Source organism: Chionomys nivalis, chromosome 13 (assembly GCF_950005125.1).
Source record: "Chionomys nivalis chromosome 13, mChiNiv1.1, whole genome shotgun sequence".
Taxonomy (NCBI): Eukaryota; Metazoa; Chordata; class Mammalia; order Rodentia; family Cricetidae; genus Chionomys; species Chionomys nivalis.
The window spans coordinates 42,330,034-42,456,725 of NC_080098.1; the positions used below are offsets into that span (position 1 = coordinate 42,330,034).

Consider the following 126,692-nt stretch of genomic DNA (forward strand, 5'->3'; position numbering starts at 1 on the left):
GTCTTTGAAGCAGAAATTTACTCCATATGTTTTACTCCTCACAGAACACAGAGTTCTTCACATAACAACCTTAATTTCTATCTATGTCTACAATTTGACATCAGGTCCACATCAAAGTCAGTTCTGAATTCCTTTGAACCCCTCCCAAGCAAATGTCAGCATTGGCACTTACTTACCTTTCTGCAGGTCCATGAGCTGTATCCACAGCTGAGCTTCCCCAGCTCCCGTGCCTCCTGGCTCCCTGCTTAGCGTCTCACATCTTATGCTTTCCCTGACCTCAGAAGGCTGTGCAGCCTGTGTATGTGCTCCCTTCCTGCACGGGGCACTGAGCAGCCTCAGAGACACTGGTTCTGCGTGTCGTTTGTAAGTGTTCTCATAATGCCGGCTGGAAAGTCTATAGGTTTCTCAAGGCAACTGTTGGTTTAAAAACTGCTCTTTAATCATGGAGACAAACTGACAGCAATTTTGAGAAGCATTTGAGTTGGGCTTTTCATAACAATTGATAAATCTGGGTATCTTTGAGAAGTCAGTTCAGTTTGGATTATACATTTGGTGTCTAGCAATTCTTCACTTGTGCAAAGATGTGAGCTTTCAGGCTTCAAATAATTTAGTGATGGACATTGCTTATCCTTTAAGAACTTACCAACAATGCTTTATTTTCTCTCAAAATCCTTCTTACTGAACTGCATATAATTTGACAGCATTTCAGGTGTTGTTATGTGATCTCTGATATTCCAATAGCAAAATGTACAAGCATGAAATTGTCTTTGACTTCCAAACTGTCAGAACTTAGTTGTAAAAGCCACACACACACACACTCACCCATGTCCATTTGTTCATCTATTTCAGTGTGATTGGGTAATACACATGCACACACACACACATATATCTTCATATACATATCTAATATACTTCCTCAACCATCACTCCTCCAACATATAAGAAATAAAAAGAGCAACCTGTGTGAAACTAATCAGTTAGGGTTTTCTTTCAGGAATAGGTCATGGAATCTAGGGGCCAGTGCTAGGTCCAGATGCATGAGAGAGAAATCCATAAACTAGAGAAGGATAAATTGCCAAGTTGAAAAGCTACCCCATCTGTCAAACCCCAACTTTCCTAACCGCTCTGTGCCTGGCATTGATCATTTTCTTGGTCCCTTTAATAATCCCTAATGTAGGCATGGTGTTTGGTAACATCTATGTGTTTTGTGAGGATTAAATGGAGCAGAGGCACACAGTACTTAGGAGAGTGTCTGCCCGGTGTTAACCACGCTCTAATGCACTGTTCTGTGATTTGTGTCATGTCAGATTCCCCCGCGATTCTCTGCACTGTCACACTGTGTTATGTTTTGAGTCTGGACAGGAAAGCTGCAGGAACAATAAAATCAGAACAAAGAAGGGCAAAGCCCCCTACCACCTTCTGAGAGATGAGAGGGCATCAGACAAAAAATATTGTACAGTAAATCTTTGCTTCTGTGAGGACAATAAACAGACTGAAGAAACTGCAGAGAGGAAAAGCTTCCTCCCACTCAAGCTGAAATCTTAGCCCGTGTCTGCTCTACCTGCCTGGGCTGTCATGAGCATCTCTGACCCAATATGCCCCATGCAGCTACACAGGGCTCCCTCATGGACATGAAAACAATTCTGCATTGCAGGTGGCAATGAGAGCCTGCTTTCTCCCTGGATCCTGTCACCTTTCTTTCTCACAGTGACAGAGGAACCCAGACCCTTCTCTTCAACCACCTTCCCTCCCCATTCCTACCTCACAGCCCCTCTGTCAAGATGAAAGACAGCTTCAGTTCACTGTGACTTGATGGAACATTTATCTGTGGAATCTGTGCGGGGCTCAGGGTGGGTGTTCTCACAGTACAACCAGGCTCTGCTTATCATCCTTAAGCCTTGTGTCCCCAGCAACTGTCACTGCTGTTAGGATGTCACCATCAGGAGTTTGGCTTCTGCAGGGGGCAAGGGCTCCTGATGCACATGTCCTTCCTGGTTGCCAGCTCTGCACACTCCCTGGTGGCTTGCCATTTGTTGAGGTTGAAACTTTCTGTTCCTAATTACAGTCCCTGTGTGGTAACAAGGAAGGCTGTGAGGATGAACAGCACCCTGAGTTCCTGGCTCCTGGGAAATTGTCCTCCACTTACCCCAAGTCAGTTAGTGAATTGGGAGAAACTTCTGAGAGGCTGAACACCAGGACTGGAGAGATGACTCAGTGATGACTCAAAAGAGCAACTTTTGCTCCTTCAGAAGATCCAGTCAATTCCCAGCACATTGTAACACATAACCCCGATTCTATAGAACCCAATACTTTTTCTCACCTCTATGTGTATCTCAAAAACCTGGTACATATACGTGTATGCAGGCAAAACACAGGATAAAATGATTAATAAAAATAGTTAAGATAAAATGAATCAATCTAATAAAAAACAAAAGCTTAAAGAAAAATAAAAAGAAGCTCAGTATACCAAAAACAAAGATATTCAAGGTCCAGAACCATTGGCTGGTCTTCAAGTGTGGTGTGGTAACGCCATGAGGGACAGTTCGAAGTCTGTCTCTTTCTTGCTCTGAGTGCTGACTCTGTGCAGAGAAGTCAACTCCCCTCCTTCCCAAGTTCTCCCTTTCTCTTCTCCTTTGGATGTAAATCTCTTTAGACTGATGTTCACTGTGAAAAAATGGCCTTCTGTCTCTTGAAGATGAGATTGTTCAGCTATTGCTCAGATTACATGGAGAAGGGTTATGTATATTTAACTCTATGGCCCACATATCAGTTCTGGGTCTCTAACAGCAAGCAGCTTGAGGTATGAAGTCTTTAGTTCTCATTTTCCCTTAGACAGCAGAGGAGAACCAAGGAGAGAGACTCTGACTCACCCACCATGCGCACAGACAATCATGAAGAGCAACTTAGCTCACACTTCTCGACCTCCATAGCTCCTTTCCCTTCCCATGGTCTATCCACTTCCTGGTGTGAAGGAGTGCACTGGAGTGGTCATATCCGGGAACTAATATTCAGGAGAATGTTTTTCCCAACCATGGGAGCATCTGTGCTTGTGTTAGGTTAGGTGGATAAGTGAGACTGGGGAGGGGGGATAGAAGAGATGAAGGCTTCTAATCTTGCTCAGAGACACCCTGTGGTGTCTAAGTACTGGGGTTGTCCTAACTGTCCTGAAAGAGAGACTCTGACCTTTCTGCTGCATCAGCCTGTCTCTTACTGAGACATAGTGTCATCTCTGGACTGCTGGGGGCTGCTGTACAGACACATTCTCTCATTTTATTCTTCATTCTTAGGCCTACCAAATTGTGACTTATGGGCATTCTCTAAATTAAGGTGTGTGTGTGTGTGTGTGTGTGTGTGTGTGTGTGTGTGTGTGTGTAGGACAAAATCACTTTATACAGTGTGTGCAGAGCTCATGTGTAGCTTCCCCCTGTATTGGGTAGGATATAAACTCTCCTAGACTGTGGCTTCCAAGATCTGCACTTCTGATCATAAAGAGTCCTTCAAAGTCGCGGATGTGCTCATTTCTGTACTGCTGCCTCAGTGTACTTATTTCCTTAAACTTTCATCCAATCTCTAATGTTTTTCTGCTTAAGCCACTTTATGGGTGTTATTATCTTGCTGTTTTTTATTTGGCTTATTGAGCTTTTCATTTCTAATATTTCTGTTTATTTGTTTTTTTTTTCAAAATTTCCATTTTCTTGCTTAATGTATAATCTGTGCTGTTGTCCTTCTAGCCTATATCCTGAATTTAGTGAATGTTCTTTCTTCCCACATTTATGAATCTTGTATAGGATTGTTTTGGCTATCCTGGGTTTTTTGTTTTTCCATATAAAGTTCATTATTGTTCTCTCAAGGTCTGTGAAGAATTTTGTTGGGATTTTGATGGGGATTGCATAGAATCTATAGATTGCCTTTGGTAGGATTGCCATTTTTACTATGTTGATCCTACCAATCCAAGAGCATGGGAGATCTTTCCATGGTCTGATATCCTATTCTATTTTTTTCAAAGACTTAAAGTTCTTGTCAAATATGGTTTTCACTTCCTTGGTCAGTGTTACCCCAAGATACTTTATGCTATTTGTGGCTATTGTGAAAGGTAATGTTTCTCTGATTTCTCTCAGCTTCTTGAGGTTCTAGTTAGAGCAATAAGACACCAAAAGGAGATCAAGGGGATAGAAATCAGAAAAGAATCACTGTTTGCTGATGATATGATTGATAGTTTCCATAAGCAACCCCAAAAATTCTACCAAGGAACTTCTACAACTCATAAACATTTTCAGTAATGTAGCAAGATACAAGATTAACTCAAAAAACTCAGTAGCCATGCTGTACACAGATGATAAAAGGGCTGAGAAAGAAATCAGAGAAACATCATTCTTCATAATAACCACAAATAACATCAAATATCTTGGAGTAACTCTAACAAAACAAGTGGAAGACTTGTATGACAAGAACTTTAAAGCTATGAAGAAAGAAATTGAAGAAGACACCAGAAAGTGGACAGATCTCTCACGTTCTTGGGTAGACAGAATTAAAATAATAAAAAGATAATCTTACCAAAAGCAATATACAGATTCAATGCAATGCCCATCAAAATCAAAGAAAGTGAACCCCCCCCAAAAAAAACATATAGTTATCTTCCTGGATATTGGAAGGAGACAAGATTGCCAGGCAAAAATTGGAAATTTGAGGGGAGATGGGAAGAAAAATGTGAGAAGGGGAGGATGGGGAGAGCTTGCGGGAATGGGACAGTTGTGATGGAGGAAGGGTGGATATAGGAGTAGGGAAGTATATATCTTAATTAAGGGAGCTATTTTATGGTTCACAAGAGATTTGTCTCTAGAGGTGTTCCCAGGTGTTTATGGAGATGTCCCCAGCTAGATCCTTGGGCAACTGAGGAGAGGGTGCCTAAACTGGCCTTTGATGATTATCTCTAATATCACCATAGAATCTCTGTCCGGCAAGGGATAGAGATAGAGACAGAGACCCTCATCAGAGCAACAGACTGAGCTCCTAAGGTCCAGTTGAAGAGCAGAAGGAGGGAGAAGATGAGCAAAGAAGTCTGGACTGTTGATATGGGATAGTCTTCTGTTTTCTTTTGATTTTATTGGTCAAATAAAGAAACTGCCTTGGTCCTTTAATAGGACAGAAAATTAGGTAGGCGGAGTAAACAGAACAGGATGCTGGGAAGAAGGCAATGAGGTCTGTTGCTATAGCTCTCCTCTCCGAGACAGACGCAGGTTAAGAATCTTTCCCGGTAAGACACCACCTCGTGGTGCTACACAGATTATTATAAATGGGTTAATCAAGATGTGAGAGTTAGCCAATAAGAGGCTAGAGCTAATGGGTCAAGCAGTGTTTAAAAAAATACAATTTATGTGTTGTTATTTCAGGTATAAAGCTAGCTGGTGGCCGGGAGCCTTCCCGGGCTGTGGAAAGCAACCCACTGCTCCATCTACAGACTGTGAGGGGTTGGTCCACCAACTGAGACAGTGTGCCTGTTCTAATGGGAGCTCACCAAATCCAGCTGGACCAGGACTGAATGAGCATGTGATCAAACTGGACTCTCTGAATGTGGCTGACAATGGGGGCTGACTGAGAAGCCATTGATAAAGGCACTGAAACTTGTTTCTACTGCATGTAGTGGCTTTTTGGAACCCTAGTCTATCTGGATGCAAAGTTTCCTAGGCCTGGATGTAGGGGGGAGGGCCTTGGACTTCGCACAGGGCAGGGTTCCCTACCCTCTTTTAAGGAGGGAGGAGGAGAAAGAAGGGTGAGGGATGAGTGGGGGAGTGGAAGGGGAATGGGAGGAAGGGAGGAAGAATAAATTTTTGAATGGAAAATAAATAAATAAATATAAAATAAAGGAAAAAAGATGTGTTACATTCAGTTATTTTGTGGAATACTTGTTTAATATAGCAAAAATGTGTCACATTCTTTTATGCTGTATTGGTTTAACTCTGTAAATCTGTGTTTTTTGCCTGTCTAAAACACCTGATTGGTCTAATAGAGAACTCAATAACCAATAGATAGGCAGGAGATAAAATAAATAAGATGAGAAATTGAAGTTCTCAAAGAACAAGAGGAGAGTGGGACATCAGGGTCAGACACCCAGCCATACGATCATCAACAGAGTAAAAAGGAAAAAAGGATTTATAGAATAAAGAAAGGTCAAAAGCCCAGAAGCAAACATAGTTAAAAAGAAATGGGATAAAAGCTGGCTAGAAACAAGCCAAGGTAAGGTCATCTTTCATAAGTAAGAATAAGACAATGTGTATTTATTTGGGAGCTGTGTGGCAGCCTCCAACAAGTAAAACAAAACAAAACTACATTTTCTCAGTTGAGTTTCTCTTCCAAGATTACCCTAGCATGTGCCTACTTTACAGGAGACCAAAAGGCACTCCGGCATTTCCTGCCCAATTTGCAGACTGCTGTTCTATGAACGAAGATTCTCTTCTCACCACCCTTAAAAAGTTTCCTGCTTATGTCTTCTTGGGAAGAGGACCTTGTGAGTATGCTAAGTTTGGTGAGCTTCACCAGACTTATAGGTCTCCTTGACCTGTCTTGAGGAAATAATTTAATCTGAAGGAAACAGGTATGCAGCAATGCCCCATGGTGCAATCTGTTGTTGTGGAATACTTCCACATCAGGAGTTATGGCTGGATTGTGATCTAGAGCCTCACAGGAACATCATTTTCTGTCTTTTTGGTAACAGAGGAGTTGAGATTGTAAGGCTCAAAGCCCCTCTAATGACCTCCATTGCTTAGTGAACGAAAATGAAATGTTTCCCTTTAAGGAAACCACATAGTTGACTCAGTGAACTGAAGGGCTGCAAGGGCTGCTCACCATGGAGCCTGTGTTAAAGGCGAGTGTTAGGTCAGGCCTCTCATGGTAAGGGGTCCCATGTCCTTGTAGGATCCCTGCGGTTCTTAGTTCTAAGGGAGCAGCACAGAGACTTCAGTTGTCATTGTCACCATGTCAGGAAACTGCAGAGTTGGTCCTACAACTGCACTTTTCCTTATTCTTCCACAATTACTACATTTTTATGGCTCTGAAGTTATTCCAGCAGTCAAGTTTCTGTAACTAGCTTCCTTTTTCTCCAGACCTCCTCTGTCCACACTGTCAAGCTATGAGCCAACTCAAGGACCCTCTTCTGAGTCACAGAGTAGATGGTCACTGCCTCTTTCTCCTTGGTTCCTTCTTTAAACACTGTCACAGAACAGATATGAAGATAGCTGAGGATTCTGTCTTCTGATAAAGTTCCAACCAGGGATCTGGAGAGATGAGAGTCACCTTGCTGTGTAAACCACAGGCACTTCAAGGTCATTGGTGTATTTGGCAGCTTTATTCCTTGTACACTAAACTACCAATGGGACTCAAACTCTTGATTGGCTCACCACCCCCATTTCAAAAAGCTAATAGCCTCATATACAGCTTTAAGGAAGCTTGTACAGTTCATCTACCTTAGGGATGCTTTTGTCTGTCATGTACTGTCCCACCTGGGGGCCCTTTCCAGTTGCTGATGCAATGCACTGTAAATAGCTGTGGGCACAGGGCTGAGAGGAGGTGAGAAGAGCATCTCCAGTGCAGAAGTGAGAGCCGTGCTGGGCTGGCCTGGGATGTGGCTCCTGGTCACTGGTCCTGTCCTGGACGGACCCTCCTGGTCACTACTCTGGCCTAGGAGGAAGCTCTGGGCTACTGTTTATCAGGTGTTTCTGGTGTGAATCAATGAACATTACTAAGTAATATAATCTGCACAAAAAGAGGCTAAAAACTCTTGTGCCATAAACCAAAGAATGAGGAATTCTGAGGATTTACTGTCATACCCCAAGTGAATGTGAATTGGCCTTGCGTTCAGCATCTGAATTGTTAAGAGAGCGTTTATTAAAGGAGAGGAGAGGATGTATAAACTTAAGGAGTAATGGAGTTTTGTGGTAGATCTATTATTTCCTTCAGGAGTGACATGGCCTGTCTGTCTTAGGGTTACCTTTGCTGTGCTGAAACACCATGACCAAAGCACGTTGGGGAAGAAACAAACGTGTGTGTGTGTGTGTGTGTGTGTGAGAGAGAGAGAGAGAGAGAGAGAGAAGAGAGAGAGAGAGAGAGAGAGAGAGAGAGAGAGAGAGAGAGAGAGAGAGAGAATTTGGAGGATAATTTACAGGAATTGGTTCGATCTTTCTACCATGCAGTTCCAAGGAAGGAACTCAAGTTGTCAGTTAGGCAGGTGCTTTTTCTTGCTGAGCAGTCTTTGTTCCTCTTGTTTGATTTGATTTTTTTCTGCTGTCTTTTGAACATAATGACTTCTAAGGTTGCCTTTGTCCTTTCAAGTTGTATATCGTTGTTCCATAGTCCTAATATTTCCTGGGGTATATTTAAATCCCAAATTGATTGTGTACTTTAACTTTTAGGTTTTAATATTATGTCAAGTGGCCTAGTTTTTTCCAGTTTCCAGTGGGTTGACATCTGAATTATCAGTTGTCTTACACTATTTCCACGGCCTCTGACAGGAAGAAGAGTGAAAAGTTTCCCTTTTTGGTCTGCACTTGACTGTTGTTAGGGGTGAGCAGGGTTAGCCATTATGGAGGTCCATAGGATGGGGACACAAGAATCTAGGGAAAAAAGTGACTTTCCTCCTCCTACTTAACTTTTCGGAATTGTCACAGTTTGACCAAAGTTGAAGAGCATTATAATATTCCGTCGTCATTGCCAACATTCAGAAGACATGTAAAAGGATAAAATGAAACCTACTCCTACAATATAAGGCATTGGATCATGAGAATGAGAACACACTGTGCAGCTCTTTCTGAACCAGAACCACTTGCTAATCTAGAGCTGTGAAGTTAGAGGACACACCTGTGAAGTGTGGGCAGGAAGAGTACCACTGACCCACTGCTCAAACCCGCGAGACTCTAAAGAAACATCGCAAAGAGAACATAGAGAGAAGGGTAGAGGGAGAAGAGGGAGAAATGGGGAGGCTGAGGGAGAGGGACAGAGGGAAGAGGAAGAGTAGAGAGAGAAAAGAAAGCCCCTCATTTCACTACGTCAGGACGACACTGAGGACAGTGATTTAGGTCTGGATAGGCAGACGAGAGTCCATGGATAGACAGTAAAGACAGGAAACATCCAGACCCCACACAATGTCCTAAAGGCCTGCCAGGTTTCTTCTATAGCCAGGAGGGCCCCTTGCCTGTGCCCTGTTCCCACAGGTTCAAGGCGGGATCAGGATGGTTACAGCAAAGTCGTGGGCCTATCAGCTTCTCTATCTTTGTTCAATGTGACCCAGCTTAAAGTGTGACCCCTCAAGGACTGCTACAACACCCAGCCCTCAAGCAGAAATGGGGCTTCAGTTTCACAGGTCCCCACTTTGCTTTCAGAGAGTCCTACTCTGTGTGAGCCTTAATGTGTGTGTTTCTCTGTCCCCCTCAGTCCTAATAAAAGACTTTCTTCATTCTGTTGGGTAATTCTTTTTGCTATGTATGAGACTCCTCCCCCCCCCTCGCTTAATTTTTTAAGTGACAGAGAAAATAAATTCAATTAAGGCCCCTAGACAGTAACTGTATCACATAGCAACACCCACAATCCATTGCACCTCCAGATCTGCTTAGGCTACCGTCTGCTGTGATACCGCAAAGAGAACTGGAGCTCATCAGAAAGCTAAAGATCCAAAGAAGAATAAATAAGCAAGAACTTGTGATACAGTCTGAGGCTGAAGCTTCTTCCAGCAGGTGGTCCTGGGACTGATGCTGACAGCCTGGACAGACAGTGAGGTGACAGGCAGGGCAGATGGAAAGGTTCAGAGACCCCTTTTCTAGGGAAACCTTGCTTTCACAAACATTACCTAGGAATTTCTGATAGAAAACCTGCAGCCACTCCCCTGATCCACTGTGTGAACAGATTAGAGAGCAGGATTGTGCTTCTTTGTGGTAGGGAGGTGGAGATTGGGTGAGCTGCTGGTCACAGGTTCAAAGATGCCCTGAGGTAGAGAAATTCCATGAATCTAGTGCATGGTGACTGTGACATACACTGTAATGTACACTGGGGGTCCACGGAGATTTCAGGGGCTTCCACATTACCCACCAAATAAAGAAAGAGAAGGCAGATATGGAAACTTAGATTATCTGTGAGATTTCAGATTTGTATCAAAAGTATGTTTATTGAAGGTTAATTATAAATCGGTTTTATTTTTAATAATGCAAGGGAAAACACAGAAAATGAAAAGGCTTTGGACAGAAATGTCAGGTGAGGCACTGCCCTGTCCTTCTCACCACATTGCCCACTCTATAAGAAAGGTGGAGGATACACCCTGGAAACACTCACAAGGTCTTTGGAGAGGCAGCCTTTTCCCTTCCCCAGCATGCATCTACCTCAGAGCACTGGAAAAGGTGGCTTTTCAGTTATGGCTCCACAGAGAAACAGAACCAAGAAAATGAGAAAGTGTTACACACACACACACACACACACACACACACACATATGGTTCTCAGCTCAAAAGCTGTGTCTGTGCAGCTTCAGGAAGATACAGTCTCAGAATCATGGGCCAAGGAGACCAAGCAACAAACACCAGGATGTTTAGTGTAGGCCATAGTGAGGGACTGGGAGTGAGAGGTGGAAATGCCGATGTTAACAACCTGTCATGGAGGTTTAAACACATCAGTGTGCCCGTGAAGCCCTGGACTGGAGCAAGGCATTTTTGAGAGAGCCCATTTGCCAGAGTGTCTTGCAGTGGTACACTAAGTTTTAACCCAGCTATAATTATCCAACAGTGTTGACACTGTAGTGGGAGGCATTTTGGAACCTAGCCATGTCAAACAATTGGAAAGCAAATCTGCTGTGTTGTGGTGACCTTGCTGTCACACTGTGGTCTCCACTCCGCAGGATGAGCTCACCTCAGATAAGGGCCTTCTCCTCACCTCCACTTAACCTATTTTGTTTTTCCTCTCTGGCTTTGGACTAATTTCTGGCAGCAGCCTTACCTCCAGCATTTCCCCCAGGGCTAATGAAAAGCAAGCCAATATATGACAGGGATGGAGAAATAGGGAGATGGTAAGAATCTGTTTTCTACTTGTCTAGAAACACTGAACTAGGCTATAGATTGCGCAGTGCTAGACTTTTTAAGGAAAGAAAATGCATTATTTTGAAATTTAATTTAATGTGATATGTTTGAACGCTTAGGCAAATGACAGTTTGGTGGTGACTGCTTGTAATACAAGCATTTAGGGTTCCGAGGCATCTCAAGGTCAGTCTATGCTATAGAGCAAACATTATGTCAGCATTTCTAAGATTCATCATGGCAAAGCAGCTTACAATGTACATACCTTTAGCTCATATGAATATGTGTAGAATGTAATTTCTACATTTCTCAGTGAGTGTGCAGGGCATTACGAGGATGGATGTATCTGCTAATCAGAACATAGGGGCCAAAACCAGCATAACCAAGTTCTAAAAATGTCTTAACATTTAGTGAAATAGAATCGTGTGTTACTGTGAAACCAATGTAGAAGGAGAAAATGAAATCTGCCCAGTAGAAAAAAAGGAAGCAGGTCATTAGAATGAGAACGCTCCAGGTAGCTCTGATTTCTGGAGGGGAATTGTGCGCACACCTGGAGCTGTAAAGGTAGAGGACACACTTGTGATGCTCATACAGATGGTGAGCCATGGACCCGCTGCTCCAGCCCATCAGACTCTGAAAGACGACATCACGAAGAGTCATGAGGGAGAGGAAAAGCCACTTAATTGTATGTCTTGATGGCAGCATATAGCAATGGCCAATGAACATTCCAGGTACAGACCTGTTCAAGCTGTTCCCTGATTTGACATAGCAGAGTAAGTTGGAGCTTATGAGAACATTAACCACCCAGAAGAGAAGGAGAAACTGAAAAACTTGCCATGAGGTCTGTGGTTTTAGCTTTGTCCAAAGGGTGATCCTGGGACTGATGGTGACAGCCTGGACCACACTGAGGAGACAGGTGGTACATATGGATAAACCCCGTGCCATCCTTGCCAGAAAAACCACAACTTTACAGCCAATATCTCCGAGGAAGTTTTTGAAATAGAACACTGTGGCTATATCTCTGATCCCTGTGGAACAAATAATGATCATATTAGAAAATGCCAAGTGGATGAGAATAATGCCCACAGGTTTTTTCTCAGTCCCCAAGGTGGAAGTGTGCACAAGTCTCACAAACATTAGGATATTCCCCACAATTCCAGGTCCAGCAAGAGAAAGGAAGATTATTGTGTGGATAATGTTATTCCACTTCATCCTCTGACTTCATGAACAGCACTAAGGAAAATCATTTGAGAAACACATGTAAGATTTTCTGTTTATTCTGATGAAAAGAATGATATTAATTACGTAAACACATATGGTTCCATCCTTGATGATGCCCGATCACATTCCTTATTTTCCCGGTTTGTCTAATTACCATTCCCACAGAAGCGGGGATAGTTTATATCTGGGCATAAAATACTTTCCAGGCCTTTCACAAAGACATTTCTTTGTCTCCATCCTTCATCCATGGTCATATGACCATGTTCTTCCTAGAGAAAGGTAAACACGTTATCACTCTAAGCAACACAGTCCTGAGGATTAGCCTGACAGTCTCCTTCCTTTTCCCTCATCACACCCAGTAGGACCTCAGGCTCCTGGACTGTCTTGATGCCTCAACCTGATCCTCTTCACTGCCTCAAATGCAACCCTCACTCAAAAGACTGTGGAACTAAAAACAAAACATGCTGTTTCTCAGAAAGTTGTTGGCCAATGGTTCAGTTTCTCAGGGGAGATGGTGTGGTATTCTCCTCTTCCCAAGCTCTCTGATCATAAATTATACAGAGGTTAGTGATGTAGTGGGGACATGAATGACTAGATCACTGTCCTCAATGTGGACTATATGTGATCAAAGATTGTGTCCCCAAACTCCATGGGTAGACTCATCCTGAAATTCATTTCTTGTTTACTCCACTTTATTTTGTTGTTACTCTTTCTACTGGGATCTCTTCCCCAGCATAACACCAGGAAAACTGTTCCTGTAGAGTCTTAACAAAGGCCTGGCTTGCTGATTGTTTTAAGGTTGGTTCTGTCTAGTGATGTTCTCAGGCAGAAATCCCCCAGCCTGCGAGTCCTCCCTGCTATCTCATACTGTGATTGCCATCATTTTATGTATGGTATCTCTTTCCTCTGTCGTTACTTTCTACATTGAACATGAAATGAGTCTTTGAAGCAGAAACTTACTCCATTTGTTTCACGCTTCACAGAACACAGAGTTCTTCACATAACAACCTTAATTTCTATCTGTGTCTACAATTTGACATCAGGTCCACATCAAAGTCAGTTCTGAATTCCTTTGAACCCCTCCCAAGCAAATGTTAGCATTGGCACTTACTTACCTTTCCACAGGTCCATGGGCTGTATCGACAGCTGAGCTTCCCCAGCTCCCATGCCTCCTGGCTCCCTGCTTAGCGTCTCACATCTTATGCTTTCCCTGACCTCAGAAGGCTGTGCAGCCTGTGTATGTGCTCCCTTCCTGCACGGGGCACTGAGCAGCCTCAGAGACACTGGTTCTGCGTGTCGTTTGTAAGTGTTCTCATAATGCCGGCTGAAAGTCTATAGGTTTCTCAATGCAACTGTTGGTTTAAAACTGCTCTTTAATCATGGAGACAAACTGACAAAGCAATTTTGAAAAACATTTGAGTTGGGCTTTTCATAAAGATTGATAAATCTGAGTATCTTTTAGAAGTCAGTTCAGTTTGGATTATACATTTGGTAACTGTCTAGCAATTCCTCACTTGTGTAATGATGTGAGCTTTCAGGCTTCAAACAATTTAGTGATGGAAATTGTTTATCCTTTAAGAACTTACCAACAATGCTTTATTTTCTCTCAAAATCCCACTGTACTGAACTGCTTATAATTTGATAGCATTTCAGGTGTTGTTATGTGATCTCTGAGATGCCAATAGCAAATTTACAAGCATGAAATTGTCTTTGATTTCCAGTCAGAACTTAGTTGTAAAAGCTACACACACACACACATATACACACACACACACACACACACATACACACTCACCCATGTCTATTTGTCTATTTCAGGTGATTGGGAATATATACATATAATATATTTTCTTCATATACATATCTAATATACTTCCTCAACCATCACTCCTCCAACATATAAGAAATAAAAAGAGCAACCTGTGTGAAACTAATCAGTTAGGGTTTTCTTTCAGGAATAGGTCATGGAATCTAGGGGCCAGTGCTAGGTCCAGATGCATGAGAGAGAAATCCATAAACTAGAGAAGGATAAATTGCCAAGTTGAAAAGCTACCCCATCTGTCAAACCCCAACTTTCCTAACCGCTCTGTGCCTGGCATTGATCATTTTCTTGGTCCCTTTAATAATCCCTAATGTAGGCATGGTGTTTGGTAACATCTATGTGTTTTGTGAGGATTAAATGGAGCAGAGGCACACAGTACTTAGGACAGTGTCTGCCCGGTGTTAACCACGCTCTAATGCACTGTTCTGTGATTTGTGTCATGTCAGATTCCCCCGCGATTCTCTGCACTGTCACACTGTGTTATGTTTTGAGTCTGGACAGGAAAGCTGCAGGAACAATAAAATCAGAACAAAGAAGGGCAAAGCCCCCTACCACCTTCTGAGAGATGAGAGGGCATCAGACAAAAAATATTGTACAGTAAATCTTTGCTTCTGTGAGGACAATAAATAGACTGAAGAAACTGCAGAGAGGAAAAGCTTCCTCCCACTCAAGCTGAAATCTTAGCCCGTGTCTGCTCTACCTGCCTGGGCTGTCATGAGCATCTCTGACCCAATATGCCCCATGCAGCTACACAGGGCTCCCTCATGGACATGGAAAAAATTCTGCATTGCAGGTGGCAATGAGAGCCTGCTTTCTCCCTGGATCCTGTCACCTTTCTTTCTCACAGTGACAGAGGAACCCAGACCCTTCTCTTCAACCACCTTCCCTCCCCATTCCTACCTCACAGCCCCTCTGTCAAGGTGAAAGGCAGCTTCAGTTCACTGTGACTTGATGGAACATTTATCTGTGGAATCTGTGCAGGGCTCAGGGTGGGTGTTCTCACAGTGCAACCAGGCTCTGCTTATCATCCTTAAGCCTTGTGTCCCCAGCAACTGTCACTGCTTTTAGGATGTCACCATCAGGAGTTTGGCTTCTCCAGGGGGCAAAGGCTCCTGATGCACATGTCCTTCCTGGTTGCCAGCTCTGCACACTCCCTGGTGGCCTGCCATTTGTTGAGGTTGAAACTTTCTGTTCCTAATTACAGTCCCTGTGTGGTGACAAGGAAGGCTGTGAGGATGAACAGCACCCCGGGTTTCCTGGCTCCTGGGATATTGAACTCCACTTACCCTAAGTCAGTTAATGAATTGGGAGAAACTTCTGAGAGGCTGAACACCAGGGCTGGAGAGATGACTCAGTGATGACTCAAAAGAGCAACTTTTGCTCCTTCAGAAGATCCATTCAATTCCCAGCACATTGTAACACATAACCCCGATTCCATAGGATCCAATACTTTTTTCTCACCTCCATGTGTATCTCAAAAACATGATACATATACATGTATGCAGACAAAACACATGGTAAAAATGATTAATAAAAATAGTTAAGATAAAATGAATCAATCTAATAAAAAACAAAAGTTTAGAGAAAAATAAAAAGAAGTTCAGTATGCCAAAAACAGAGATGTTCAAGGTCGAGAGCCATTGGCTGGTCTTCAGGTGTGGTGTTCATGGTAGAGCCATGAGGGACAGTTCGAAGTCTGTCTCTTTCTTGCTCTGAGTGCTGACTCTGTGCATAGCAGTCATCTCCCTTCCATCCCAAGTTCTCCCTTTCTCTTCTCCTTTGGATGTAAATCTCTTTAGACTGATGTTCACTGTGAAAAAAAAAATGAGCTTCTGTCTCTTATATTTTTGGTTGTGAGCCTAGTCTTTAACGGCTGAGCCATCCCTCCAGGCCTTAAAGTGTGTAGCCCAGGCTGGCCTCGAACTCGTGATCCTCCTGCCTCTGCCTCCTTCAGCAAATCCTACCGGCGTGCGCCACCACAACCGGCGAGCTTCTGTCTCTTGAAGAGGAGATTGTTCAGCTATTGCTCAGATCACATATAAAAGGTTATGTGTAATTAACTCTAAGACCCACGTATCAGTTCTGGGTCTCTAACAGCAAGCAGCTTGAGGTATGAAGTCTTTAGTTCTCAATTTCCCTTAGACAATAGAGGAGATCCAAGGAGAGAGCCTCTGACACACCTACCATGCGCACAGTCAGTCAGTCGTGAAGAGCAACTTAGCTCACACTTCTCGACCTCCATAGCTCCTTTCCCTTCCCAGGGTCTATCCACTTCCTGGTGTGAAGGAGTGCACTGGAGTGGTCATATCCGGGAACTAATATTCAGGAGAATGTTTTTCCCAACCATGGGAACATCTGTGCTTGTGTTAGGTGAGGTGGATAAGTGAGACTGGGGAGGGGGGATAGAAGAGATGAAGGCTTCTAATCTTGCTCAGAGACACCCTGTGGTGTCTAAGTACTGGGGTTGTCCTAACTGTCCTGAAAGAGAGACTCTGACCTTTCTGCTGCATCAGCCTGTCTCTTACTGAGACTTAGTGTCAGCCCTGGACTGTTGGGGGCTGCTGTACAGACACATTCTCTCATTTTATTCTTCTTCAATCTTAGACATACCTAACTGTGACTAAGGGGCTCTTTCTAAAGTTAAGTGTGTGTGTGTGTGTGTGTGTGTGTGTGTACGTGTGTTATGTAAGACAAAATCACTTCATACAGTGTGTGCAGAGCACATGTGTAGCTTCCCCCTGTAGTGTGTAGGATATAATCTCTCCTAGACTGTGGCTTCCAAGGTCTTCATTCTTGATCATAAAGAGTCTTGAAAGTCGCGGTCATGCCCATTTCTGTTCTGCTGCCTCAGTGTAGTTATTTCCTTAAACTTTCATTCAACCCCTCAGGTTTTTCTGCTTAAGCCATTTTTTTTTTGGATAGTATTTCTTACTGGTTTTTAAATTTGGTTTACTGATTTTTCTATTTAATATTTGTTTTCTTTTTTTCAAAATTTCGTATTTCTTGGTGAATGTCTAGTCCGTACTGCTGACTTTCTGGTCTACATCCTGAATTTACTGTGTGTTCTTTCTTGCTACTTTTCTGAATCCTCTTGAAGGTCACTAATGTTTAGAAAAATGCCATTTTTGTTATTTAGTATATCAAACATTTCTTTATTTTCACGTATAGTATGTTATGCGTGAAGAGGGAGACTCCAAGGTAGAGTTATAAAATACTGTCTTTTTAAGCCAGTCCATATGGGACCAAGCAAAGCAGTAATAAATAAATAAATAAAGGAGAGAAGGTGACCCACTGAAACCTAGAAACTCACCAAATTCAGATAAATAAATTTTCTAAAGTACAATGATGCAGCCAGCGGTACAAAGCAGGACACAGCTGCAGCTGAAGAACAGTGAGGGTAAGGACCTTGGATAAAGTTTCTGGATGAAGAACTGAGATGGCCTCGTGCACAGGTCACCCTGGAGCTCTGTGATGAGAGCAGATCCTGAACACAGGACAGAGATGCTCAAGACTGCTGAGGGACATCTCTCAGTGGAACTTCCAGCATTCTGGCCCCAGACACACACCTTTCCGTCTCAGGTAGAGAGGGAAGGTCCTCGGGTTCACCATTCCCGATTCCCTGATCATCCAAAGAGAGAGCAGCATGTGTACTTCTGAGGAAACTGACACATGCAAGTGAACCAAAGAACTGTCAGGTCTGCTCACCACGATGGCTGTGGAGCAGACAAGCTGTGGCGAGTTCTTCTAGCAGGTGATGTTTGTTTGGCAGTATGTGCATCTCCAGGGTTTGCAGAGTTCTTGGCTACCATAAAATATCAGCGACACTTCAATATCCAAAGTTGTCATCATGTCAGGGAGGAACAAACTACTGTGGAATCTCAGTCCCTGACACACAATTTCCACCTCCAACCTTCCGCAATTACTTCATCTGACTCACGAATTGTCCTAGGTTTAATCTTTTTTTTTTTGTTTAAGTTGACATTTCTTTACAGATATGTTTTTGTGTTCTGGTTTTAGCTAAATAATGGGGAAGAGACATACAGATGTGAGCAACACCCCTTGTGATTTCAACAGGAATGCTCTGTGCAGAAGATGTTTGCCGATGCTACATCTTGAAGCGTTTTCTCTGCATTTCTACCCTGTAGTCTCAGAGTTTGGGGTTCAAATGGGGTCTGTGATTTGTCTTAAACTGCCCTTTACACAGGATGGTAATGGGGTCCAATATCATTCTTTATATGTTGACTTCTCATTTTCCCAGAAGGACTTATTGAAGTTTATTTTTAGGTAATTTTTTACTTCTTGAAACTATTCTCAAAAGTATTATTTTGCTGATTTTGTTTCAATATGGTTTTTATTAGAATGTAAAATATCTTTAGATTTGTTTACTGACCTTACACCTTGTTATTTGTCCCAAGGTCCATATTCCATCAAACAAAAGCATGGTCACTCTAATCACAGGAATACCCCAGTTCCTCATTCAACTTCTGTCTCAAGGTTTCTATTGCTGTGAAGAGATACCATGAACAAGGTAGCTCTTATAAAAGAAAATATTTAATGGGATGGCTTACAGTTTCAGAGGTTTAGTTCATATCATTATAGTGGATCATGGCGGCATGCAGGCAAAAAGGTGCTGGAGCTGAGAGGCCCACATATTGATCCATAGGCAACAAGAAGTAAACTGACTCACTGGGGAGATGTTGAGCCTATATGAACCCTCAATGTCCACCTCCACAGTGACACATGTGCTCCAAGGAGACCACACCTCCTAATAGTGCCATTTTATTTGTTTCAAACCACCACACCCTCCAATATCAAGACATTAATTATTAATCAAAAAATGCCCCCACTGTCTTGCCTCTAGGTCAGTCTGATGGATGCACTTTTTTATTGTGGAATATTAGTTTAAAAAGTGTTATATTCGTTCATGCTGTGTAATATTTGTTTAATGGTGCAAAGATGTGCTGCATTCTTTTATGCTGCATTGGTTTAACTCTGTAATTCTGTGTTACTTTGCCTGTCTAAAACATCTGATTGGTCTAATAGAGAGCTGAATGGTCAATAGCTAGGCAGGAGAGAGAATAAACAGGAAGAGAAATCTAGACTCCAAAAGAGGAAGAGAAAGGAGCAAGAGAAGGAGAGGAAGACACCAGAGGACGACACTGGGTTCAGACACCCAGCCACACCACCATCCACAGAGTGAGAAGGAAAAAAAAAGAGATATAGAATAAAGAGGGGTAAGAAGCCCAGAGGCAAAATACAGTTAATGAGAAACCAGATAATTTAAGTTAGAAAAGCTGGCTAGAAACAGGCCACGCTAAGGTCAACCATTCATAATAAGACAAAGTGTATTTATTTGGGAGCTGTGTGGCAGCCTCCAAAGAGTAAAACAAAACAAAAGAAAACAAAACTACATTTTCTCAGTTGAGTTTCCTCTTCCCAGATGACTCCAGTGTGTGTCAACCTGACAGGAGTCTAAAGAGCACACTGGCACTCCCTGCCCAATTTGTGGACAGCTGTTCCACGAAAGAGGAGTCTCTTCTCCTCCCAGCAAATGTTTCCTGATTATGTCTCCCTGGGAAGAGGACCTTGTGAGTGTGCTAAGTTTGGTTGTGAGCTTGCCCTGACCTGTGGGTCTCCTTACCCCGTCCAGTGGGAATAATTCAGTCTGAAGGAGACAGCTTTGCAGCAATGCCCCATGATGCAATCTGTTGGTGTGGAGTACTTCCGCATCAGGAGTTACGGCTGGATTGTGGGCTAGAGCCTCATGGGAATGTCAATTCCTATCTTTCTGGTTTCAGAGGAGTTGAGACTGTAAGGCTCAAAGCCTCTCTAAAGACCTCCATTGCTTAGTGAAAGGGAACGAAATGTTTCCCTTGAAGGAAATCACGCAGTTGACCCAGGGATGCGAGGGCTGCTCACCATGGAGCCGGTGTTGAGGGTGAGTGCTGGGTCAGACCTCTTATGTCCTTACAGGATTCCTGTGGTTCTTAGCTCTAAGAAAGCAGCGCAAAGACTTCAGTTGTCATCGTCACCATGTCAGGAAACTGCAGAGTCTTCCCCTAAAGTGTAATTTTCCTTATTCCTCCACAATGATTATATTTGCCTGGCTTTGGAGTTATCCCAGCAGTCAAGTTTCTGTAACTAGCTTCCAGTTTCTCCAGACCCTCCTCTCTCCACACTCTCAAGCTGTGAACCAGCTCTCGGACCCTTTTCACTGTCTCTTCCTCCTCAGGTCCTTCTTTAAAGACTGTCACAGAACAGATATGGAGAATGCTGAGGATTCTGTCTTCTGATAAAATTCCAACCAGGGATCTGGAAAGATGAGAGTCACCTTGCTGTGTAAACCACAGGCACTTCAAGGTCATTGGTGTATTTGGCAGCTTTTTCCTTGTACACTAAACTATCAATAGGACTCCAAATCTTGATTGGCTCACCACTCCCATTTCAAAAAGCCAATAGCCTCATATACAGCTTTAAGGAAGCTTGTACAGTTCATCTACCTTAGGGATGCTTCTGTCTGTCATGTACTGTCCCACCTGGGGGGCCTTTCCAGTTGCTGATGCAATGCACTGTAAATAGCTGTGGGCACAGGGCTGAGGAGAGGTGAGAGGAGCATCTCCAGTGCAGAAGTGAGGGCCGTGCTGGGCTGGCCTGGGATGTGGCTCCTGGTCACCGGTCCTGTCCTGGACGGACCCTCCTGGTCACTACTCTAGCATAGGAGTAATCTCCAGGTCCCTGTTTATCAGGTGTTTCTGGTGTGAATCAACGAGCGTTACTAAGTAATATAATCTGCACAAAAAGAGGCTAAAAACTCTTGTGCCATAAACAAAAGAATGAGGAATTCTAGGATCTTCTCTCACACACCCCAAGTGAGTGTGAACTGGGCTTGGATTCAGCATCTTGAGTTTATTAAGCTAGCATTTTGAAGGAGTGGAGAGAATGGATAGACCAGAGGAGAGACGGAGTTTTGTGGTGGATCTTTTCCTTCAGGGGTGACACGGCCTGTCTTAGTTAAGGTCACAACTGCTGCGAAACGCCATGACCAGACCATGCTGGGGAGGCGCCACCACTTCAGAGACTGCAGGGCACAGCTCAACTGGGCCAGTAAATGAGGCAACTAAAGTCTCCGGCAACAGCCGACTTTACTCAGAGCAGCAGCAGTTCATACTCGTAGGTAGGGAAGTTCATCCGAGTAAAGAGCCCTGAATTCGTGCTGGGCACAGTAACAGAGACTCTGAGCGTGGCAGAACTGTGTCCTTTCACAGAGGACAATTTAAACATTTATGCTATTATCAATAGCAGGCAAATGTAAGTAATATAAAATAAAAGCTCTTCTTTTTGCTACTCCTGAAGGGAGCACAAAAACACATTCCAAGAACATTTTCGTGTTTTGAAGAAGCTGAGCCCCAAGACTTTTGTTCTGATTTCTTTGAGTATTTCTGCAGGCACTTGGAATCCTTCTCAAACAACTCCACTCCTGGTCTGGGTTCTGACATCTCCCCATTTTAAATATTTTTAATCGCAGGATATCCAGAGTGGTTTTGATTTGGGATGTAGTAGATTAATCAAATTGTCATTTGATGTATGGAGTTTCCTATAAGTAAGCAGATTATAAACACAATGTATAATAGTAGACCAGTGAAAGTATTGCATGTTGTACGCTGCCACCAAGAATGAGGATTCAAACCACATCTAGGACTATTAGATACATTAGTATATTTATCTGAAATATCTATTAAATATCTTGAAAAGAGATTCAAATTATTGGTGACTCAAATCCCAGCAAAAATTGAAACTGAGTCCCTTCTTCAGATAAATGAATGACACTATTACTGTCCCAATGTCCAATCATAAACACAGAGTCATTCATAAAGAAGACAGGAGCTGGATCCATCTAATCCACAAGGTGAAGCCCAGGAGGATGAGGACCATATGCCATTACGTGTGCCCAGAGGCACTCCCTGCAGATGCACAGGTCAACATAACTGGCATCACCAGAAAAGATCCTCAGTTGTCACAGGGTCCTCTGTGCTTCATAAATAACTTCTCCCTTAGTGCACAGGGCCTTAACTTGACCCCAAGTGAACAAACATGACTTCTGATGATATATATAGTCGATATTTCCTTTTGCCCTTTAGCTGGAGAGTGGCTATCTTTCTGGTGACTTCCACTGTCTCCTTGTCCTCTGACATTACCTTTGAAGGCCTGAGACCAGAGTAGCCATTCATGTTTCAATGGATCTATGTGCAACAGCGGATGTGTATCCTTTCCCATTTTTCTTCAGCAAATGGAGCTTCCAAGTCTCATTTAAAAACCCAAACAAACAAAAACCCACATAGGCCTGTTTAGAGGCAGTTCAGGATGGTTCAGGATGTTTTGAAGAGAACTGTTTTTGAGCTCCTTGAACATATACCAATGCGAGACAAAATTTAAAAGTTAAGAGTAGATATGGGAAGTTCAATAATATCCCTTACTGCTCCCTTTTTTTTTCTTTTATAAATTAACTGTTGTTTTAATGCTCTAGAAGCTTTCACTTATGCTCTGTCATTGAGGATGATAAGAAATACTTGCAATATGGTTAATATTTTGTTTCTTACAGATGTTTTTGAATTTTTTTTACTAGTATAGATTGCTCTGTTGTCAGTTTTTATTGAAGTAGGCACTCCCATAGCAGCAAACGTTTGGAGAAGAGAAGAGCCCACTGCAGAAGCAGTCTCTGAGGACTGAGGTGTCACTGAAAAATGAATATGCATTAATGCAGATGTGAAAATACGGCATCTGAGGCACAGAAGAAAGTGAGTGTCATCCATTCGTTTTAATTTATTAGTTTTTTAACCCCCAGGATGAGCTCCAGCTACATAACCAACACTTAGAGGAGCACACACAGGACGTCCTCACACAGCTCCCCACACTTGTTTCCTTCAGTGGGATGTGGGTTGCACACGGAGTTCATCAGTGCTAGTCTGTGGTGCTGGGGCTCCCCCTCTGGAGAAGTAAAAATAGGGCAAGTGAGTGGGTTAGCTTGCTTGTTTCCATCTGTAACAAAACCAGGAAGGGTAGAGTGTGCACAAGAATTGTTAATAAACAAAAGGAAGTGTGTGGATTTTAACCTGATGTTATAGCTCCTCTAGTAATGGGAGCATAACAGGATGTGAAGTCAAAATTGATGCAGTTTCTATCAGTAGAAGTAACCTTATAACATGAGCAGAATATAAAACAGTATTCAAGGGCTTCTGGATTAACTGTAATAGATTAATCAATGTAGTCTGTCCTCCCTGTTAGGCTAAGGTAAAAGAAATATTAATAGATTGATTACTATCCGGATCATAAATTCCTCCTATACTTTTGGATGAGCCATCAATAAATAAGTGCCTTCCCATTGAGTGGAAAAAGATTGAACAAGATGAAATTAGAAATATAGTTTTTATGTGAAAATCCCATAGTTTGCCAGCCAGATAATTATTACCCATGCTTCCACAGTAGTCTGCAAATAAGAACTGAAAATCCACAGAGTTCTGTAACACTCTTAAAATGGATGCTAGTACAGCAAGGGACAAATCCTTATAATTGTTGACGTCGGGTTCTCCCCTGATTTACTAATTGAGCAAGAAGAGTACGGTAAGCAGTTAGTGTTTTTTTTTTTTAAATATATATTTATTTATTTATTATGTATACAATATTCTGTCTGTGTGTATGTCTGAAGGCCAGAAGAGGGCACCAGACCCCATTACAGATGGTTGTGAGCCACCATGTGGTTGCTGGGAATTGAACTCAGGACCTTTGGAAGAGCAGATAATGCTCTTACCTCTGAGCCATCTCTCCAGCCCAGCAGTTAGTGTTTTATAACCTTGCAGGAGACAATTTCGTCGGGAAAATAAATAAGTTTAAAGGCAGTGAAGGCTTCACATGATACACAAATGCCTCCTCTGGCCCCAATTGAAATGGCCTCCAGTGCCTCTCGAGAGAATATGTGAGGACTTCCCAATGCTGTTTCTGCTTCTTGACTTTTAAATAGATTGGTTAGTGCGTATTTCGATATCTTAAAGTAGTATGCAGCCAATTAATATTTCCTAATATTTTCTGAAAGGTGTTAGCTTTTTAAATTGTCTTGACAAACAAATAATTTTTTGTTGTTAAATGGTTGTTTTAGTAAACTAGTTTTCCTGTATATTGCAATGTATGATCCTTTTACTGATTCAGGCTCCATACTAAGCCCATATTTACACAGACTATCTTGAGTCATGTCATACATGATTGTAGCTCTTCCTCTTTGAAAGTCACTGTCAGGATATCAACATATATACATGAATAATATAAGTCTGAGGAAAGGCCTGCCTCACAGCTCTAAAACCTTTCTACATAGTATTAACATTTCATCAGGGAGTTTTTCATACTTTGAAGTAATCCAGTCTATTGATATCCAAGCTGAAGTTCTTTATGATTGAGTGAGGGAACAGAAAAGGTGAAATGCATCTTGCCATCAGGATGAATATGTATGGTGTAAAAGCAATCTTTCAAACACAAAACTATTAAAGGCCAATCTTTAGGAATGAGGGTGGATGTAGGTAAACCAGGCTGTAACGCTCCCTTTGGTCACATGGTGGCAGTAATATTGCACAAACCAATCAGCAATTTCTACTTAACCAGATTTCTTTTTAATTACAAGAACAGAATTCCAGGGAGAAAAGGTGATCTATGTGCCCGTTCTCCAATTGTTCTCTGATTCTGGTGAGGCACCTGTAATTTATCTCTAGAAAGGGGCCGTTAAGGTGTCCAGACAGGTTCGCTGATTTCCATGTAATCTTTACAGGTGGTGCTTTCTCAATGTTGCTTAATCTCATTAGAGTTCATAGTTCCTAACCCTGTCAGGGTTTAATTTAATCCATGACAGTCTGCTGCAGGCTATTCGATCACACGGTGAGCCCCAAGATTATATTATTTGGTGGAAAAACCTACTATAGTTGTGGTGTGGCTCATCCCTAACACACACCTTTTATCCGAGAGCTTTCTGCTTCAATATTGTCAACAGGATTAAATAAAATTAACCATAGGCCAAGAGGAGGAGTTAGCAACCAGTTTACAAGAAAAAAAGACCCATAAAGTGTAACAGGAAATCAGTAAGACTGAGAGAGAAATGCACAGGAAGTAGGAGGGAGGGACATCTGGTTGGAGGTTTTTCTTTTCTTTTTTTTATTTTTCTTGGAGATGGCATAGGAGAAAGCTTTTTTTCTGGGATGATGAGGAAGCAGTTGGGTGCTTTTTCTGCCTCTCTGAACCAGCAGGTTTTCATCTCAGCATCTGACTACCAAGTTTTTTTGTTTGTTTGGTTGGTTGGTTTGTTTGTTTGTTTGTTTGTTTGTTTTTTGATAAAATAGAACAATGGAGACTTTGTTAAAGACAACAACAGACCATTCCAGGTGCAACTTTCCCATAGTTATAATAGAGCCATCAGCTCTAGAATCAATCAACCTTGTGAAAGCTTTTCCCCTTATTTTTACACCCAATGTGATTTATAATTTATCCTTTAATATGGTGCTTAAAGCTATAGTTTTATTTATTAATACCAAATCTTTTCCCACAAAGTATCTTTTTATACAAAAGGACTAAATCACCATGTACTTTTTTTTCTCCTGTTTTAGTTGCCAATTAATACTGGGATCATGACTATAATATCTCTTATTATAATCTTTATCAATAAATCCTGTATGATCTGTAATTCCTTTCATAGATAAACTATTATGAGCCAATAGATGTTCAACTGTTCCAGACAGTATGGGTCCCCAATATCCTGTGTATAATGTAAAAGGTCATTGAAGAGGGGAAACGACATGTCTTTAGGACAATGAATATCAATAGCAGCATTTCCTTGAGTAGCAGCCTGTAATGAAAGAATAGAATTGATTACAGTAAGAAGTTGGTACAAATATTATCATGTTTGGATTTAATCCTCTAATTTTGTGAGGCTTGTGGGAGGGCCTTTAATCCATTTCCCAGTTATTTGCTGATATTGCTATTGTTGCTAGGCATATTGACTTAGCATATTTAGTTTGGCACTTCTGTAGACCAGTGCTTTCCTCCTTTGCATTTAGGGTATAAACTAGCTCCTTGACTATGAGCATTCATTTTTTACAAAGGCAATTTTACATTGTTTCTTTAAGTAGCTATGCATTTTGCTGACATCTGTTTTTGAACAGCATATGTTTCTAAAGCAGCTAATTTTTTGTTTGTAGGTCCTAACATTTCTGCATAAGTACATTTCTTGTCTGTCTGTCTGTCTGTCTGTCTGTCTGTCTGTCTGTCTCTGCCTCTCCTCTGTCTCTAAGTCCTGATTATTCCTTAGCAATATTCATTGACCTTATCAAAGCCAGCTCTTTTAATAATTGCTTTTTAGTTTGATTCCCTTTACTTGTTTTTCAATAGCATCTTTGAGTCTCCCTATGAAATCAGCAGAGGCTCAGAGAAGGACCTAGTATGGTTTTTATATAACTAGACCCAAAGTCACATCCTGTATCAGTTTTCATCCAGGAAGCTATAGCTACACCCCCGACATGTGGAAGGGCTGTGGGAGGCATATTGTGCAGCTGATATTTTGTTGCAACCCGTCTACCAACCCCTGCCAGCATTCCATATGTGGCATTTCCAGGATAACCCCTTAGTCCTAGTTATGGAAACTTTTCATGGACTTCGGGAGTGTAAACCACCTTTACCATTGGAGAATTTGTGGAGGGCTAAGAATCATTTTATCAGTTATATAAAAATCATGGCAATCATTGTGCAGTATTGTCCTAAACCGTAAGATATTCATAACAAGAGTGGACAGCACCGTAGGAAGCACGAGTCTTTACAAAAATTCTTTCACTATGTCCACGTTCAATCGCTGATAAACATTCTGACTTTGTTGAAATCACACTGGAAATATCAAGCTGAACTCACGGGGCTGGGAAGGAGTTGATAAATGAATTCTTTTTCCCTGCCATGCCCTAGCTTGTCTAGGTTCTAAACTTAACTTTTTCATGGGTTCTCCTAAGCCCTCATTAAGAAATGTCAAGATTTCAAGATTAGTTTGATCATCAAATTCCTCACTCATACCTTAGGGAAATCTTCAAACAAGGGAGGGCATGTATCTGAAAGAGGCTCCAGTAACAATTTTAAGCTTTCACCATCCAGCTTATACTCATGAAAAAAATTAGCCATCTCTTTCCCATGATTAATAATGTCCTTATCTTCCCTAAGTATTTTTATAACCATCAGATTAATGCCCAAGTGACCCAGAATTGAATGGTTATCTTTTCACCTTGTTTATATTTCTTTTCAGTTTGTTTTTTGGACTCTGTCCCACACTTCCTCATCTAATTTTTCTTTTTCTGAAAACCAGGGCTTATACTCACAAAGAACTTGAAAGAAACTTAATGGTTGTGGTTTTTATAAAACCTCTTTTCTTTAAAAAAAAAAATGAAGCAGAAAATCAACATAAGACAATTCTTTCCCAGGTGTTTGCCCCATTGTTCTCACTCATCTCCTTCCGTGAGGGTCCCCACTGTCTGTTTTCATAGCCAATTTCAGGTCCCTTTTCAGGCACCACTTGTCACCCTCCAGAGGTAGTGGGACCTGGGAGAATGAGGTGGACTGGAGTCTCATGCAACAGCCAACTTTATTCAGAGCAGCAGACAAGTTATACTCTGAGGGTAAGAAAGTTCACATGAGGTCATGCTGCATACAATGGCAAAGACAAGCTGAGCATGACAAAATCAGGTTCTTCACAGAAGCACGCAAAGGACTTTTTAAACATTTAAATGATTATCAAATAACACGCAATAAGCAGCAATCAGAAATAAAGTCACTCCTTTCTGCTCTGCCTGGACAGCGCGTGGAAATACATTCCAAGAAAATTTCTGTGATTTGGAGAAACCCAAAGAGAAGATTTTTGTCCTGTTTTCTTGCAGTATTTCCACAAGCACTCAGAACTCTCAAGCTACTCCACTCCTGGGTCATGTTCTTAAATGGAGGGAAGGGTTTGTTTGGTTGACACTTCCACATCACTGTTTATCATCAAGGAATTAGGAGAGGAACTCACCTAGTGCAGGAACCTGGAGGCACAAGCTGATCCAGAAGTTATGGAGGAGTGCTACTTACTGGCTTATTCACCATGATTGCTCAGTCTACATTGTATAGAGCCCAGGACCATCTGTCCAAGGATGGAACTACCCTAAAGGGCTAGGACTCCCACATCAATCACTGATTAAGAAAACACCATACATTTGGATCTTATGGTGGCATTATCTCAATGGTGGTTTCCTCCTTTTAGATAACTCTAGCTTGTGTCAAGTTGACAGAACTAGCCAGAACTAGCCATTGGCCACCATGAGCAGTGGCTATAAGGCCACAGAATACCTTTGGCACAGTAGCCTGCCTTATAGTACTAGTAATGAGACAGTTAGAATCTCATGGGGATGTGGAGGCCGTTTTCACAGCTTCACCTAAGATTCCAGTCTCCATTCTTCCTGCCATAGCTGCTAATTGACTTGGGAAGTACATAGAATCTTGATTGAGGCTTGGAATCTTTTCTCATTTTTTTTGTAGGTTGTCACCTATTTTGAGCCAGAATTTCTGGTCATGCAGGTGCGTTTGAGTCTCCCATGACCTATAAATTACAATGTAATCTGGTAACCCAAGTAAACTGGTCCACTCAACTCAGCTTAGATGAACCAATTCCTTGCACAGTTTTTACCCTAATCTAGGGTCAATGATTTTTTTTAAAATGTCTTCCTAGGAAGTCACATGACAGGGAGAATTTGAAGGTGAAGACTGGCAAGCTCTGAGTAGCCAACCCTTCATATTTCCGATTATATGGAGGAACCAGACACAAGCACAGTTTCTGAGGGCTATAGACTGCACACCACACTCTGAAGGCTCTATTCTCTGTTGTATTAGGTTTCACTTACTAGTAAAATTATGTGGCATATTTGTCTGTGTACAGATGACCTATTTCACTTAGCATAATGTCCACAGGTCCACGTTGGTTAGAAACAATGTGTCCAGAATAAGGAAATGATGAAGTTATTTTACTAACCCCTCTGTCTAATCTTATGTGCTTTACTTGAAGGGCATAACTGAATCCGATTTCTGGGTTGCCTTCACTATCCACTACTTATTTAGAATTTTCATCATATGTTATAATTTTAATTATTGTTCTGATCAAGTTTTGTTTCTTTTTTTTAAATTCTATTCTTTTTGGTGGGGAAATTCACAATACCAACTCTATATGCCACTCAGAGTTCAGACCATCCTAGTTCATACTGAGTCAACAGTTATGTACATCATATATTCTTTTTTAATTTAAAATTAAAGAGTTTGTATGTGTGTGTTCTTGTGTGTATGTCTCAACATGAATATGGAGGTTATAAGGCAGCACATGGGAGTCAGTTTTCTTCATCAGAGATGGATCACCTTGTCTGACTTGTAGGCAGATACTTTTACCCACCGAGGCTTCCCTCAAGATTCCTCTCTCTTCTTTTTTCTTTTAGTTTTTCTTTTTTCTATTTTTTTTTTTAATTTTTTTTTTTTTTTTTTTTTTTTTTTTTTTGGTTTTTCAAGATAGGTTTCCTCTGTAGCTTTGGAGCCTGTCCTCCTGGAACTAACTCTTGTAGACCAGGCTGGTCTTGAATTCACAGAGAACTGACTGCCTATGCTTCCTAAGTGCTGGGATTAAAGGTGCGCACAAACACCACCTAACCACCTCTCTCTATTCTTAACACTGAAAACTCTTTTCATCATTCAGATTTAATACATCTTTCGTCACTCCTTCTCTGTGTTCCTACATCGTTTCCTTTTGAGTCAAATTACACAGACTGACTGAGAAAGTGTTCATTAGTCTGGTCCTCTATGTAACTGGGACTCAGAGAAGTAGTGGATGTTCCCTACAAACACGTCACATTACACGGGAAATGTGAGAAGGAGCGGCAGGGACGGTTAGGAGACCTGCTCCTCTTGCAGAGGACCCTGGTTCCTCACCAAACGTGACACACACAGAGAGAGAAACATACATAAAATAAATCTTTATAATTGAAAAACAAGCTATTTAATAATATGTATCATACCCCTGTGAGCACCCTTCAGTCCGTCCCGTCCCCCCTGTCGTTCCCCCCCCCCCCTGTTCCTGACGTCTGCACTGGGAGTCTCCAGTTTCCTGGTTGTGGGTGCCACGAGAATTTTAACCCTAATTGTTCACAATTTTTGAATAAAAGTTTTGTTCCTTTGCAAAAAATAATAATAATAATAATATGTATCATAATACAATACACATTATTTACTTAAATAATTTGTAATACACTGTGAAACCAAGCAAAATATAAAAAACTTATATATCATTGTAAAGCCATGTGGAACCCAAAATTTTACAGGAGTTTATTCAGATATGACAGAGCAGTTTTTTTAAAAAAAAAAAAATAAGGCATAAACACACCTCTAGCAATTCTATACTTTCATGATCAATGATTATATCAATAAGTAGTTTTCAGAATGGGTATATCAGATTCTTAGAACCATGTCAATATCTTATTTTGTGGATCTACGTTAAGAAATCAAGCAGTGAATCCTTCACTTAAGTGGATGTAGAAGCAGATCCTTTTGCAGCTCTTTGATGACAAACAGCTGGATAGTGTTGTGGAGCGCAACCTGGCATTAACAAAGGGCAGCTGCTAACAAGCCTCAATCTGCTTCAATCACACTGCATTTTAATCTTGCAAAAAGGGAAATCCACATCTTTATTCAACAGAGAAATTACAGATATAATGAAACTTCACTATGTATTCCTTATCCAGTTTATCCCATATGAACAACCTTCATTCCTGCAGAGAACCTTCATGAATATAAGACCACAGACACATTTCAGTGCATTTAGGTTCTGTGACTGGTTGACAGTACTGGCTTGTCTTCCAGAGGACTCGGGTTTAATTGCTAGCCACCACACTTTGGTTCAGAGCAAACTTTCTAACTCCAGTCAGTCACAGAGCATTTCACAATCTCTTCAATCCTTTACAGGAACTAGGCATGAATATGCTACATGGACATAATACAGGTAAATTATCCATACACAATACAAATATAGGAATTAAAAAGTCCCTTCAAAAGAGAGGAAAATTAGAGAATAAGATTTCTTTTATCACTGTAATTTTCTAAGATCTCTCTCTCAGGTCAAGGCTGTGAAGTCACCAGGAAGATTGCGTGAGAATAAACACATGCCTAACCTGCTTTCTGAGAATTTTGTCTTACCCACAATATTGTAGAACTGAGAACTTTTTCACACTCATTGAACAGAAAAATAAAGGAGGTAGTTTCTCATTTTCTCCTACTGAGCATGCAAACACTCAGGCAGAAATCAATCCCTGTGAATCAGCACAAAGGGGCTAAAGGTTGCATAACCAAGGGCCAGAAATTTTTGAATATTTCCCGTCACAGATTTATCTGCTAAAGAGAGACTTAAAAGTAGAGAAAAAGCACAGTCAGTCCAATAAAAGAAAACAAAACAGAGCATCAGAAGGAGGACACTCTGAGCAGCTCTCAGCTCAGGGGGAGTTCTATAGAGAAGCTTGGAGTTCTGAAAGTAGAGGACATGCTGGTGGTGCTTGTGGAGAAGAAGTACCATGTAGCCACTGGCCGCTCCCATGACTCCCTGAAATACAGCATCTCTCAGGACCATAAAGGGAAGAACTATCCATTTTGTAGTCTTACTTTCTAGCATAAAATAACAATAGTCATCTTTATTATTAAGCTGTGATATATTCAAGCTTATACCTGTGATGGAATGGATTAGGTTCATACCTATTAAAGCGTTGAGTATCCAAAAGAACGAAAAGAATGGAAGGATGTGCCATGCAGACTTTGGTCTGAGCCTCCTCCACTCAGATGCTCTGGGACTGATGATAATGGCCTGGACCACAGTGAGGAGACCGCTGGTGCAGATGGAGACCCCACGGGCCACCCTTGACAGGTAAATGAGGATCTTACATTCTATGTCATTTAAGAAGTTTCTCAAACCAAAAGCTGCCATTGTCTTTGGCAATCCTTTTGCAAGAAGAATTATGATGTTTGTAAAAGTCAAATGGATGAGAATAAAGTGTACAGGTTTCTTCTCAGGCCCTCTGAAGCAACTGAACATATAATTCACAGAAACATAAATATTTCCCAGAGTGCCAAACACAGTCATGAAGAGGAAAACTATTTGCTTAATGAATTTTGAAAGCATTTTTTCCTACCTTTGTAGAAAATCTTGTATTCAGGATACAAAGAGTTTTTCCAGAAAGCATCAGTAATGCTAGACATTTATCTGAAAAACGTTTTGCATAATAGCATTTTTCTGGTATACGAGTCAGTGATGGACACATGTGCTGCTGTATACTGGGTCCCCGAACTCCTCCTCTTCCCTGTGGGAGTCTGAGTTATGTGTGTGATCTGATAGGTGAGCTTGGTAACTGGAATAAAACTCTAAGGTTTTAAAGGAGATGTGTTTGAACTTTATACTAGCAAAATTGACTTGTTTGAATGTGTGTGTTTATTTGTGTGCATGAATTATGCTAATTAATTCTGCATAGCTGAATTGAATTCCATATTTCTGCAATCAAATTTCTTCCCTTTTTTCTCTATTTCATCATATTTCCCCACGCAGTTGGGCAAAGTCTCCTTTCTTACTGGCATCTTAATTAGTGTAACAATTTCTAGATTTGCATTTGATTTCAAAGCCTTATAACTTCAATTTCTACATCCTAATATTTTTACAGTTTTTATGTTGAACATTCTATGATTTCCTTCCATATACATGTTTACTAGTTATTTTTAATAAGTCGTTATGTCAGCTGGTTTTGCAGCCTGCTTTTCCTCCAATCTGTTTGTCAGTCCCAGGTGATTCCAGAACTTGGACTCAGGAAGGATGTTATTCTTCAAGTTCTGGAGCTCCATTCTCATTTCTCAGGGATTTGCTGTAAGCTTGTGCACCTTTTTTTAGGACATGAAAAAATCTGAATATTACAGTGACTGCATGGGTTTGTGTGTTCTGAGTACTTGCAATGTCTCTGTTCCCTGCCCTCCTTCCTGTTCAACTCACAAGATTGTTTTAAATGTCTATGTCCCAATGATTTTATCAGAGACCTTCATCAACCAAGCCTTGTCCTGAGATTTGTGTCCATGTGGCCTCATGACTCTAGAAATGTCAGTTATTGTTTTTAACTATTCCTTTAGCAGAGATGTTATTGCCTATTTCAGTGAGTCCGAGAAATCACAATACCATGTAAATATCTGTACAAATGAAATATGCTCCAGATATTAATAGAAAACACATTAGTATTCACTGACATAATTAGAATAAAAAATTAAGAGTTTTGTAAGTTATTAGAATCTGCCAGAATCCCTGCTATCAGTTCATCCAAGTACTGATGGAAAATATTAACTTTTTCTTTCTTTGTTTAATACTTGCTTTCATGGGGATTCCCACTTTTCTTGTCCTCTCTTCTTTTTCCCAAACTTTAAGTCATATTTGAGAGCAGACTCTGATCTTCTAATAACTGATTCCTTTCTACTGAAGTCACTGTCAGTGGGGGAAGAGATGTCTCATCTTCCACATTATTTGTGAAATGCTAAAGGAAATGAATTTAAAAGAAGGGATGGACTTGTGTTTAGATTGATAAGGTGAGTTACATCCAGCCATTCTGTTTATTTCTAAAAGAAACAAGTAAGCAGGCAAAAAACAGACCGAACTAAAAAGATTGTTGCTCTTTGCTTCTTAGCCTGGGATAAACTTAAGATGAGCTGTTTCAGGATGTACTCCTCCACAGCCTGGATCCTAAATGGTGCTATTCTCAAGATGGTAACGGTATCTATTACACTGAGTGCTGTATTCTTCACCAGCCAGGCATACAATGACTGAATTTAAGACAAGTGTTAAAATAGTATGTGATAAAATCAAGAGTCTTTAAGGATGGATACAGACAGAAATCTGTCAAATTGGGCATTAGAAGGTTACTGTAAAACTCTGCCAATATTATAAAAGTTAAAATGCATCAAAAATGATAAGTACAAGTGTTACAAACAGTAATGATGCTGGTGAAGTCACAATTCTGGAAAACTTATACCTGAAAGAGGAATTTTTTGTCTTTCATCTATCTAGTTATTTCTGAGTGAGAAAGTCTCTCTGTGTAAACCAGGCTAGCCCTGAATGACAATTCTCTTGCCTCAGTCTCTCTAGTCCGGACGTTACAGCAATGTATCATGATCGTCTCCAGGGTTTACAGACATCTGAAAATCTTATGTATCTTATTGATCCATTTAGAAAGGTAGCCTTAGTCAAAGACCCAGCCAGAGCTCTGTCAGGATACTCCAGCCTGAGAATGGATAGCGAGGCCTCAGCATTTCTTTCTGTTCCATTTTAGTATCTCCAGAAATTAGTCTTCTTTGATTTTTCTGGCACTAGGAACCACCCTTCTCAGGAACAGAAGGAAACTGGAGGTCCTGAGGATTCTAGAGTCTGGCACCTGCTCCCTGGATTTGTCAGAGAGAATCTTCTGCTTTAATAAAACTCTCCATGGCACAGCTGAGGGGATGGAAGATCTTACCTCCATGTACTCACCTGGACCTCTGTGGTGCAGACAGGATCTGGAGCAGCTCTGGGAAGGTGACACTTGTCAGGTCATATTTGTACTGTCAGGACTTGTGGGGCTCATGACTTCTACCAGGAATTGCAGACTTCACGTTTCATGTTGTCTCGATGTCGGGGGGGGAAGGAAGGCCTCTGCAGAGCCCCTGTCCCTGAAGTACAGGTTCCCTCTTTCCACAATTACTACATCTGCTTTTCTCAAAACTTATTTCAAGCTTAATTAGGTGTTATTTATTTTGAGTGGAAGAATGTGAGTTGAGAAAATGAACAACTAACTAAGTTTTTGTGTATGGAGCTCCCTGCGTCTCCTGACTGTTTTTATCTTCCCAAAGTGTCAAGCTGTGACCTGGGGAGAATCTACTTCTGACACATAGACTAAGTCTCTTGCTGTTCTTTCTTAAATCCCTCATTGGACAGGAGTAGAATAAATGATTCTCCACTCTAGGGATTCTGCTTACTAAGAAAGTTCCAAACATGGACCAGGACGATTTAGAATCCCTTGTTCTACCTGTGCCCATCTGTCGTGAAGAACTTTGCTGTAAATGACTCATTCATTCCTGCCCATTAAATACTTTAAATATCATGTGGGAATTGAAATATAAAATCCTCCCCAATACTTATCTTATCCTAAAAGCAATCTTTACTTAGAAAAGTTTAAAGGCACTTTTTAAAAAACTTAGGTGTGTCCTAGAGTGGTCCTTCTGTTTATTTTTCAAGCTAGTTCCCTGGAGGTCCTTCCTATGCCAAATCCAACATGATGTAAATAAACATGGGTTCAGGACTGAGATTTAAGTCGATGGTACCATGTAGCAGGATACATGATTAACTTTAAAAATCAGTAGGCCTCATATATACAAATGATAAAGAAGTTGAGAAAGAAATTAGAGAGACATCACCATTCACAATAGTCACAAATAACATAAAATATGTTGGGGTAAGACTAACCAAAGAAGTGAAAGACTTATTCAACAAGAACTTTAAGTCTTTGAAGAAAGAAATTGAAGAAGATGCCAGAAAATGGAAAGTTTACCCGTACTCTTGGATAGGAATGACCAATATAATAAAAATCACAAACCTACCAAAAGCAATCTACAGATTCAATGCAATTCCCATAGAAATCCAAACACAATTTTTCATAGGCCTCAAAACAAAAATACTCAGCCTCATATGGAAAAACTGAAAATTCAAGATAGCCAAAACAATTCTGTATAATAAAGGAACTTCCAGAGACATCACCATCCCTGATATCAAGCTCTATTACAGAACTACAGTAATAAAAACAGCTTGGTATTGGCATAAAGTGGACAGATTGACCAATCAAATTGAATTGAAGACCTGGATACTTATCCACACACCTATGAACACCTGATTTTGGACAAAGAAGCTAAAATTATACAAACGCATAAATAAAAATAAATCTTTTTGTTAGAAAAGTAATCAAATTAATAAGCTATAGCACAATACAACATATACCTTTCACTTAATTGTTTTATACATAGAGTTTATTCAAGAAAAAACCTATTAATAATGGTAGAGTAGAACCATGATACACCCAAAATCCAAACTGTTACAGTAGTTTTAGTCAGATATAAAACATCTGAAAAATAGTAGTGGATATAATCATTGAAAATAAAATTGTTCAATTGTTAGATGTAGGCAGAGTTGTCTTTCTTTCTAGACTGCTGATCAGCTCTGTCCAGCCAGCTGCTTTCTAAATAACCACACAGAGACTTATTACTAATTATAAATGTTTGGCCAATAGCTCAGGCTTCTTACTAGTTAACTCTTACATTTTAAATTGATCCATAGTTCTTATCTACGCTCTGCCATGTTGCTTGGTACCTGTTCTCAGTAAGGCAAGTTCACCTCCTGCTTCCTCTGCATCTCCTCGGGACTCCTGAGACTCCTTCTCTTCTTCATACTCTTTTTGGCTTCTATTCTGCCTAACCTCTACCTGTCCAGCTACTGGCCAGTCAACTTCTTTATTAAACCAATCACAGTGACATATATTCACACAGTGTAAAAGAATATTCCACTTTTCCCTCATTTAGTGTAATTAAAGGAAGGTTTTACATTTAACAAAGTAAAACTATACACAAAAACAAGTTATCAAGTAAGAATTACAGTTGCAATATCCAGTTCATTTGTATTTGGGAAATTTAGAGAAAATACCATCTATCTTATCTATATGAGTCTCAAGTTTCATATTTAATCTACCTTCTTTTATAACTAAGGAAACTTCAAGTTTAATTGTTTAGTCTTTAATTCCCTCAGTCTTTAAGACCCCAAAAGGGTATAATGTTGTCTCATGACAGGGATATCTGGCTGCCTGAACAGACACCAAAACTTCCTCTGTGATGTTGGGGCATCCAACTTTGGATGACAAGTCTACAATATCTGTCAGAAAATTTTGAGAAACAGGGAATTTTGAAAGACTATGCTACTTTGTCTTGGAAATGTTTGGCAGCTGCCTTTCTTGTGTCCTTCCTGTCCAGTTTGTACACATACTGTCAGAAGTCAAAGAAAAGTCAGTTTCTTTGCCCAAATAACTAACTTTTGACATAAAGAAAATAAACTTCATATGGAGTGTCTTTGATGCCCTTCATTCTTTTTGAAACAAATTGGTGCTGTCAGGAGCAGACATGTCTCATTATCATGAAAATCCTTAGATTATTAAAAATATTAAATGCAATAGTCTATACATCTTTGAAGTGTTTAAAGTCTAACTGCCTAAATATATCTGTGTATAACCTTGAAAACATACCTAACAAGATTGTACATTTGATTATTATAGATGACTAACTATTAATCTGTATTTCTCAATTATATATTACATTTCTAGATGAGCTGCATAAGCATAATACCCCAAACAAGAGTAGATACATACAAAAAGTATCATAAAATTAACTTTAAATTTTTATCAAAAATACCAAATTGTACACCAATGTAAAATATTTTGTGATTAATAGTTGTTTTTTGGATTAAAGTAGATTCAATAATCTATCTTTTTCGCTATCATTTCTATATCATATCCCCCTTTGTCTCTTTAGAAAGAGATTTTGTTTAGGTTTCTTCTGACTATGATCAATACAACTTTTATCTAAACTTCTAAATAATTACAAACATGTATAAACTGCTCAATAACCAAAACCCACCTATACCCCTTTGCTGGGGAATGTGGACATTGTTTTCTAGTCTACTTCCTGTTGTCTGCCGGCATTGGTATCTTTGGAGAAATTTGAGAAAGTCAAGTTATAACAATTCTTCGTTAGGTAATGACTGGCATAATGTGTGAGGTTCACCATCTTAGCTAGCAGCCTTGAAGTAGTTTTGGATGCAGAATTCTGAGGAGACTGTAACAGAGGCATTTTGAGATATTTATCACCTAAATCTTTCGTTTTTGTTGGTATCTTATTCCCTTGTTCTGAAAACAGGCAAGCTTTTAAAGAAGTATTGACTGTGTATTTTTCACAAGTAAGCCAAAGATGATTTTTTTTGTTTTATGTTTGAGCAGGTAAAATATGTTACATGTTTTGTAGTTTTTATAAGTTTATTTCTTTATGTCCATAGCCAGAATTTTTCGGGGTTCTTTCATGATCAAACATGATTCAATCAACCTGGAATGAATCCACATTCTCTCATTTCCTTTAGGAATAATAACATAACATCTTCTTCAAAGTAACATATTCCACTTTGAAGTTGACATTTTTAAAATACATAGGTTAGTTTAATCCAGCACTTTTCACAATTCAATGTGTTTTAGGAGCTGTCGTTCCTTCATTAGTAAGCAAAGTATCTAAAGTTCGCACAGTAACATGCAAGATTCAGAAAATCTGTGTATTTCCCATCTTTATATAGCTTATTATTATTTTTTTAACTTTAAAAGTTTTAAACTAAAAATGTTTAAAGACTTTACTATCATCTTTAAACTATTTTTTATTTTATAACTGCATATACATTTTCTCTTTTTTCTCTCAGGCCTATGTATATTTTTAACACCTTGCAACCTGTTTAGAGTATTTCTCCATCTGAATCTGTATGGTTCTTTGATTGCCTGAGATGATCTTAAACTGCTATGTTAGTCACTGGCACTACTCAGCTTACCACACGTGTTAGCACAGAACATTAGTGGCTGGCTCCTTGCGTCTTGACTCCCTGACAGTTAATTTAGCCTCATGGCCAAGGTACCAGCAGGAGCCACCTTTACTGCTCCAATTCTGGAAAGTTGTTGGGTCTGCTTTGCCACCAAGTATCACACTGCACACAGCTCATAAACCCCATTTAAGTGCTCAGTAGCAGGGCCTCTTAAACTGGCTGTGCCTCTGATTGCCACTAGCAATAAGCCTACCAAAGAAAAGGTGGTTACCAAGAAGCCATGCTCGACCCTGCTTTTGTGTGTTTGGAACCCTTTTTAAAAGATTTCTCACTTTTTACCTTGATCTACATTATCCCACGTTTCTATGTTGAGTAATAAAACTTTCTATTACACATGCAATGTTTATTCCTGCAGAAAATGCTCCCAGGTCTAAGACCAGTGAGACGTTTCAGGGCATTTAAGTGCAGTGACTGAGCATTGATCGTCTAGTAACTGACTGCATAGTACATGTCAGCCTTTCACAATTCTGTAAAATCTTTTCTATGGGTGGAATCTTACACACACTTTGAAGAATCCCCAAATAGACTTGTGGGACTAACATTTAGCAATCACAACATCAGGAACAAAATATGGAATTTCTTGAAATGATAGGATTAAGTCTTTATGAATTCTGATAAAATTTATCAACTTTATCTTCATGTTTCCAGTCATGCTAGTAGTAAACCAATTTTACAAATCCTAATTAAAGCCATTGTTTTCAGTGCCTGAGAGATGGTTTAGTTAAAAGCACTAAATGGTTTTGCTGAGAATACAGGTTCAATTCCTGATAACCATACCTTACTTCAGAACCATAAGTCTTACTCCAGTAGTAACAGGGCATTTGATGGCTTCTTTCACTCTCTAAAGGCACCAGAAACACATAAGCTATACAAACATAATTCAGGCAAACTATTCATACACAAGGAATGAATACAAATATGAAAAAGTTTAAACAATAGAGTCCCTTCCAAGTGTGGCAATAAACAGAATGAGGTTTCTATATCACTATAATCTGCTATGGTCTCCCTCTCTCTCCACTCTAGGCTTGAGTCTCCAGGAAGATTGTCTGAGAATAAACACATGTTTAAACTGCAGGGTGAGATTTTGTGTTGCCCACAGCATTACAGAACTGAGAGTTCTTTCACACTTGTAGAACAGAAAAAATTAGAGATAGTTTCTCTATTTCTCGCACTCAGAATGCCAACACTCAGGCAGGAGTCCATCCCTGTGAATCAACACAACAGGGCTAAAAGTTGCATAGCCAAGAGCCAGAAACTTTTGAACATTTGTCATCAAGGAATTGTTCCTTAAAGAGATACTTAAAATTAGAGAAACAGCACAGTCAGTCCAATAGAAGAAAACAAAACAGAGCATCAGAAGGAGGACACTCTGAGCAGCTCTCAGCTCAGGGGGAGTTCTGTAGAGAAGCTTGGAGTTCTGAAGATAGAGGACATGCTGGTGGTGCTTGTGGAGAAGAAGTACCATGTAGCCACTGGCGCCTCCCATGGCTCCCTGAAACACGGCATCTCTCAGGACCATGAGAGGGAGAACAATCCATTTTGTTTTCTGACTTTCTAGCATAAAATGACAGTAGTTGTCACCTTGCTTAAGCTCTGATATATTCAGGCTTGTACTTGTGATGGAATGGATTAGGTTCACACCTATTAAAGCATTGAGTATCCAAAAGAATGGAAAGAATGGAAGGATGTGCCATGCAGACTTTGGTCTGAGCCTCCTCCACCCAGATGCTCTGGGACTGATGATGATGGCCTGGACCACAGTGAGGAGACCGCTGGTGCAGATGGAGACCCCACGGGCCACCCTCTGCAGGTAAATAAAAATCTTACATCCTATGTCACCTGGGAAGTTTCTCAAACCAAAAGCTGCCAGTGTCTTTGGCAATCCCTTTGCAAGAAGGATCATGATGTTTGTAAATGCCAAGTGGATGAGAATAAGGTGGATGGGTTTCTGCTCAGGACCTCTCCACCAACTGATCATATTCTTCACAGAAACAGAAATGTTCCCCAGAGTACCAAACACAGTCATGAAGAAGAAAATCACTTCCATAATAAAATTCAAAACCATTTCTTCCTTTCCACGTAGAAGAATTTGTGCCCAGGATGCAAACACTTTTCAAGAAAGCATCAATAATGTTACAAGTGGACCTGAAAAACACATTTTCCACAATAGCATTTTCTAGTGTGCAAGAGGCAGCAAGTCAGATGTAATGTCGAAGATTAAATCCGTGAAATACCTCCTTTTTCCACACTGTAGACTCTGGAATATTGTGTGTGCTCTGACAGGTGAGTTTGCTATTCAAAATGTCAAGTTTTAAAGATTTTTATTTTTGAGCACTACACTAGCAAAACTGACTTGTTGAAGTTGTGTGTGTGTGTGTGTGTTTCTGTCTGCGTGCATGGCTTATCCTAGTTAACTCTCAGCATAGCTGAACTGAACTCCAAGATTCTCCAACCAAAATTTCTTCCTCTGTTTCTCATTCTATTTCATATTTCCCCACTCAGTTCCCAAAATTTGAGGTTCATGCTGACCCTGTCTGCTTCCCCACATCACAGACACTGGGAAAACCTGCTGGGTCAGCAGCTGTAACTTCTCTCAGATCTGCTAACTTTACCCTCCACACTGCTTCCTCCTTTGTCTGATATTCCTTTTTTATCTAACTTATCCTGACTAACATAACAATTTCTAGATTTGCCTTTGATGTCAAACCTTTATAACTTCTATTTCTGATTTCATTCCATATAAATATTTACTGGTCATTTTTAAGATAATTCTCAATGTCAAATCAAATAGTAAAACCTCTCCAGGTAGGACCTGACAGTTACAGCTGAGTCATAAAAAGATACGCTGAAAAATTCAAGGATCCACCTGGTAGCAGCTAAGGAGTGTGTCTAGCAGAACCCTGTAGTGCTTCCTAGGAGAGGGCATAGCAGAGAACTGTGACTCCAGTGGATGAGTTCAGGACATTTGTGACTCCTGTGAGTGACCTCAGGGCATATCAGGGAGTGGGGATCAGCTCTCCATCAAGGGAGAAGATGAGGGCGATGGAAGAAAGGGATTAATGAGGTGTTGTTAGGTGCTGTGGTGAGATGGGTGCAGTTAACAACTTGTGACCCCTCAGCATTGGCTGCATACAGTACAGTAGGTAATGCCTCTGTTCACACTGCTCTTCTTCCTGTGAAACTCACAGGATTGTTTCAAATGTTTGTGTCTTGATGATGTCACCTGTGTCCTGCATAACCCGAGCCATGTTCCCAGGTTTGAGTTTATGTTGCCTCATAGCTCTAGAAATGTCAGTTATTGTTTTTCAACTGTTCCTCTGACAGAGGGGTAATTGTTGCCTGTATTATTGGTACATCTGGAAATCACAATAATACCCCAAATATCTGCACATAATAAAATATGCACCAGACATTTATACCAAACACATCAGCATTCATTAACATATTTACAATAAAATTATGTGTCTAGTCAGAGGTTAGAATCTGTAATAATCCTTCAATAATTCACCCTAAATTCTGATGAAAAAAATTAACATTTTTCTGTTTATTTGGTGTTTCATTTCCTGGAAATTCCTAGTTTTCTGGTCTTCTCTTTTTTCCCCAAAAGTTTCAATCACATGTCAGAACAGATTCTGATCTCCTAATAAGGGATTCCTTCTACTGGAATGCACTGTCCCAGGAGAGAGAGATGACTCATCCTCCACATTATATTATATTATAATTAATTTATATATATTATATAATGGGCTATGCTATAGGAAATTAATTTAAAAGACAGGATGGACTTATGTTTAGCTATATGGATGATCCCTTGTCTAGGAATAAACCCCAATAACCTGATGTAGGTTACATCCATCTTTCCTGGTTTTCTTAAAAACAAGCAAACAAAAGCAAAACAGATTATTTGTCCTTGCTGCTTAGCAGAAGAATAAACCTAAAATGAGCTATTTCAATTTGTTCTAGTTCACAGCCTTAATCCTTTGCAGCAAGAATTCTTAATATGGTTTAGTGGTTTATGTTTCTCCATACCCAGCAGGAATACAAAGATTGTAGCTGATATAAGTTTGTATAATATTATGTGATAGACTACAGAGACTAAGGATGAATACAGAAGGAAAGCCTTCTGTAAATTAGGAGTTATAATGTTATTGTAAAGGAAAACACGTGCCAATATTTGAAAAGTGGAAATGTACTAAAAGTGACAAAAACCAGTCTTATAAACACTAGGGATACTGAAGAAGTTACAAGATTGGGAAACGTGGTACTTAAAACAAGAAAATTTGTTTTTCTTTTGTCTTGCTATTTTTGAGACAGAGTCTCTCTATGTAAACCAGGCTTGCCCTGAACAGCAAGTACCTTGCCTCAGTCTCTCTAGTCTCAACGTGACAGGAGTGTGTCATGATCGTCTCCAGGGTTTGACAGACCTCTGAAAATCTTCTATATACTATTGATTCCTAAAAGAAGAAAAAAAAGAAAGAAAGAAACCTTAATCAAAGACCCAGCCAGCGCTCTGTCATAATACTCCAGTCTGAGAATGGATAACAATGCCTCAGCATTTCTGTTCCATCTCTGTATCTCCAGGAACTAGTCTCCTTTGATTTCTCTGGAGCCAGGGTCAGAAGGAAAGTGGAGGTCCTGAGGATCACCTCCTCCCTGGATTAGTCAGAGAGACTCTTCTGCTTTAATGAAACTCTCCATGGCACAGCAGAGGGGATTAAAGATCTTACCTCCATGTACTCACCTGAACCTCTGTGGTGCAGACAGGATCTAGAGCAGCTCTGGGAAGGTGACACTTGTCAGGTCTTATTTGTACTGTCAGGATTTGTGGGCTCTTGGCTGCCATCAGGTATTGCAGACTTCAAGTTTCATGTTGTCACGGTGTCAGGGGAAGGAAGGCCTCTGCAGAGCCCCGGTCCCTGAAGTACAGGTTCCCTCTTTCCACAATTACTACATCTGTTTCGTTCAAAAGTAATTTCAAGCATAATTAGGGATTAATTATTTTAGAGAAAGGATGTGAAGTGGGAAAATGAACAACTAATTACCTTTCTGTGTACGGAGCTCCCTGCAACTCCTGTTTTTCATCTTCCCAAAGTGCCAAGTTGTGGTCTGGCAGGGACCAACTTCTGAATGACAGACCAAGTCCCTTTTTAAATCCCATTTTAAACAGGAGTAAAATAAATGATTCTTAGCTCTAGGAATTCTGCTTTCTAAGTAAATTCCAAACATGGACCAAGACAAGTTTAGAGTTCCTTGTGCCAAGCTATGACCTGGCATGAACCAACTTGTGACACACAGATCAAGTCACTGGCTTTCCTTTCTTAAATCAATTTCTAGACTGGATTAGAATGAATGATGCTCAACCATGGGGATTCATGTGCATGTTCCAAATTTGGACTAGAACAAGTTGGGAATCCTTTGTTCTACCTTTCCTCGTTGTAGTGAAGGTCTTTGTTGAAACTTATTCTTTTTTTATTTTTTATTTATTTACTTATTTATTTATTTATTAAAAATTTCCACCTTTTCCCCTCCTTCCATTTTCCTCTTACACCCCCACTCCCTCTTCCCCTCCCTCTCCAGTCCTAAGAGAAGTCAGGGTGCCCTGCCCTGTGGGAAGTCCAAGGCCCTCCCCCCTCCATCCAGGTCTAGGAAGGTGTGCATCCAAACAGACTAGGCTCCCAAAAAGCCAGTGCATGCAGTAGAATCAAAACCCAGTGCCATTATCATTGGCTTCTCAGTCAGCCCTAATTGTAAGCCACATTCAGAGAGTCCGGTCTTATCACATGCTCGTTCAGTCTCAGTCCAGCTGGCTTTGGTGAGCTCCCATTAGATCAGTCACACTGTCTCCTTGGGTGGACACACTCCTCGCGGTCCTGACTTCCTTACTCATGTTCTCCCTCCTTCTGCTCTTCATCTGGACCTTGGGAGCTCAGTCCAGTGCTCCAATGTGGATCTCTGTCTCTATCTTCATCCATCACCAGATGTAGGTTCTTTGGTGTTATGCAAGATATTTATCAGTGTGGCTATGGGATTAGGCCAGTTTTATGCACAAAACTCAAGTCCAAATCGTTTAAAGACCTCAATATAAATCTGACCACACTGAACCTGATGGATGAGAAAGTGGAAAGTAGTATGCAACACATGGACACAGGAGACCACTTCCTACATATAACCACAGCAGCACAGACAGTAAGAGCAACAATGAATAAATGGGACCTCCTGAAACTGAGAAGCTTCTGTAAAGCAAAGGACACTGTCATTAAGACAAAAAGGCAACCCACTGAATGGGAGAAGATCTTCACCAACCCCGCATCAGACAAAGGTCTGATCTCCAAAATATATAAAGAACTCAAGAAACTAGACATTAAAACTCTAATTAACCCAATTTAAAAATGGGGTACTGAACTGAAACAGAGACTTCTCAACAGAAGAAGTTCAAATGGCCAAAAGACACTTAAGGTCATGTTTAACCTCCTTAGCGATCAGGAAAATGCAAATCAAAACAACTGTGAGATACCATCTTATACCTGTCAGAATGGCTAAAATCAAAAACACCAATGATAGCCTATGCTGGAGAAGATGCGGAGTAAGGGGAACACTCATCCATTGATGGTGGGAATGCAAACTTGTGCAACCACTTTGGAAATCAGTGTGGCAGTTTCTCAGGAAACTGGGAGTCAGCCTACCTCAGGAGCCAGCCATTCCACTCTTGGGAATATACCCAAGAGATGCCCAATCATGTAACTTATTCTTTCATTCCTTCACACTAAATGTCATATGGGACACGAAATGAATACTTTCTTGGCCTTATTCCAAAACCAATATTTACTTATCATAAAACTTCAGTGACATTTCTAATGCTTATGTGTACGCAAAGGCAGACATTCTGTTCACATTCCATTCTAGTTCCTACGAGGCTCTACCTGTCCCAGATGGAAAATGATGTAAAGAAATATATAATGCTAAGATTAGAAGTGATGACATCATTATTTTGTTCTTGAAAAGAAAGCATCATTGGGTTGACATAGGAGATGAGTTCAAGGCTACGGCTCTTACTCTGTGCGCTGCATGATGGTGTCTCCATACATATAGGTGCAGCTGACACATCTGAAAATGCATCTGAAAATGCTTCTTCCGGAAATTAAATGACAGCTTTTGAGGAAACCAAAATTTATGTCCTTTCTATTGAATGTGGAAACTAGGATCAGGGAAACTAAGTTGTACATTACATATGTCACAACAGACAAAAACATTGGAAAAAGAGTTTCTTGGTCAAAAAGGTCCATAGAATCCCTAAACAATCAAGGCTATTTCCAGGCTTTTGCTGCCCACAAACTGGCTGCAAGGCTGCATTTCTTAACACCTCACTTACAATACTAACTGAACTTGGAGATGTCATCCCTATGTCCCAGCATCTTTATTATAGGAAGGTACTCTGCATGCTGTCAAAAGACAAACATACACACCAACCCAGCCACAAACCCTTTATCTACAATGGCGTACTGCCTGCAGTACATGCTAGGACTCTGGTAACACAAATGTTGTGGCAGTAACCAATGCCACAAGATAAAGCCGATGCTTGACACTGCTTGGTTTACCAAGAACCTGAGATTAAATAACCCAGGGGCCTAGGCTAAAACCAAATAATTCAGGTCTGAAAAGGGGGAAATGTAGTGATAAAATGACTCCTAATGACGCTGTACTATAGTCGTAAATCAGAGTCTTGTTGTGCCATCATTAGAGAAACTTCCTCCTGCAGCAGATGGGAACAAATACAGAGACCCACAGCCAGATACTACAGAGAGAGTGAGAGACCTTGGAACACACAGCCCTGAATGGGATGTCTCCATCAAATCCCTCCCCTCAGAGCTCAGGATTGGATTCCACAGGTGTGTGTGATGGGGGGGGGGGTGTTTTCATTGCATATAATTTGGTGTTTTTTTATTTTTGGATGTGCATTTTATTATTTTGTTTTCTTGGGTTTTTTTGGATGTTTTGTTCTTATATTTGGTTTTGTTTATTGAGAAGCTTGAAGTTTGATGGGTAGTGAGGAGGAGAGGATCTGGAAGTACTTGGAGGAATGGAAGAATAATACAAATATATTTGAACTTAAAAGTTCTTTTAAGTGTTAAAAATACAATATATAAGATTAATTTAAAAATAATATCTCTGATCCACCAAGGATCACTTCCCTCTGTTATCTTTGTTATTGCTTTTGGAAGACTTCTAAATATCTTCTTTGTCTTTGAAAGATAAAGAAAAATAAAACAGTTTATTGCTTGTACTTCTCTGACTAGTTAATTGAGCAAAAGACAAGAAAATCTCAGAAAGTGAGCCTCTCATGCCGTTTCCTTACAGGAATTTCATAGAGAAATCTGGCTATGGCAGAGAAGGACACAATGGGAGTCACTGGTCACCTCCATCTTGTACAGCAAGTTTACAATATTCCATTGTGACGGGGGGGGGGGGGACCTAAAGTATATAAACCCCGGCTGGAGAGATTGCTTAGTATTTAAGGGGCTTTACTTCCAAGGGTGAGTGCCACCTCATTTAAATGCCTGGTGGGTGGCAGCTTGCCTGTAACTCCAGCCTCAGAAGTCATGGACAGGCAGCCCCGAGAGAAACTGGGTGGTGAGTTTAGCTATTTTGATGAGCTCTGTGTTTGACTGAAAGATCCCAACTCAGCAAAGAGGGCAATGGAGGATAATTCCTGATGCCAACCTCAGTCTCCTGCATGCAGGGGAGCACACATGTGCTGTGACCTCCTCACACATGACTACTGCTTCCTTAAGGAAATTGGAAAGCAAAGTGTGAAAACAGGAGGTGTTATTTGTGGGGTGTATAAAGCAGAGAGAGAAAGACTCTCCCCTTCTCTCCACCTTCTTTACAGCAATGTTGCAATTTTGTAACAAAGACCGAAGAGCAGGGAAGCCACATGTGCCAACAGAAAGGGTACCACACTCACAGACACACAAACATAAAATAAATCCTAGTACTAGAAGAACAAGGTATTTAATAATCTGTAACAGAATAAAATACACATCACTTACTTTAATGTTTTGTATATACAGCGCAACCAAGCAAAATATAAAAATGTATACATCATTGTGAAGTAGAACCATGATGCACCCAATATGTTACAGGTGTTTAGTCAGATAGTACAGAGCATTCTTTTAAATATGGCATAAAACTGGTGATTAGTGAGTCTACACTTTCATGTTCAATGATTATATCAATTACTATTTTTAAGAATGTGTCTAACAGATTCGTAGAACCATGTCACTATCTTATTTTGTGGATCTATTTTAAGAAAGGAAGTAGTGAATCCTTCACTTAAATGGATGTAAATCAGATCCTTTTGCAGCTCTTTGATGACAAACAGCTGGATAGTGTTGTGGGGAGCAACCAGGCATTAACAAAGGGCGGCTGCTAACAAGCCTCAGTCTGTTTCCATCACACTGCATATTAATCTTGCAAAAAGGGAAATCTACATTTCTTAATAAACATAGAAACTATAGATGGAAAAAATGAAACTTTACCGTGTATTCCTTATCCAGTTTATCCCATATGGAAAATCTTAATTTGTGCAGAGAACCTTCATGAATATAAAACCAAAGAAACATTTCAGTGCATCTAAGTTCTGTGATTGGTGCATTGGATTTCCAGGAAGTGCATGTAGTTTACAGCATTTTTCGCAATTCTGTAAAATATTTTCTACAGATGGAAACATGCAGACACTTTGAAGAATCTTAAAACTGCCTCATAGCTAAACTAACATTCAGCAAGTGCAGCATCAGGTATAAGACATGGATTTCTTTAGATAACATGATTAAATCACTATAAAATTGATAAAAATAAATCAAATTTGATGTGGGATTCCCCTCTGTATGCTGTGAATATGGTTTATTAACAGCGGTTAGTAACAATCTGTTTTGTCCTACGGCAGGGCACAATAGAGCTAGGTGGGAAAACTATACTTAACGAAGGGAAAAAGAAGGCGGAGTAAGGCAGTTGCCATGTAGCTGCTGGAGGGGACACCGGAACTGTACTGGAAGGCCATACCTTCGGGTGATTAATAGAAACAAGTTAATTTAAGATGTGAGAGTTAGCTATAAATCCATCTGAGCCATCAGGGAAAAAGTGTTGCAATTAATATACTTTCTCTGTGATTATTTATTCAAGGCAGCCAGGAAAACAATGTTCAGTCTCCTTTTACATAAATTCATCTGTGTGTTTCCCATCATGGTGATAGTAAACTTAGTTTTACAAAATATAATTAAGACCATTTTCTCTATGCTGGAGACATGACTCAGTAGTTGAGAGCACTAGCTTGTCTTCCAGAGGACCCAGGATCAATTCCTAGCCACCACACTGTAGTTCAGAGCAACCTCTCTAACTCCAGTCAGTCACGGGCTTTTGATTATCTCTTCTACTCTTTACAGGCACCAAACATGTATGTGTTACAAGGACATAATGCAGGTAAATTATCCATACACAGTACAAATATAAGAATTTTTTAAAATCCCTTCTGAAGAGAGGAAAAGTGGAGATTAAGAATTCACATATGACTGTAATTTACAGAGATCTCTCTCTCAGCTGAAGGCTGTGAGTTACTAGGAAGATTGTTTATGAATAAACACATGCTTAAAATGCTTTGTGAGATTTTTGTCTTACTTAAAATATTAAAAAACTGGGATATTATAAAATTCATTGAACAGATAAAGGAGAAAGACATTTTCTCAATTTCTCCCAATGAGCATTCCACCACTCAGGGAGAAGTCTATCCCTGTGAATCAACACAACGGGACTAAAAGTTGCATAACCAATGATTATAAAATCTTGACAATTTAACATCAAGGATTTGTCCATTAAAGAGAGACTTAAAAGTAGAGAAAAGGCACAGTCAGCCCAATAGAAGAAAACAAAACAGATCATCAGAAGGAGGACGCTCTGAGCAGCTCTCAGCTCAGGGGGAGTTCTGTAGAGAAGCTTGGAGTTCTGGAGGTGGAGTACATGCTGGTGGTGCTTGTGGAGAAGAAGTACCATGTAGCCACTGGCCCCTCCCATGGCTCCCTGAAACACAGCATCTCTCAGGACCATGAGAGGGAGAATAATCCATTTTGTTTTCTGACTTTCTTGCATAAAATAGCAGTAGCCGTCTTCACTCTTAAACTGCGATATATTCAAACTTGTACTTGTGACGGAATGGATTAGGTTCATAGCTATTAAAGCGTTGAGTATCCAAAAGAATGAAAAGAATGGAAGGATATGCCATGCAGACTGTGGTCTGAGCCTCCTCCACCCAGATGCTCTGGGACTGATGATGATGGCCTGGACCACAGTGAGGAAACTGCTGGTGCAGATGGAGACCCCACGGGCAACCCTCTGCAGGTAAATGAGGATCTTGCATCCTATGTCATCTAGGAAGTTTCTCAAACCAAAATCTGCCATTGTCTTTTGCAGTCCTTTTGCAAGAAGGATTATGATATTTGTAAAAGCCAAGTGGATGAGAATAAGGTGGATGGGTTTCTGCTCAGGCCCTCCGCACCAACTGAACATATAATTCACAGAAACAGAAATGTTTCCCACAGTACCAAACATTGTCATGAAGAGGAAACCTATTTGCTTAATAAATTTTAAAAGCATTTTTTCCTTTCTGAGTAGAAAATCTTGTATTCAGGATACAAAGAATTTTTCAGGAAGGCATCAGTAATGCTAGACATTTATCTGAAAAACATTTCACATAATAGCATTTTCTGGTATATGAGTCAGTGATGGACACATGTGCTGCTGTACACTGGGGTCCTGAGCTCCTCCTCTTCCCTGTGGACTCTGAGTTATGTGTGTGCTCTGACAGGGGAGCTTAGTAATTGCGAAAAAACTCTAAGGTTTTAAAGGAGATATGTTTGAGTTCTATACTAGCAAAATTGACTTGTTAAAATGTGTATTCGTGTGTGAGCCTGTCTGTCAGTCTGTGTATATGCGTGGATTAACAAGTTAACTCTCAACACAACTAAATTGTACTGCAAATTTCCCCAACCAAACTCTTTTTCTTTCTCTATTTCATCATGTTTCCCCCACTGAATTTCCAAAAGCATAGGTTCCTTTCTTATTTGTATCTTAATTACTGTAACAATGTCTAAATTTGCATTTGACTTCAAAGATTTATAACTTCAATTTCTACATCCTAATATTTTTAAAGTTTGTATGTTGACCATTCTATGATTTCACTCAATACGAATATTTACTAGTCTTTTTTAAAACGTAGTTCTCAATGTCAAGTTCAATCGCACAACTTCTTTATATAGAACACTATAGTTAAAACTGAATTAATAAAACATAACCTGAAAATTTTCTCATAACTGCCAGCCTACAGATAGGGGTGCTGTCTAGCAGAACATTGTGCTGCTTCCTAGAACAGAGGGTAGCAGAGAACTGTAATCCTAGCAGATGACTCAGGGCATCTGTACCCCACTGAGTTACCTCGGGACACATAAGGGAACATGGAACAGCTCTGAACCAGGGGATCCTGATAATTAGTGGGATTAATGAGAGAGTATACATTGCCATGAGATGAGTGCAGGTTTTGAGTCATGAGTCCTCAATTTCAACTGCATGTAGCCCAGTACATGGGGGCAACTGGTGTGAGCAGGGGTTCCACTATCTAATAGTTCATGGTGCCATTTGCTTCTGTGGAGCCTTTTGAACAGCAGTTATGTCAGCTGGTATTGCAGCCTGCTTTTCCTGCAAGCTGTTTGTCAGACAGGCCGCTTTTTTATACACCAGTCTGAGCTGATTCCAGAATTTGAATCTGGGTAGGACGTTATTCCTCAAGTTCTGGAGATGCATTTTCATTTCTCAGCGATTTGTGGTTAGCTTTGTGCACATTTTCTAGGATAAGAGGAATCTGAATATTACAGTGGCTGCATGGGTTTTGTGTTCTGAGTACCTGCAATGCCTCTGTTCACTGCCCTCCTTCCTGTTAAACTCACAAGATTGTTTTAAATATCTATGTCCCGATGAATGACCTCATGGCTTGAAATGACAGTTATTGCTTTCAATTTTTCCTATAGAAAAGAGTTAATTATTGCCTGTGCAACTGAGTCCAAGAAACCCTGATACCATCTAAATAGCTGTACAAATGAAATATGATTCTGATTTTAATAGGAAGCACGTTGTATAGGCCTAAAAAATGTGGACCCATTTTTACCTTGTCTGACAGGCAGAGAGTTAGAGGTTGTTGAAATGGTGGACAAATGTTTCTTTACATCTCTACTTAGGATGTGATTGTTTGTTTTGTTTTTGATATTAAATTTATTTAAGTAGGTCTGTGCCATCCTGACAGGTGGTCAGGATATGCAGATGTACAGAGCATGTCAGCTCTGATGACATCACAGCTACTATTGCCTCCATAAAGAAAAGCAAAAGGAGGTTCCTAAGACCATAATCCTGCCCTCTTCACACCAACACACTGCAGACCGAGACTAGGGTTCATAAACCAATAATCTGGACAACCATTTGCTGCAGTCTAACAAGAAAAAAAGAGATCATAGTGATAACTGGTGATTTCTAGCCTCTTGATGGACTTGCTACACAGATTTCCAGACCTAATGAGTCCTGTTTACCTTAGAGCCATAACAAAAAATAGAGACAACTATTTGACTGTTTTACTCTTTGTGACACAGAACTCATTTTGACAGTATGGTATTCAATCTACTGTTAAAATATTAGACCTAAAATCTGAGACCTCAATTTTCCCCTCAGTGAAAAAGAACTCATTCCAAGGAATGATTAATGCCCCTCTTCAAATATGGTGGCCTAAGGGGTTTGCTGCTGCTCAGAGACTGAGACAATTACTTGAAAGAGCAATGCGGTTGAACTTCACCCATCAAAAAAACCTTTTCTTTTCTTTTAATTAAAATGGTTTTTAAAAAATTGTAATGTGACAAATTAAGTGTTTATCATTAATTTCCACTCTAAAATTATAGTATTGACTATATTTGTAACTGCTTTAGTTAACCATAAAATGTTTTTAAAAAGTTTGATGTTTCCTATGAGGGCTTAAATTTGACATATTTAATAAAAAATTTAGATTTTAATTTGACAAAAAATTGTTAAAAAAAAAACACTCTAGACCAATTAAAAAAGACATTCCCAACCCTGGTGATCCTCTTCTCCTTTAATTAAAAGACTGTAGGAGCATGTTTATTCACAAAACATTATCTAATAGCACATAAACTTTCTTAACAAAAATTTGCCTCAGAGACGGAGATCCCAGAGGAACTTTTTCCCTTAACCTTTGTTTACAGAGGTCAGCAATCATTGACGGGTTTGATGTGTTTTCCTCCCAGGCCCCTAAGACATAGACATGTATAATTAAAATACATGTGCCAAAGACAGCTAAGCCTGGGATATAGGAACATGTTCAGCTAAGGCAGATATGATCATCTATCCTGCTGCAAAATTACAGGCTTTATTAAAATTAATAGAAAAGGAAGGAATTGTGGAGGCTCAAAAATGTGGGCCCATTTCCACCTTGTCTTGCAGTCAGAGAGTTGGAGGTTGCTCGAATGATCAACAAGTTTAGCTGCACACCTCAACTCAGGATCTGATTGCTTAGTTCCTTTAACATTGAAAGAGCTCATTCAAATAGGTCCATGTCACTCTGACAGGTGTTCAAGAAATGCAAATGGACTTCTGCTCCTTCTTTTGTAACTATGAGGTCACCTGGGGAGTGGTTGCCTTTAGCATCCATGGTTTAGAACAGCTTACTGCTTAAACAACAAAATGCTAATGTTTTGATATCTCAGAGTAATAAATCAATTAACTTTTTGAGTTGTCCTACATATCATGTTAATAAAGTCCTTTGTTAACTTCTCTCTCCCCACCCTCCATCCCCTCCCCTGTTTACTTGGGCATAAAAGCTGTGGAAAAATAAATGCAGGCAATTTTCAGTACTCACAGGAGTGCACTCCCAATACTTTCTATGGTTCTTGTTCTGTTATTTTCATGAGTCTCTGTATTCTTTAGTTATATTTCTAAATTCTCACGTTCCTACCCTGGCAAGAGGCATTTTTGTCGGGGCTGGTCCTTGGCAGCACATCAGCATTCACTGACAGATTTAGATTTAAAAAAAATTTTTTTTTTAGATTTAAAAAATTAAGTGTTTTTTCAGTGATTGGAATCTGTCAAAATCCCTATTGTCAGTTCACTCAAGTACTGATGCAAGATATAAACACTTTTCTGTTTGTTTAATCCTTGCTTTGGGGAGATTCCTACTTTTCTAGTCCTCTCTTTCCTGTTCCAACTTTAAGTCATGTTTGAGACCAAACTCTGATCTTCTGATAATTGATTTCTTTCTACTGAAGTCACTGTCAGTGGAGGAAGAGGTGTCTCATCTTCCACATTTTTTGGGAAATGCTAAAGGAAATGAATTTGAAAGACAGGATGGACTTGTGTTTAAATGGATGGGTAATGTCAGAATGAGTCTAACTCCCAAGAGCCCGAAGTAAGTTACATACATCCATCCTGGTATTCTCTAAAAGAAACAAGCAAGCAGACAAACAAACCAAACTAAAACGATAATTGTTCTTTGCTGCTTAGCATGAGATAAACATAAGATGAGCTGTTTCAGGATGTACCCATTCACAGCCTGGATCTTAAATAGCAGAGTTCTCAAGATGGTAACGATAGCTGTTACACTGAGTGTTATATTCTTCACCCTCAAGGAATACAATGACTGAATTTAAGACAAGTTTTAAAATAGTATGTCATAAAATTGAGAGCCTTTAAGAATGGATACAGGCAGAAAAACATCAAACTGGGAGTTAGAAGGCCATAGTAAAACTTTGCCAATTTTAGAAACTTGAAAATGCATCAAAAGAGAAAAGTGTACTAGTGACACTGTTGAAGGCACAGTGCTGGCAAAATGACACCTGAAAGAAAGATGTTTTTGTCCTTCATCTATCTAGTTATTTTTGAGAGAGAATCATACTCTGTAAAGCAGACTAGCACTAAAAGCTTCCCTTGCCTCTCAGTCTTTCTAATGCTGACATTACAGAAATGAATCATGATATTCTTCAGGGTTTACAGACATCTGAAAATCTTATCTATCTTATTGATCCATTCAGAAAGGTAACTTAGGCAAAGACCCAGCCAGAGCTCTGTCATGATACTTCAGTCTGAGGATGGAGAGCAATGCCTCAGCATTTCTGTTCCATCTCTGTATCTACAGGAACTAGTTTCCTTTGATCTTTCTGGTGCCAGGGACAGAAGGAAAGTGGAGGTCCTGAGGTTTACTGCTGCCTGGATTAGCCAGAGAGACTCTTCTGCTTTAATGAAACTCTCCATGGCACAGTTGAGGGGATGGAAGATCTTACCTCCATGTACTCACCTGAACCTCTGGGTGCAGACAGGATCTGGAGCAGCTCTGGGAAGGTGACGCTTGTTAGGTCATATTTGTACTGTCAGGATTTGTGGGGCTCTTGGCTGCCATCAGATATTGCAGACTTCAAGTTTCATGTGGTCACAGTGTCAGGGGAAGGAAGGCCTCTGCAGAGCCCCGGTCCCTGAAGAATAGCTTCCCTCTCTCCACAATTACTACATCTATTTTGTTCAGCAGTTATTTCAAGCTTCATTATGGTTTAATTATTTTGACAAGAAAAACAAGAGGTGAGAAAATGAACAACTAACTTAAGTTTCTGTGTACGGAGTGCCCTGCATCTTCTGACTGGTTTTCATCTTCTCAAAGTGCCAAGCTGTGACCTGGGTGCGTCTGGAAGGCAGAGAAAAAAATAGGAAGAGAAACCTAGGCTTCAAAAGAAGAAGAGTCAGGAATGAGAGAAAGAGTAGATGAGGAGACCAGGGGCCAACCACGCAACCACACAACCAGCCACAGAGTAAGAAGGAAAGAAATATATCTAGAATAAAGAAAAGTAAAAATTCCAGAAGCAAAACATAGTTAAAGAAAAATGGGGTATTTTAAGTTAGAAAAGCTGGCTAGAAACAAGCCAAGCTAAGGCTGGGCATTCATAAGTAAGAATAAGACTCTGTGTTTATACGGGAGCTGGGTGGCAGGTCTGCAAAGAGGCAAAGAGTTAAAATAACAAAAACAAACAAATAGCCCTCCATTTTCTCAACTGAGTTTACTCTTCCCGTATTACTCTACCATGTGCCTGCTTGACTGGAGACTAATGAACCCACTGGCATTCTGTGTGTGCCTTGCAGACAGCTGTTTCATGAAAGAAGAGTTTCTTCTCACCTACCAAATATTTCGAGCTTAATTCTCCCTGGGAAGAGGACCTTGTTAGTTTGTTAAGCTTCCCTTAGATTGTGGGTCTCCTTCTTCCATCCAGAGGAAATAATTCAGTCTGAAGGAAACAGCTATGCAGCAATGCCCCATGAAGCAATCTGTTGGTGTGGGATATTTCCATATCAGAAGTGATGGCTGGATTGTGAGCTTGAGCGTCACCTCGATTATCAAACCCACATAGCACCATTTGGTGGAAAATTTATCTCTTGTACTTTCCTGTGTATTTTGTGACCATCATTCATAGTTTAATGCACATACATTTTATTATTTATTTATTCATTTTCACACGTTTCCTTAGCACTTTTGGAAATAGCACCAAGTTATGACGAGAGGAGGCCACTGTCTTGCAGAGTTTGTTACTCTCACTGGCCACCTCCACTGGGCCCTGTAAGCTGGACCCAGATGAGAGACATCTCCAGACTCGTCTTCCTCATTTTTCCTCTTATGCACATTGTTCCTGGGGGAGCCAGAGCACATAATATACAGGCACATATTGCAGATTCAATGAGCTGGGCTACAAACTCTATGTAAACCAGCAGCAGATGTTTAAGAATCATTTTCTAAAGATATGCAGTGTGGTCTGTTTTTCACTCGATTCTCTGTGAGAATGCACTTTGTTATATTGTGGATCTAGGTTGGGAAACGGGAAAATAACAAAGAAAATAAGGAAGTGTCTCTTTAAAAGACTGAGAAATATCAGAAATAAAAGTTTAAAGATTCCCACTGATGTGCAGGGAAAATGCTCAGATTCCATGCAGAGAGTAAGTGCACCCATACACCCTGGTCCAAAGGTCATGTGGGTCACGTGTCCTCTCCCTCCTATGCTGGGTGGAAGGAGCAATGCCCAGCACCATGGATCCAGTGCAGTGCTGCAGAGGACTCTTATCGACTGAGGAGAGGTTTGGGGAGGGCAATTAACATTGTATACCGATTCACTTCACTTTTAACCCATTGTTCTGGCATGCTCTTCTATCATTGAAAATTACATTTTATGACTGAGCATGGCTGTTCATCTCTGTCTTCTAACTCTTGGGAGGCAGAGTCAAGGGGATTGCAACTCAGAGCCCATCAATTCCTACTTGTCAGACTTTGTGTTTTGATTTGTTTCAAAAGAAAAATAGTAAAATAGCTATGTGTCCTTAACCATGAATTAAATTTAAGCTCAGCATTGTTTTGCAAAGCACATAAAATCCATTTATGTGACTGGATACATATGGATTTCCTTTCTAAGTATGTCCTTTCCTGCTTATCTTTTTTTTTTCCTCCCTCTCACACCAGTATGTGTGTCCTTCATCTTTCCTCATCCCCGCATCTGAGCAGGGTCTCACTATGTAAACCAGGCTAGCCTAAACTCATCCTGATCAGCCTCCCAAACACATAAGAGTGTAGTCTACCTTAACCATATCTGGTCATATTTAAATGAACAAAAATGAACTCTCCCTGTCATTACAGTTCATCTCTGTGGAGTAATGAGCACTACCATGTACAGAATATTTCCTCATGCAATTTCCAAAAACCACGTGTGTTTGTAGGATCATGTTTTTGAAAAGGAAATCCAGGGGAAAATACCCAACAAATTCATAAGCTTGACAAAATTTGTCAAATCATTCTTGGTCCTTAATACTGGCAAAAACCCAGTCTCCAAGATTCCACTTTGCCGGGCAGTGGTGGCGCACGCCTTTAATCCCAGCACTCGGGAGGCAGAGGCAGGTGGATCTCCATGAGTTTGAGGCCAGCCTGGTCTACAAGAGCTAGTTCCAGGACAGGAACCAAAAGCTACGGAGAAAACTTGTCTCAAAAATAATAATAATAATAAAAAAAAAAGGGATTCCACTTTGTCAGCTGATAGGATGGAGAATGAAGTGTCTATTTTACTATTACTGACTGAGAACTTTAGGTCTGCTCAGAGCTTCAAAAATAATTGTGATTACTGATTGAAAAATCATCTGTTTAAGTTACTGTAAAGAGATTTCCTGTCACACGGAACTCAGAGTTCTTTCAAACTTATTTGTTAACAAAATGAATGAGACATTTCTCAATGTCTGCTGCCCCAGGTAAAATTCGACCTGATGCCGCCCTTATCTGAGAAAGAACACAAGAGGGCTGAGGACTGTATAACAAAGGGTCAGAAACTCATGAATATTTACTTCCAAGAAATGGTTCTTTAAGGATAGAGGTAGAGGAAAACCACATTCTCTCCAATAAAAGAAGAGAAAACACAATATTAGGAGGAAAACACTGGGAAACTTGCAGCTCAGGGGGAGTTTTGCTGGAAAACTTGGGGTTCTGAAGGTAAAGGCAATGCCTGCAGGGCTTCTGGAGAAAGATCCAGGAATACAAATGTTATTATGTCCTATGAAAATAGGAAGCGATTCAAATCCCAAAGAATAATTAAACTCAATCCCTTCTTCAAATGAATGAATGACTGTAATACTGTCCCAAGATCCAGTCAAAAACACAGAGTCATTCATAAAGAAGACAGCAGCTGGATCCATGTAATTCATAAGCTGAAGCAAAGAAAGATGAGAAACATATACCAATACACGTGCTCAGATGCACTCACCTCAGATGCACAGGTCATGCAGCTGGAATCACCAGACAAGATCCTCAGGTGACTCGGGGTCCTATGTGCTTCACAAGTAACTTCTCCCTTGGTGCATAGGACTGTAACTTGACCCCAGGTGAGCAGACTTGACTTCTAATGACACGGTCGTTATCTCCTTTTGCCCTTTAGTGGATGGTTGCTATCTTTCTGGTGACTTCCACTGTCTCCTTGCCCTCTGACATCATCTTTAATGGCCTGAAACAGAGTAGCCAAAGAGGAATTCATGTTTTGATGATCCATCTGTAATAAAAGATACATATCCCTTCCCAATTTTCTTCAGTAAGTGGAGCTTCCAAGTTTCAATGTTTTTAAAACCACATAAACCTATTTAAAGGCAGTTCAGAATGTTTTGAAGGGAACTGTTTCTAAGCTCTTGAGCATATACCACCTTGAGACAAATTTTTATAAAATTAAGGGTAAGTAAATTGTACCAATATCCCTTGGTGTTCTCCATTTTTAGTTTTTAAAAATAATTGTTGCTTTAATGTTCTTTCACTTATACCCTGGCATTGAGGATTATAAGAAATAACTATAATTTGCTTAATGTTTGATTCCTTACAGATATTTTTTATTTTTTTACTAGCTGCCCCATTGTCAGTTTTTATTGAAGTAGGCATTCCCATAACAGCAAACACTTGCATAAGAGAAGAGCAGACAGCAGAAGCATTCTCTGAGGATTGAGGTATAGTTGAAAAAATTAAGACAATGTATCCATGCAGATGAGCAAATACAGCTTCCAAGGCACACAAACAAAATAAATAACGTATATTTGTTAGAATTTATTAGTTTTTTAACCCCCAGGATCAACTCCAGCTACATAACCATAGCACTTAGAGGAGCACACACAGGACGTCCTCACACAGCTCCCCTCACTTGTTCCCTTCAGCGGAATGTGGGTTGCACACGGAGTTCATCAGTGCCAGTGTGTGGTGCTGGGGCTCCTTCCCTGGAGAAGTAAAAATAGGGCAGGTTAGTGCATTAGCTTGCTTGTTTCCATCTGTAACAAAACCAGGAAGGTTAGAGTGTGCACAAAAATTGTTAATAAACAAAAGGAAGTGTATGGATTTTAACCTGATGTTGTAGTTTTTATCGTAATTGGAGCATATATAAGGCAATAATTATAACAATGCAATTTTGCTCTGCTTTAGTTGCCAGTCAGTGGGCACTGGGATCATGATTACAATTTCTCCTATATAATCCTTATCTATGACTCATGTATGAATTGTGATTCCTTTCATAGATAAACTTTTGTGACCTAATAAAAGTCCAACTGTTCCAGACAGTGTGGGTTCCCAATATTCTGTGTATAACATAAAAGGTCTTTGAAGAGGGGAAACGGCATGTGTTTAGGACAATGAATATCAATAGCAGCATTTCCTTGAATAGCAGCCTGTAATGAAAGAATAGAATTGATTACAATCTGAAGTTGGTACAAATGTTATCATTTTTGGGTTTCACACTCTAGCTTTGTGAGGCCTGAGGGAGGACCTTCAATCTACTTCCAAGTTGGAGGTTGGTATTGCTATTATTGCTAAGTAATGAGCTGCTGTCCTCATATTTAGTGTGGCATTTCATAGACCAGTGTTTGACATTTTTGCATTTAGGGTATAAGCTGGCTCCTTGACGCTGAGCATTCATTTGTTACAAAGGCAATTTACATTGTTTCTTTAAGTGGCCAGGCCAGCCATAATTGAAACATTTTGCTGATATTTGTTCTTGAACAGCATATGTTTCTAAAGCAGCTAATTTTGCTTTATGTTTGTTCTCTCTCTCTCTCTCTCTCTCTCTCTCTCTCTCTCTCTCTTTCTCTCTCTCTCTCTCTTTCTCTCCTGATTAATCCTTGGTAATCTTCATTGACCTTATCAAAGCCAGATGTTGCAATAATAACTTTCAAATTTGATTCCCTTTAACTTCTTTTTCAATGGAATCTTTGAGTCTCCTTATGAAATCAGCAGAGGCTCAGGGAAGGACCTACTATAGTTTTTTATATAACTACAGCAAAAGATAAGACCTGTATCAGTTTTCTTCCAGGCAGCGATAGCCTGTGGAAAGCCTATGGGAGGTATATCTTGCTACTGATCATTTGTTGCAACCCATCTACCAACTACTATCATAATTTCATATGTAGCATTTCCAGAATCACCCCCTAGTCCTAGTTATTGAACCTTTTCATGAACTTCATGAAAGTAAGCTACCTTTATCATTGGAAAATTGGGAATGGCTAAGTCCCATTTTATCAGTTATATGTAAATCATATGGCAGCCATTGTGCAATATTATTCTAACCAGGAAGGTATTCATAACAATATCCAACAGTTCCATGGGAAGCACAGGCCTTTAAAAAAAATCTTTCATTATATCCATATTAAATCACTGATAAACGTTTTGACTTTGTTGAAATTGTACTGGAAATACCAAGCTCAGCTCATGAGGCTGGGAAGGAGTTGATAAATGAATTCTTTTTCCCTGCCACGCCCTAGCTTGTCTGGGTTCTAAAACTTTTCCACAGGCTCTCCTAAATCCTCATTAAGAAATGTCAAGATTTCAAGATTAGATTGATCATCAAATTCCTCACCCATGCTTTAGGGAAATCTTTAGACAAGGGAGGGCACGTATCTGAAAGAGGCTCCAGTAAGGGAGCTGGGGAGCAATCACCCCAGAGTTGTCAGTGGGGGCATTTTCACTTTTGATTTTCCCTTAATTGGGGGGGGGGATTTCTACTTTGGATTCTTTTTATAAATCAATATAAAGGTTTCATCATCCATTTTAAGACATTGAAGCGAATTAGCCATCTCTTTCACATGGTTAATAACATCCTTATCTTCCCTAAAGATTTTTATAACTGTTCAGATTAATGCCCAAGTGACCCAGAATTGAATGGGAATCTTTTTACCCTATTTATATGTCTTTGCAGTGTGTTTTTGGGACTCTGTCACATACTTTCTCATCTAAATTTCCTCCTTCTGAAAATCAGGGCTTGTACTCACAAACAACTTGAAAGCAACTTAAAAGCTGTGTTTTTGATAGTAGTGCTCCTCCTTTCTTTAAAAAATGAAGGAGATACTCAACATAAAATGATTCCTTCCCTGGTATCTGCACCTTTATTGTCCTTCATCTCCTTCCATGAGGGGCCCCACTCTCTGATTTCATAGCCAATTTCAGGTCCCTTTTCAGGCACCACTTGTCACCCTCCAGAGGTAGTGGGACCTGGGAGAAGGAGGTGGACTGGAGTCTCATGCAACATCCAACTTTATTCAGAGCAGCAGACAAGTTATACTCTGAGGGCAAGAAAGTTCACATGAGGTCACTCTGTATACAATGACAAAGACAAGCTGAGCATGACAAAATCATGTTCTTCACAAAAGCACACAAAGGATTTTTTAAACATTTAAATGATTATCTATAACAAGCAATAAGCGGCAACCAGAAATAAACCCACTCCTTTCTGCTCTGCCTGGACAGAGCGTGGAAACACATTGCAAGAAAATTTCTGTGATTTGGAGAAACCAAGAGAGAAGATTTTTGTCCTGTTTTCTTGGAGTGCTTCCACAAGCACTCAGAATTCTCAAACTACTTCATTCCTGGCTCATGATCTTAAACAGAGGAAAAGGTTTCTTTGGTTTATGCTTCTACATCACTGTTTATCATCAAGGTATCAGGACAGGAACTCACTTAGTGCAGGAACCTGGAGGCACAAGCTGAGGCAGAGGTTATGGAGAGGTGCTGCTTATGGGATTGTTCACCATGGTTGCTTGGTCTAATTTGTATAGAACCCAGAACCATTTGCCCAAGGATGGCACTACTCACAAAGGGCTAGGAACTCCCCCACCAATGAGCAATAAATAAAATACCCTACATTTGGATCTTATGGCTGCATTTTCTAAATCGAGATGTCCTCTTTTCAGGTAGTTCTAGCTTGGGTCAAGTTGACAGAACTAGCCAGTCCGTGGCCATTGGCTACCATGAAGCAGTGACTGTAAGGTCACAGAATACCTTTGGCACAGTAGAGTGGCAGCCTTCCCTATGGTACTGGTAATGAGACAGAATCTCATGGGGATGTGGAGGCCGATTTCATAGCTTCACCTGAGATTCCAGTCTCCACTTCTTCCTGCCTTAGCTGCTAATTGACTTGGGGAGTGCATAGGAGGAAGAATCTTAATTGAGGCTTGGGACCTTTTCTCATACAGCATTTTTAAGGGTTGTCACGTATGTTGAAACAGAATTTCTGTTCATGCAGGTGCATTTGAGTCTCCCATGCCCTATAAATTACAATGTAATCTGGTAACTCAAGTAAACTGGTCCACTCAACTCAGCTTAGATGGAACCAATTCCTTGCACAGTTTTTACCCTAACAGGGGTAAACAATTTTTTATGTCTTCCCAGGAAAAGTCACATGACAGGAAGAATTTGAAGGCGAAGACTATAAAGCTCCAAGAAGCCACAGCTTCATATTCCTGGTTATAAGGAGGAACCAGCCACCAGCAGGTTCACAAATGGAAGAAGTTTCTGAGGGTTGTAGGGTACACACCACACTCTGAAGGCTCTATTCTCTGTTCTATCAGGTTCTATTTATTAGTAAAGTTATGTGGTAATTGTCTATATGCAGCTGACTTATATCATTTAGCATTAAGTCCCACAGGTCGTTGCTAGTGAAGGGAAATATGTCCAGATTAAGAAAATAATGAAGTCATTTATACTAATTCATGGGTTCAATCTCATGTGCTTTACCTAAACGGCATAATTGAATCTGATATCCAGGTTGCCCTTACTATCCTTTATTTATTTAAAATTTTAACCGTATCTTAAATTTTAATTTATGTTCTGATCAACTTTTATTTTATATTTTTTCCAATCTATCCTTTTTAAGGGAAAAATTCACAATAGCAACTCTGTATGCCACTCATAGTCCAGACCACGCTTGCTCATGCTGTATCAATACTCATGTATCTCCTGTCTGCTTTTTTTTTAATTTTAAATTAAAGTTTTCTTGCTGAGTTCAAGTGTGAATGTCTCAGCATGAAAATGGAGATAAGAGGAGAACATATGGGAGTCAGTTTTCTTCATCAGAGATAGATCAGATTGTCTGACCTTTCAGCAGGTGTTTTTACCCACCAAGGCCTCTCTCCATAACCCTCTCTATTCTTAATAGTGAACACTGTCTCCATCATTCATATTAAACACAACTTTCTTCCTTAATGTTCTTACATCAATAACTGTTATGTCAAATTATACAGACCAACTGAGAAAGTGTTCGTTAGTCTCAACATTCATGTCAGTTTGTGGAAAAACAGCTGTAACTGAAAAATGTAAGACTCAGAGAAGTAGCAAATGTTCCCTACAAACAAGTCAAATTACATGAGAAATGTGAGAAGGGGCGGCAGGGATGGTTAGGTTCCTTACCCAGCACTCACATCTAGGACTCATGACTGCCTATAGCTATAGCTGCCTGTGGTCAGTTTCCTCTTCTGGTCTGTGTAAGGACTGGTACAAATGTGACACACACTCACACAGACACAAAAATAAAATGAATCTTTATATTAGAAGAACATGCTATTTAATAATCTATAACACAATACAAGATACATCACTTAAGTAAATGTTTTGTATATAAAATGCAATCAAGCAAAACATAAAAATGTATACATCATTACAAAGTAGTCATGATGCAGCCAAATGTTACAGGTGTTTAGTCAAATATGTCAGAAAAATTTTTACAAATAAGGCATAAAACTACCCCTAGTGAATTTATAATTTCATGTTCAATGATGACATCAATTATTATTTTTCAGAATGCATCTATCAGATTCTTAGAATCATGTCGATATCTTAGTGTGTGGATCTAAATTAAGAAATCAAGCAGTGAATCCTTCATTTAAATGGATGTAGAATCAGATCCTTTTGCAGCTCTTTGATGACAAAACAGCTGGATAGTGTTGTGGAGAGCCACCAGGCATTAACCAAGGGCAGCTGCAAACAAGCTTCAGTCTGCTTCAGTCACACTGCTTATTAATCTTGCAAACTGGCAAATCCACATTGTTAATCAACATAGAAACTATAAATGGATAAAATTAAATTTTACCATGTATTCCTTATCCAATTAATTCCATATGGAAAACATTCATTCCTGCAGAGAACCTTCATGTATATAAGACCACAGAATCATTTCAGTACATTTACTTTCTGTCACTGGTGCATTGAGATTCCAGAAAGTAGACGTAGTTCATATCATTTTTCACAAATCTGTAAAATATTTTCTACAGATGGAAACATGCAGACACTTTGAAGAATCTCAAAACTGCATCATAGCTAAACTAACATTTAGCAGGCACAGCATCAGGGACAAGATATGGCTTTCTTTTAATAACATGATTAAGTCACTATGAAATTGCAAAATTTGCCAAATTTGATCTGGAAATTCCCCTCTGTGTTCTGTGAATATGGTTTATTACCATTGGTTAAAAAAGAAGCTGCTTTGTTCAATGCCAGGGCAGAATAAGATAGACAGGAAAACTAAAGTGAACAAAGGGAGAAAGAAGGCAGAGTCAGGCAGTTGCTATGCAGTTACTGGAGGAGAAATCCACCAGAACCATACTAGAAGGCCATACCCTCATGGTGATTGATAGAAATGGATAAATTTAAGATGTAAGAGCTAGTTAGAAATCCATCTGAGCCATCAGAGAAACAGTGTTGCAATTAGTGTAGTTTCTGTGTGATTATTCTGGTCTGAGCAGCCAGAAAATCGAGGCACAGTGTCCTTTTACACAAATTCATCTGTGTACATCCAGTAACGGTAATAGGAAAATCAATTTTACAAAATATAAATAAGACCATTCTCTCTGTGCTGGAGCCATGGCTCAGTAATTGAGAGCACTACCTTGTGTTCTAGAGGACCCAGGTTTGACTCCTAGCAACCACAAATGGTACAGAACAAACTCTCTAACTCCAGTCAGTCACAGGACATTTGACAGTCTCTTCTACCCTTACAGGCACCAGGCACTGATGTGCTACAGGGACACAAGGAAATAATCCTGGTAAATTGTCAGTACACAATACAGATATAGGAATTTTTAAAAATCCTTACCAAAAAGAGGAAAAATGGAGAATAAGGTTTCACTTATCACTGAAATTTACTAAGATCTCTCTCTCAGCATAAGGTTAAGTTACCATGAAGACTGTTTGAAAATAAACACATACTTAAACTGATTTGAGAGAATTTTGTCTTACCTACAATATTACAGGACTGAGAGCTCTTTCACATTATTTAATAGAAAAATAAAAGAGATACTTTCTCAATTTTTCCCACTGAGCATGCCAACACTCTGGCAGAAGTCCTTCCCTGTGAATCAACACAACGGGGCTAAAAGTTGCATAACCAAGGGTTAAAAATTCTTGAATATTTCCTATCAAGGGTATCTTTGTTAAAGAGAGACTTAAAAATAGAGAAAAAGCACAGTCAGTCCAATAGAAAAAAACAAAACAGAGCATCAGAAGGAGGACACTCTGAGCAGCTCTCAGCTCAGGGGGAGTTCTGTACAGAAGCTTGGAGTTCTGGAGGTAGAGGACATGCTGGTGGTGCTTGTGGAGAAGAAGTATCATGTAGCCACTGGCAGCTCCCATGGCAACCTGAAACACAGCATCTCTCAGGACCATGAGAGGGAGAACAATCCACTTAATTTTCCGATTTTCAAGCAATAAAAAACAATAGTTGTCATCATTCTTAAACTGTGATATATTCAGACTTGTGCTTGTGATGGAATGGATTAGGTTCATAGCTAATAAAGCGTTGAGTATCCAAAAGAATGAAAAGAATGGAAGGATGTGCCATGCAGACTGTGGTCTGAGCCTTCTCCACCCAGATGCTCTGGGACTGATGATGATGGCCTGGACCACAGTGAGGAGACTGCTGGTGCAGATGGAGACCCCACGGTAAACTCTCTGCAGGTAAATGATGATCTTACATTCTATGTCATCTAGGAAGTTTCTCAAACCAAAAGCTGCCATTGTCTTTGGCAATCCTTTTGCAAAGAGCATTATGATGTTTGTAAATGCCAAGTGGATGAGAATAAGATGGATGGGTTTCTGCTCAGGCCCTCCGCACCAACTGAACATATAATTCACAGAAACAGAAATGTTCCCCAGAGTGCCAAACACAGTCATGAAGAGGAAAACTATTTGCTTAATAAATCTCAAAAGCATTTCTTCTTTCCTGGAAAGAAAATCTTGTATTCAGGATACTAAGAGTTTTTTTTTTCATAAAACATCAGTAATGTTAGACATTTATCTGAAAAACATTTTGCATAATAGCATTTTCTGGTATATGAGTCAGTGATGGACACATGTGCTGCTGTACACTGGGGCCCTGAACTCCTCCTCTTCCCTGTGGACTCTGAGTTATGTGTGTGCTCTGACAGGGGAGCTTGGTAACTGGAATGAATCTCCAAAGTTTTAAAGGAGATGTGTTTGAGCTCTATACTAGCAAAATTGACTCGTTAAAATGTGAATTTGTTTATGTGTGTCTCTGTGTGTATGTGTCTGTCTATCCACATGCTGAAAAAAACATAGATAACTCATATCATAACTGAAACAAACTGTAAATTTCCCCAAACAAAATTCTTCTTCCTATCTCTCCTCTCTCTCTGTCTTTCTCTCTGTGTCTCTCTGTCTCTATCTCTGTCTCTCTCTCTCTCTTCATATTTTCCCACTGAATTTCAAAGACAAAGGCTTTGTTTCTATTTCCCTATTAATTAGTGTAACAATATCGAGATTTGCTTTTGACTTCAAAGCCTTATAACTTCAATTTCTACATCCTAGCATTTTTTTAAATTTTTATGTTGATCACTCTGTGATTTCACTCCATATATCTAGATTTTTTAAAGTCATTCTCAATGTCAAGTTCAATTGCACAACGCTTTCAAATAGACCCCTACAGTTAAAGTTGAATCATCAAAATATAACTTGAAAATTTTCTGTAACTGCCAGGCTGCAGCTAGGGATGGTGTCTAGCAGAACCTTGTGTTGCTTTCTAAAATAGGGAGTAGCAGAGATCTCTCATCCTAGTGGAAAACTTCTGGCCATCTGTAACCGCAGTGATTTAGCTCAGGACACATAAGGGAACATAGAACAGCTCTGGACCAGAGGATGCTGATGAGGTAAACCTAAGAACAGGATTAATGGGGTGTTATATACTGCCAAAAGTTCTAAGTCCTCAATATCAACTGCACGTAGCACGGTACATGGGGGCATACTGGTGTGAGCAGGGGCTCCACTATCTAAGAGTTCATGGTGCCATTTGCTTCTGTGGGTCTTTTGAGCAGCTATTATGTCAGCTGGTTTTGCAGCCTGCTTTTCCTCCACTTGTTTGTCAGGCAGATTGGTTTTTTATACACCAGTCTGAGCTGATTCCAGAACTTGGATTCAGGTAAGATGCTATTCTTCAAGTTCTGGAGCTCCATTCTCATTTCTTACGTATTTGTAGTGAGCTCTGGGTACCCTTTCTAGGATATGAAAAATCTGAATATTACAGTGGCTGCATGGGTTTGTGTGTTCTGAGTACTTGCAATGTCTCTGTTCACTGCCCTCCTTCCTGTTAAACTCACAGGATGGTTTTTAAATGTCTATGTCCAGATGATCTTATCAGAGACCTTCATCAACCTAGCCTTGTTCTGAGATTTGTGTCCAGGTGGCATCATGTCAGTTATTGCGTTCAACTACTCCTTTAGCAAAGAGGTAAGTATTGCCTATGAGAGTCCTAGAAAGCACAGTGCCATCTAAATATCTGTACAAATGAAATGTGTTCCAGATATTAATAGAAAGCACATCAGCATTCACTGACATATTTAGAATAAAAACTTAAGTGTTTTGTCATTGATTGGAATCTGTCAAAATCCCTATTTTCAGTTCCCCTCAAGTACTGATGCACAACATTAAAATTTTTCTGTTTCTTTAATCCTTGCTTTCATGGGGATTCCCACTTTTCTAGTCCTCTCTTTCCCTTTTCCAAGCTTTAAGTCATATTTGAGAGCAGACTCTGATCTTCTAATAACTGATTCCTTTCTACTGAAGTCACTGTCAGTGGATGAAGAGGTGTCTCATCTTCCACATTATTTGTGAAATGCTAAAGGAAATGAATTTAAAAGACAGGATGGACTTGTGTTTCGATTAATGCGTCATGCCAGGATGAGTCTAACCCCCGAGAGCCTGCGACAGGTTACATCCACCCATCCTGGTTTTCTCTAAAAGAAACAAGCTTGCAGGCAAACAGACAAAACTAAAAAGATTGTTGGTCTTTGCTGCTTAGTATAGGATAAACATAAGATGAGCTGTTTCAGGGTGTACTCCTCCACAGCCTGGATCCTAAATAGCAGCAGTTCTCAAGATGGTAACGATAACTGTTACACTGAGTGTTGTATTCTTTACCAGCATGGCATATAATGACTGAATTTAAGACAAGTATTATAATAGTATATGATAAAAATGGGAGCCTTTAAGGATGGATACAGACAGAAAACCATCAAAGAGTGCAAAGGCTATTGTAAAACTATGCGAGTATTAGAAAAGTGAAAATACACCAAAAGTGAAAAGTGCAAGGCTTACAGACACTAGTGACACTGTTGAAGTCACAGTGCTGGCAAAGTTAAACCTGAAAGAAGGTTTTTATTTTCTTTCATTTATCTAGTCATTTTTGAGAGAGAGTCTTCCTCTGTAACCAGGCTAGCCCTGAACAATTCCCCTGCCAAATCTCTCTAGTGCTAAAGTTACTGCAATATGTCATGATCGTCTCCAGGATTTAGACATCTGAAAATCTTATCTCTCTTTTTGATCCATTTAGAAAGGTGAGATAGGCTAAGGCCCACCCAGAGCTCTGTCATGATACTCCAGCCTAGGATGGAGAGTGATACCTCAGCATTTCTGTTCCATCCCTGTATCTCTAGGAACTAGTCTCCTTACCCCCATGTACTCACCTGGACCTCTGTGGTGCAGACAGGATGTGAAGCAGCTCTGGGAAGGCAACACTTGTCAGGTGACATTTGTACTGTCAGGATTTGTAGGGCTCTTGGTTGACATCAGGTATTGCAGACTTCCAGTTTCATGTTGTCACGGTGTCAGGGGAAGGAAGGCCTCTGCAGAGCCCCAGTCCCTGAAGTACAGCTTCCCTCTGTCTCCACGATTACTACATCTATTTTGCTCAGCAGTTATTTCAAGCTTAATCATAGTATAATCATTTTGACAAGGAAAACGAGAGAGGAAAAAATGAACAACTAACTTAAGTTTCTGTGTACGGAGTGCCCTCCATCTTCTGACTGGTTTTCCTCTTCTCAAAGTCCCAAGCTGTGACCTGGGCAGAGTCTACTTCTGACACATAGATCGGGTCTCTTGTTTTTCTTTCTAAAATCCCTCATCAGACCAGAGTACAATAAATGATGCTAAGTAGTAGAGATTCTGCTTTCTGGTCAAAACATGGTCCAAACTTGGACCAGGACAAATTAGAGTCCTTTGTTCTACCTGTGCCTGTTGGTAGTGAAGGAATTTTCTATAAACGATTCTTTCATTCCTGCCCCTTAAATACTTTAAATATCATCTGGGACTTACTTGAACCCCAATATTGACTTTATTCTAAAAGTAATCTTTATTTACAAAACATTAAGGGTACCTTTTTAACTTAGCTGTGTCCAAGAGTGGTCCTTCTGTGTATTTTTCAAGCTAGTTCCTAGGAAGCCCTTCCTATCCCAAATGACATATGATGTAAATAAAGGTAGGTTCAGGACAGAGTTTTAAAATGATGGTTTCAACATTTTATTCTTGAAAGAGAGCACCACGGGGTGTCCTTGTGAGGTAAGTGCAGGTTGTGGCTATTACTCTATGCCCTGAATCATCATGTCTCGTTAATTTAGCTGCAACTGGCACATAACAGAAGCTAAACATCCTTCTTTATAAATGAAATGAAAGCTTTTGAGGAAACCATACAGGATTTCTGTTCTACCTATTGAAAGGGAACTTCAGATACACAGAAACTAAGACATTATCATATATGTCAGGATAGATAGAAATTCAAAAATAAGAGTTATTGGCCAAATGGTCAGGATGGGAATCATAACAGCCCAGGCTGCTGCCCAGGCTGTGGGTTGCTCCTCACAACTCACAGCTCGGCCCCACTGCTGAAGACATCATCTTCACAGATCATTAATATAGAGAGGTCAAGCTGCTGCCTATATAGAGGCTTCACACCAATTTTCCAGCTTCTTTAATACAGGAATGTACTCTATATGGTCTCAAAATAGAAATGTAAACTCCAACCCAGCCACAAATTCTTCATCTGCAATGGTGTCTTGGCTGCAAAAAAATTCCAGGGCAATGGTGAAACAAAGATTGTAGCATTAACCAATTGATAACTGATTTGGCTTAAGGAGCCCATTAGATGAAACCCATAACCAAAACTGCTCAGGTGCCCAAGAACCTGAGAACAGATTGACCAGGTATCCGGAATAAAATTAAGTACTACTTCTCTAAGAAAAGAAAAAATGTAGTTATAAAATGACTCCTAATGATATTCAGTTGCATTTATAGATCAGTGTCTTGTCCAGACATCATCAGAGAAGCTTCGTCCTGCAGCAGGTGGGAACAAATACACAGACCCACAGGCAGACAATGCATAGAGAATGAGAGACCTTCAACACTCAGCCCTTAAATAGGATGTCTCCATCAAATTCTTCCCCCTCGGAGATCAGAGAATCCTGTAGAAGAGGAGGTGAAAGAATCTTAGAGCTAAATGAATTATCCAAAGGAATTAGCCATCTCTTTCTCATTATTACTAATATCCTTATCTTCCCTAAGTATTTTATAACTGTGCAGATTAACAACAAAGTGATTCAGAATTGAATGGGGGAGCCGGGCAGTGGTGGCATACGCCTTTAATCCCAGCACTCGGGAGGCAGAGGCAGGCGGATCTCTGGGAGTTCGAGGCCAGTCTGGTCTACAAGAGCGAGTTCCAAGACAGGTTCCAAAGCTACAGAGAAACCCTGTCTCAAAAAACTAAAAAAAAAAATAATAATAATAATTGAATGGGGGATCTTTCTACATTTTTTTATGTTTCTTTATAATGTATTTTTGGGACTTTGTCCAATACTTCCTCATCTAAAATTCCTTCTCCTGAAAGCCAGAGCTTGTACTCACAAACAACTTGAAAACAACTTAATAACTGTATTTTTTTATAGTAGTTTTCCTCCTTTCTTTAAAAAATGAAGCAGAAACTCAACATAAAATGATTCCTTCCCTGGTGTCTGCACCTTTATTGTCCCTCATCTCCTTCCATGAGGGTCCCCACTCTCTGATTTCATAGCCAATTTCAGGTCCCTTTTCAGGCACCACTTGTCACCCTCCAGAGGTAGTGGGACCTGGGAGAAGGAGGTGGACTGGAGTCTCATGCAACAGCCAACTTTATTCAGAGCAGCAGACAAGTTATACCCTGAGGGTAAGAAAGTTCACATGAGGTCACTCTGTATACAATGACAAAGACAAGCTGAGCATGACAAAATCATGTTCTTCACAGAAGCACACAAGGGACTTTTAAACATTTAAATGGTTACGATAACAAGAAATAAGAGGCAATTAGAAATAAACCCACTCCTTTCTGCTATGCTGGATGGAGTGTGGAAACACATTCCAAGAAAATTTCTGTGATTTGGAGAAACCCAAAGAGAAGATGTTTGTTCTGTTTGTTTACTTGGAGTATTTCCACAAGCACTCAGAATTCTCAAGCTACTCCACTCCTGGGTTATGTTCTTAAACGGAGGGAAGGGTTTGTTTGGTTTACGCTTCCACATCACTGTTTATCATCAAGGTATCAGGACAGGAACTCACCCAGTGCAGGAACCTGGGGCACAAGCTGATGCAGAAGTGATGGAGGGGTGCTGCTTACTGACTTGTTCACCATGGTTGTTCAGTCTTCTTTTGTATAGAATCCAGTGCCATTTGCCAAAGGATGGTACTACCATCAAAGGGCTGCAAACTGCTTCATCAATCAGTGATTAAGAAAATACCCTACATTTGGATTTTATGGTGGTGTTTTCTCAATGGATCTTTTCTCCTTGTAGATAACTCTAACTTGTATCAAGTTGGCAGAACTAGCCAGTTCATGGTCATTGGCCACCATGAGACACTCTGCTCCTGGCAGCACCAATCTACTTCAAGAGGAAGATTGGCATCAAAGAGGTTCCTTATGGAGTTGGTTAGCTATTTGGGCAAGAAACTGCTCTTTCCTGGACTGATGCATAAACTGGACACAACGAACCCGCAGAAAGAGGACTGCTGAACTGGTCTAAAGGTGAGATGGTCTTCGGGGTTCCTGACTCATGAAAGAGTCTGTGAGATATTCTGCAGGACACAGAAAAAAGTGACTGAACTGTCTTTGAATTTTCCTGCTTTATGGGAATGTCGGCTGGAAACTATGGACCTGAAGGCTGAAGATGGATGCTCCAACAGTACAAAAGAACTTTAGGTGACTGTACAGTCAGTGAGATGTCTCTGTCATTTCTAGAGTTTTGGAAGTTGCTTACTTCTTGTTTACTTAGGTAATATTATATCCTTCGGGAGTCTTTGATGGAGTTGAAGAATGGTTAGTTATAAATATAGTTTTCCTTTGTTATGGTAAAAAATAAAATAGATCTAAATATTGTAACTGTAATTCTTGCTTGATAACTGTTTTGTTATATTTAATTTTACTATGTTAAGGTGAAAGCCTTTCTTTTTTGTTTAAACAGAAAAAGGGGGAATGATGTAGGAGGGTCATCTGTCTATGTGTTACTTTCATTGATTAATAAAGAAACTGCCTTGGCCTTTTAATAGGGCAGAAAATTAGATGGGCAGAGTAGACAGAACAGGATGCTGGGAAGAAGGCAATGAGGCAGACGCCATACCTCTCCTCTCTGAGACGGACGCCCGTTAGACTCATCCCAGTAAGCCACAGTCAAGTGGCAATACAGATTATTAGAAATGGGTTGAATCAATATATAAGAGCTAGCCAATAAGAGGTTAAAACTAATGGACCAGGCAGTGTTTAAAAGAATATAGTTTCCGTGTAATTATTCTGGGGCTAAGCTATCCATGCGGGAGCAAGGCGGGATGAAAAGCAGTCCTCCTCGCCCCTTCACTACAAGATATGACAGAAAAAATTTACAAATAAGGCATAAAACTACCCCTAGTGAATTTATAATTTCATGTTCAATGATTGCATCAATTATTATTTTTCATAATGCGTCTATCAGATTCTTAGTACCATGTTGATATGTTATTGTATGGATCTAAATTAAGAAATCAAGCAGTGAATCCTTCACTTAAGTGGATGTAGAATCAAATCCTTTTGCAGCTCTTTGATGACAAACAGCTGGATAGTGTTGTGGAGAGCCACCAGGCATTAACAAAGGGCAACTGCTAACAAGCCTCAGTCTGTTTCAGTCACACTGCATATTAATCTTGCAAATTGGCAAATCCGCATTTTAATCAACATACAAACTATAGATGGATATAATAAAACTTTACCATGTATTCCTTATCCAGTTTACCCCATATGGATAACCTTCATTCCTGCAGAGAACCTTCATGAATGTAAGACCACAGAAACATTTCAGTGCATTTAAGTTCTGTCACTGGTGCATTGAGATTCCAGGAAGTGAACATAGTTTATGTCATTTTTCACAAATCTGTAAAATATTTTCTACAGATGGAAACATGCAGACACTTTGAAGAATCTTAAAACAGCATCATAGCTAAACTAACATTTAGCAAGTACAGCATCAGGGACAAGATATGGATTTCTTTGAATAAAATGTTTAAATCACTAAGAAACTGACAAAATTTGCCAAATTTAATCTGGAAATTCCCCTCTGTGTTCTGTGAATATGGTTTATTACCATTGGTTAAAAATGAAGCTGTTTTGTTCAATGGCAGAGCAGAATAGAGATAGTCAGGCAATCTAAACTGAACAAAGGGAGAAAGAAGGCAGAGTCAGACAGTTGCTATGTAGTTGCTGGAGAAGAAAGACAACAGATTCATAATACAAGGCCACACCATTGTGGTGATTGATAGAAATGAATATATTTAAGATTTGAGAGCTAGTAAGAAATCCACCTGAGTCATCAGGGAAACACTGTTGCAATTAGTATAGTTTCTGTGTGATTATTCCGGTGTGAGCAGCCAGAAAACAAAGAAAAAAAAGTGTCCTTTTACACAAATTCATCTGTGTACATCCAGTAATGGTAATAGGAAAATCAATATTACAAAATATAAATAAGACCATTCTCTCTGTGCTGGAGCCATGGCTCAGTAGTTGAGAGCACTGGCTTGTCTTCCAGAGGACCCACGTTCAATTCCTAGCAACCACAAATGGTACAGAACAAACTCTCTAACTCCAGTCAGTCACAGGACATTTGACAATCTCTTCTACCCTTACAGGCACCAGGCACTGATGTGCTACAGGGACACAAGGAAATAACCCTGGTAAATTGTCAGTACACAATACAGATATAGGAATTTTTAAAAATCCGTTCCAAAAAGAAGAAAAGTGGATATAACTTTTCACTTATCACTGTAATTTACAAAGATCTCTCTCAGCATAAGGTTGAATTACCATGAAGATTGTTTGAGAATAAACACATACTTAAACTGATTTGAGAGAATTTTGTCTTACCTACAATATTACAGGACTGAGAGCTCTTTCACATTATTTAATAGAAAAATAAAAGAGATACTTTCTCAATTTTTCCCACTGAGCATGCCAACACTCTGGCAGAAGTCCTTCCCTGTGAATCAACACAACGGGGCTAAAAGTTGCATAACCAAGGGTTAAAAATTCTTGAATATTTCCCATCAAAGGTATCTTTCCTAAAGAGAGACTTAAAAATAGAGAAAAAGTGCAGTCAGTCCAATAGAAGAAAACAAAACAGAGCATCAGAAGGAGGACACTCTGAGCAGCTCTCAGCTCAGGGGGAGTTCTGTACAGAAGCTTGGAGTTCTGGAGGTAGAGGACATGCTGGTGGTGCTTGTGGAGAAGAAGTACCATGTAGCCACTGGCAGCTCCCATGGCAACCTGAAACACAGCATCTCTCAGGACCATGAGAGGGAGAACAATCCACTTTATTTTCTGACTTTCAAGCATAAAATAACAATAGTCGTCACCATTGTTAAGCTCTGATATATTCTGGCTTATACTTGTGATGAAATGGATTAGGTTCATAGCTAATAAAGCGTTGAATATCCAAAAGAATGAAAAGAATGGAAGGATGTGCCATGCAGACTGTGGTCTGAGCCTTCTCCATCCAGATGCTCTGGGACTGATGATGATGGCCTGGACCACAGTGAGGAGACTACTGGTGCAGATGGAGACCCCACGGGCCACCCTTGACAGGTAAATGAGGATCTTACATTCTATGTCATTTAAGAAGTTTCTCAAACCAAAAGCTGCCATTGTCTTTGGCAATCCTTTTGCAAGAAGGATTATGATGTTTGTAAAAGCCACGTGGATGAGAATAAGGTCTATAGGTTTCTTCTCAGGCCCTCCACACCAAGTGAACATATAATTCACAGAAACAGAAATGTTTCCCAGAGTGCCAAACACAGTCATGAAGAGGAAAACTATTTGCTTAATAATTTTCAAAAGCATTTTTTCCTTTCTGGGAGAAAATCTTGTTTTCAGGATACAAAGAGATTTTTCCATATGGAATCAGTAATGCTAGACATTTATCTGAAAAACATTTCACATAATAGCATTTTCTACTGTACGAGAGTCAGTGATGGACACATGTGCTGCTGTACACTGGGGCCCTGAACTCCTCCTCTTCCCTGTGGACTCTGAGTTATATGTGCTCTGACAGGGGAGCTTGGTAACTGGAATGAAACCCTAAAGTTTTAAAGGAGATATGTTTGAGTTCTATACTAGCAAAATTGACTTGTTAAAATATGTGACTATGTGTATGTGTATCTGTCTGTCCACATGCATGAATTGACATAGTTAACTCTCATCATGACTGAATTCAACTGCAAATTTCCCCAAACAAAATCCTTCCTATTTCTATTTTATCATATTTTCCCACTCAGTTTCAAAGACAAAGGCTCCATATTTATTTCCCTCTTAATTAGTGTAACAATTTCTATATTTGCATTTGACTTCAATGCCTTATAACTTCAATTTTGACATCCTAAAGTTTTAAAAGTTTTTATGTTGATCATTCTGTGATTTCACTCCATTTGAGTATTTACTAGTCTTTATAAAAAACGTAGTTCTCAATGTCAAGCTCAATTTCTCAGCCTTTTCAGATAGAGCCCTACAGTTAAAGTGAATCATAAAAATATAACTTGAAAAATTTCATGTAACTGCCAGGCTGCAGCTAGGGATGGTGTCTAGCAGGACCTTGTGTTGCTTTCTTAAATAGATGGTAGCAGAGTTCTCTGAAGCTAGTGGATGATTTCAGGCCATCTGGTACCCCAGTGAGTTGCCTCAGGACACATAAGGGAACATAGAACAGCTCTGGATGAGGAGATGCTGATGAGGTAAACCTAAGAACAGGATTAATGAGGTGTTATATATTGTCATGCAATGAGTACAGTTTTTGGAATCATGAGTCCTCAAATCAACTGCATGTAGCACAATACGTGGGGACATACTGGTGTGAGCAGGGACTCCACTATCTAAGAGTTCATGGCGACATTTGCTTCTGTGGGGTCTTTTGAGCAGCTATTATGTCAGCTGGTTTTGCAGCCTGCTTTTCCTCAACCTCTTTGTCAGGCAGACTGGTTTTTTATACACCAGTCCAAGCTGATTCCAGAACTTGGACTGCGGTAGGATGCTATTCTTCAAGTTCTAGATCTCCATTCTCATATCTCAGGGATTTGCTGTAAGCTCTGGACAGCTTTTTTAGGATATAAAAAATCTGAATATTACAGGAAGTGCATGGGTTTGTGTGTTCTGAGTACTTACAATGTCTCTGTTCACTGTCCTCCATCCTGTTAAACTCACAGGATAGCTTTACATGTCTGTGTCAAGATGATCTTACCAGTGACCTTCTGAGATTTGTGTCCAGGTATCACGACTCTAGAAATGTCAGTTATTGCTTTCAGTTGTTCCTATAGCAAAGAGGAAATTATTGCCTGTGTAAGTTAATCCGAGAAATCACAATACCATCTAAGTACCTGTACAAATACAATATGCTTCAGATATTAATAGAAAGTACATCAACATTTGCTGACATATCCAGAATAAAAAATTAAGTGTTCTGTCAGTGATTGTAATCTGTCAAAAATCACTATTTTCAGTTCCCTCAAGTGCTGATGGAAGATATTAACAGTTTTCTATTTGTTCAATCCTTGCTTCCATGGGGATTTCTGCTTTTCTAGTCCTTTCTTTCCTTTACAAGCTTTAAGTCTAATTTGAGACCAGGCTCTGACCTTCTAATAATTGATTCCTTTCTACTGAAGTCACTGTTAGTGGAGGAAAAAGCATCTCATCTTCCACACAATTTGGGAAATGCTAAAAGAAATGAATTTAAAAGACAGGCCAGAATTATGTTTAGATGGATGGGCGATTCCAGGATGAGTCTAACACACAAGAGCCTGAAGAAAGTTACATCCACCCATCATGGTTTTCTCTAAAACAAGCAAGCAGGCAGGCAAACAGACAAAACTAAAAAAAAAAAATGTTCTTTGCTGCTTAGCATGGCATAAACATAAGATGAGCTGTTTCAGGGTGTACTCCTCCACAGCCTGGATCCTAAATAGCAGCAGTTCTCAAGATGGTAATGATAACTGTTACACTAAGTATTATATTCTTCACCCAGCATGGCATACAATGACTGAATTTGAGACAAGTGTTATAATAGTATGTGATAAAATCGAGAGCCGTTAAAGACAGATACAGACAGAAACCTGTCAAACTGGGAGTTAGAAGGATATTGTAAAACTATGCCAATATTAGAAAAGTGAAGATACGTCAAAAGTGAAAAGTGCAAGGCTTACACACACTAGTGACACTGTTGGAGTCACAGTGCTGGCAAAGTTAAACCTGAAAGAAGGTTTTTATTTTCTTTCATTTATCTAGTCATTTTTGAGAGAGTGAATCTCTCTGTAACCCAGGCTAGCCCTGAACAATTCTGTTGCCAAGTCTCTCCAGTGCTAATGTTACAGTAATGTATCATGATCGTCTCCAGGATTTACAGACATCTGAAAACCTTAGGTGTCTTATTAAACCATTTAGAAAGGTACTTAGGCTAAGGCCCAGCCAGAACTCTGTCTTGATACTTCAGCCTGAGGATGGAGAGGAATGCCTCAGCATTTCTGTTCCATCTCTGTATCTCCAGGAACTAGTTTCCTTTTATCTTTCTGGAGCCAGGGCCAGAAGTAAGGTGGAGATCCTGAGGATCACAGAGCCTCTCACCTGCTCCCTAGATTAGTCAGAGAGTCTTCTGCTTTAATGAAACTCTCCATGACACAGCTGATCAGATCAAAGGTCTTACCTCCATGTACTCACCTGGACCTCTGGGTGCAGACAGGATCTGGAGCAGCTCTGGGAAGGTGGCACTTTCCAGGTCATATTTGTACTGTCAGGATTTGTGGGGCTCTTGGCTGACATCAGATATTGCAGACTTCAAGTTTCATGTGGTCACAGTGTCAGGGAAAGGAAGGCCTCTGCAGAGCCCCGGTCCCTGAAGAATAGCTTCCCTCTCTCCACAATTACTACATCTATTTTGTTCAGCAGTTATTTCAAGCTTCATTATGGTTTAATTATTTTGACAAGAAAAACAAGAGGTGAGAAAATGAACGACTAACTTAAGTTTCTGTGTACAGAGTGCCCTGCATCTTCTGACTGGTTTTCATCTTCTCAAAGTACCAAGCTGTGACCTGGGCAGAATCTACTTCTGACACATAGACAGGTCTCCCGCTTTTCTTTCTGAAATCCCTCATCAGACAGGAGTAGAATAAATGATGCTAAGCACTGCAGATGCTGCTTTCTGATCAAGTCCCAAGCATGGACCAGGACGATTTAGAGTCCTTTGTTCTACCTGGGCCTGTTGGTAATGAAGGAATTTTCTGTAAATGATTCTTTCATTCCTGCCCTTTAAATACTTTAAATATCATCTGGGACTTCTTGAACCCCAATATTGACTTCTAAAAGTAGTCTTTATCTACAAAACATTAAGGGTACCTTTTTAACTTAGTGGCGTCCAAGAGTGATCCTTCTGTGTATTTTTCAAGCTAGTTTCTAGGAAGCCCTTCCTATCCCAAATGTCATATGATGTAAATAAAGGTAGGTTCAGGACAGAGTTTTAAAATGATGGTTTCAACATTTTATTCTTGAAAGAGAGCACCATGGGGTGTCCTTGTGAGGTAAGTGCAGGTTGTGGCTATTACTCTATGCCCTGAATCATCATGTCTCATTAATTTAGCTGCAACTGGCACATAACAGAAGCTAAACATCCTTCTTTATAAATGAAATGAAAGCTTTTGAGGAAACCATACAGGATTTCTGTTCTACCTATTGAAAGGGAAATTCAGATACACAGAAACTAAGACATTATCATATATGTCAGGGTAGATAGAAATCCAAAAATAAGAGTTATTGGCCAAATGGTCAGGATGGGAATCATAACAGCCCAGGCTGCTGCCCAGACTGTAGGTTGCTCCTCACAACTCACAGCTCGGCCCCACTGCTGAAGACATCATCTTCACAGATCATTAAAAGGAGAGGTCAAGCTGCTGCCTCTATAGAAGCTTCACACTAATTTCCCAGCTTCTTTGATACAGGAATGTACTCTATATGCTCTCAAAAGAGAAATATAAACTCCAACCCCACCACAAACTCCTTATCTACAATGGTGTCTTGCCTGGAAAAAACAGTGCCAGGGCAATGGTGAAACAAAGCTGTGGCAGTAACCAATTGATAACCTGTTTGGATTAAAGTGTCCATGAGATGAAATCCATGACCAAAACTGCTCAGGGGCCCAAGAACCTGAGAACAGATTGACCGGGGATCTAGAATAAAACTAAGTACTACCTGTCAGAGGCAGGTGGATCTCTGTGAGTTTGAGGCCAGCCTGGTCTACAAGAGCTAGTTCCAGGACAGGAACCAAAAAGCTACGGAGAAACCCTGTCTCTAAAATCCAAAAAAAAAAAAAACAAAACAGAAAAGAAAAAAATGTACTAATAAAATGACTCTTAATGATATTCTATTGCACTCATAGATCAGTGTCTTGTCCAGACATCATCAGAGAAGCTTCCTTCTGCAGCAGATGGAAACACATACAGAGACCCGCAGACAGACAATGCATAGAGAAATAGAGACCTCAGAACACTCAGCCCTTAAATGGGATGTCTAACTAAAATTCTTCCCCTCGGAGATCAGAGAATCCTTTAGAAGAGTATATGGAAAGAATGTTAGAGCCAAATGAATTAGCCATCTCTTTCTCATTATTAATAACATCCTTATCTTCCCTAAGGATTTTATAACTGTTCAGATTAACGTCAAAGTGACCCAGAATTGAATGGGGGATCTTTCTACCTTTTTTTTAATATTTATTTATTTATTATGTATACAATATTCTGTCTGTGTGTACGTCTGCAGGCCAGAAGAGGGCACCAGACCTCATTACAGATGGTTGTGAGCCGCCATGTGGTTGCCAGGAATTGAACTCAGGACCTTTGGAAGAGCAGGCAGTACTCTTAACCACTGAGCCATCTCTCCAGCCCTCTTTCTACCTTTTTAATATTTCTTTATATTGTGTTTTTGGGACTCTGTCAAATACTTCCTCAGTAAATTTCCTTCTCCTGAAAGCCAGGGCTTGTACTCACAAACAACTTAATAGCTGTGATTTTGATATTAGTGCTCCTTTTTTCTTTAAAAACTGAAGCAGAAAGCCAACATTAGACGAAGCCTTCCCTGGTTTCTGCCCCATTATTCTCACTCATCTTCTTCCCTGAGGGTCCCCACTCTCTGGTTTCATAGCCAACTTCAGGTCCCTTTTCAGGCACCACTTGTCACCCTCCAGAGGTAGTGGGACCTGGGAGAATGGGGTGGACTGGAGTCTCATGCAACAGCCAACTTTATTCAGGGCAGCAGACAAGTTGTACTCTGAGGGTAAGAAAGTTCACATGAGGTCATGCTGTGTACAATGGCAAAGACAAGCTGAGCATGACAAAATCAGGTTCTTCACAGAAGCACACAAAGGACTTTTTAAACATGTAAAAGATTATCAATAACAAGCAATAAGCGGCAATCAGAAATAAACCCACTCCTTTCTGCTCTGCCTGGATGGAACGTGGAAACATATTCCAAGGAAATTTCTGTGATTTGGAGAAACAGAGAGAAAAGATTTTGTCCTGTTTGTTTACTTGGAGTGCTTCCACAAGCACTCAGAATTCTCAAACTACTCCACTCCTGGGTCATGTTCTTAAACAGAGGGAAGAGTTTGTTTGGTTTACGCTTCCACATCACTGTTTATCATCAAGGTATCAGGACCGGAACTCACCCAGTGCAGGAACCTGGGGCACAAGCTGATGCAGAAGTGATGGAGGGGTGCTGCTTACTGGCTTGTTCACCATGGTTGTTCAGTCTTCTTTTGTATAGAATCCAGTGCCATTTGCCAAAGGATGGTACTACCATCAAAGGGCTGCGAATTGCTCCATCAATCAGTGATTAAGAAAATACCCTACATTTGGATTTTTATGGTGGTGTTTTCTCAATGGATCTTTTCTCCTTTTAGATAACACTAGCTTGTGTCAAATTGGTAGAACTAGCCAATGATGAAAAATGTGTCCAGCTTAAGAAAATGATGAAGGCATTTATACTAATCCATTTGTCTAATCTCATGTGCTTTACCTGAAGGGCATAATTGAATCTGATATCCAGGTTGCCTTTACTATTCTCTATTTAGAATTTTCATCATATATTAAATTTTAATTTATGATCTGATTGAGCTTTTACTTTATATTTTTTTCAAATCTAATCTTATTTCAGGGAAAAGTTCATAACCAATTCTATATGCCACTCAGAGGCCAGACCATCTTTGTTCATGCAGTGTCAACATTCATGTATCTCCTGTCTGTTTTTTTTTTTAATTTTAAATTAAAGATTACATGGTGAGTTCAAGTGTGAATGTCTCAGCATGAAAATGGAGGTCAGAAGACAACATGTGGGAGTCAGTTTCCTTCATCAGAGATAGATGAAATTGTCTGACCTTTCAGCAGGTGCTTTTGTCCACCAAGGCCTGTCTCCATAACCCTCTCGATTCTTAATAGTGAACACTCTCTCCATCATTCAAATTAAACACAACTTTCTTTCTCCATGTTCTTATATCGCTTCCTTTTGTGTCAAGTATACAGACAGAGTGAGAAAGTGTTTGTTAGTCTCACCTTTCATGTCTGTTTCTGAAAAACGGCTGTAACCGAAGAGGGTGAGACTCAGAGAAGCAGTGGATGTTCCCTACAAACACGTCACATTACATGGGAAATGTGAGAAGGAGCTGCAGGGACGGTTAGGAGACCTGCTCCTCTTGCAGAGGACCCTGGTTCCTTACCCAGCGCTCACATCTAGGACTCATGACTGCCTGTAGCCCTAGCTCCCTGTGGTCAGTGCCCTCTTCTGGTCTGTGTGGGGAACTGTACAAATGTGACACACACTCACAGAGACACATACATAAAAAATCTTTATAGTGGAAGAACGTGCTGTTTAATAATCTATAACACAATCAATATCACTTACTTAAATGTTTTCTATATACAGTGCAACCAAGCAAAATATAAAAATGTATACATCATTATAAAATAGAGCCATGATGCACCCAAAATGTTACAGGTGTTTAGTCAGATATGACAGAACAATTTTTACAAATAAGGCATAAAACTACCTCTAGTGATACTACAATTTCATTTTCAATGATAACATCAATTATTATTTTTTTAGAATGCATCTATCAGATTCTTAGAACCATGTCTATATCTTATTGTGTGGATCTAAGAAATCAGGTAGTGAATCCTTCACTTAAATGGATGTAGAATCAGATCCTTTTGCAGCTCTTTGATGACAAACAGCTGGATAGTGTTGTGGAGAGCAACCAGGCATTAACAAAGGGCAGCTGCTAACAAGCCTCAGTCTGTTTCCATCACACTGCATATTAATCTTGCAAAAAGGCAAATCCATATTTTCTAATCAACATAGAGACTATAGATGGATATAAAATGAAACTTTACCATGTATTTCTTATCCAGTTTATTCTATATGGACAATCTTCATCCCTGCAGAGAACCTTCACAATATAACACCACAGAAACATCTCAGTGCATTTAAGCCCTGTCATTGGTGCACTGGGAGTCCAGGAAGTGGGTGTAGCTCATACCATTTTTCACAATTCTGTAAAATGTTTTCTACAGATGGAAACATGCATACACTTTGAAGATTCTCAAAACTGCATCATAGCTAAACTAACATTTTGCAAGTACAACATCAGGTATAAGACATGGATTTCTTCGGATAATATGATTAAATCACTATGAAATTGACAAAATTTGCCAAATTTAATGTAGAATTCTCCCTCTGTATCCTGTGAATATGTCTTATTACCATTGGCTAAAAAGAATCTGCTTTGTTCGATGGCCGGGCAGAATAGAGGTAGGCAGGGAAACTTAACTGAACGAAGGGAGAAAGCAGGCTGAGTCAGACAGTTGCTATGTAGTTACTGGAGGAGAAAGGCACCGGAACCACACTAGAAGGACACACACGGATCTCCCGCCTGAGATGGGTGCTGGTTAGAATCTTGCCGGTAAGCCACAGTCACATGGAGATACACATATTAATAAAGATGGGTTAAATGTAAGAATTAGCCAAAAAAAAAACAAACAAAACAAAACAAAACAAAACAAAACAAAAAAAAAAACAAGAGTTAATGGGCCAAGCAGTAATTTAATGAATACAGTTTCTGCGTGGTTATTTTGGGTGTAAGCTAGCCGGGCGGCCTGGACGGAACAAGGGCCCACTTTCCATGCAACACACACCCTCATGGTGATTAATAGAAATAGATTGATTTAAGATGGAAGAGCTAGCTAGAAATCCAGCAGAGCCATCAGGGAAACAGTGTTGCAATTAGTATAGTTCCTGTGTGATGTTTCTGACCTGGGCAGCCAGGAAAACAATTGTCAGTCTTCTTTCATCTGTGTGCTTCCAGTAATGCTGATAAACAAATCAGTTTACAAAATATAAATAAGACCATTTTCTCTGTGCTGGAGACATGACTCAGTAGTTGAGAGCACTAGCTTGTCTTCCAGAGGACCCAGGTTCACACTTTGGTACAAAACAAATGCTCTAACTCCAGTCAGTCACAGGACATCTGACAATCTCTTGTACCCTTACAGGCACAAGACATGTATGTGCTACAAGGACATAATGCTGATAAATTATCAATACACATTACAAATCAGGAAATATTAAGATCCCTTCAAAAAAGAGGAAAAGTGGAGAATGAGGTTACAATTATCACTGTAATTTACTAAGATCTCTCTCTCAGGTCAGGCTGAGTCACCAGAAGACTGATTGAGAATAGATACATACTTACACTGATTTGTGAGAATTTTGTATTACCCACAATATTACAGACCTGAGAACTCTTTCATACTCATCTAATAGAAAAATAAAGGAGACATTTTCTCAATTTTTCCCACTGAGCATGCCAACAATCAGGCAGAAGCCTTTCCCTGTGAATCAACACAATGGGGCTAAAAGTTGCATAACCAAGGGCCAGAAATTTTTGAATATTTACCATCAAGGAATTGTCCACTGAAGAGAGACTTAAAAATAGAGAAAAAGCACAGTCAGCCCAATAGAAGAAAACAAAACAGAGCATCAGAAGGAGGACACTCTGAGCAGCTCTCAGCTCAGGGGGAGTTCTGTACAGAAGCTTGGAGTTCTGAAGGTAGAGGACATGCTGGTGGTGCTTGTGGAGAAGAAGTACCATGTAGCCACTGGCACCTCCCATTGCTCCCTGAAACACAGCATCTCTCAGGACCATGAGAGGGAGAATAATCCATTTTGTTTTCTGACTTTTTTGCATAAAATAACAATAGTTGTTTTCACTCTTAAACTGTGATATATTCAGACTAGTACTTGTGATGGAATCGATTAGGTTCACACTTATTAAAGCATTGAGTATCCAAAAGAATAAAAAGAATGGAAGGATGTGCCATGCAGACTGTGGTCTGAGCCTTCTCCATCCAGATGATCTGGGACTGATGATGATGGCCTGGACCACAGTGAGGAGACTGCTGGTGCAGATGGAGAGTCCACGGGCCACCCTCTCCAAGTAAACAATGATCTTACATCCTATGTCATCTAGGAAGTTTCTCAAACCAAAAGCTGCCATTGGCTTTGGCAATCCTTTGGCAAGAAGCATTATGATGTTTGTGAAAGTCAAGTGGATGAGAATAAGGTCGATGGGTTTCTTCTCAGGCCCTCCGCACCAAGTGCGCATATAATTCACAGAAACAGAAATGTTCCCCAGAGTGCCAAACACAGTCATGAAGAGGAAAACTATTTGCTTAATAAATTTCCAAAGCATTTCTTCATTTCTGGGTAGAAAATCTTGTATTCAAGATACAAAGAGTTTTTTTCCGTAAAGCATCAGTAATGCTAGACATTTATCTGAAAAACATTTCACATAATAACATTTTCTAGGGTACGAGAGTCAGTGATGGACACATGTGCTGCTGTACACTGGGGCCCTGAGCTCCTCCTCTTCCCTGTGGACTCTGAGTTATGTGTGTGCTCTGACAGGGGAGCTTGGTAACTGGAATGAATCTCCAAAGTTTTAAAGGAGATATGTTTGAGTTCTATACTAGCAAAATTGACTTGTTAAAATATGTGAATTTGTGTATGTGTGTCTGTCTATCTGTCCACATGCATGAATTAACATAGTTAACTCTCATCATGACTGAATTCAACTGCAAATTTCCCCAAACAAAATCCTTCCTATTTCTCTCTATTTCATCATATTTTCCCACTCAGTTTCAAAGACAAAGGCTCCATATTTATTTCCCTCTTAATTAGTGTAACAATTTCTATATTTGCATTTGACTTCAATGCCTTATAACTTCAATTTTGACATCCTAAAGTTTTAAAAGTTTTTATGTTGATCATTCTGTAATTTCACTCCATTTGAGTATTTACTAGTCTTTATAAAAAACGTAGTTCTCAATGTCAAGCTCAATTTCTCAGCCTTTTCAGATAGAGCCCTACAGTTAAAGTGAATCATAAAAATATAACTTGAAAAATTTCATGTAACTGCCAGGCTGCAGCTAGGGATGGTGTCTAGCAGGACCTTGTGTTACTTTCTTAAATAGATGGTAGCAGAGTTCTCTGAAGCTAGTGGATGATTTCAGGCCATCTGGTACCCCAGTGAGTTGCCTCAGGACACATAAGGGAACATAGAACAGCTCTGGATGAGGGGAGGCTGATGAGGTAAAGCTAAGAATTGGATTAATGAGGTGTTATATATTGTCATGCAATGAGTACAGTTTTTGGAATCATGAATCCTCCGTATCAACTGCATGTAGCACAATACGTAAGGGCATACTGGTGTGAGCAGGGGTTCCACTGTCTAAAAGTTCATGGTGCCATTTGCTTCTGTGGGGTCTTTTGAGCAGCTATTATGTCAGCTGGTTTTGCAGCCTGCTTTTCCTCCAACCTCTTTGTCAGGCAGACTGTTTTTTATACACCAGTCTGAGCTGATTCCAGAACTTGGACTCAGGAAGGATGCTATTCTTCAAGTTCTGGAGCTCCATTCTCATTTCTTAGGGATTTGCTGTAAGCTTTGGGCACCTTTTCTAGGATATGAGGACTCAGAATATTCCAGTGACCACATGAGTTTGTGTGTTCTGAGTACTTGCAATGTCTCTGTCCACTGCCCTCCTTCCTGTTAAACTCACAGGATTGCTTTAAATGTCTATGTCTTCATCAACACAGCCTTGTCCTAGGTTTGTGTCCAGGTGGCCTCATGACTCTAAAAATGTCAGTTATTACTTTCAACTGCTCCTCTAACAGAGAGGCAATTATTGTCTATATCTCTGAGTCCTAGAAACCACAATACCATCTAAATATCTGTACAAATGAAAAATGCTCCAGATAGTAATAGAAATCACATCAGTATTCACTGACATAATTGGGATAAAAGCATTAAGTGTTTTGTTAGTGATTGGAATCTGTCGAAATCCCAAGTACTAATAAAAAATTTTAACAATTTTCTGTTTCTTTAATCTTTGTTTACATGGAGATTCCTACTTTTCTTGTCCTCTCTTCCTTTTTCCAAGATTTAAGTCATATTTAGAACAGGCTGCGGTCTTCTAATAATTTATTACTTTCTACTGAAGTCACTGTCAGTGGAGGAGGAGGTGTCTCATCTTCCACATTATTTGGGAAATGCTAAAGGAAATGAATTTAAAAGACAGGATGGACTTGTGTTTAGATGGATGGGTGATGCCAGGATGAGTCTAACCCCCAAGAGCCTGAGGTAGGTTGCATTCACCCATCCTGGTTTTCTCTGAAAGAAACAAGCAAGCGGGCAAACAAACAGACAAAACTAAAATGATCATTGTTCTTTGCTGCTTAGCATGGGATAAAGTTAAGATGAGCTGTTTGAGGATGTACTCCTCCACAGCCTGGATCCTAAATAGCAACAGTTCTCAAGACGGTAACAATAACTGTTACATTGAGTGTTATATTCTCCGCCAGCCAGGAATACAATGATTGAACATGTATTATAATAGTATGTGATAAAATCGACAGCCTTTAAAGATGGATACAGACAGAAAACCTTCAAACTGGGAGTTAGAAGGCTATTGTAAAACTATGCCAATATTAGAAAAGTGAAAATGCATCAAAAGAGAAAAGTGTAAGTGTTACACACACTAGTGACACTGTTGAAGTCACAGTGCTGGCAAATTTATACCTGAAATAAGGATTTTTTTTTGTCTTTCATTTATCTAGTTATTTTTGAGAGAGAGTCTCCCTCTTTAAACCAGGTTAGCCCTGAACAATTCTGTTGCCAAATCTCTCTAGTACTGATATTACGGGAGTGATCTTCTCCAGGGTTTGACAGACATCTGAAAATCTTATGTTTCTTAATGATCCATTTTGACAGGTAACCTCAGGCAAAGGCCCAGCCAGAGCTCCGTCATGGTACTCCAGCCTGAGGATGGATAGTGATGCCTCAGCATTTCTGTGCCATTTCAGTATCTCCAGGAACTAGTCTCCTTTGATCTTTCTGGTGCCAGAACCAGCCTTCTCAGGGCCAGAAGGAAAGTAGGGGTTCTGGTGATCACAGAGCCTCTCAACTGCTCCCTGGATTAGTCAGAGAGTTTTCTGCTTTAATGAAACTCTCCATGGCACAGCTGAGGGGATTAAAGATCTTACCTCCGTGAACTCCCCTGGACCTCGTGATGCAGACAGGATCTGGGGCAGCTCTGGGTAGGTGACGCTTGCCAGGTTGTATTTGTACTTCAGGATTTGTGGGCTCTTGGCTTCTGTCAGACTTTAGATGTCATGTTGTCACGGTGTCGGGGGAAGGAAGGCCTGTGCAGAGCCCCTGTCCCTGAAGTACAGCTTCCCTCTTTTCATAATTACTACATCTGTTTTGCTCAGAACTTATTTCAAGCTTAATTAGGGTTTAATTACGAGAAGAAGGATATGAAGTGAGAAAATGAACAACTAAGTTTCTGTGTATGGAGCTCCCTGTTTTCCATCTTCCCAAGGGGCCAACTATGGCCTGGCAGGGGACCAGCTTCTCACACACAGATCAAGTCTCTTTTTTTCCTTTCTAAATCCCTCCTTAAACAAGAGTAGAATTAATGATTCTCAGCACCGGAGAGTCTGCTTATTGAGTTAAGTTCCAAACATGGACCAGAACAAGTTTAGAGCCCCTTGTTCTACCTGTTAAGGTGTTTTCTGTAACTGATAGTTTCATTCCTGTCCATGAAATATATGAGACTTGAAATATTATTTGCCTCACCAACTTTGGCCTGATTCTAAAAGCAATGTTTGTACTATATAAAACCTCAAGGACACTTCTAAAATTTATGTGTGTCCAAGAATGGTCCTTTTGTGAACTTTTTATCCTAGTTCCTAGGAGTCTTTCCTAAATCAAATACAACCTGATGTAAATAAATGTGGGTGTAAGCCTGATATTAGAAGTGATGATGTCATCATTTTGTTTTTGAAGAGAAAGCTCCACTGGGTTTTCTTGGGAGATGAGTTTGAGGTCACTTGGTCTCTCTTTGTGCCCTGTGTAATGGTATCTCCAACATGTGGGTGAAGCCAATATATACTAGGAATTAGAAATGTGTCTGCTGTAAATGAAATGACAGCTTTTGGGGAAACCAGGATTTCTATCCTTTCTATTGAGTGGGGGAAATATAGATGCTGAGAAAATAAGTTGTACATTACATATATCATGATAGATAAAAATTGAAAAATAAAATATTTATCTCTGGTCCAGCAAGGATTCCTTTGTTGTCTCTGTTATTTTGTTTAGAAAATTCCTAAGTATTTTGTTTATTTTTAAGTTTAGAGAAAATAAAGCAGTTTAAAGTTTGTAGTACTTTGACTTATTTGTTTAATACAAAAACAGAAAAAAATATCAGACAGAGAGTCCTTCATGTGGCTTCTATCCGGGATGATTTCTGCAGAGAAAATTAGTGATCTGGAGATGGAGGACACGCTGGTGGTATTCTTGAAGCAGAAATACTATGTAGCCAATGGGTCATCACGATGCCCTTCAACAGGGTATCTCTTAGAATTATGATAATGAAAAAACCATGCAGCTTTCATCATGCAGCTTTCATCATGCAGCTTTCTGAGAGAAAGAAAATAACAATCTTTACCACTTTTATTAGTCTCTGATATATTAATACTACTGGTGTGCTTTATTTTACACTTAAGGCCTTATCTTACTGACTCCATTTCTTCTAGACAGAAACTATCAGCAACTTTCTTTTCTTTTGAGTCTTATATTTTTTTACTTACTCAAATGTTTGTCAACAGACAGAGAGAGGTCAACAAACAAAAACACAATGTGCTAGAGAATAAGTTATAGTCATAGTGTTTGTCTAATTTTGTTTCAGTAAACACATAAGGCAAGCTAACTTTATAAAGACAAATGTATTTGGTTTGTATTTCAAGGTGTCTCTATATGTACTTAAAGAAATACATTTGAGCCGGGCGGTGTGGCGCAGCCGGGCAGTGGTGGCGCACGCCTTTAATCCCAGCACTCGGGAGGCAGAGGCAGGCGGATCTCTGGGAGTTCGAGGCCAGCCTGGTCTACAAGAGCTAGTTCCGGGACAGGCACCAAAGCTACAGAGAAACCCTGTCTCGAAAAAACCAAAAAGAAAAAGAAAAAAGAAATACATTTGTCTGGATGGCATGAAGCTCATGAACATTCTCAACTGAAAAGTAGATTTTTGAATAGAAGTTATCCAGAAAGTATTAGAGACTCCAGGCTGACCCACAAAAGTTTCCACAGAATAAAGGGTAGAGTCCTTTGTCAAATATCTGTTGGAGGGAGAGCCATTTGTTTGTCCCTGACTGCTTGGCCCTGAAATAATCACACAGAAACCATATTATTTAAGTCACTGCTTGGCCCATTAACTCTAGCGTCTTATTGGCTAACTCTTACATATTAAATTAACCCATTTCTAGTAATCTGTGTATCACCACGTGGCTGTGGCTTACCAGCTAAAGTTCTGGCATCTGTCTTCAGTGGGGGCTCCATGGTTCTCTCTGGGTTTTGATTCTACTGTATGGACTGGCTTTGTGGGAGCCTAGTCTGTTTGGATGCTCACCTTCCTAGATCTGGATAGAGGGGGGAGGACCTTGGACTTCCCACAGGGCAGGGAACCCTGACTGCTCTTAAGACTGGAGAGAGAGGGGGAGGGGGTGGGAGAAGGGGAGGGAAAGGGAGGAGAGGAGGAGGTGGAAATTTATAATAAATAAATAAATTTTAAAAATCCTTTTATTTATACTTAGCCTTGAAAATGTCATTGGACAACTTAATCAAACTGTGCCTGGATTTCCTCAAAGAAAACTGGATATAAAGCTAGCACAACACAAGCATGTTTTACACACTTTGGGTACCAGGAGGCCTTCTGTGGAACAAGGATACCGTGGTTCTAGGATAGGAGTCTCTTTTAAAGGCAGAAGCCCATCTGGCTTTGGATCTCACTAACCATTTAAGGACTGATAACGCAGACTCTGAAATGGAACCTGCCGAGGTGCAGCAACGTCTCGTCTAGTGGGAGCTCACCAAGGCCAGCTGGACTGGGACTGATGGAGCATGTGATCAGACCAGACTCTCTGAATGTGGCTGACAATGAGGGCTGATGAGAAGCCAAGGACACACCTCCGAGGGATATTTGCTCGATTTGAAGTAGGAGGATCTACTTCTAACACAAATCTTTGAGGCAGGAAGACTCTCATTTAATAGAGATCTTTCGTGCTGGGAGGAGACACATCTTTAACCCCAATCGTGAGATGGGAAGACACACCTTTAATCCACATCGTTTGAGCTGTGAAAACCCACCTCTAATCTGAGCCACACCTTCTGCTGGAAGGTTACAATACAACATGGAAGAAGGAAGCTTTTGCTCTTTGCCTGCTTGCTCTTGCCTTGCTTGTAAGTCCAGTGCTTTCTGGCATTAGAGCCTACTTCTTTGGTATTCTAACACCTACTGAAGAGCAGCTGAGACATCCATCCTTGTGGACTAAGCAGCTACTGGGGTCACAGACTTTCCATCCACAGCAGACATTGCTGGATTAGGAGCACTGCAGCCTGTAAATCACTCTGAGAAATTCCCTTTCCATATCTCTAGAGAGAGACTCATGCATTCCACAAGGGCTGTCAGTCTAGAGGACCCTGACTAATACACAGGCTAATACACAGGAGACTCAGGGTCATGACTAAACTTAAGGTTAAGGTATAGAACCAGAAGGGCTGCAGAGGCAAGGTGCAAGACAAGGGCTCCAAACATGATGGTCTGGAGGGCTGTGTCAACAGCAGTGACTGAGCTGAGCTGAGGTCTAGTGTTACTGGGGAATTCTCTACCCCTCAGGCCCTTAGCACACACACCAAGTGGCCAGATGACAAGTTAGTGGGGACCATTGCTATCACAGTGTTTGCTGTCTTCCTCTTATAGGGTCCAGGTGAGGACTTTGCACTCTCCTTTGGCTTGGTGTGTTCAATAAGTTCTCTGCCTGTTTGCCTGAATGGTTTTAATATGTTCACATGGTCATATGATCCTAATCTTTAAATATGTAAATAGTACCTTTGTAACTTTAAGTCAATAAGGTGATGCTAGACAGGCAGTGGTACCCAGATATTCAGCGAGGTTCAGAGACATCCTTCCCTTGCATTTATACTCAAAGTGGAACCAAATGTGCTTATAAAAGTAGTCTTTCTAGGCCACACACGGTCTGAAACTGACTGTTTAACACATAAGGTGAAACTGAGACTAGGACGCAGCCGAGTCTCAGCACGGCTCTGCCTTTTCTTGGTTATATCAACAGCTGTCAACAACATGACCACCACCCAGAGGGAGAGGAGAAAGTTTGATCTCTGTGTCCGTCCTCTTGCTGGGCTCATCTACCATTTGAGCTGTCACTCTCCTGGTGCACTTGGTTTCTCAGAGATTCACAGTGAGTCAAACTTAATGAACGACACACCTAAACTGTAACTTCTGCTGACTGAGACCCAGATACCAGACCTGACTGGCCTTGGAGTTCTCTGAAAGAGGCTTGGATGGTTTGCAAGATGATCTTTGTTTGCTCTGTTCACAGTGGGTATGTACAACTATTTCTTCTGTATATGACATGATCTTATTCTCTCTCTCTTTTTAAAAGATCTATTAAATTATTTTGTTTGTGTGTGCCCAAGTATATGTATGTGTGCCATGTGCATGCAGTACCTGAAGAGACCAGAAGAGGGCATCTGGACCTGAGTTACAAATGATTATGAGTCATAATGTGAGTGCTGGAAAACAAGCCCAGGTCCAATGCAAGAGCTTCCAGTACTCTTAACCACTGAACCGTCTCTCCAGCCCCTACCATTTGTCTTCTTGAAGCAAAACTACTAGAAAGGCCTACAGAATACAGTGGCCCAAAGTCATGAAGTAAGTGGAACACCAGTCACAGCTAGACCTAGATAATAAAGGAGCTGCTAATACTCCCCTGGAAAGAGCTCACCTACTGAAAAGATTCTTTGTTCTCATTTCATCTTTAGGTTCTCTCAGACATAATCTAGCATGTTGCACTGGCTGGTTTTGTACGTCAACTTGACACAAGTTAGGGCCATCAGAAGAAGGATCCTCAGTTGAGGAAATCCCCCCATGAGGTCCAGCTGTAAGACATTTTCTCAGTGATCAATGGGGGAGGACCCAAACCATGGTGGGTGGTGCCATCCTTGCGCTGGTGGTCCTGGGTTCTATAAGAAGGTGGGCTGAGCAAGTCATGGGAAGCAAGCCAGCAAGCAATATACCTCCATGGCCTCTGCTTCAGTTCCTGTCTCTGGGCTCCAGTCATGGTGGAGTTCCTGTCCTGACTTCCTTCAATGCTGAATAGCAATGCTGAAGAGTAAGCCTAATAGACCCTTTCCTTCCCAACTTGCTTTGGTCATGGTGGTTTGTTGCAGCAATAGAAACCCTAACAAAGACACATAGCACTGAAGGAACCCCAAATGTTGATTGTTTCTCAAATACCAATGCCAGAAAAATATCGGTAGAAAAAGAACTGTGGAATTTCCAAGAAAACACTACCTCTGTTTCCATTGCTTCTTGCTGTGTAGGATGGGATGCCATCTCCCTGTGATACTATGATACCAAAGGCTTTGCTGGTTATGATAGATAACAACAGTGATGTGGGGGAAGATGGCAGATTAGAAACACCCAGCTGTTGCTGGTATGTGCACAAGTCTGAAATAAAACCCCAGGTGCTCTCACTGAAAGAAGGGCTGTGCTGTAGGGAAAACACTGCTGTGTTGTAGTCAAGAGTAGACGAGGAGAGGTCAGGTGGATTGGGAAATACTCAGCTTTAGATCTGTAACAAGATAACAAGGACTCTAGCATCTGGTGCAAGGGAAAATGGCCTGCAAAAGGAGACTCCTGTCCCTCCTGCGGGGCTTCAAGAAAGAGAAAGGCTCAGGGAGGCGCCAGGTGGTATCATGTCACTGTACAAAGTGTAGTTTAATCCAGGAGACCCTGATTCTCACGGCAGGCACATGAGATTGGGTTCTCAGCATTTCTTGGCTCTCTGGTGCCCCTATGAGGACTCTTCCTTGAAGAAGCCTGCAGTCATATATTTTGGCAGTCAAGAGCAGAAGCGCAGGACTGTATTTTGTATCTCCACATCCCAGTAAATGTCACTCTCCACTAGTCAAAAAATAAAAAATAAAAAAACCCGTGTCTCTCTCTATAGTCAATCTCTCCATAATAATAAAAAACAAAATGCTCCAGATTGTCAAGTGGGAGAGAATGAAGTCCATATTTTTTCTTAGCACCAATGACAACACATGCATACCTTACAAATATGAAGATCTTTCCTAGGATTGATTCTAGGTTTATTACAGGAATGGAGGATTATTGTCTTGAAGAAACCAAAACTTTGAAAACATCGCAAAGGGGAAAGAAAAATATATATATGTACAACGTATGATAAAAATGTCTTAAAAGAAAGAATTGAGATTAATCTTGTCCTTTTGCTTCATTGAAAATTAAGGCTTTCATTTTTCTATTTGTCTTCACCCTTCAAAATATGATGGGACAATTTGATCCATCCAGGCTTCAATTTCCCTTTCAAAAGCAAAAAAAAAAAAAGGCAATAAAGGACTTTCCTTCCTTCACAGCCAAAGAATCTTTATCCTGCATTGAGTATCAGGAGGGCCTTTGTGTTACAAGGATACAGGGGTGTTGGAACAGAATTTGAAGTGGAAAAGGGAGGTCCATCTGGTTTGGGGATATCATTTATTTAACGAAGAAGGAGTAAACCCATCTCTTATGGCAAACTGTGACCTAGAATGTGTTCAGATGAAGCAAAGACGTCTTGTTCTGCTCAGGTGTATGGTTGGGATGTGCTCAGAAAATAGAGTGTAATGTGTTGGATGTCATTTGTTATGTCCTCCACACAACAGAGGACTTGAGAAAGAGAACTGACCTCTTTCTGTATCAGAAGCAGGTCTCTACTTTGATTCATAGGCTTAGTTTAGAAAGATAAAGAAATTAGGAGCATGGGGACCTCTAAACATAGAAACTTTGCTGTTGTTCATTTTCTCACGTCACTTGTTTCTATAATATAATGAAAACCTAATTAATCCAGAGGTAACTTTTGAGGCAAACAAATGTAGTAATTGAGGAGGGAGAGGGAAAGCCGTACGTTAGGGACTGAGGTCTTGCCGAAAGCTTCCTTTCCCCTGACACGTGATGTGTTAGTGTCTTGAGGACACTTTGTGGTGACAGGTGCTCTACAAACATTGAACGTACAAATATAACCCGAGAAGGCTCACTTGCCAGGAGGACCCAGAGCCTGTCTGCCCCTCAGCACCGTGGTGAGTAGACTTCCCCGTTTCTTTTAATCATGTGTGCCATGCATCATTTTGTTAAAGACACACAGCTGACTCTCTTTGAAAAAATCAAGGAGTAGAGGCAAGAGGCTGAGCCTGGTCACCTTCACTCTTCTTCTGGCCTTTAAAATAACTGGGGTCAGTTCCATGAGCTGTGACGTCAGAAAAACACAGGTGCTTCATTCCCTGTGCTCAGGGTCTGCTGTCACGAGAATTTTGGGGTGAATCTTTGTCTAATGTTCCCTCCTTTCTTCCAATAACTAAAAATAAATAGAAAGTTTTCAGATTTCTATGGAAAATGTCCATTTTCTCTAACCTCAGAGTTCACTTGTCTTATAAGGATGCCAGTGATGTAAATTTAATCCATCCATTTCATTTTTGGTGAATTTCTACGTTTCTTGTGCCTACAACTTTGTCTATTGTAGTTTGACTGCTAACTTCCCAGGCCTGGTGCTGTTTAATTTGAAGGTTTCTTTTGTGAATCCATCCTTAAAGTCTCCATCTTGACATGTGATGTTGTACAAAACTTGTAAGTCAGTATCTCCATTGTGTTTCTAGATGGTGGTGAGGGCTATTAAGAACTACAAAGATGAAAAAATAAGACTGGCATGGTGGTGCACGCCTTTAATCCCAGCTCTAGGCAGGCAGAGGCAGGTGAACCTTGGTGAGGTCAAGGCCAGTCTAGGAGAGACCCAGGTATCTCATAACAACAACAAAAGTTTAAAGAAATAAAGTCATGAACTTGCTAGATTTGAGTTGCAATAACCCAAGATGTTCTCACTTAGTATGAATCAAGGAGCAATAACTGTATATTTTAATTTGAGAAAGCTGGGTCTGACAGATTCACTTCCTAGTCCCTGCTGATTTGGAATCCAGATGGAACATTATCCGTCTATCAGAATGCAAAGCCATCCTCTCTTTTGTTTTTATTTTCTGCTGCTGCTGTTTTTCTTTTGCTGCTGTGTGAAACAGTGGGTACGATTCTGACATTCCCATGCATAAGTCATTGTATTTTTCTGTATTTGTCCTGACCACCTTTTCTTCTCCTTTCCCCTCCCACTGGTCCTCCCTGCACAATCAATTTCAAAAACGACTTTTCTGGAGTCAGAGTTGTGACTGTCGTGCCATGAGGTCAAAGGAGAGACCCTAAGCCAATCATTAGGCAGAGCTCCGGGAACCTCACGGATGATGGGGCTGGTGCCAGGGTCCTACTGTGGCTCAGGCTGAGGTCTTGAGATGTGGAAGGGGCATCATTGGAGCCAGGAAAAGCTAGGGCCACTAGATGCCTTGCACTCAAGTGGCCTCAAATAGCACAATTAGTCTTTATTCATACTTTTAAGAGTTTTCTGTACCAGGCTTATATGAACCATTTTATTATTGGCTCCTATTTTTGACTTTTAAGAAATATATCATAATCATTATTAAAGCCCCCATTGTTCCACTTTGTGTTACCTCAAATACACTTTCCCACCCCTGACATAACCTTATTCTAGACAGATAGTTCAGCATTTTGCAGCCTTAACTAAAATATTGGCATTTTTGCAGGCTGAACTAAATGTCTAGCCAGACACGTCCTGTTCTTGCATCATTCATGCCAGTGGGCAGCTACTTGCAGTTATAAAGTTAAAAAGTAATAGACATGGATACAGTGCTTTAAGAACAATAGTCAAACACAAACAATTCTTTGTTGTCTGCAAAATATGTTTTTTATGCAGTTCCCTTTTCCACAAGAGAGTCCCATGTTTCATTCTCTCTGTAAAAGGCAGACTTTAATAAGGCCCCTTTCCCCATCCCACTATCCCATACCTTCTTCCACCAATATAAGCTCCTATGTATAGCAAAGATCGATCTATCCATCCCTCATTTTGCAATGCAGTTCTTCCTCTTGGGATGTACCAGATTCTACTATTGATTCTATTCTTGGTGTCCAGGGAATATATTCTCAACAGCTGGCACTATTTGTGTTCATGAGGTCTTTTCCATATTCTGTGTATGCATGTCCTGGTTTCCTTTCCGGAACTGTGAGGCATGGAAATGTTCCAAGGGTACCTGACTGTCTCTATTGTGTCAGGAAATCTCCCAGGATTAGAAGTTGTAGTTAGCTATTCCAGATAAGAGGTTTGAGAAGCATCAGTGCCCTGATGAATCTTAGGCGATAATGACCAGAAAAGAACAGAATTTCCAGGGGAAATCGCAGCTGTTGCCTGTGTGACTGACAGACTAAGAACGACCCAAAGAATATATGAGAGAGAAAAGAGCCCGCAAACTGCATGAATTTTGCAGATTCGTATGCTGTCCTGTTATTTACTGCTCCTTGCCAAGTGAGAACCCCTTTCATTGGATACTTCACCCCTAGCAAACCCATTGGACAAGTAGTCATGTGCTGGCCCGAGACAAGGCTGCACACTTGTCCATAGGGGAGGAATGATTCTAAAAGTCAGAGGGATCAAAGACACCAGGAGAACAACGACCACAGAATCCGCTAACCTGACCTCATAGTGGCTTCTAGAGACTGAAGCAGCAATCACGGAGCCTGTAATGGGTCTCTGCTAGGTCCTCTGCATATGTGCTATGGTTGTTTAGCTTGCGGCTTTTGTGAGAGTCCTAACAGTGAGAATGGGGGTGTCCCTGACTCTTCTGTCTATCCTGGGACCCTTTTCCTCCTACTGTGTTGCCTCATTCAGCCTTGACATGAGGTTTTGTTCCTTGTCTTACTGCATCTTGTTATGTGGTGTTCAGTTGACACTTTGGGGAGGCCTGCTCTTTTCTGAGGGTAAATAGAAGAGCAATGGATCTGGGGGAGAGGGGAGGTGGGGGTTGAGAAGAGAAGAGGGAGGGGAAGGTTGTAGTCAGGATGTCTTGTATCAGAGAAGAATAAATAAAAAGAAAAAAGGAGTAAAACCCCTTACTTTTCTAAAAGACTTTCCAGGAGTCTGTAATATTATGGTGAATTTTTCCTCCGACAGTATCCATTTCAGTCAGAAAAGAGAGACATCATTCATTACATATGATCATTGTAATCTGTGGGAAGGAACAGAGGGCTAGAAAGAAGCAGGCAGTCGCAGACAGATGGACAGACATAATAGCTCTAAATAGAATTGAGAAGTCCATCAGGACACTGACATGTGTTGAGTGTCAACACTTTTAGTACATTCTCATCTCTGACAAAATACTTAGTTTTTATCCCAGGCTTGTTCATCTACACCCCTGTGATTGCTATAAAAGCCGCAGAGTGTTTCATTATGTGCTGAGAATTTACAGCAATGTTCTGCTCTCTATAGTGCAATGGTCCAGGTACAAATCACCCCATTTGTCAGAGGGGTTGAAAGGCATCAAGTCAAAGTATATGTCCTACTAGATAAGATCCACTAGTTACAGCAGAATCAGCCAAGGCATCCAGGAATGAACCTGTTACTATCCACGTTCATAAACTGTACCAAACAATAGGTCCGACTGTGGCATTTTCATACATATATACCTCACAGTCTCCTCATAACCACCATTAGTGCCCTATCTTGTCTTGATTGTCAGGGATGTCCATGTTGCTAAGCCCTGCTGTGTCCCCTGAGAAATAAGAAATTCCTTTTCTCACCCAGTTCTTTATGAACTGAACTGTGTACACTGGAATGGCTTTGCTCTTCCATTCTCTTGTATCACAACACTAAATGGATTGAGGTAATAGATTAATTTTTTCAGAGAGCTTGTCCTGGATTTTGAAGATTGGTTCAGGCCCTAGAGTGTTGACATTGATTCTCATTATCCCACCACTCCACCATCCCTGTCATGCAGTTTAGCTCGCTGCATCCTTCATCAGGAAATGCAGGAGAGCATGCAGTCACCTGAAATTAGAATTTGATTTTTCCACATGCTAGATTTTTAGTCTCATAAGGATGCACAAATGTTTCCTGTCTTCTTGTTTTTTCTAATGTACTTCCGTGATCACCGGCGCCTCTACTTATATACAAAGTACTTACTATGTGCCAGAGACTGTTCTAAATCCAGTGAGCAGAAGAACAAGTGAAGGATGTCAGGAAGCATCCTTATCTGAAGGTCACTTGCAAAGTGGGGATGACCACGGAGAGAAACTGTTTCAATGCACTTAGTGAATGCTTGGCATTGCTGGGTACCAAGCACTAAAGAACTGGTGAGAATAAACGCTGTAAGGCAATTACAAACACACTCATGACACTGATGTTTGGTCATATAGAAAAGTACAGGGTAAATGTCTGACCCGCCCAGCAGGTCCTAAGTTACTCCAGGGTCTTGAAGAGGCACTATCTGAAAGACATGGGGGGAGAGAGAAACGGACGCCAAGCAGTATTCCTTGTCAAGGCATCCCCTTTATTGAAGCAAGTTTCATGTCTTAAATACTCCAGAAAGGAGCTAGGGCAAGGGGGAACTGAGGAAAGGGGGAAGGGAAGGAGGGGCTTGGTAGCTAGGCAACTAAGTGGGGCAGTTTGGCAGCTAAGCAGGGCAGTTGCAAGGTCAGTGGCTAGAGCACCTACTGTTAGTGATAAGCAGGAAGCCATGAAGACACTCTGTGGTGCTTTCCAGAGCTTGAGTCTCCACGGTCAGCACGTAATGTTTTGGCTAACATTAAGTTTTCTTGTCTCAAGATTTTTCCTTCAAGGCCCTGTGAGATGTGAGAAAGGAGAAGCCTGAAATGGCTCCTGACAAATGTCATAAATGTCATATTTAGAGAAGGCCATTGTGTTTTGGAAAACAAGCCCCACTTGAGAACCTCACTCCTGTGCACAGTGCTATGTAAAACTATCCCAGGAACATTGCACCCCAGCTGCTGGCTCTCACTTCCATTCGCTCATTAGGGCCTACATAGAACATGTGGAATTGTTAGGTCGCCCTGCGTGTCAGCCACACAGTCAGAGTTTAGGGCTCCATCCTCCCTATTGCTAGTCAGGCACATGTTGTTCAGCTGTGGACACAGGGACTACCGTCCTCAAGACACAGAGGGGAGCTGGCTGCTGAAGCTCATGCAGTCTCGCATTCTATGGCAATAGGACATTGAGGATCTGAGGACTCTACAGCCTCCCACCCAGGAAAACACAGAGAGTCCAGATTTTGCTCTGAGACCACATCATCCAGGCTCCCTGTGCTGCAGGCATCCTAAGGAGGCTCCTGTCAGCGCCCTGTGTGCACCGCCTGGTGGGCCGCAGTGTGACAAAGCTCTCCATCAGCTTCTTGCAAGAAATGGAAAACCTCCACAGTCCCGGAAGGAATACTAAACAGCACCTGGCAGGGGTGCCAAGGCCACCTTCCTTCCTGAAACTTCCCAAAGCAACGCATGCAGCAGTCCTGGTTGTGGGATTCTCAAATAATGACGTTTCTGCTAAATTTTGGTGTCCACTTGGGTTTAAAACTACCTTGGGCACAGAGTCTGTTCCATGTTTGTGACATGTTCTGCCTTGGGATCCGAGGACAAAAACCCGTGGACATTATCCTTATCCACTTGCCATTTTCTAATATGAACATTATCTGTACTGCAGGGATCATAGATACGACGACAGTGTTTTAGTTCAGAAACTTCCTCGGAGATACTGGCTGTAAAGCTGTGGTTTATCTGGCAAGGATGGCACGGGGTCTCTCCATCTGCACCACCTGTCTCCTCAGTGTGGTCCAGGCTGTCACCATCAGTCCCAGGACCACCCTTTGGACAAAGCTAAAACCACAGACCTCATGGCAAGTTTTTCAATTTCTCCTCCTCTTTTGGATGGTTAATGTTCGCGTAAGTTCCAACTTACTCTGTTACATTAAAGCAGGCCGTGACTTGAACAAGTCTCTACCTGGAATGTTCATTGGCCATTGCTATATGCTGCCATCAAGATATATAATCAAGTGGCTTCTCCTCTCCCTCATGACCCTTCGTGATGTCATCTTTCAGAGTCTGATGGGCTGGAGCAGCAAGTCCATGGCTCTCCGTCTGTATGAGCACCACAAGTGTGTCCTCTACCTTCACAGCTCCAGGTGTGCACACAATTCCCCTCCAGAAATCAGAGCTACCTGGAGCGTTCTCACTCTAATGACCTGCTTCCTTTTCTTCTACAGGGCAGATTTCATTCCCTCCTTTACACTGGTTTCACAGGGACACATGATTCTATTTCACTAAATGTTAAGACACTTTTAGAATTTGGTTATGCTGGTTTTAGTCCCTATGTTCTGATTAGCAAGTACATCCATGTTTGTAATGTTTTACATGCTCACTGAGAAGTGTAGAAATTACATTCTACACATTTTCATATGAGCCAAATATATGAGCCTTGTAAACTGCTTTGCCATGATGAATTTTAGAGCTGGGGACATAATGTTTGCCATGTAGCACAGGCTGATTGGCAGTCAGTACATGGCACAGGCTGACCTGAACCTTCTCAGTGTCTCAGATGCTGAGATTACCTACCAAGCTACCATTTGCCTTAATGTTCTAATATATCACAGCATTAAATTAAATATTATAATTATATATGTCTGATTCCTAAGAAATCTAGCACTGTGCAGTTTTAAGATGACTTCAGGATTTCTATGCAGATGGAAAGTGGATTCTTACTACTTCCCATTCCACCACCCCTGTCATGTGACTTTTAGCCTCTCATCTGCACTGAAAAAAGAATCTAGAGGCAACTCTTCTTACACAAATCAGTATTTCAGTTTTTCTGCAAAGCCAGAGCAGGAGAGTAAGATATGGTAGGTGAGCTGAGCCGGCAGTTGGTGGTGCATGCCTTTAATCCTAGCCCTTGGGAGGCAGACGCAGGTGGATCTCTGTGAGTTCGAGGCCAGCCTGGGCTACAGAGAGAGTGCCAGGGCTACACAGAGAAACCCTATCTTGAAAAACCAAAAGGGAAAGAAAAGATAGTGTAGGTGACCCTTATCTGTGGTGAGCACTCAGGGCGGAGGCAAGATAACAGGATGGCAGGGAGATATGACAAGTCACTACGGCCCAGTAAATTTGATCAATTTGTGGATGCTGTGGAACAATTGTAATGAAGTTAGGCCTTAAGGAAAAACCACAAGAGTCTCTGGCCAACAGGATCTCTCTCCATGTCTGGAGAACACATGGCACCCTGATGTGTAAGTAGTTTGCGGACAGATTGCTTCCACGGGAGTTTCTCTTCACTTCCAGTCCCTCACTGTGGCCTGTCCTGAACATCCCAGTGCTCTATAGGTCTCAACTCCTCTGCAGCCTAGAATCCCAGATTCTGTCTTCCCTGGAACTGCAAAGGTGCACCCTGTGGAGCTGCAGAACAGGGGACTGCAGTGCTGATCATGCAGGGAGGATCTGTGTTAGTGGTACCATTTGGCACAGCCTTGGCAATTGGCAGAACACTGGGTGATATGGGATTCCCCTAGGTATGCTGTGAATACCATTGTTTAATAAAGAAAATGCCTTGGCCTGATAGGGTAGAACATAGGTAAGCTTGGAAAACTAAACTGGATGCTGGGAAAAAGAAGGGCTGAATCAGAGAGAAGCCGTGGAGCCCCCGCCGGAGACAGAAACTGGGAACTTTACCCAGTAAGGCACAGCCACATGGCGATACACAGATTATTTGAAATGGGTTAAATTAGGTATTCACCAGTAAGAAGCTAGAGATAATGGGCCAAGCAGTGATTTAAATAATATAGCTTCTGTGTGATTATTTTGGGGCTGAGCAGGCGGGAACCAACAAGCAGCCCCCTTCTTCCAACAGCTGGAAGCCTGAGAGCTCCATAGCCTCAGGCCCAGGAAAGCCAGAGGGTCCCAAATGTACCCGGATACCTCAGTCCTCAGGACACTGCACTGCAGTCATCCCAGGGAGGCTCCTGTTTACTCTGGGCTGTGTGAGTGTGTCTCCTGAAGGGATCCAGGACCATAAGGGCTGTTCACCAAAGCTGTCCATCAGCTCACTACACTCCTTCCCAGGACAGATAGAAAGACCCAAACAGTTCTTACAGAGAGTGAGCTTGAGCAGCTCCCTGTGTAGTTTAGCACTGTGCCTGGAGGGGAGGCAATGCGGCCGCACTCCTCCCTGGGTCCAAGAGTTGAAACTCTCCAGAGTAAAGCAAGAGGTGGGCCAGGCAGTGGGTCTCTGAAATACTGTTCTTTGCTAAGTTAAACTAAGTTTTGAATGTGTTGATCATATAGATTCAAGACCACTAGTATGAAAAGTTTCTATGTCAGTCCTCTGAGTGGGGAGCCTCACCTTAAAATTGTCCTGATTGCCTTGATTGATGAGGGTTGTCACACCCCTATTGTGGGTGATTCCTAATGTTATCTGCCCACATGAAAAGGATGTGTTTGAGGGAATATCTCCCTGCCTTGTGCTTGCGTGGCCTTCCCTCTTGCCTCTGAGTTGATTTGCTCTGTTGCTGCTGCTGGGGCTGATTCCTTTATTGAGAGCAGAACCAGTGGCTGTCTGGGGAACTTCCAGGCTTCTGGAGCCAGAGTGGGACTACTGAAGTGCCTGGTTGTGGACTGACTGCCGATTATGGACCCGATGAGAGACAGCAATGTTGAGACTACTCCGACTGCTGAGGTACCCAGCCTGAAGGACCTCACGAATATTGGGTTCTCAGCTGCTCCGACAGGATTTTGCTTTGCCCTAGTGTACTAACGTATCATATCATCATATCATATCATTATGTTAATCCAGAGTCAGACAAGGAGAGCATGCAGACAGTGGTACAGATGCAATAGGGAAGGAGAGCCAACGAAAGGACTGCATGGTTCTGAGATGGTGTTAGCAAGGCCACTGAGAGGCCCTGAATGGAAGGTGCTTTTTAGAGCAACCCTACATCAGGAAGTAGCAATTCTATTTCACACTTCCTGTGCCTCTTCATCTGGGATGAGCCTGGGGACAGGGTGGCTTGGTAGACAGAATATACGGCAGCTCAAACTCAAAATTCCTATACAAGAGCAGGTTCTCTTGGACAGAACGATTCAAGAGCATGATGCCTTCGTATGGGATGTAATCAAGCAATTTCTGTGAATTTAAAAATGTGGGAGTGTAGAAATTGGGCAGTAGCAGTTATAGAGGAAGCTAGATCCCCAATAATTTAAGATAGAATCAATAATGTTGTCTGAAGGCTAGGATTTGAAGTGTGGGAGCATTTGACTTGAAATCCTGGGTAAATCACTGTGGAAATTTCATTAGATGAAAATGATTTAGAGGAATGCATTGCATGTTCACATAAGGAAGACCTATAGAGTTTCAGATATGTTAAACATTATTTGTATATTAAGCAACTTCTGTGGTTTCAATATGGTTTAAGGGTCTCTCGGAGATCCCAGAGATTAGAAGTGTGATGTCCATCTGGCAGTGTTGAGGAGGCAAAACCTTTTTTGGAATGGAATCACCTCAACAAGTGACTCTTCATAAGCATTTAGTGGAGTCACATTATCAGTACATTTTTCCTGTCTTTACACATGTGTTATTTGGTTTTACACTGGGTTCCTGGGCTATTTATTCTCGGGTTCTTGGTTAATCAAGCAGTGTCTAGCATAAGTTTCATCTTGTGGGAGTGGTTACTGTCATATCTTTGTGCTACCATAGTCCTATCATGTACTGCAGGCAGTACACTATTGTAGACAGAGGGTTTGTGGCTGGGTTTGTGTGTATGTTTGTCTTTTGACAGAATGCAGAGTACCTTCCTACAGCAAAACACTGGAACATAGAAGTGAAGACTCTTTAGGCATTGCTTGACGTCTCCAAGTCCAGTGATTAGTATCATAAGGTGTTAAGCAATGGAGACTCGGACTCAGTTTGTGGGGAGAAACCTAGAGTCTTGACAATAGCCTGGATTGTTTGGGGATTTCATGGGCTCCTTTGGCCAACAACCAATTTGGTTTTGTTTTTCAATTTCTGCCTACTATGACATATGTAATATACAACTTAGTTTTCCTAGTCCTGGATTCCACATTCAATAGAGAGGACAGAAATTCTGGTTTCCTCAAAAACTGTCATTTCATTTACAGAAGGAGCATTTTTAGCTTCTAGTATGTGTCAGCTGCACCTATATATATGGAGACACCATCATGCAGGGCACAGAGTAAGAGCCATGACCTCGAACTCATCTCCTATGTCAACCCAATGATGCTTTCTCTTCAAGAACAAAATAATGATGTCATTGCTTCTAGTCTTATCCCTGTATATTTATCTACATCATTTTTCATCTGTGCTGGGTAGGGCCACTTAGGAACTAGGATAAAATGTGCATGGAAACTCAACTCTTGGGAACGCATAAGTTTTAGAAATGTCATTGAAGTTTTATAGTAAGTAAGTATTGCTTTTGGAATGAAACCAAGAAAATGTTCATTTCAAGTCCCAGATGACATTTAATGTGAAGGAATGAAAGAATCAGTTACAATGAAGACCGTCACTACAGTGGGGGAAAGGTAGAACAAAGGACTCTCAACTTGTTCTAGTCCATGTGTGGGACTTGCACATGAATCCCCAGTGTTGAGCAGCATTCATTCTAATGCAGTCTAGGAATGGATTTTAAAAGGAAAGCCAGTGACTTGATCTGTGTATCATAAGTTGGTCTTCTGTCAAGCCATAGCTTGGCACAAGGGACTCTAAACGTGTCCTGGATCATGTTTGGAATTTACTTAGTAAGCAGAATGCCTAGAGCTGAGAATTATTTATTTTACTCCTGTTTAAGATAGAATTTAGAAGGGCAGAAAGGATTTGGTCTGCCATTCAGACCACAACTTGGCACACTGAAAAGATGAAAAACACTCAAGAGATTCAGGGAGCTCCGTACACAGAAACTTAATTAGTCGTTCATTTTCTCAACTCACATCCTTCCTCACAGAATAATTAAACCCTAATTAAGCTTGAAATAATCTCTGAGCAAAGCAGATATAGTAATTGTGGAAATGAAAAAGCTGTACTTCAGGGACTGGGGCTCTGCAGAGGCCTTCCTTCCCCTGACACTGTGACCACATGAAACGTGAAGTCTGATACCTGATGGCAGCCAAGAGCCCACAAATCCTGAAGTACAAATATGACCTGGAAAGTGTCCCCCTCCCAGAGCTGCTCCAGATCCTGTCTGCACCACGGAGATCCAGGTGAGTACATGGAGGTAAGGTCTGTGATCCCCTCAGCTGTGCCATGGAGAGTTTCATTAAAGCAGAAGATTCTTTCTGACTAATCCAGGGAGCAGATGAGAGGCTCTGTGATCCTCAGGACCTCCACTTTCCTTCTGTCCCTGAGAAGGGTGGTCCTTGGTTCCAGAAAGATCAAAGGAGACTAGTTCCTGGACTTACAGAGATGGAAAAGAAATGCTAAGGAATCGCTCTCCATCCTCAGACTGGAGTACCATGACAGAGCTCTGGCTTATTTTCTTTCTTGGTTTCTTTCTTGTTTTTTCTTAAAGGAGTCAATAGTATATAGACCATTTTCAGATGTCTGTCAAACCCTGGAGACAATCATGACACACTCCTGTAATGTCAGCACTAGAGAGACTGAGGCAAGGGAATTATTGTGACTCTGTCTCAAAAATAACAAGACAAAAGAAAAATAAAATTTTCTTGTTTTAGCCACCATGTTTGCCAGCATTGTGACCCCTCCTACAGTATCACTAGTGTTTGTAACATTGGTTCTTTTCAGGTTTGACGCATTTCCACTTTTCAAATATTGGCAGGTGTTTTCTTTTATAATAACATCATAACTTTTAATTTACAGACGGTTTTTCTTCTGTATCCATTCTTTGTCTCTGCAGTCTATCACATAATATTATGCATACTTATATCAGGTACAGTCTTCGTATGCCTGCTGAGTTTGGAGAAACATAAACCAGTAAGTGTAAGAATTATTATTACCATCTTGAGATTTCCTGCTACAAAGGATTAAGGCTGTGAACTAGAGCATCTTGAAATAGCTCATTTTAGTTTTATTCCACTGCTAAGCAGCAAAGACAAATAATCTGTTTTGCTTTTGTTTGCTTGTTTTTAGAAAACCAGGAAAGATGGATGTAACCTACATCAGGTTATTGGGGTTTATTCCCAGACAAGGGATCATCCATATAGCTAAACATAAGTCCATCCTGTCTTTTAAATTAGTTTCCTATAGCATTGCCCATTACAATGTGAGAATAATGTCTCCCTCCTGGTACAGTGCATTCCAGTAGAAGAAATCCTTTACTAGAACATCAGAATCTCTTCTGAAATGTGATTGAAACTTTGAAGGAAAAAAGACAAGAGCAGAAAAGTAGTAATTCTCAGGAAATCAAACATTAAAGAAACAGAAAAATGATAATATTTCCCATCAGGATTTAGGGTAAATTATTGAAGGGATTTTTAGAGATTCCAACCTCTGACTAAATACTTAATATTTATTGTAAATGTGCTAATGAATGCTGATGTTCTTGGTATTAATGTCTGAGGCATATTTCATTATGTGCAGATACTTGGGGTGCTACTGTGATTTCTAGGATGCACCGATAATACAGGCAATAATTACCCCTCTGTCAGAGGAGCAGTTGAAAAACAATAACTGACATTTCTAGAGCCATGAGGCAGCATAAGCCCAAACCTGGAAGCACAGCTCAGTTTATGCAGGACACAGGTGACATCATGAAGACATAGACATTTAAAACAAACCTATGGGTTTCACAGGAAGAAGAGCGGTGTGAAGAGAGGCATTCCAAATACTCAGAACACACAAACTCATGAAACATGCAGACTCCTCTTCTTGTAGAAAAGGTGCCAATGCTTACTACAAATCCCTGTGAAATGAGGAGGGAGCTCTGAATGACATCCTGACGAGATCTGAATTCTGGAATCAGCTCAGACCGATGTGGAGCAATGTCGCCTGCCTGATAAACAGGGGGGGAAAGAAACAGGCAAAGAAGCACATTTCCAAACAAGCTGACATAGCTTCTGCTCACAAGGCCCCACAGAGGCAAAGGCCACCATGACTTCTTCTTCTTTTTTTTTTTTTTTTTTTTTTTTTTTTGGATTTTTCAAGACAGGGTTTCTCCGTAGCTTTTGGTTCCTGTCCTGGAACTAGCTCTTGTAGACCAGGCTGGCCTCGAACTCACAGAGATCCGCCTGTCTCTGCCTCCCGAGTGCTGGGATTAAAGGCGTGCACCACCACTGCCCGGCTTCACCATGACTTCTTTAATGGGAGAATCTTACTCATCCCAGTATGCCTAAACCACTGTACTATACGTAGCCAATACTGAGGAGTTATAAGTCTAATGACTGCATTCAACTCACAGCTGCACCTAACACTTCATTAACCCCTTTCTTCCATCCCCCTCATCTTCTCCCCTGGTGGAGAGCTGGTCCATGCTCCCTGAGACGCCCAGAGGTCACTCACTGGAGTCACAAATGTCCTGAATTCATCCACTGGGGTCACACTTCTCTCATACACCCTCTCCTAAGGAGCACCACGGTCTTCTGCTAGACACACTCCCCAGCTACTACCAGGTAGGTACATGAATTTTTCAGCTATCTTGTTATGACTCAGCTTTAACTGTCATGTCCTAAATTGAAAAGTCACACAATTTGATTTGACGTTGAGGACTACCTTAAAAAATAACCAGTACACATATTTATGCAGTGAAGTCATAGAATGGTCAATTAACAAATTTTAAATTATTAGGATGGTGAAATAGAAGCTTTGACGCTTTGATGCCAAAGGCAAATCTAGAAAGTGTTCAATTAGTCAAAAAGCAGAAAATAAAGGAATATTAAACAAAGAAGGGGGCAGTGTGGAGGGTAAAGTTAGCAGATCTGAGAGATGTTACAGGTGCTGACCCAGCAGGGTTCCCAGTGTCTGTAAGTGTGATGTGGGGAAGGCACACAGGATCAGCAAGAGCCTCAGTTTTGGGAAATTGGGCGGGGAAAATGAAATATAGTGAGAAACAGAGGAAGAATTTTTGGATGGAGACAATGGAGTTCAATTCAGCTATGCTTAGAGTTAATCAGGATAATCCAAGCAGACAGACAGACAGACAGACAGACAGACAGACAGACAGAAACACACACACACATACACATACACAACTTGAACAAGTCATTTTTGCTAGTGTAGAGTTCATAAATAAAAACCTTCTTTAAAACTTTAGTTTTGAATAACAGTTACTAAACTCAGCTGTCAGAGCACACACAATATCCCAGAGTCCTCGCTGGGGAAAAGCAGACTTTTCAAGGACCTAATCTGCAATATTACATGTGTTCACTCTTGCCTCTTGCACACTAGAAAATGCTATTGTGAAAGGTGTGCTTTTCAGGTTCATGTCTAACATTTCTGATGCTTTCTTGAAAAATGTTTGCAGCAGTTTTTCTACCTGAAAATGGTTTTGAATTTGATAAAAGAAACTATTTTCCTCTTAATGACGATGGTTGGCACTCTGGGGAATATTTTCGTTTCTGTGAATTATATGGTCCGTTGGTGGGAAGGCCCTGAGAAGAAACCCATACACCTTATTCTTATCCACTTGGCTTTTACAAACATCATAATCCTTCTTGCAAGAGGATTGCCAGCGCCAATAGCAGTTTTTGGTTTAATAAACTTCCTAGATGACATAGGATGTAAGATTTTCATTTATCTGCAGAGGGTGGCCCGTGGGGTCTCCATCTGCACCAGCAGTCTCCTCACTGTGGTCCAGGCCATCATCATCAGTCCCAGAGCATCTGGGTGGAGGAGGCTCAGACCAAAGTCTGCATGGCACATCCTTCCATTCTTTTCATTCTTTTGGATACTCAATGCTTTAATAGGTATGAACCTAATCCATTCCATCACAAGTACAAGCCTGAATATATCAGAGCTTAAGAATGGTGACAACTACTGTCATTTTATGCTAGAAAGTCAGAAAACAAAATGGATTGTTCTCCCTCTCATGGCCCTGAGAGATGCCGTGTTTCAGGGAGCCATGGGAGGGGCCAGTGGCTACATGATATTTCTTCTCCACAAGCACCACCAGCATGTCCTCTACCTTCAGAACTCCAAGCTTCTCTACAGAACTCCCCCTGAACTGAGAGCTGCTCAGAGTGTCCTCCTTCTGATGCTCTGTTTTGTTTTCTTCTATTGGGCTGACTGTACATTTTCTCTATTTTTAAGTCTCTCATTAGTGGGCAATTATTGGGTAATAAACACTCAAAAATTTCTTGCTCTTGGTTATGCAATTTTTAGCCCTGTTGTGTTAATTCACAGAGATGGACTTCTGTCTGAGTGTTGGCATGTTCAGTGAGAGAATTCGAGAAACTATCTCTCTCATTATTATGTTCAACGAGTGTGAACAAACTCTCAGTTCTACAGTGTTGTAGGAAAGACAAAATCTCACACAGCAGTTTAAGCATATGTTTATTCTCAAACAATCTTCTGAGAGACTCAAGACTTAAGCAAAGAGAGAGAAAGACCTTAGCAAATTATAGTGATATCAAAAATTCATTCTCTCTATGGCCACATGGGGAAGAAACTTTATTTTATTTAACTTTTTATATTTGTATTCATTCCTTGTGTATGAATAGTTTGACTGCATTATGTTTGTATAGCTTGTGTGTGCCTGGTGCCTCTAGAGAATGGAAGAGGTAATAAATGACCTAGTACTGACTGGAGTAAGACTTATGGTTCTGAACCAAAATATGGTTACTAGGAAATGAACCTGCATCCTCAACAAAACCAGCTAGTGCTCTTAAGTGAACCAGCTGTCAGGCACGGAGAAAATGGCCTTAATAAGGATTTGTAAAATTGGTTTACTACTACCATGACTGGAAACATAAAGATGAATTTGATAAATTTTATCAAATAGTGATTTAGTCATGCTAGTCCAAGAAATTCCATATCTTGTTCCTGACACTATGTTTGTTAAATTTTAGTGCCACAGGTCTATTTGGGGAGTCTTCAAAGTGTGTGTGAGATTCCATCCACAGAAAAGACTTTACAGAATTGTGAAAGGCTGACATGTGCTGTGCAGTCAGTCACTAGACGATCAGTGCTCAGTCACTGCACTTAAATGCCCTGAAACTTCTCACTGGTCTTATATTCGTGAACTTTCTCTCAGGAATAAACCATTGTACATAAAAGATAAACTGGTTAATAAATACCATTTCATGTTTTATCTGTCTATAGCTTCTGTGCTGAGTAATAAAATGTGAATTGCCTTTTTCAAAATGAATAAATAGGTGTGATTGGATGGAGACTGACCCTCTATGTTGAAAAGCTCAGTTTTCTGTGCAGGCTACGTAAGAGCTTTGATGAAGGTGTGATGTGAAGAGTGTTTCAAGTTTTCAATAAAGGGTTCACCTTTAAAAAAAGAAAAAAAGAAAAAAGACAGAGGCTTGTTTGCAGCTGCCTTTTGTTATTGCCAGGTTCTCTGCACAACACCATCCAGCTGTTTGTCACCAGAGCTGCAGAGGATCTGATTCTACACCAATTTAAATGAAAATGTCAGATGTGACACTTAAGTTCTTAAAAAACCTACCTCTAATGTGCAATATTCTTTACACTGTGTAAATAGGTCACTGTGATTGATTTAATAAAGAACTGCCTGGCCAACATGTGGACAGGTAGAGGTTAGGTGGGACTGCCAGGCAGAAAGCTTGAAGGAGGTGAGGAGTCTCGGGGAGATGAAGAGGAAGCAGAAGATGAGCTTGCTGTACTAAGAAAAGATACCAAGGCAGGTGGCAGAGTGTAGATAAGAAATATGGGTTAATTTAAAATGTGAGAGCTAGCTAATAAGAAGCCTGAGCTATTGGTTGAACATTTATAGTTAATAATAAGTCTCTGTGGTTATTTGGGCAACAGCTGGCAGGACAAATCTGATCGGCAATCTAGATGGAAAAATCCACCTACATCTAAGAATACTACAATTTTATTTTTAATGATTACATCCACAACTATTTTTCAGCTGTGTCACATAACTAAAACCTCTGTAACAGTTTGGATTTGGGGTTAATTATGGTTATATTTTGCCAGACAACCTGATCTATTGCTAATGAAGAAAACTTCCACATGTTGTCCTCTGGCCTCCACATGCATGCTGCGACACACATATAAACCCACAAAATAAACTTTTAAATAATTAAAGCATTTTAAAAAGAGAATATACAGGAGATACATAGTTGTTGACACAGCATGCCCAAGAATGATCTGGACTCTGAGTGGCATATAGAGTTGGTATTGTGAATTTTTCCTTAAAAAAAGAGTAGAATGAAAGAAAATAAAACAAAAGCTTGATCAGGACAATAATTAAAAATTTAACATATGATGAAATTCTAAATAAATAGTGAATAGTAAAGGCAACTGGGAAATTGGATTCAGTTATTCTGTTCAAGTGAAGCACGAAAGATTAAACAGATGGGTTAGTATAATAACTTCATCATTTCCTTATTCTGGACACATTGTTTGTAATTAGCATGGACCTGTGGGTATTATGCTAAATGAAATAGGTCATCTGCATATAGACAAATACGTGATTTTACTAGTAAATGGAACCTAATAGAACAGAGAATAGAGCCTTCAGAGTGTGATGTGCAGCCTACAGCCCTCAGAAACTACCTCATATTTGTGAGGTGTTTGTGCTTATGTCTGTTTCCTCCATATAATCAGAATTATGAAGCTGTGGCAGTCTTCATCATTGAATTCTCCCTGCCGTGTGACTTTTCCTAGGAAGACATTTAAGAAAATCATCCACCCCAGATCAGGGTAAAAACTGTGCAAAGAATTGGTTCCATATAAGTTGAGTTAAATGGACCAGTTTAGTTGGATGACCAGATTACATTGTAATTTATAGGTCATGGGAGACTCAAACGCACCTGCATGACCAGAAATTCTGGCTCCAACATAGCTGACAACCAAAAGAAAAAAAAAAATCTGTATGAGAAAAGATCCCAAGCCTCAATCAAGATTCTACCTCCTATACACTCCCCATGTCAAGTAGCAGCTAAGGCAGGAAGAAGTAGAGACTGGAATCTTAGGCAAAGCTGTGAAAATGGCATCCATGCCCCAAGAGATTCATAACCAATACCATAGGGGAAGCTACCGCTCTGCTGTGCCAAAGGTATTCTGTGGGCCTTACAGTCACTGCTTCATGGGAGCCAATGGCCATGGACTGGCTAGTTCTGCCAACTTGTCACAAGCTAGAGTTACCGGAAAGGATGAAACCTCCATTGAGAAAATGCAGCCATAAGATCCAAATGTATGGTATTTTATTAATTGCTGATTGATGGGGGAGTTCCCAGCCCTTTACGGTAGTACCATCTTGGGAAAATGATCCTGGGTTCTATACAAAAGTAGACTGAGCAACCATGGTGAAGAAGCCAGTAAGCAGCACACCTCCATAACCTCTGCATCAACTCATGCCAGGTTCCTGCACTGGGTGAGTTCCTGTCCTGATACCTTGAGGATAAACAGTGATGTGGAAGCGTAAACCAAATAAACTCTTCCCTCTGTTTAAGAACATGACCCAGGAGTGGAGTAGTTTGAGAATTCTGAGTGCTTGTGGAAGCACTCCAAGAAAACAGGACAAATATCTTCTCTTTGAGTTTCTCCAAATCACAGAAATTTATTTGGACTGTGTTTCCACGCTCTGTCCAGGCATAGCAGAAAAGAATGGTTTATTTCTGATTGCTTTTTATTGCTTATTATCAATATTCATTAAAATGTTTTAAAAGTCCTTTGTGTGCTTCTGTGAAGAACATGATTTTATCATGCTCAGCTTGTCTTTGTCATTGTATACAGAGTGACCTCATGTGAACTTTCTTGCCCTCAGAGTACAACTTGTCTGCTGCTCTGAATAAAGTTGGCTGTTGCATGAGACTCCAGTCCACCTCATTCTCCCAGGTCCCACTACCTCTGGAGGGTGACAAGTGGTGCCTGAAAAGGGACCTGAAATTGGCTATGAAATCAGAGAGTGGGGACCCTCATGGAAGGAGATGAGGGACAATAAAGGTGCAGACACCAAGGAAGGAATCATTTTATGTTGAGTATCTGCTTCATTTTTAAAGAAAGGAGGAGCACTACTATCAAAAACACAGCTCTTAAGTTGCTTTCAAGTTGTTTGTGAGTACAAGCCCTGATTTTCAGAAGGAGGAAATTTAGATGAGGAAGTATGGGACAGAGTCCCAAAAACACACTGCAAAGACATATAAACAGGGTGAAAAGATCACCATTCAATTCTGGGTCACTTGGGCATTAATATGGATGGTTATAAAAAATACTTAGAGAAGATAAAGATATTATTAAAATGAGAAAGAAATGGCTAATTCCTTTCATGACTATAAGCTGGATGGTGAAACCTTAAAATTGATTTGAGAGGCGGGGGGAGGGAGGAGAGAGAGAGAGAGAGAGAGAGAGAGAGAGAGAGAGAGAGAGAGAGAGAGAGAGAGAGAGAGAGAGATCTTCCTCATCCAGGCAAAATCGAAAGTGAAAATGCCCCACTGACAACTCTGGGGTGATTGCTCCCCAGCTCCCTTACTGGAGCCTCTTTCAGATATGTGTCCTCCCTTGTCTGAAGATTTACCTAAAGCATGGGTGAGGAATTTGATGATCAATCTAATCTTGAAATATTGACATTCCTTAATGAGGACTTAGGAGAACCTGTGGAAATCTAAGTTTAGAACCCAGGCAAGCTAGGGCCTGGCAGGGAAAAGGAGTTCATTTATCAATTCCTCCCCAGCCTCATGAGCTGAGCTTGGTGTTTCTAGTGCAATTTCAACAAAGTCAGAATGCTTATCAGCGATTGAACGTGGACATAGTGAAAGAAAATCGTAAAGACTCGTGCTTCCTACGGTGCTGTCCACTGTTGTTATGAATATCTTACGGTTTAGGACAATACTGCACAATGATTGCCATGATTTTTATATAACTGATAAAATGGTTCTTAGCGCTCCCCAAATTCTCCAGTGGTAAATGTATCTTACTTTCATGAAGTCCATGAAAAGTTTTGATAAATAGGACTAAAAGGTTATCCTGGAAATGTCACTTATGAAATGCTGACAGGGGCTGTTTAGATGGGTTGCAACAAATATCCGTTGCATGATATACCTCCCACGGCCCTTCCACTTATCCAGGATGTAGCTATAGCTGCCTGGATGAAAACTGATACAGGACGTGACTTTGGGTCTAGTTATATAAAAACTAAACTAGGTCCTTCTCTGAGTCTCTCCTGATTTCATAGGGAGACTCAAAGATGCTATTGAAAGCCAAGTAAAGGAGATTAAATTCAAAAGCTATTATTAAAACAGCTGGCTTTGATAAGGTCAATGAAGATTGCCAAGGATTAATCAAGACTTAGAGACAGAGAGAGGCGGGGGGGGGGGGGGGGGTGTACTTATGCAGAAATGTCGGGATACACAAACAAAAACTTAGCTCCTTTAGAAACATATGCTGTTCAAAAACAGATGTCAGCAATATGTTTCCATTATAGCTGACCTGGCCACTTAAAGAAACAATGTAAATTGCCTTTGTAACAACTGAATGCTCAGAGTCAAGGAGTCAGCTCATACCCTAAATGCAAAGGAGGAAAGCACTGGTCTATAGAATGTCAAGCTAAATATGCTGAAGACAGCGGTTCATTACCTAGCAACAATAGCAGTATCAATGAATAACTGGGAAATGGATTAAAGGCCTTTCCACAAGCCTCACAAAATTAGAGGATTAAATCCAAAAACAATAACATTTGTACTAACTTCTGATTGTAATCAAATCTATTCTTTCATTACAGGCTGCTACTCAAGGAAATGCTGCTATTGATATTCATTCTCCTAAAGACATGTCGTTTCCCCTCTTCAAAGACCTTTTACATTATACACAGGATATTGGGGACCCATACTGTCTGGAACAGTTGAACATCTATTGGCTCACAATAGTTTAGAAGGGAATTACAGGTCATACAGGATTTATTGATAAAGATTATATAGAGAAATTGTAGTCATGATCCCAGTATTGATTGGCAACTAAAACAGGAGGAAAAAAATGCATGGTGATTTACTCCTTTTGCATAAAAAGGTACATTGTGGAGGAAGATTTGGTAGTATAGATAAAATTATAGCTTTAATCACCATATTAAAGGAAAATTATAAATCACATTGGGTGTAAAAATAAGGGGAAAAGCTTTTACAGGGTTGATTGATTCTGGAGTGGATGTCTCTATTATAACTATGGGAAAGTTGCACCTGGAATGCTCTGTTGTTGTCTTTAACAAAGTCTCCATTGTTCTATTTCACCAATAAGGACTTGGGAGTCAGATGCAACATGAAAACCTGCTGGTTCAGAGAAGCAGAGAAAGCACCCAACTGCTTCCTCATCATCCCAGAGAAAGAGTTTTCTCCTATGCCATCTCCAAGAAAAAAAAAAAAAAACTCCAACCAGATGTCCTTCCCTCCTACTTTCTGTGCATCTCTCTCTCAGTCTTACTGATTTCCTGTTACTCTTTATGGGTTTTCTTTTTGTTTGTTTTGTTTTTTTGTTTTGTGTTTTGGTTTTTTTCGAGACAGGGTTTCTCTGTGGTTTTGGTTCCTGTCCTGGAACTAGCTCTTGTACACCAGGCTGGTCTCGAACTCACAGAGATCCGCCTGCCTCTGCCTCCCGAGTACTGGGATTAAAGGCGTGCGCCATCACCGCCCGGGGTCTTTATGGGTTTTATTTTTCTTGTAAACTGGTTGCTAACTCCTCCTCTTGGCCTATGGTTGATTTTATTTAATCCTGTTGACAATATTCAAGCAGAAAGCTCTCGGATAAAAGGTGTGTGTTAGGGTTTTTCCACCAAATAATATAATCTTGGGGTTCACGGTGTGATCGAATAGCCTGCAGCAGACTGTCATGGATTAAATTAAACCCTGACAGGGTTAGGAACTATGAACTCTAATGAGATTAAGCAGCATTGAGAAAGCACCACCTGTAAAAATTACATGGAAATTCAGCGAACCTGTCTGGACACCTTAACAGCCCCTTTCTAGAGATAAGTTACAGGTGCCTCACCAGAATCAAAGAACAATTGGAGAACAGGCACATAGATCACCTTTTCTCCCTGGAATTCTGTTCTTGTAATTAAAAAGAAATCTGGTTAAGTAGAAATTGCTGATTGGTTTGTGCAATATTACTGCCACCATGTGACCAAAGGGAGCGTTACAGCCTGGTTTACCTACATCCACCCTCATTCCTAAAGATTGGCCTTTAATAGTTTTGGATTTGAAAGATTGCTTTTACACCATACATACTAAATCCTGATGATAAGATGTGTTTCATCTTTTCTGTTTCCTCACTCGATCATAAAGAACTTCAGCTTTGATATCAATAGACTGGATTACTTCAAAGTATGAAAAGCTCACTGATGTGATGTTAATACTATGTAGAAAGGTTTTAGAGCTGTGAGGCAGGCCTTTCCTCAGACTTATATTACTCATGTATATATGTTGATATCCTGACAGTGACCTCTAAAGAGGAAGAACTACAATCATGTATGACATGACTCAAGATAGTCTGTATAAATATGGGCTTAGTATGGAGCCTGAATCAGTAAAAGGATCAGACACCGTGAATATATGGGAAAACTAGTTTTTACTAAAACACCATCAAACAACAAAAAATTATCTATTTGACAAGACAAATTAAAAAGTTAAAAACTTTCAGAATTAGGGAATATTAATTGGCTGAATCCTACTTTAGGGATATCTAAATATGCACTAACCACTCTGTTTAAAAGTAAAGAAGGAGAAACAGCATTGGGAAGTCCTCACATATTCTCAAGAGGCAAAGGAGGTCATTTCAATTGGGGCTAGAAGAGGCATTTGTGTATCATGTGAATCCTTCACTGACTTTAAACTTATTTTCCCCACGAAATTGTCTCCTACAGGAATTACAGCACATGAAGATAAACCCTTGCCACAAATTTGTTTACCGTAAGAGTTATAAAACACTAACTGCTTACCGTACTCTTCTTGCTCATTTAGTAAATCAGAGGAGAACCCGACGTCAACAATTACAAGGATTTGTCCCTTGCTGTACTAGCATCCATTTTAAGAGTGTTACAGAACTCTGTGGATTTTCAGTTCTTATTTGCAGACTACTATGGAAGCATAGGAAATCATTATCTGTATGGCAAACTATGGGATTTTCTCATAAAAACTAAATTTCTAATTTCAAAAGCTTGTTCAATATTTTTCCAGTCTGTGGGAAGTCACTTATTTTATTGATGGCTCATCCAACAGTATAGGAGGAATTCATGATCTGGATAGTAATCAATCTATTATAGGACAGACTACATTGATTATTCTATTACAGTTAATCCAGAAGCCCTTAAATACTGTTTTATATTCTGCTCACGTTACAGGGTTATTTCTAGTGATGGAAACTGCATCAATGTTGTCTTCACATCCTGTTATGCTCCCATTACTACAGGAAGCACAACATCTGGTTAAAATCCACACACTTCCTTTTGTTTATTACCAATTTTCACCCCACACTCTACCCTTCCTGGTTTTGTTACAGATGGAAACAAGCAAGCTAACCCACTAACCTGCCCTATTTTTGCTTCTCCAGGGAAGGAGCCCCAGCACCACACACTAGCGCTGATGAACTCCATGTGAAACCCACGTCCCGCTGAAGGGAACAAGTGAGAGGAGCTGTGTGAGGACGTCCTGTGTGTGCTCCTCTAAGTGTTGGTTATGTAGCTGGAGCTCATCCTGGGGGTTAAAAAACTAATAAATTAAAACAAATGGATAACACTCGTTTTTTCTTCTGTGCCTCAGATGCCATATTTTCACATCTGCATTAATGCATATTCTAATTTTTCAGCGACACCTCAGTCCTCAGAGATTGATTCTGCAGTGGGCTCTTCTCTTCTCCAAACTTTTGCTGCTATGGGAGTGCCTACTTCAATAAAAACTGACAACAGAGCAGTCTATACTAGTAAAAAAAATTCAAAAACATCTGTAAGGAATGAAATATTAACCATATTACAAGTATTTCTTATCATCCTCAATGTCAGGACATAAGTGAAACCTCCTAGAGCATTAAAACAGCAGTTATTTTAAAAAAGAAAAAAGGGAGCAGCAAGGGCTTTAAAAGACAGTATTTTATGAATCCACTTCAGGAGTCTTCCTATCTTCATACATATTATACTATACATGAAAAAAAAAGAAATGTTTGATATACTGAACAACAAAAAAGGTGTTTTTCTAATCATTAGTGACCTTAAAGAGGACTCAGAAAAGCAGGAGGAAATAACACTCAGTAAATTCAGGATGTAGACCCGAAAAAAAAATAAGCAAAAATATTAGAAATGGAAAACTCAATAAGCCAAATAAAAAACAGTAAGAAATAATACCCCCCCCCAAAAAAAAAGATCAAGCAGAAAAAACATCAGGGTTGAATGAAAATTTAAGGAAATACTAACACTGAGGCAGCAGTACAGAAATGAACATGACTGTGACTTTGAAAACTTTATGATCAAGAGTGAAGACTTTGAACATCACAGGCTAGGAGAGTTAATATCCTACACACTACAAGGGAAGCTACACATGAACTCTGCATACACTATATGAAGTGATTTTGTCTTACACACACATGCACAAACACATACACACACACCCCTAACTTTAGAAAGAGCCCCTTAGTCACATTTAGGTATGCCTAAGATTGAAAAAGAATAAAAGGAGAGAAAATGTCTATACAGAAGCCCCCAGCAGTCCAGGGCAGACAATAAGTGTTGACAGAGGCTCCTTGTTTGTTTCCTGGCCGCCCAGGACTAAAATAATCACACAGAAACTATATTCATTACAACACTGTTTGGTCAATAACTTATGAATATTTCTAGCTAACTCTTACATCTTAAATTAACCCATAATTCCTGACTGTGTTAGCCACATATCTTGGTACTTTTTATCAGTGAAGCATTCTCATCTTGCATCCTCTGCATCTGGATGATGACTGCAAGACTGAGCCTTTCCTCTTCCCAGAATTCTCCTATTCCCAAGACTTCCTGCCTGGTAACTAACCAATCAGCATTATATTAAATCAATACAAATGGCATATCTTTACAGGGTACAAGATCATTGCCTCACAGTACTTCCCACTTCTTTTTCTTTTCAAAACAAGAACTCTAAACCTAAATCTTTGTTTAGATTTATTCCTGATTATCATCCATAACAACATGTAACTAACACTCTAAACAAAGACAAACATCTGTAATCCATTTTTTAGGAATGTGGGTGTAGTTTTCTAGGCTACTTCCTGCTGACTGGGGGCACTGATAATCTTATGGGGGACCTAAAGAAAATTTAGGATTATTGTCAAGTCCTAAGTAGAATATTCTGTGAGGCTTGATCATCTCAACCAGCAGTCTTGAGACTGTTCTGGATGCAGAACTCAAAGAAAACTCCAACAAAGCTCCTCTGAAATGTTGAATCATCTGGGCCATCTGCCCCTATCAGAGATTTTTCAGGGGATCTTCCTTGATCAAACCTGATATTTCTTAACTCAGAATGAATCTACAGCTTCTCGTTTCTTGTGGAAACAAAAGCAAAGCCTATTCTCCAAAATAACATATCTTCTAACTTAAATTTTGAAGTCAAGACATTTTCAAAATATATATTTTGGATGAATCAAACTTTAACAGCTGTTATTCCTTCCTCAGCCATCAAACAATTCAAAGACAACACAATAACATACAGTATCCAGATTCTCTTTTTATTTTCCATCATTATGTGGCCTTATTTTAAACTCTATTTCTTTTATTTTTAATTTTTGTGGGTTTTTTTGGGGACAGGATTTCTCTGTGCATCTTTAACTGTCCTGGAACTCACTCTATAGACAAGAATGTCCTTGAACTCACAGAAATCTGCCTCTGCCTCCTAAGTGCTGGAATTAAAGGTGTGTGCTACCACACCCAACTACTCTTTCTTTACTTAAGGACTTTATCCATTTTCTTTTCTCTCCCAAGCCTCCATATATTTTTAAACACACTGTAAACCATTTAGAGGTTTGGTTTTTTTTATCCAAATATATCTTTACTGTATACCTCTCTTTCTCTGACCACATGAGTCTAATTTGCTAAGTGATATGGCTAGGATTAAAGCCATGGCTTTGATGTCTGGATCCACACCATTCTTTAGCTTTCTGAAAATCTTCACCTTTCGTGGCAAAGGTACTGGTGGGAGCCATGTTTATTGCCACAGATCTATGAAGTTTCAAGGTCTCTGCCACCACCAAGAAGCATGCTGTCGGTGATTCATAAACACCATTTAAGTGTTTGGTGGCAGGGCTCTTAAAAGAGCTGCAAGGTTTTAGCAGTTAAAGCTGCATCAGGAAGCCTATCTTAAATGAGATGCACTTGCCTCTAACAGGTACCACCCAAAGAAATGCTGCTACCAAGAAGCTATGCTGAGCTCTTTCTTTTGTATCTAGAATTATTTCCCAAATTCTCTCAAATTTTATGTGGATGTAGTGGCCCACGTTGGTGCCATTTGTTGACAGAGACTGCTATGAAGTCTCAATAAGAGACAGGCTGATGCAGTAGACAGGCCAGAGCCTCCCTTTCAGGAGAGTGAAGGACAGACCCAGGGCTTAGATACCACAGGATGTCTCTGAGCAAGATTAGAAGCCTTCATCTCTTCTATCCCCCCTCCCCCAGTCTCACTTATCCACCTCACCTAACACAAGCACAGATGCTCCCATGGTTGGGAAAAACATTCTCCTGAATATTACTTCCCGGATATGACCACTCCAGTGCACTCCTTCACACCAGGAAGTGGATAGACCCTGGGAAGGGAAAGGAGTCATGGAGGTGGAAAAGTGTGAGCTAAGTTGCTCCTCATGACTGGCTGTGTGCATGATGGGTGAGTCGGAGGCTCTTTCCTTGGATCTCCTCTGCTGTCTAAGGGAAAATGAAAACTAAAGACTTCATATTTCAAGCTGCTTGCTGTTAGAGACCCAGAACTGATGTGTGCAGCTTAGAGTTAAATATACATAACCCTTCTCCATGTGATCTGGAGAATAACTGAGCAATCTCATCTTCAAGAGACAGAAGCCCATTGTTTCACAGTGAACATCAGTCTAAAGAGATTTACATCCAAAGGAGAAGAGAAAGGGAGAACTTGGGATGGAGGGGAGTTGACTGCTCTGCACAGAGTCAGCACTCAGAGCAACAGACAGACTCCAAACTGTCCCCTGCGGCTCCACCCTGGACACCACACCTGAAAACCAGCCACTGGCTCTCGCCCTTGAACTTCTTTGCTCTTGGTTTACTGAACTTCCTTTTATTTTTCTTGAAACCTCTATTTTTATTAGATTGGTTCATCTTAACTATTTTTATTCTTAATCATTTTATCTGTGTGTTTTGCCTGCATACATGTATGTGTACCACATGTGCAAGATACACATGGAGGTCACAAGAGAATATTGGATCCTCTGGAATTGGCGTTATGGGTTCCAGGTGCAGAAATTGACTGGATCCTCCTCAGAAGCAGCAATTGCTCTTAACCACTTAGGCATCTTTCCAGCCCTTGTTTCAGCTTCTCAAAAATTTCTCCCAATTCACTTCCTGATTTGGGGGTAAAAGGAGAAAAATTTTCCAGGAGCCAGGAACCCAGGGTGCTGTTCATCCTCACAGCCCTCCTTGTTACCACACAGGGACTGTAATTAGGAACAGAAAGTTTCAACCTCAGCAAATGGCAGGCCACCAGGGAGTGTACAGAGCTGGCAACCAGGAAGGACATGTGCATCAGGAGCCTTTGCCCCCTGGAGAAGCCAAACTCCTGATGGTGACATCCTAACAGCAGTGACAGTTGCTGGGGACACAAGGCTTAAGGATGATAAACAGAGCCTGGTTGCACTGTGAGAACACCCACCCAGAGCCCCGCACAGACTCCACAGGTAAGTGTTCCATCAAGTCACAGTGAACTGAAGCTGCCTTTCGCCTTGACAGAGGGGCTGTGAGGTAGGAATGGGGAGGGAAGGTGGTTGAAGAGAAGGGTCTGGGTTCCTCTGTCACTGTGAGAAAGAAAGGTGACAGGATCCAGGGAGAAAGCAGGCTCTCATTGCCACCTGCAGTGCAGAATTGTTTCCATGTCCACGAGGGAGCCTTGTGCAGCTGCATGGGGCACTCTGGGCCAGAGATGCTCATGACAGCCCAGGCAGGCAGAGCAGACACGGGCTGAGATTTCAGCTTGAGTGTGAGGAAGCTTTTCCTCTCTGCCGTTTCTCTAGGCTGTGTGTTGTCCTCATAGGAGAAAAGCTTCTACTGTACAGTATCTTAGATCTGGTGCCCTCTCATCTCTCAGAAAGGGGCAGGGGGCTTTGCCCTTATTTGTTCTGGTTTTATTATTCCTGAGGCTTTCCTGCCCAGACTCAAAACATAACACAGTGTGACAGTGCAGAGAATCGTGGAGGAATCTGACATGACACAAAATCGCAGAACAGTGCATTAGAGCGTGGTTAACACTGGGCAGGCACTGTTCTAAGTTTCTCACATCTCTGCTCCGCTGATTCTCACAGCACACGTGAATGACACCAAGCACCATCCCTGCATTAGTGACTCTTAAAGGAGCCAAGCAAAATGTTCAAAGCCAGGCATAGAGCCGTTAGGAAAGATGGAGTTTGACAGATGGGATAACTGGTCCCACACTTGAGCCTGTCAATTTTGCAATTTATCCTTCTCTAGTTTATGGATTTCTCTCTCATGCCTCTGGGCCTGGCATTGGTCCCCAGAGTCCATGACCCATTTCTGAAAGAAAACCCTGACTTGATTAGTTTCACACAGGTTACTCTTTGCTATTTCTATTTTTTTTTCCTTTTGGGATTTATCTTCTATATCCCAGGCTGGCCTCCCGGGTCATTATATAGGTAAGGATGAGCTGGAATGTCAGCGTTTCCTGCCTGCATCTCAGTGTTAGGATTCTCACCTAACACTGTTGTTCACCACCAGATTTTATGTAGTGCTAGGGATTGGACCCAGGACTTATACATGCTAGGCAAGTGTTCTACCTACTGAGTTACATCCTCAGCCCTTTCTTAAAACATTTGCTTTTTTTTTTTTTATGTGTATGGATGTTCTGCCCGCATGTATGTCTGTGCACTGTGTGCATGTGTGATGGACACAAGAGGATGCCTTCAGGTCCCCTGGAACTGCAGTTAGAGACATTGGGAGCAGCCGCGAGGGTACTAGAAACTGAACCCAGGTACTCTAGACGAGCAGTCAGTGCTCTCAACTTCTGAGCCGTCTCTTCAGCCCAAACTCTTTGCTATTTCTTACATGCTAAGAGTAAGAATTGAGAAAGTTTAATAAATATGTTTGTAAATATCTCTTAATAATCACCCTGAAATAGATATGTATGTGTGTCTGTGTGTCTTTATGTGTATGGGGGTAGCTTTTTCAACTCCCATATCACACTGCTTAGGAAACCAAAGGCAGTTTCATCACTATAAGTTTTGCTACAAGTGATCACATAGCACCATGTGAAAAGCTATCAAACTGTGAACAGATCAATACAGGCGGATTTTGAGAGAAAATAAGGCATTGTTGATGAGTTTCTTGAAGGCTAACCCATGCCCTCCACTCATGCACAAGCGGGGAAGTGCAGACTACTTCCCCAGTATACCATCTAAAATGGATTGACTTCCCCAGGATACCCAGCTTTATCAAGCTTAAGGAAAGAGACAGCTCAAATTTTCCCCCAAATTGGCTTGTCAGTTCATCTCTGTGATTAAAGTGGTTTTAAAACAAGCAGCTTCCTTGAGCAACTTACAAAGTTTTCAATCAGCCATTACGCTAACACTTACATAAAACATAGAAAACCAGTGAGCCTGTGGCCACGGCAGAGACAACTGAAGTTGAAGGTTGTCCGCCCACCAGGAGACTGCTGGGTCGATCCCAGTCAGGCAAGGCCCCGAGACCACAGACCCCAGAATGTCTTTTGCTTCTGCTCTGTGCCTTGTCGTGTTTGCTGCTGCTATCTTTCTCTGGTAGCTGGCATGGTTGAACTGGGTGTAGGGAGATTCCCCAGTGCCTGTGAGGGGATGAGTTTCTCTCATGGAAACATCCTGTTCTATTGGACATTTTTACCTGCGGGTTATTATAAAACATGATTCCTCCCTAAGCTGTACTGTGCTCTTGATAATAATAAAGCTAGCTTATACAGAGTTTTCATGAATAAAAATAAATACAAGGAAATGTTACACAGCTAGAGTCTGTGAGTTTCTCTTAAGCAGCTGCCTAGATCATAGCTCAAGTCAATGATGAAGAGGAGTGGTTGGACCCGAGGAGCCAGGCTGATTCCAATTCCTTTCACCTTGATGCTGAGAGCCGCGAATGCCGGGAGACACAGTCACAGGTTTCCG

At 40.5% G+C, this 126,692-nt stretch overlaps 8 protein-coding genes and 1 pseudogene across 8 annotated transcripts; 2 read left to right on the forward strand and 7 right to left on the reverse strand.

Moving 5' to 3' along the window:
* Positions 1-11,356: 11,356 nt before the first annotated feature.
* On the reverse strand, positions 11,357-12,259 carry LOC130885673 (putative vomeronasal receptor-like protein 4). The gene has a single exon (XM_057787370.1). The coding sequence runs from the start codon at positions 12,257-12,259 to the stop codon at positions 11,357-11,359; it is 903 nt and encodes a 300-aa protein (XP_057643353.1).
* A 19,208-nt stretch (positions 12,260-31,467) lies between these two features.
* On the reverse strand, positions 31,468-32,439 carry LOC130885704 (vomeronasal type-1 receptor 4-like). The gene has a single exon (XM_057787401.1). It carries the CDS (start codon positions 32,332-32,334, stop codon positions 31,468-31,470), a length of 867 nt encoding a protein of 288 aa, XP_057643384.1. The 5' UTR covers positions 32,335-32,439.
* Positions 32,440-40,048: 7,609 nt separating this feature from the next.
* Positions 40,049-40,954, reverse strand: LOC130885672 (vomeronasal type-1 receptor 4-like). The gene has a single exon (XM_057787369.1). The coding sequence runs from the start codon at positions 40,952-40,954 to the stop codon at positions 40,049-40,051; it is 906 nt and encodes a 301-aa protein (XP_057643352.1).
* Positions 40,955-49,593: 8,639 nt separating this feature from the next.
* LOC130885684 (vomeronasal type-1 receptor 4-like) lies at positions 49,594-50,611 on the reverse strand. The gene has a single exon (XM_057787382.1). The coding sequence runs from the start codon at positions 50,530-50,532 to the stop codon at positions 49,594-49,596; it is 939 nt and encodes a 312-aa protein (XP_057643365.1). The 5' UTR covers positions 50,533-50,611.
* Positions 50,612-66,058: 15,447 nt separating this feature from the next.
* On the reverse strand, positions 66,059-67,021 carry LOC130885705 (vomeronasal type-1 receptor 4-like). Its single transcript, XM_057787402.1, has one exon. It carries the CDS (start codon positions 66,995-66,997, stop codon positions 66,059-66,061), a length of 939 nt encoding a protein of 312 aa, XP_057643385.1. The 5' UTR covers positions 66,998-67,021.
* An 8,494-nt stretch (positions 67,022-75,515) lies between these two features.
* LOC130885702 (putative vomeronasal receptor-like protein 4) lies at positions 75,516-76,490 on the reverse strand. The gene has a single exon (XM_057787400.1). It carries the CDS (start codon positions 76,452-76,454, stop codon positions 75,516-75,518), a length of 939 nt encoding a protein of 312 aa, XP_057643383.1. The 5' UTR covers positions 76,455-76,490.
* An 8,956-nt stretch (positions 76,491-85,446) lies between these two features.
* LOC130885706 (vomeronasal type-1 receptor 4-like) lies at positions 85,447-86,409 on the reverse strand. Its single transcript, XM_057787403.1, has one exon. The coding sequence runs from the start codon at positions 86,383-86,385 to the stop codon at positions 85,447-85,449; it is 939 nt and encodes a 312-aa protein (XP_057643386.1). The 5' UTR covers positions 86,386-86,409.
* Positions 86,410-101,822: 15,413 nt separating this feature from the next.
* LOC130885507 (putative vomeronasal receptor-like protein 4) lies at positions 101,823-102,642 on the forward strand (annotated as a pseudogene).
* A 7,963-nt stretch (positions 102,643-110,605) lies between these two features.
* On the forward strand, positions 110,606-111,606 carry LOC130885687 (vomeronasal type-1 receptor 3-like). Its single transcript, XM_057787385.1, has one exon. The coding sequence runs from the start codon at positions 110,710-110,712 to the stop codon at positions 111,604-111,606; it is 897 nt and encodes a 298-aa protein (XP_057643368.1). The 5' UTR covers positions 110,606-110,709.
* The last annotated feature ends 15,086 nt before the right edge of the window (positions 111,607-126,692 follow it).

Bases quoted from the DNA above. Each gene is read 5' to 3' on its own strand.
- LOC130885673 (XM_057787370.1), bottom strand. From the start codon at position 12,259: ATGAAGTGGAATAACATTATCCACACAATAATCTTCCTTTCTCTTGCT.
- LOC130885706 (XM_057787403.1), bottom strand. From the start codon at position 86,385: ATGCTTTGGAAATTTATTAAGCAAATAGTTTTCCTCTTCATGACTGTG.
- LOC130885704 (XM_057787401.1), bottom strand. From the start codon at position 32,334: ATGCTTTCAAAATTCATTAAGCAAATAGTTTTCCTCTTCATGACTGTG.
- LOC130885702 (XM_057787400.1), bottom strand. From the start codon at position 76,454: ATGCTTTTGAAAATTATTAAGCAAATAGTTTTCCTCTTCATGACTGTG.
- LOC130885705 (XM_057787402.1), bottom strand. From the start codon at position 66,997: ATGCTTTTGAGATTTATTAAGCAAATAGTTTTCCTCTTCATGACTGTG.
- LOC130885687 (XM_057787385.1), top strand. From the start codon at position 110,710: ATGGTTTTGAATTTGATAAAAGAAACTATTTTCCTCTTAATGACGATG.
- LOC130885672 (XM_057787369.1), bottom strand. From the start codon at position 40,954: ATGGTTTTGAATTTTATTATGGAAGTGATTTTCTTCTTCATGACTGTG.
- LOC130885684 (XM_057787382.1), bottom strand. From the start codon at position 50,532: ATGCTTTTAAAATTTATTAAGCAAATAGGTTTCCTCTTCATGACAATG.